At 41.4% G+C, this 144,179-nt stretch overlaps 3 protein-coding genes across 10 annotated transcripts in view; 1 reads left to right on the forward strand and 2 right to left on the reverse strand.

The window, feature by feature from the left end:
* Window positions 1-829: 829 nt before the first annotated feature.
* Window positions 830-4,396, reverse strand: LOC147879890 (putative metallophosphoesterase At3g03305). 4 transcript variants are annotated; one of them, XM_087371866.1, is made up of 4 exons: window positions 3,849-4,396; window positions 3,476-3,717; window positions 2,307-3,250; window positions 830-1,218 (listed from the first exon to the last, which is right to left on the reverse strand). In XM_087371866.1, exons 1-4 carry the CDS (start codon window positions 4,282-4,284, stop codon window positions 1,137-1,139), a joined length of 1,704 nt encoding a protein of 567 aa, XP_087227992.1. In that variant the 5' UTR covers window positions 4,285-4,396; the 3' UTR covers window positions 830-1,136. The 4 variants fall into 4 exon arrangements, with proteins under 4 accessions (XP_087227992.1, XP_087227991.1, XP_087227990.1 ...); XM_087371865.1 differs by having other exon boundaries at window positions 1,946-3,250; XM_087371864.1 differs by having other exon boundaries at window positions 1,613-3,250.
* A 26,796-nt stretch (window positions 4,397-31,192) lies between these two features.
* Window positions 31,193-83,337, forward strand: LOC147879891 (sulfhydryl oxidase 2-like). Of its 4 annotated transcripts, none has more exons than XM_087371736.1 (14): window positions 31,193-31,793; window positions 41,743-41,767; window positions 41,863-41,977; window positions 42,155-42,321; window positions 54,664-54,736; window positions 54,908-54,976; window positions 55,198-55,271; window positions 55,412-55,589; window positions 74,835-74,875; window positions 81,220-81,366; window positions 81,467-81,530; window positions 81,641-82,035; window positions 82,751-82,827; window positions 83,033-83,337. In XM_087371736.1, the coding sequence occupies exons 1-13, from the start codon at window positions 31,721-31,723 to the stop codon at window positions 82,806-82,808; spliced, it is 1,479 nt and encodes a 492-aa protein (XP_087227862.1). In that variant the 5' UTR covers window positions 31,193-31,720; the 3' UTR covers window positions 82,809-82,827; window positions 83,033-83,337. The 4 variants fall into 4 exon arrangements, with proteins under 4 accessions (XP_087227862.1, XP_087227859.1, XP_087227861.1 ...); XM_087371733.1 differs by having other exon boundaries at window positions 41,885-41,977; XM_087371735.1 differs by lacking the exons at window positions 82,751-82,827; window positions 83,033-83,337 and adding an exon at window positions 82,151-82,627 and having other exon boundaries at window positions 31,195-31,793; window positions 41,885-41,977.
* Window positions 83,338-139,621: 56,284 nt separating this feature from the next.
* LOC147879892 (uncharacterized) overlaps window positions 139,622-144,179 on the reverse strand; it is a 7,331-nt gene continuing 2,773 nt past the window's right edge. For both annotated transcript variants that reach the window (XR_015540681.1, XR_015540682.1), the window contains exon 2: window positions 139,622-139,822. The gene's annotated coding sequence lies outside the window, so the exon portion shown is untranslated. The remainder of the gene's footprint in view (window positions 139,823-144,179) is intronic.

The following is a 144,179-nucleotide window of genomic DNA, read 5'->3' on the forward strand; positions in this document are numbered from 1 at the left end:
TCTCTCTCTCTCTCGTGCTCGATGGTGCTTCATAGCCATTTAAGCTCCCATCATACTACAAACAAACGTGACTCTAGAAAATTGTACAAATGAAAGCAATTTGGGGGTCTAGGAAATTCCTACAAGTGAGAGAGAGAGAGAGAGAGAGAGAGAGAGAGAGAGAGACGTGCGGGCTTTAAATATCCATAATGAGCCGTAAAGGAGACGTTGCCACACGTGCGTAATGATTGGCCAATTAATGCCTTGATAGGCATGCCACTACAAGACCTAACTCTCCTTCTCGAGGCTCGTATTTTCTCTCGCTCACTAAGTGGCATCCTGGTCATTTAAGCTCCCATCAATTAAGCTCTGACCATGGTACAAAAGAAGGCAATTTGGGATTGTGAGCATTTTTCAGGGAAGTCCAAAAGCCTAAAAAGGAGACACTGGGGGGCGGGACTATATATCCTGTTTTCCATCCAAATCAGAAATGCTACATTGCCTTCCCTCAAACTATTTAAAGTGTCCGCATTTCTCTGGTCCAGTTCTTTCTCATCTGCTGCCCTGTCAACAAACTGCTGTCAGGCATATCAAGCCAACCACAGCAATGCTCATGTGCAGCTTTCGACCTCACGCCCATGGTCATTGTGAGTGCAATTGTCAGAATTTTTCTGACACAAATGAAGGAATTTTAGATATTGTTTCCTATCCTTGCATTTTTCAAGCCTGCAAATTCACTGGACAAAGGACTCAGGTACACGGAAACCAAGCCCTGCTAACTTGCATGGTCAGGACTATTAATGATACGTATTTCACTCTCATCTATAAGGCCTTCAAAATTTGTGCCCACTGGTAGTTTTTTCATCTTCAAATTAAAAGGCTAAACTCAATTTAGTAAGTAAAATAAGAAACCCTTGCTTGGGTAGCAAGACCTCCATTAGGCCTGGCAATACATATGGAGATACAAAGATCTGGCACCAGAGCCAAAGCTACATGGTTTTCATCCACAGCAAACATGCAAACTTCAGCTCAAAGCCCTGTAAATGTGCCCTCCACTCTCATGTGACTCAATTTCAGTATGAGCTGCCAAGCCTCATGTGGCACTTCACCAATATGCTACTTGTGTTTAGATGTAGCTCGTAGAACTGCCGCTACCATCAAGACTGGCACAGGCCATGCAAAACCAGGAGAAGCCAAGAGAGCCATGATACCATAGGCGCCAACAAGAGCACATGCTTGCTGCAATAGTACAGAATTTGTATCAGTACTCAACCGACCCACCAATTTCCAATGCATAACAGCATATGTACAACTAAGAAGTTGTGTTTCAACAAGTCCAGGAGCCACAAAATTGTTCGAGTTCTTAATAGATCATGCCAGAAATCAAAACCACCAATGTCAGAACAACCATGCATGACTGTGATGAGCTGTAAATCCTGTAAATTCTTCAAGAATGAGAAAGTTAGGACATTGAGGTGCTTTAGAAAGTAGGCCTCATCAACTTTCGCATGCAATAATACTTTCTTTTCGAGTCTTTTGAAATTCCACATCTGTTTTTTTCAACATTCACAGTTTTCTCACAAACTTCACGCACACTAAATCAAATATTGTGATCCATTGCACAGAATCTTACCCCAAAATGGACAAACGAGACCAATAGGCAGCCTGCCATAATAAATATTCTCAACCACCTGGTACTTTTATGTTTCTTCTGGAGTACAGGTTTCAATGAATTCAAGTGTGGCCTGCTCATGAGACCTTCAGTTGGTATATTATGTGTACTACTGTCGCTACGAGCAGCAGGATTGCTTGACATCAAAAAGTTACATCTTTCATCCTCAAGCTGTTCTTTCTTCTTGAGATATGTAGAAGCACACAACTCATATATAGATCTTTCTGCTGACAATGCAAAGATAAGAGTAAACAGAGGCAATAGTATGAAGTAAAAAAACGGAAGAACAATCACCATCAGATCAGGCCATCCTAGGCCAACCTGAGAGGGCGTTTTTCCACCATGGACTGTCCAGCCTAGGATAGACATATAGGCTATAGGGTAGCCTTCAGCAAGGACTTGTCCCCAGAACCAAGGGAAAAAAATCAACCAGGTAATTGTTAGCAATTGGCCCCACCAAATGGCTCCATTTCCACATCCCTGTACGAAAAACCATAGGAACAATTGCAAGGCCTTTTTAACTGTAAACTTCTGCTTTGAGTCAGGATCGAAAAGAGAGAGGACCCATTTACTATAATATCCATTCTTCAAAAGAAAATAGAAATAGAACTTTGGAAGAATAAACAAAGCCACGATAGTAGTAAGGGCAGCCCACATGAAGATGGGAAAGGTCTCATCCCATATCAAACCCATCACAAAAAACTCTGTCCATGTCTGCTTCAGTCTGCCAATTCTATTGTTGAGCGAAAATGGCCTCAAGCTGCTGCACGACTCCTGGCCCACTGAGTCTACCACCACAACTTGCAGGACATATCGTGTTGGAGAATGGTCCAAATATTTGGTACTATTCCAACGTGATACATAAAGAAACCTTGAATCACCAATCTTGGAAGACATATGCATCTCGAGCTCCTCCACAAGGACTAGCTCTCCTGTAATAGAGTCAAAGAATTTTGCCACGACTGAAACTAAAGCATGTGGAGAAAACACGAGAGCCCTGACTGAATCCATTCTGGACGATGACAAAGGAAAAGGCTTTAACCTCTGCATTTTTTGAGAATCAAGAGGGTAGGTTGGAACCACCAAGATGGGCAACTGGTTCCCAGTAGATGCATTGAGGCTTGAAAAATCAAAATCTAGAAAAGATGCATGGCCATCATCGATGGCTATGATGCGGATAATCGTGCAAATTCTCCAATCCCCCATTTCCCATTCCCAAAACTCTCCATACCTGTCTTTCAATCTTGATTCACAACTGTTTGATGCCCGTGACCTTAAGGGATGATGAGTATAATGCTTCAGAAGATTAGTCCCAAAATTGGTGTGCAAATGTCCACAAATATAGGCCAAAATGGAATGTTCTGCAAAAATTTGCTCCAGCCTATTCCTTGTTTCAGTGCTTGCCGTAAAGGACATAGGAAAATGCCCAAAAACTATTTTTGTGATCTTCTCAGGAACACAACTATCCCATTGGCTTAGCTCCAGATCCATATTTCGGAGCTGGTCATCAGTTGGATGCCCAAACAAATTACAAGGTCCCCGAAGACCAATGCCCATCGATGTATCGATTCCCACAAATAAGTGTTTCCATCCCCTGTTCTAGAGAAATTCACAATGGGAAGGGTCAGGTGCGTGAAAGATAAAAATGTCGCAGCGCTTGAGAAAGTACATCACATAAAAGGTATCATCTCTTCATTTGCAACTTGTGCGCGTCGATATTAATGACAATCACAATAAACTATCGGGAGGACCACCACTGCAAGCGAAAGTGTGAAAAACTTCATCGAACAAAATCAAATCCTTGGTGGGTTCTTTAGAGATTACCATCAACGTGACGCTTTGAATAGTATTTGTCCGATTCCTCAGAGCGCTAATGCTGTACTTGGAGAAATAGTCCAAGGTACCACCAACCTCGGGGACACCAAACTTGTCATGGTTGCCTCGAAGGTCGTAGAAGGCATACTGAGGCAGACCGCTGTCTTCAATCACCTTACTCATTGTCTCCCCATATTGAACCCATTCTTCCTCGTCTTGTCTCCGACTCGTGCGATCTTTGCTTTTGGCATCTGTTAGGCGTAATGTCAGCTCAGCATTCGCAAAGACTGAAGATAATCGATCTTTTATTAGCAAATTCGAGCTTTGTTTTTCAAGCGCACAAGGCAACAAAAAAAAGCAACTGAAACCTGTGAGATCAAACCTGTAAGATCTCCCGTGATAAGCACAAGAGCCGGATTGACGAGAGCAAGCAATGGTCCCAGGGATGTTTTCAAGGAACGAGCTCGATCAGCATGGTAAGAACTGATATGCAAATCGGAGAGCTGCACCAACCAGACCACTCCATCCGGCGCATGATCGGCACGAATGAGTTCTCTTCCATCTTGGAGCGTGAAGTGTTGGGCCGTGGCCGGAGGAAAAGCAAAAACCAACAAAATAAATGGACAAAGGCAAGCCATTCGGTCGACGACAGGTAGCTCTAGCCTCTGATGCTTCTGGCCTGAATTTCTCCTGGAGGCAAGCGATGTAATATTCCATCTCATGATCCATCCAACCGCAGCAATATGTAATATTCTATGATCATTGTACCTTGCCTTCCCGTACGGCAAACGCATGTCCTTCTCCGGTTGTGCGTGCATGGGGAGGGGTTGTTATCACGCGTGCCAATTTCCACTCAAATCACCCACACGCAAAACTTTTCTTTCGGCTGCCAATAGTAAAGAGAGGCATCGATTCCCTGGGCAACCTAAAAAGTTTTGCCTGTGGCAGTGTGGGCAGTGCTGAACCCTCAGAAGGCCAAGTGTCACAATCTCTTAAACGTTGATCTTCATGAAGATCTATGGTGGAAATTTATGCATTTTTTGCTTTATTTTGGCAGGGCAATCATACTTTTAACTTTTACTCTCTTGCTTTCACTAGATGTTCAGCTTTTTGGCCTTGCAAGGGCCCTTGCCTATGGGATGACTTGGCTTTTGTGTAGATGGACCATGTCTTTCATTTGTGCTGACCCATTAGTTGTGTAGTTAGTACTAATATGTGGTTAGTGTGTGTAGTTAGTACTAATATGTGGTTAGTCTGTGTAGTTAGTACTAATGTAATGTTTAGTGTAATTAGGGTTGTTAGAGTAGAGGTTGTCTCTAGTACTAATGTAATGTTTAGTGTAATTAGGGCTATTAGGGTTGTCTATGGAGTATCCAATGAGAACCCTGGTGGCTCATTTTCTCCCCCTTCTCCCTAGCAGCTCATCTTCTCCCCCTTCTCTCAACCTGGAGTTTGTCTCCCTCTTGCTCGGCATGCATGCTACCTTGCTGCTCCTACCCTCTCCTCCTCTACCCTCTGCCTTGCGGCTCTACATGACTAGTGCCTTTGACTGCTTTTGGTTCGATGCATGGCGAGTTCGGCGTGACGGCTCATCTTCTACTGGCGAAGCTTTCTGGTCTTGGTATGATGAATTAGAAAGATGTTCTCTGCTCGTGGTGTGATGTTTTTTGCTTTTCAGAGGCGATGCAGTTTGTGGAAGTGGATTCGAGGGGCGATTCTCTAGCTTCTTGGGCAGGGGTATTAATTTCGCTAGACCTTTATTTAAGGGATGTATTCCTGCGTATATAAGCCTTCGTCTTCGGCTTCTAACGTTCATTTCATTATGGATTTGCACCGCCAAGCTTCTGACCTGACCCGCTTGATTGTTTGCAAAGGAGCTTGCAAGGGAGTTTCATGGATTTCTTTTGTGTTATTGCATGTATTCATGTCATATCGGCTATGAATGTGTGCATTTTTGTGGCAACAATTTGAGGTTGCTTATGTTTGTTTTTTGTTTTGCAAGTTAGAACCGTGGCACCAAAGAAGATCTAGAAGGGTTTTGCCATTTTACAATTTCTTGACTTCGTTGTTCGTGAACTAGTCTGCCAAATATTCGATTTTTGATTAATACACTGTGTAACTTAATGAAACTATCCGCTGTCTTTTTGTGAGTGCCCATGCATGGTAGGAAAACTCTGTCCCGTACTAGAATGTTGTCTTCAAATCCTGTTTCAATGAAGTCATATAGTTTGATTACAATTTTTCGTTAGCAGACCGTGCTATTCTCGTATACACGCATGTCTTCTTCACGATTCTCTTACAATGTCTCTACAAATAAGCGGAGCCTGCTTCTATCCTGTCACATCACATACTATTTCGGATATTAGAGATGGTCGAGTGTGAAGGTTTGTCTCCTCACCAGCTCTTCGATTCATTAGGATGACGACCGTAAGATTTGTTGCATCTTGTTTGTTTGCAAGTTCCTTCTAAATCACAGAAGAGTGAGGTTCGTATGGAATTAGCATGTGCTCTAGAGTCATCTTGGAACTAACACTTTTCAAATGCTTTGTTGTTCAAAGGAGTTGTGAGAATGGGTTTAGATGTTTTGTGCTTGCTCAAAGGCTTTGTTGTTCAAGTTATGTGAAAGATGAACTACACCAAAAAAACTTATCACAAGGAAACTTACCGTAGGTAACATGGTATTATGGCTTGCACATCATCATCATTCACAGGCATGACCAAGGAATGGATAGAATCATAAGATTTGGATATAGATACATATATTCAATCCATACAATCATGACTAAGAAAGCCAACTTTGTTCTTAAAAGACATCCACAAGACACGTTCACAAATGCTTTCAATAGAAAAATATCATTCTCTTGGCAGTGGAACATCGATATTCAATTTATTATGGACCCTTATGGTGCTACATCATATTGTACTTCCTATATCACAAAAATGGATAACACCATAACCACAAACTTGACAAACTATGAAATAATGTATGCAAGAAGCTACAAATACCCAAAATCGATTAAGAAAGATGGGAAATGCATTCTTGCATGCACATTGCACAACAAATGATGGAACAACTAGCATCTTTTATTTCATTATCATTGCCATTGCACAAAGCTTCACATGAACCTGTCAATTTATTAGCACAAATGAACTTGACAAGAGAGCATTAATTTTAAAAAGGAAACATCAACATAAAAAATTATATGCCAATTCAAAGAACATAGCGTGCATGTCAATCGTTGAGAAGTACTTCAAGCGCTAGGGTATGGAAGAGGTTTGCCTTGCAGGATTTGCTTTTGAATACAACCATTTTGGCACAATTTCCAAAATAAGATGCAATCCAAAAATAATAAGATTTGTCAAATTCAATAGATGAAAGATCCAAAAACTACTACAAGGAACAACTTCTACTCTAATTCCCATTCAAAGATGATGAGATTCAACATCTTAATGAATTTGGTTCTTGGAAGGATGCTATTATACTACACAACATAAACAACTTCAACTTCAACTATGAAAAACTCTTGAAGAAAGGTGAGTGCATTGATGACTTGGTTGGGCCACGCAAAGTTGATAATACAGAGAACACCTCAACCCCAAATGACCCTATAGATGCATATGATGTTGTCGTGGATATGACAAATCTTAAAAAAACTCCATGAGTTGACAATTTCATAATACCCACGAAGAAAATCATCTTGTTGCCTAATGAGGAATACTTCATGCGAATTAGGAGCCTTAACAAAGAGCAACTAGATATATTTGATGGCATTCTAACTTACCTTCTGCTTCTTCTTGTTCAAAGTTTGCTTAGATTTAACAATCAAATCATAATTTCTAATGACATAAATTTGCCAAATGAACTCTTGCTTACATACACTGGTTAAGGCAGATCATCACATAAATGGCAAAACCATCCACTCCACCTTGCACTTGCCCATGCATAGCAAGGACCTAGCATCTCTCTAATTGTATTATCCAACCTCTCAAACAAGTGTAGCTTTTGGTCTTTGATGAATTTCCTTGTTTGGGCAGCGAACTATGAACTGCAAAGCTTTGTATGTGCTTCTTGAAGCATAACTTCGAAGATCATTTCAATCATGTCGATGTTATAGCTTGTGGAGATTTCTACCAAGCAAAACCTGTGAAAGATGCCTTGGTGTTTCAACACAACAATGATACACTAGAGTCCATGGCCAACACCTACTGGACAACTAAAGTCAAATGTTATGAGCTACAAAAAACTATGAGGCAACAAGATGATGGTTTGATCAACACTTTGAACTCATTTAGGAAGTTTACCCACACACAACAACCAGTCAATTGCATAAACCAAACACCTCAAGACCATACATTCCCACACCTATTCCACACAAACATGCAAATGAACATGCACAATGACTCTTTTCTTGAACTAGTTCAAGGATGAAAAATACTCTAAATGCAAGTGATCACTTCATATAGTCACAGTGCGCTAGTCGGAAAATAATGGAAGACCCTAAAACAACTGACCGTCTTAGAATAAAATTAGAGATCAAACAAGGAATGCTTGTTTTACTTTGCTTTGGAAACCTATACCAACATGACGGGCTTGTGAATAGAGCTGATGGAGTCTTCCAAGGGATGATAACATACAAAGGCAAAGGTATAGTATGGATCAAGTTTGCAAATGAGGACATGGGCAAGAAAGCAAGAAAGCAAGAAACAATAACATGGGCACCTATAGCTTAGAAATACATCAAAGTTGGACGCGCATTTTTTGCATCACTAAGGAAGTTCAGATAGGACCATTAAAAACTAGCATACTAACAAGGGAGCAATTCCCAATCCAACCAACAATAGTCCACAGATCTCAAGGGGCTGACTATGGAATGAGTGGCTTTCTCACCAAAGAACGTACATGGTCACGAACTAGCTTACACTATCATATTACCTGTTAAGAAAATTGAGAAGCTTTACTTATTACCAATACAAAAGGAAAACTTTCATGTTGACAAAGATGTCCAACAAGAAATACAAAGACTCAACAAAAAGACATAGAACAAATGCCAAAATCAAGCAATTTCAACATAACCATCTAATCTTTGAATAAAAGCTCATTTCAAAAGTACAAACTTGACATTCAAGGAACACCACATCTTATGAAATCGGATGTCATATGCTTACAAGAAACTCAAATAGAGCAATTTGATACATTCACCTTTGGTAGCTTCAAATAATTCCATTTGTTCTCCTCCTGTGGTTCATGTGTTCTGCTAAACAAAAGCGTCATGTTGAAACATAGCCAAGCACATCAATCATAAGGAATAGAGATAATAGAAACTCATATTTTAAAGGAAGACATAGATTATATGATTGTCATCGCAAACCACTAGTAATCAAGATAAATACTTTCTTGAATATCTTAGAAGATGTTCTCCAAAATAAACAAATAAAAAAAAGGAAAAATTGTCCTTGGTGACATCAACATCGATATGAATAACACAACAACAACATAAATAAAGCTACAAAACCTTATGCATAAGTACAATTTGCACATGCATATCACTATTCCTACCACAATATACAGCAGCACTTTGGATCACATTTGGATCAACATACCCTTCAATGAGACCTCGACAGGAATATCATTTGCTTATTGGACTGACCACTCCATTACTTACATATCTGCATAGACTTTTACCACACATGCTACAAAAACCGACCTTTAATTTCGATTTGCAGGGCCTATGTGGCTCCGCCACCTTGTTGGTTTAGCTTTCTAATCGTTCAATCGTTCCTTTTTGAACCTTCATAAAGACATGTGTCATAATCTCTTAGCTATGGCTTAACAAACTAGAACCTGACATGAAGTAGCACCAAGTTGCGATTTGGTTCCAAAACAACCATTCTTGTTGGGGAAAAAACAACTTGAACATGAATTTGAGGGACATGAATGCAGTTCAATGAAGAACCTTTGGCAACCCTGATACTCCTTGCAATTTTAACCTTTGCCTTCTCATGTAGACCTTGTGTATGTTGCTTGAAGTACCTCACACCATCAAGAGAAATCTTCCAGCAATTTGCAACATTCAAGTCCGTGGAGTTTGCTTGCAACTTCACCTTAAGTCAATATTTGTGCTTTCTCTTTGCCTCATACTCCTTAATAAGAGCATGTTTGCATCTCCCACATTCAGTGAGCCACCAGATTGACACAGTGCATAGGTTCATCTTGATATGCATTTTTGTAATGAAAACAGCCAAAGCAAACACACTACCACGATATAGTTGCAATAGTGAGGACTCAGGAGCAGTCCTTTTTTCTTTTGCAAAGAAATGATGGTATTTGTATTTATCATTCTTGAATGGTCATAACATTCAGTACATAGGCTATACAAGGTAGCTTTTCAAGAGAACCAGAAAACCAAATAGTAGAAGCAACCTGAAGTGTAGCAATTTTGAGTCACATGGTCTAATATCTTCAGATGCACAAGCCAAGCCACATCCAGCTCGAGGTTCTCAACAATCTTGTTGATGGACTCATCACACTCTCATAATTTTTGCAGTCTACTTAGCCACCATTCTCTTAATTTTTGCAATCTTTGTGCCTACAATCAGAAGCTTTTAGGTGCTTTTAGTTGCGCCCAAATTCGTCTAGCATCAAAAGCGCACTGCTATGTTAGAAAGAGCCAAATACAAACAATGATTCCAAGAAATTATCATCACTTTTTGATGTGCTAAACACTCTCTTGCCACATTTTTTGAATGCCTGCATTTTCAACATTTTCAGCCAAAATGCCTTCAAAGCTCAGGTCTCTAGTGTGGAGTTTCACTACACAAGGAAATAACGGTAAGGTTTACAAAACGAACTAGCCAAAGTTGTAGAGCTGGAAATGAGTGCGAGCTGAATAGAAAGGTACAAACCTCTCATTTTGATGCTATCCCAAAAGAATGCTACTAATGGTGCTGCCGTGCACACCGATTCACAGTAGAGAGGTCTTGGAGAGGGAACATTGTGTGGAGAGGGAATAGTGTGAGGTGGATGTGTAGAGAGAACAGATAGGTCTGAGAGACAGATCACGTCTAAGAGACATCTTGTGTGTGAGAGAGAGATCTCTAAGTTGCAGTTGCAGATGCAGATGCAGAGAGAGAATCCCCAACTGAGAGAAATTCAAACCATGGGGCAGGAGAATTCAAAACTTGCTGGCATCTTTCCACGTGGTCAAAGCTATACATAGATTCCCTTTTCCAATTGCATGGCTTTCCCTATACCAAGTAGCAACACTGTGGCTACCACTTTGCTAGTGATGTTGGTGACACAGCTATCAAGCCCACCTAATCATGCATACACCCCACCGTGTTATCTCAAGGCATTGGCTTGAGATTTGGTCCCTACTGGTGGGTAGGAGTGGGGCGTGCGTGCATCTCAATATCCCCAAATTTGGCCATGGACATTTATAATCAAGGTGATCTCATAGGAGGAGAAGCAATATGGATGGGCTTGAGGATGGTAGATTCCACAATTTTGATCCTAAACATGTATGCATCTCCTTGCCAACAGCAATGGCCCTCCTTCTGGTGGTAGCTAACCAAGAGCCTTCCAAACATGGACTCATGGACTATTAGAGGAGACTTCAACAATTTAGAGTTTTAGGAGGATAATAAGGACAGAACTTCTTTCTCAGAGATGCCCTCACCAAAGCAGATCAGTGTGGATAGAATTCAATGTGATAACACATAATTAGACCCTCCATATTATGAAACACGATGAGAGTACCCTTTACAAGTGCAAGAGATAGCTTTAAAGAATGTAGGAAGCTATGGATAAAGCAAGAGAGACAAGATATGCCAAAGTTGCACTATGTAGATCACATCATGTTGTGCTTTGATGACTTCTTGGATCCACGGTACATTATTCAAGAAGAGTATGATGAGATTCATGAGTACATAAATGTGGATAACAATGATAGTGATAGTAATAGTGATAGTGATAGTGATCAGTCACAGTCAGAGTGATAGTGACAATCACAGCCAGAGTGACAGTGACAGTGACAGTGATAGTGACAGTGATAGTGACAGTGATAGTGATAGTGATAGTGATAGTGATGGTGATCATGATAGTGATGGTGATAGTGATAGTGATAATGAGAGTGACAATGATCATGACAATGATCATGATCGTGATAGCAATAGCGATAGCGATAGTGTGTGTAGTCAATAGAATATTGTTACACATATTCTACAAAATATCTATTTTACATGGCTTTGAGTAGAAAACTTTGTAACATTTGAGGGGATTTTGGGTCTTTTACTAGAATTAATTATTTTGCAACTTACCTTGCATAATGGCTCAATAGAAATTTGATAACTATATGTTCATTTGTTTTGAATATATTACACAATTTTATAGAGTGAACATAGAACATAGCTTCTCATAATATGTTGAAGTTTTGGTATCAATTTACAATCCCTTTCTCCCATATTTTGGTTATGGATACCCTCAGAGTCATTGTGGTTTCAATGATAGTTGCACATCTTTTTTACGTGGCTTCTAGTTCTAGTATTCTAGTGATCATGATCCACATGGCAAGAAGCCCATGGAAGGGAATAGAGGAGGTGCAAAGATGAATTTTTTAGTGCAAGATGATTAGGCAAAATCTTTTTTGCAAGCTTGATCCCCATGAGCATTTGCACATCATGTGAGAGATGAACAAGGGCAAGAGAGGTCTGAGATCATGCCATCACCATCTCTTCCCACACTAGAACCATCACAAGGATCATGCACTAGGATCCATCGCACTAGCACCTTCCATTTTATGGCTCATAAAATGATGGCCAGCACTCACATGATGACATAGCTACCCCATGTGATTATGATGTGTACATTTAATATTCCATTGATAATGATGGAGGCATCATGATTCATAATGGATGTAGCAAGGAATGTTGTACTCTCATGAATGAACCAATAATGATGCACCAAGGTTTGCACCAAGGTGCAACAAAGTCATAATGGACTTATGATCACAACCAAAGGGAAAGCAGAATAATGTTCTTGAATGGTTGGATGAGGAGTTTTTGATGCTTGTGCATCTCAGCTTTGACTCAGGGTGGATGCTAAACAAACTAGCAAATTTCTTGAAACATCAAAAGGAGGTTTTCCAAAAGGCCACAACATAGTCAAGCCTACTCATGTTCGTAGGGATGATTGGCAGAAGGCCAAGGATGAAGTAAAGGACACCCCCCAACAAGCACAATAAAATAGGAGAGCTACAAAATCTTGCATCAAAAATTGGGCCAATCCCACATTGGATTGACAAACAAAGCATGATTTATGTCTTTCTTGTTAAGATGTATCTTTCTTTTCTTTTTTGTACATCTTTCTCTACGCTTTTTTTCTTTCTATCTCATGAATCGTACCATCTAATGTACATTTTCTTATGTACAAGGGCATGTAATTGGTCCAGACTTCACCCATAAAGAATATAAGTCATACAAGCACAGTGTTGATGCTCTCATCCTAAAGTTGACCCAGAGCAATGAAGATTTTAGAGGTGTCTTCTTTGATGTAAGAAATAGTCAAACTTTAATTCATGCAAACATTATCAAGAGATCATCTTCTAATATATACCTTTCATGTCTTCAATGTGTAAGACTTATAAGGCCAATGCATTGTGAACAACAATTGGTAGACATGGAGAGGACTAGTGTGATTGGTGGTGGTGAAGAAGAGGATGGTACATCAAAGAAGGAGCACTAGACATACATGTATCTTGAAGACAACAACTTGTCCAAGGACACAAGTGGAAGGGGGAGGTGACTCTCATGAGGAATCCTAAAAAGACGGCTCCAACAATGAGTAGTAAGGATGGCATGCTACTCAGTTAAGCCTTTTTAGGGTTGGGTAGTTTATAGTAACTTTGATAGGCTAGGCTGGGTTGTCCTTGAAACATAACAAAATAGAATATCATTCTCACTAGATGTTATTTTAATTTATAGTGAAATTTCGGCAATGTGCTTTTGGGGCCATACTTGTAATATATTTCAATTTGTAATGAAATTGTGACAATGTGTCTATGAGGCCATACTTGTACACACACACACATACACAATTTTAGCCCCAAGCTACCGTTTTAAAAATTTTACAATTTCTTGGCATTGATATACCAATTAAAAATAGTTTGGGTTTTTACTAGTAACATAGTCAATGTAATCATCTATATAAACGTTGATATATTAAGATATCGACATTTATATCAATAATTATATAGAAATTTTTGCAATGCTTCCTTATTGATGCTTATATCCACTATTATTTTGATGCTTTTCATCTTTTGCAAAAAAATATATGTTATTTCCATAGGAGCAACCATCACTAATGGTGAAAATGGTTGTAGTGGCAATATTCTCTCATTAAAAAACTAGCTCTTGATTGAAGTAGCAAGCTAGCTTGCTAGTCATCTAATCATCAAGCTAGTTTACCAACCACCAAGTTGGTTTCTACATTAGGCTCATTTAGCAAACTATCCCATGGTTGTAATACCAAGCTGACTAACATTGTCTAGCTAGAGTCTAGCCAACTTGGTTGTTTAGGAACTAGCCTAGTGGTCAAAACTATAATCTTATTAGCCTAGCTAGCTAGCTCAATATTTGTGATAGGAAGTTTCTTGACCAACCAATTCAACTAACTTGCTAATAGGAATGGGGTAAGAAGTAGCCCAATGCTTGGAACAACAATTGGTAGCCTTTTCTTGGAAGGTCAATGGTTTGGGATTCAACCCAATTGTCAAAATTATAAGCTTGCTAGTTATTGTGGTAGTTGTAATATCAAGGTATTTGGGTTGGCCAACCAACCTAGCTAAAATATCAGCCATCCAATTGATGTAACGACTTAAGAAAACAACCTGATGATTGGAACAACAAGTTTGTTGGCTCTATGTAGCCAACTTGAAGGTTTAGGGACTATCCATGATGGGTTGATGAATATATTTTGCATATATTATGTTTTTCCTTATAGTATTATTCTTATTATGTTGGAAGTTTATTTTCCTCATAGTTTACAATAATTTCAAACAATGATATTTATTAATGATAGAGGTTGTCCTTGAGATTTACGGTTGAGCGCCATGATGCAAGCGTATAGCATTTTTAGTCTCCTTGCCTTTGAGTGATTTTATCCGTGATGACTTTGTTTTAGGTTCCTGCTTTATGCAAGCTTATTTATGCATGAATTGCATCTACTAAAGATGTTAGTCTCCTCTACAATGGTTACAAAATGTTCTCACTACAAAAGAGACTTGTTCACCTACAAATGTGTTTGGTTGTTTATTATAGCAAAGTGATCATAGATGTAGTATAGAGCCTCGAGCCATGGATATTGATCAAGGTTTATACCTCCATCAAAGTTTAAAAGTTGACGAGGGATTGTAGGGTTCAAGAAAATGTTGTAGATCTTAGGAAGAGGGTAGGGTTAAGAAAGGGGAGATCTAGTCTCCTCCATGGATCAAAGCAACTAAGGGTTGAGAAGTTGATTTATATGAGTTAAGGGTTGTGATGGTAGATTGTAGGATTTGTAGGGTTAGAACATGTTGTTGCATGTTGACAGTGATGAGTGAGCATGGACACTAAGCTTGAGAGTGCAAAAGGACACAAGAGTGGCATGGACACAAGAAAACAAGAGTGGAGTGAACGCACTACTTAAAAGAGTGTGGAATGCTTTTTATTATGGGGTATTAATACATTTCTTTCCCTTGTAAAAACATGTGATTTCCACCTCTAGCCAAAACATGTATCAAGAACTTTCCATCTCTAGCCCAAGCATGTATCAATAATTTTCTATCTCTAACCGAAGTGCATATCAAGGTTTTCTATCTCTAGCCTCAAAATATGATTGTATTTGGAATCCAAGTACTTACTGTAAAATGAAAACTCCATTTGACATACTTGGAAATAGAGTCCTAAATCCAATATCTATCTCTCTAGACTATGATTGTATAAATATGTCCACATGCTTTCTAGGATTGATTTGGCCATATTTATTCTATTAGATCTATCAAATATGCTCCAGGCTCAAGTTCTTACAAGTGAACTACTCCACACACAATGATCTCATTGTTGACTACACTTGATTATGATTGCATTGCTGATGACTAAGTGCACTTGACTATGCTTTTGACCCTAGGGTTGACATTTGATATTTTTGCAAAGAAGAGGGGTGGAAGGATAAAGTAGGTATAAAATATTAATGGGACCTTAAAGAGAAGAGTACAAGGTGGATGGGTAAGGAGGAAGAGGTCAAGTATTATAGTAAGCACCCAGTCAACAAAATAGGGTAAGTGAGAAATATAGTGTAGTTAAGGAACGTGAGGTTCAAGATCCAAAGACACGCACACACACACACTTACACATCCCCTTGGGGATCCTTGTAGTTTCCTTGCAAATTGGTCTTGTATTACTTGTGGTAATTCCCTTATGGTCCTTGATTTGATGGGTGTAAATGAATTCTCATTAACCCATTGGGTAGATAAGGGTGTTGCTTTGATTATTGGATCCATTAGAACTTTATGGAAAAAATATACACATGGGATTTTTTACTTTACCTTAGGATCAGTCACGGAATGATTTTGTGATTCATCTTGTAATTATTGACATCGATCTTCTGTCTTTTACTTTTTGTTAAAAAAGGGGCTTATTTGCCCTCTTATACTATGTTAGTTGCATCACGGATGATAATATATATGGTTCATTTTGAAGGGATTAGTATAGGGATGAGTATTCTTTGGAGGAGATCCACAGGGACCACAACAATAAAGTGGCGGCCCATAAAAACATGCCTTATAGACCACCATAACCATATTGTGCTTAGGTATGAAGGGAAGGCCTACAGTGCCTTTATGTAAATATAATGTGAAAACATTATATTAGGAATATTATATTATTGTACAAGCACTATATATTAAGCAAAAAGGAAGGAGCACATTTATACTTTTAGGTTGATTTTTTTTTTTTGAAAGTGGTCTTCTCATTTATTCCTCAATAAGCAGAAAAAGACATGTCATACAAAATGCTCTGTAGCCAAGCTCGAACCACCTCATCAGACTAACTAACCACTAACCATGTAACCTGTATAGCCACTTCCATGACTTCCTATTTACATGACAGAGAGAAAATAACGGAAACCTCATAGCAAGCAATCTAGGTCCTATGTAGTGTCGCATATCTAATGACATCCCATACGGCCGATTTGTCCATCCCAACGTGGCTTGGAGGGCCACTTATCTGGGATTATGTTTATAATCCCGCTCACAAATGCCAACTCGATCTAGGATAGCATATACTTCACACCACTTGTGAAGGGGTCATCCACTCACCTGAGAAAAAGTCCTAGAGATCCTCCCAGGCTGGTACTCCCTTTGCAGTAGCTATCCTCCCTGCCAAGGCCTCGTTCCCAACTGCAAAGAATCTGCCACCCAACCATGTAGTTTGCCACCAGAGCTACAATCTAAGAGAGTAGTCTAAGCCACCCACAGGCAGCCCTTTCTAGCTAAGCATGGTAATACCCTCCTTCCACAAGCCACCAATCTATTAAGGAAACTTGATTTCAGGCAAAGAGGAGTAGTTGAAAAGACCTTACTCCACATATCCACCCTCGGGATATGGAGAGGATTCTGTAGTAGTAATTGGCACTCCCTTATTTATAACATTGGATTGAAGGATACCATTAGGGGATAGTGGCCTCATTAAATGGAGATGATTGGAAGGCAAAAACACTTGGGAAAAGACCACTTGGGAAGTGCATCTTCCCTGCCTTCCCAACCTTGGAGAGTATTCCAGCTGAGATAGTCATTCACTTCTCACTCAGCTCGAGGAGCTCTGAGACATCAGACCATTCGATAAATCAACGTTCTTGGCCCAAGAAATATGAAGAAAGTGGAAGACAGTGGGTTATTGATTGCCGTTGGGACCATCAACACACTAGGAATGTTAGATCACTTTGTGAAGTTATATACTTTTCCAATAGATCCTTGTGTGTATGTGTGTGTGTGTGTGTGTGTGTATGCATGAAAAATAACTATTTTCAACCAAAAAAGTGTCACGGGGAAATTGGCAAGGCATGTCCTGAAGTGCTTATCATGCCAGTTGGTCGTGAAATTGTGAAGTACATATTTTGGGATGGATTGAACCACCTGACCTATAATCTCCCTTGGTTGGGTGCTCTTATATGACAGTAGCTATCTCTTTTTATTGGATCCTTCAAATAATTTCAACCACTAGGCTAGACAATAACTAATGTCTATTCAACCACGCTAGTTTAGGATAATCACATAACTAGTGATTGAGCTGAAGTAGCCACGATTGTTCCAACCACTAGGCTAGTTTAGTAAAATAACAATATATTACAAAATATATTGATGTTAATTTTTGCTCAACCACACCACTGGGCTAGACAACAACTAATATCTATTCAACCACGCTGGTTCGAGACAATCACATAATTGGCGATTGAGTTGAACTAGCCTACGGTTGCATGATGTTCCAACCACCAGGCTGGTTTAGGACAATCACATTTATTCCAAGCCTAGTTTAAAAAATGAAACGAGTAAACTATCCCAAAGCTTAATCACAAACAACCACCGGGTTAGTTTAGGCACCACTGACCTGCGTTGTATCTAGCATGTGTATGATGTGCTCCTCAAACACCTTGCATTCTGTCTGCTTCTTACATATGTCCTTTCTATTTGGAGAAACTCTCGTATTTTCATGCCAAAACATCGTCACACTGTAGCAATGACTTCTGCACTTAGGGTGTCTCTCTTTTTCGTACGTTTTGTTAAAGCCCACAGACTTCTTAGATCCGGATGATCGTGCATTGCTTCTACTCTACGTTCAACCATTGGAGCCACGTTGGTCCTTCTAATTGACAACATCTTTGACATTGTGCGCCCAAGCCATTTCTTCTTTGTTTCAAGGGACACCAACACAGCTAATGTCACCCTCTTTGCAACTAGTTGATCTAAGCTGTGCACCCCTTTCACTTTCTATAGGCCAATTCTCAGGTTAGAGAGCATCAACTCTTGGGTGTGCATCTCCCAAAGTGTTGGTAGGATTGTTACTCTACAAACTTTAGGGTAAAGGATAAAGCTTGTCAAGACTTGAGACTAGTAATCACCTGAATGACCAAATGTTGCTACCTTGAATGCTCCCACTAATAATGACACCACGCTCGTGTTCTTTACTCCAATGGCAATGATCGAATGTGCGCATCTACAACCGCTTCTTGCTGTTGCTCTGCAAGGAGTCTTCTTTCTTCTTGTTGTTTCTCCCTTCGTAGATGTTGCAAAAGTGTCTTCCATTGCCAATTCGATACCATGCCAATGCTTTCCTCGACCCGCACTCTATTCCTTGTGCCTTGACCTGGCTTTTTACTTTCGTAACCTCTCTCTACTTCTCTTGCAATCCATGGCAAGCTACATGTTGCCACCATTGACGCCATGGCCACAATAGACCCAGAGAACCTAGCTGGTGAGGCAAGCAAAGAAAAGAAAACAACTTTCCTAAAAGAAGACAATGGCAAACCAAAGTTTACGCAAGGTCACATTGAGGTGCATGTGGGTTGCAAGGCATTTGCAGGGCGAGGGTAGGTTGCAGGTACTTATCTTCCAAGATTTGATGTGTGGGAGATGTGAAAATTCAAATTCGCGGGAGTAACAAAATTTCAATTGTCTTTTTTTTTGCCTCCGGCAATACACATCAGCAGAATTAAATATCCCAAACAAGTGCAATGTGGCCTAAAATGCTTCAAAACACAAATAGGCCAAAGGGCACGCTATCAGTTTGATGCTGTGTATTATTAAATGCAACGATCTTTGGCATGCTTATGAGCCATATAGCAAGCAAGTGCATGGAAAATTAAACAATTCAAAATTGTAAATAGTGTTGTATTTATTAAAATAGAATTGCACTTTTCCAACTTCTTCCATTTTAGGGTGAATCTAGATACCAATACCAACAATTATCAATGTTTTAAGATCACCATGCACTAGTCCCACTAGTTTGGATTCCAAATTTTCAATTCGTTTTTGTTTTCAACAAATCAAAAAAAAGTTATGGAGTGTGCCCTCAAATGGATATGCATCACTTTAGCACAACATTCGAGGCCCATTAACCCATGCCTAATGTTCTCATTTAGGTGTCCTTGGGTTGAGGAGAAGCTCACATAGTGTATTTTTGAATGATTACTTGGTTGCATGTAGGTATAGAACAAAATTTTGATGTTTTTGAATAAATTGTTATATCCTTTAGTCTTCAGGATGCATGCTTCATGCAACATAGCACTTATAATGCTTTAACAAATCCTTATTCCATAATTTTTTGCTCTCATGTTCAAGTTTGGAATTGTACTACAACTTGAAGACAAAGTTTGCCGAATTCCGTTGAGCAATGCATAAGTTATGGGTCATGCAAGATACCTATATACAAAAAAGTCTATGAACCTCACCAAAAATAGCTACACCCAAGCAAACAATGACCCATATATATATATATATATATATAGAGAGAGAGAGAGAGAGAGAGAGAGAGAGATGACTAATGGAAAGTTTTACAAGGCTCAGTAAGGATTTGATATTGAGTCTTGGTAGGGGATCAGAACATCGTAGAAGAAATAAAGGATAGATCACATCCAAAATGCAATATATTAAGTGTTGATAAAGAGAAATGAGAGCTTTTTAGGGAGTTGAGTCTTTTGGTAGATACTACTAGTTTGCAGAGCCACAATCACATTATATTCTTTAGTTAGGATTTGAAATCTACCGATTTTAATGATAAAGCCAAGTAATGTCACTTTCACTTTGAATGCTTCAATGATTCAAAATGATGGATGCCATAAGATAGGGAGAGACCTTTTGGAGAACTTTAGGAGACTCTTTAGTGATGTAATGGGAGGCAATATGATGGAATTAAGAGGTTGTGAAATTCTCACTAGATTATGACAAGAGGATGGTGTAATAGTAGAAGGGATTATGACATACAGCTACAAGAGATGAAGGTTGTAATCATGGCATGCATCAAAGAGGTGCCTCAAGATGAGGTGAAACCTTGAAGAGCTCATGTATTTCTAACCATTGATGAAGGTCTAAAAGAGTTGGAGTTGAGAAGCTAGTAAAGGTTCAAGGTAGACACAGGTGGATGGCTGAGGAGATTCACCCTTAAAGTTCTTCTCAATCATTAAGGAAAAGCGGAAGGCTGAGATGATTTAGAGAGTACAAGTTCAAAGGAGAGGCCTAGTGATAGAGTCACAAAAATTGGTACATGTGTTTGTTAAGGATCAAAAACCAAGGAAAAGAGGAAGGTTGAGATGATTTAGAGAGTACAATGTTAAAGGGGAGGCCTAGTGATAGAGTCACAAAAGGTTGGACATGTGTTCATTAAGGATCTAAAATCAATATTTGAAAGCACATGTAGGCATTGAGGCTAAGGTGTCTATAAGGCAACTTGCCAAGAGATATTTAGAATGGTTCAAAATAAGTTGAATGTGTCACTGAGTAGGCAATTAGAGAGATCTCTATTAGAAAGGGAAAATGATAAGGCGCTAAGGCAATGGGCTCATTCACTATGGAAGGAATTTTCGGCATGAGCTGAAGGTTAGTATGATGGTGCACAAGGCATACAAAGAGAAAGGCCCTATCAATAGATACCAACGTGTGGCTAATAATTTTGGTCCCTACAAAGTGGAAGGGAGTGGCTTTTGGAGATAAAAGGCTAATTTTTATGTTAAATATGTTGAGGATGGTATAAATTGCACCATACCTCTAGAGCATTAGGGGCAAACCCGAACCCTAACCCTAACTCTAAGGGGTTCACACATGTATATCTTCATGTTCACGTTCAATACAACTAAGTGTATAGGTAGCCATATCGTGTGCACTCCTCTTTGTCTCCCTCTATCACTTTTGCTATCATGGTATCAGAGCACTAGGTGCTCCCACTCCATTCATGAGTGCCAAGCCCTCCTGCCCACAAGGCATCTTCTAGCGAGAGAGGATTTCCATTGAGAGAGAGAGTAAGCCCTTGCCTTGTCAAGGCAACAAGCCTTTCATTGTGAGGCATCTTCATTTGTTCTCTACTTCATCTTGTAGATCTCCTTTCACCCTTCGATTTGTTTCAGAAAGATCAAGAATCCACTTCCTAGAGCTTGAGATATCTCATCTTGAGTGATGCGGTCCATTCTTGAGAGATTCATGTTCATTATGTTTTCTACATAAGTGGTTCTGGAACCTTGTAAGGTTTCCCTCACTATCACGAGAAAAGAAATCTATGAAGCAAGTGAGACCTTGTCTCCACAACTTCTACGAGGTGGGCTGAGTAATCTCAGCTCCTCTCCAATAGTCTCCTTCATCAAGGAGTCGATTCCAGGAAGGTAGACCCACAAACAGTGCAGTCAAGCAGAGGCGCCTCCGGCCTCTCAGCTCCTCCACCTACAAAACGATCTAAGGACTCCATGTGATGAAGAAAAGCTCCACGCCTTCAGCCGGCCTTCAGCAGCATAGCCAGGCCTCGACAACTCATGCTTCCAACACCTTCAACTAAGGAGACTCAACAACTAGTCACCTCGCCCATACAAGGCTCCAAAGCGACACTAGCCAACTCAACACCTCCAATAGCTCAGCCTTCAAGGACGACTGCAATAACAACCTTTAGCGCCTGGCAGCTTGAATGCATTAACAAATCTCGGCATCTTACCACCCTCTTGGGATTAAAAATTGGCGAGAGCCCTAACTTTTGATCCAGGTGGTATTTGGAGGTGATCCAAAAAGACAAAATGATCGCTAGATTGTGCTCTACGCATTGAGCACCTCAGATCTGTGTTGTAACTTTTCCATTGGCCAACATCATCAAATCCTCTTCATCGAACCACGTCCTGATCCTTTGCAACGTACCCAACACTTAAAATGAATTAAGGTAAATTTCATTTGCTACAGTTTACGCTTCGACGTGTAGTCTAGCTATAAACTAACACCGCCATAAGGGAGATCTAACACCACCAAGGCAAGTCAACCATTGCCACATTACCCTATTAGCTCCTACCAACATCATTCCCATCGCATATATCATCGGTGATTCACATTCACACATCTGACACCAGCTCAATCTCTTGGCATTTGGCAGTTCAGCACTTCAGTGTGACACTTGGCAGATTTCTCCTTCACGGATTCAAGATTGTCGCATTCATCTTGCACACACATGCCACCCACGTAAAGTCACACATTGTTGACTATTTTTGGCATTAGTTCTTGCACACATACACATCAGCCTTGAACAGCCTCTTGGCTACTCCCGACACACAATTGTCACTGTTATGTTACATGCTTGATCCTTGGCATACCCACAGTTCTTACATGACTAGGTTCTGATAGTTTAGCGTAAGCCCCCCTAGTGGCAACTCACACATAGTGGATAGACACTCTCACCAATACACGGGTAAGCCTCTTGGACAAAGCACCAAACCGCTTCTAGTATGGAGTTTTTCACATCACACAGTTGATGATACACCAGTCATGACTCCGAGCGAGATTTGTGAGTGGAAAGAGAACCTTCTTCGACCATTTATTGCCACAGGGTATGTACTAGTTTACGACGATGACTTGAGCCTCATTGGCGCCTCATTGGCCTTAAGAGATCAGATGCAGATGCAGATGTTTCACATGTTAGCATGGATCATCCCACACCTTTGATAAGCCCTCAGCATGAGGCACACTTCTTGATAAGTCCTCACCATGAGGCACATTTCGCAGTAAGCCCTCAGCATGAGGCATACTTGATGGTAAGTGCTCAGCATGAGGCAGTCCCATCTACATCAGCGCAAATTGATTCTAGTGATGTACATCCATCACATTCATGCATGGATCCGACTCCATCTTTTGCCATAGATGCTACAAATACACAACAAGAGTTCAGTTATGATCATGCAGTTACTCAGTGTACATCCTCAATAGGAGGCACTCACATCTTCTACCGCATGTAGAGATACATGCCACAATGCATCTAGCTCTTCTGGTGATTTCATTCCATCATCCATCATTGATGCCTTCACATCTGACACAGAGCATACCTTGGCTCAGTTCCCTTCAACAATTCAAATCAACACATCAGCGTTCAGGACATTCCAGCATTAGCTCAGTTATGCCACATTGCACCGCCCATGGATCCAGTGAAAACCACCTCTTTTTATCAATAGATCATTCCTCAGCATGAGGATATTTATGCATCAGTGTGGTCATGCCCCAATGCAGTAGACATCATCACATTCAGCCATAGCGCAACCTAGGGAGACTCAGTGTTTCATCATGCACTTATGGTTGTTGTATACAATCCATACTTGATGCACATTAGTGGTTGGATCCATGATTACAGATCTGTCCCTACATCAGCATTCGGCACCGCATATGCCTTGGGGACATCTTATGTTTTCTTAGTTCTATTTCAGGCTTCTAGGCCTCTACACTGTCAGCTCCTTCTTAATGAGCCTATGACAGATGCTACATCCCATGCCAATGGATGTTTAGCCATTATGCACACATTAGATGACCTTCAGCTTATGACAATTGAGCATATAGGTTTGACAAGTTGCCTTATCTTGTCAGTTGTACATGCCTATTCTTCAGCAGGGTAGCGTATCATACTTGCACTTTCGGCCCTAGCTTTTCAGCCTCTGGATCACTCTATCATACTTGCACCTTCGGCCCTAGCTTTTCAGCCTCTGGATCACTCTATCCACACCGACTATGCAGTCTTCTATGACCTTGCATCATTTGAGATAGATTACTTTACTGCAACATACCTTCGACGTTGTTGTCATTTTCTTTTGGGTTGGTGACACTCTTGTATGTGACAACCTACCGGATCACATCTCCATCGCTACATTGACTAGCCTCACATCCGGATGCCTCTTCTATAGAGCAACTACATAGTCCACGGTGACTTATGACATGTTCATCCTTTACATGTTCAGCACGCAGCCATACATGTAGTCACGATCAACCAGTCTTTGATCTAGGTGGACTTCACTTTCTACATGTTTCCTTCGTCTCCCTTTCAGCCTATCTTTTGGGCTTTGTTCCTAAAGGCGAAGGATGACCAACAACTTAAGAGGGGGAAATGCACGTTATGTACTGATCGTAAGTTGTACTCATTGTACATGCTTTCATCACTTAGTCACTGTGCTCACATATGCACATACTACTCTAATTTATTTCAGTTTTGGATGCTATCATATGCACCAAACAAAATACTAAAAGTTCTTGTACATGCACCCTCTACTTACCCAGTGCAATTTAAGAGGGGGTGTTGAGGATGATGTAAATTGCACCATACCTCTAGGGCATTAGGGGCAAACCCTAACCCTAACCCTAAGGGGTTCGCACATGTATATCTTCATGTTCATGTTTAATACAACTAAGTGTACAGGTAGCTATATCGTGTGCACTTCTCTCTCTCTCCCTTTCTCACTTCCGCTATCAAAATATTGTATATGAGATTGTAGCTAAGGTGCTAGATCTCAATGCTTTGCAACATTTTTAGATGACATGTTTTTGGAGGAGGAGAAGATGGGATAAGTTAATTCTAGTCATTAAATTTTTTTGCAAAGCTTCAAGGTGAACATGCAAGTCATTTTCCTTGCACCTATCTTCAATGAGAGGCCAAGTTGGTTGGATAAGTATGGGTTGAACTAGGTCATATGGTGTCATTGTTCAACATTTGAGGTTTCTAGGTTGATATCATGATGAGACAAGGTTCCGCTAGGTGATGGAGAGGGTGAAGGGGAAGTTGTAGGTCTGGAAGGCCATCATACTTGGAAGGGCAAGTCATGACTTGGAATTTAATGCTGATAGTGATGTAGGATGAAGGGTGATGGAGAGGATGAAAGGGAAGTTGTAGATTTTTAGATTTATAACTTGTGATTCAAGGCTAATAGGTTGTAGCTTATAGTAGCTATGCATGCTTCCTTAATCCCATTCGACTATTCAAGAGAAGTAGTTGAGGTTGTTATTTGGGAAGGAGTTGAGGTGGAACTGGGGAAGGCACAAGAATGCTCATGTAATACCTTGGAAAAGGGTGGTATCCTTGGAGAGTTTTGGGAGATTTACAATTTGGAGTTACATAATCGGTTAATAAGTGGATATTGAAGTTGTGGCAATTGTGAGTAAATGGTTATGGCATGGGTGACCAATTGGTGGTTGAAGTTGGTAATGATAAAGGCTCCATGGGCAAGCATGAGCTCATTTTGATAGGGATATGGGGTAAAGGTAAGCATGTCGGGTTGGTGTGGCACCAAGAGCACTTTCTCATTTCTCACTTATGTTTAAATGGATGATCAAGTCATGAAAGACATTGGTGCCTCTTTTCAGGTTGAAGGGATGGTCAAGATTGAGGATGGATTTGGTCTTGTCTGGAAGTATTTGGTGGTCTAGAGATTGAGAAAAGGAGGATATGCCATCGGCGTTGTTGTCTAGTGAGTGTTTAAGGAATCCGAAAAATAAGGTTCTATGATGTTGGAAACAAATTTTGTGACAAGAGGAGGCATATTGAAAGGGTTTCTATGTGGTTAACAAGTAGTTTGAAGCAAAAAGAGGTTGGCAAAAGGACATGTTAGAGGTGATCAGGGAGGATTGGTTGACTAATATAATGCAATCAACTAAGGGGGTTGGAGTGAAAACAAGGATTAGAAGGCAATGCTAAGAGTCTAACAACAACGATGGGTTATAACCTCTTAACAAGGGTGAGTAGTTGTTTTAGAGGCTGAACTCAAATTGAGGACTCGGGATCCGTATGGATGGTTCACTCAAATAAGGTGTGGCAATAGATCAGGGTTCCAATCTAAGTTTCTTCCTGTGGAAGTTGATGGGGAAATGGATACACCTTAAGGATAGGGTGCCCATTATGCTAAGGGGTGATGCTACATGTATTTTTGCGATGTTCAATCGCAAAGGTGGTATGACTGTAAGTGAGGAGGGGCCTTGAGAGGCCTAGGATGATGCAGCATCTAGGAGGAAAGTGAAGATGGAAGGGGAGTTTATTCAATATGTAGATGGGTTTCCCTTTGAATCGCAAGCTGACCTGGCTCATGCTTAGGTTGATTGTGGCCTAGGGTATTCATATGGAATATGGTGTTCAAACATGCTATACTGAATGGGTTTGAGGTGTAGAGAGTTAGTGGCACGATTTTACTGACTTTGAGGAATATGTTGAGGGTAAGTTTGATGTTGTTGCTAAGGAAGAGAGGGATATGTTGAGCAAGTTTAATGTGGTTGCTAAGTATTACCTTTGCAAACCTTAACAAAAGAGCTTCTTGCTCTTGTTTCTTGGGAATAGGAGGACTACCTCCCCTAAGTGGCATCACAAAAGTCTATAAAAATTGGCTCTTCCATGACTTTGAAAAATATGAAGTATCGTAAATAGATCCCCAAGCTTTATCTTGAGGCAGATCACAAACTACGGTCATCGTTAACCCCTAGCTCTACTAATACCATGTAGGAGACACATTTCTTAACGAATGTAAGTGTCTCTAAAGTACTATGACTTCATGGAGTAAGTCTATACATACACTTGTGGTGGTAAAGTAACCAAGTAAAAGCAATATCCCGCACAACTGTCTTGCTCAAACAAGGACGTGAGATGTGAGGAGGCAATAAAGAATTCTATGGTTTGAAGCTAAAAAAATATTGTGTTTCTCTTTTTAGAGAAACACTATACATATGGTTTTAGGGTTTACCCCTTAACTCGAAATAAAGTCATTTTTGTCCTTTTCTTTCTTTCAAAAAATAAACCCACTAACTACACATATGGTTTTAGGGTTTACCCCTTAACTCTAAAGAAAATTCCTTTTTTGTACTCTTCTTTTCTTTCAAAAAATAAACCCAATAACTGTCTTATCATACACATACTTATGAGCCCTTTACCCGAGGCTTAGATTCACACAAAAGAGACACATAAGAAGAAGAGGTGGACCAAATCTCAAATTTCTATTGTTGATATAGCCCCTAATATTGTGACTTTCGAGAGTATGTGCCAAGTTAATAGTCATGTGTGGTAAATACACTTAAAGCAATCAATGTGGCCTCCAATATTGTAACCTGTGAGAGTGCAGATCATGTTAATAGTTGTGGGCAATAGATAGAATAAAGCAATTGGAGATATTATACTACTTTGAGACATAAATGCACTTGGGCCTTCCATGAAGTCTAAGATTTCCTTCACAAACACTTTAGTCACATCAATTGTTGTATCTGTCTTCTTCATTGGTATGAAATGAACGGTCATAGTAAGTATATCTGCCACAACATAGATCGTATCATATCCTCCTCTTGCTATAGACTTGTAGATGTGGAATCGCATTTCCACTTTGGTATATTAACGAAAATGGCTCACTCAAGAGTCAAAATCTTTCTTTGGTTTGCTTTCACTCTTTTGAAGTTCATGCTAAAGGGGAAGAAAGTGATTGAACATTTGGTGAGGATAAAAGTGTTGAAGAATCAACTGTTCATTATTGGTGGTTAGAAGGTCAACAAACATTAGTGGGCCATACTCATGGGACTCATTAAGTTGCAAGGTAATTATGGTCTACCATCTCTCATGTGCATTCATCTCTTTGTCACACTCTTTCACTCTCCTTCAATAATGAATAGATGATGCGGGGAAATTTTTACTCCTAGGCCATGAAATAGGGAATGGTTGTTGAGGTTGCTTGGCCATACACTTACCCCTATAATTCACAGCTACTGATAGAGATTCTAAATTCACATCCAGCAAAACCACCTAGACATAGAATGTCACTACACTACTACATAAAGAGACAATCCATACTAAACAAATGAGGATGTATGTGGATGAGAGACAAAAGAACTTGGGTGAATTATTGCCTCTAGTAGAGTTTGCCTATAATAGTTCATGGCATTCATCTATTAAAATACCTCCATTCAAAGCCATGTATGGACAAGATTGTAACATACCAGTAAACTTCTTTAATCCCCCAAATAGAGTACAAGTCTTTAGAGACATGCTTGAAAGCATGGAAAAAGACTTGAAAATGATCAAAGAATGCACAAGAAAAGCCTAGGATAGACAAATGAAATACTACAATAAAAATATGACACCACGAGAATCTAAAAAATGGACCATAGTCTTTTTGAGGATCTAACGTAAGAAGAGTAACCCAAGCTTGACTTTCTCATAGTTATGGGGAACCATTTAAGATTTCCAAGAAGTATAAAAGCTTGGCATACAAATTAGAACTTCCCAATGAGATTAAAGATCACCCTGTATTCCATGTTAGCGCATTGAAAAAGTATGTTTCTAACCCTGGCCATGTTTTATAGGATTTACATAGATTGCAGGAAGGTGGAAGTTTAAGAGTGATTTTGCAAGCCATTCTGAACAAGCAAGTAAAAGAACACAAGAATAGGATGATTTAGGAGGTGTTGGTAAAGAAGCACCTTTAACTAATAGAGAACACTATATGGGAGGACTGGGATGTTCTTTGTGTAGAATTTCCATACTTTTGCTATAGGGATAGAGCATTTTTTAAGGAATTGATATTTGAGGTGTCAACTCACTCCACTTGATTTTGTCTCTATGTTTTGTTGTTATCACATTTTTTGTATTTTTTGTCATCAAAATATTGATGTTGGCTGTTTTTTGAAAGGCAAATATGTATCGGGAGACAACTCATTTTGGAAAAAGTATGTATGAGAGAGTTGTAGACTTTCCAGTAGGCTACAATTTTCATACATTATAATTTACATGGTTCAATTTTTTGGATGATAAAATGATGGCTTGAAGATCATGGAAAAGCACCTTGACTAGTTTATCTACTTGGACTTTTGTGTCAAATTTTACAACAGAGATTTGAGGCCTAAAACGAGGGATTTTGGCACAAAGAGATAAAAGACCAAAGTTGTGGGGAATCAAGAGATGATTAAAGGTCATCTTATTGAGTATCTCAATTTTTTGCATTGTCTGGGAGATACGGGTCTCTGAACAGGGCTGATTTTTGAGTGTTTTTAAATTAAAAACATGCTAAATAACGGCACTGGCTTTATTTATGGAAAGGAGGACTAAATGAAAAAACTTGATAAATGAAGGCAATGGCCTTATATATGGAAAGTAGGACTAGATTTGAAAGGACAAATTTTTGAAGAAGAATAGTTCTCTCCACACACAAACTTTTGAAGAAGAATAGTTCTCTCTACAAACAAATGTTGGAAGAGAATTGAAAGGAATTCAAATTCATGAACCGGATAGAGAATGTGATTGAGGTTCCAAGAGCAGATTTCAAGGTCAAATTTGAGATCGAGACTTAGATTCGTCTTCTACCTCTGGCTAGTATTGTGTTTGCAATTGAGATTAATAAACTGGAGGTGGTGGCAAGGTGGTACACCTCTCTTCCTATAAGAAGTGTTTACTTTGTAAAGGATTCTTTTTGGAATAAAGAAATTCCATTCTTCTCCATTTTCAAATTGTTATTTGTATGTGAAATCTTGACTTTTGTAAGAGGGTGCCTCACAGCTACTTTGGGAAGCTCAATACACCCTTTTGCCTTAGCAAGAACTCAACTTCAACTTTAGGGAATCCTAGTCTCCGGTGGCCATAAACCCAACAACGTGTAGGTTGAGAGTCTCCAAAATTATGCAATGTGCACTCTCATGAGAGTACACTATTCATACCTTCTAGTATCTCGTAACTACACAGATAAAGTCTCTTTTTATTATTTAAAACAAGCCACCAAGTGTTGCTCATCCTAGGCATTCCTTCGAGCCCTTTAGGCTAGGTTTACCAACAATGAAAAGACAGATAAGAAGAAGCAATGGACCATGTTCATAGTTGTTCTGGTTGATCACATCGCATACAGTTGAAGCAATTGGTAAGATTTCACTACATAGCTACACATGTTTTGTCGACAACATTAGTGATGCATTTTATGTTTCTATAAGGGCACAAAATATTCTTTTAGTTGGTCAAATTGTAGAAAATAACATAGATCTTGTTTCAACAAGAAGTATGGTTGCATCATGAGCAAACCAGATAATCCCAACGCCATTATTGATAAATTGTCTTCAACCATTCCCATTTAGAGAGCATTAAAAATAGGATACTTATATAACATAAGAGCTTAGGTCACCTCAATTTCAAAAGTATGTTTCCTTCTTTAGGTCTACTTTCGGGAAGATGTTTGTGGCTCATGTTGTATGGGTAAGCAACATAGATAATCATTCCTTAGTATAAATATCCTCTAGATCATCCATTTACAGTTGAAGGACAGTGAAAGTGTGTAAGAGACGGGCGAGTGCACATGAGGGATGAGAGACGACAATTATCAATCATGCTAACTATATACTAATTTTAGATTTATAAATGTCCACATAAACTAAAAACAAAAACCATTGATAGGCTTTATAGCATATAATGTGGCACACAAATCCCATGCTCTACCAAGGCCTTAGAGAAAGGCACTGTAGAATCACGTGACACATGGGAAAACACGCCTGACACACAACAATACGGTATATTGCCTCACACAAAGCGGTTTACGTCCTGACACCGCCAAGCTAAGGCATAGTGAACTCACTAGCTAGTTTCTCTCTATAAGCTACGATGCATTCCCTCCCGCTGCACCAAGATCACTCTAGGAGTAGTGCCCAAGCTTCTTTGGCATTCTTTCTCATTAACACGTTGAAAAACTTGGGATATCTATGATATCATTTTATTTTCTAAACATTAATACTGAAGCTCGAAGTACAAAACTAGGAGGCGGCTTAGACTGTTTGAGAATGTAGGCTAGTGGATACGTACCCTGGTCTTTCATCTGCGGATCCATTATTTGCAGACACTGGAGCCGCCGTCCACTTGAGATCCTGCTGTCATGCTAAAAGCGCTACGTTCCCCTAACCTCACACTGTACTACTTTCAGAAGGTTCGAGGTCTGTCCAGCTGCTGCTATATGCGAACTAACGACGGAAGATTCACATATCGTGGATTGCAGTTGTAGATAAATAGAAGCTTCCAAGAAGTCCTCTGGGAATCGTGTGATATACAGATCAAACAGCGTAGGACAGTGCTGAAGGAGTTCCTCGTCTATGATCTAAAACGGCTTCCGCATGGCTAGCCATCGTCGCACTTTGGCGATAATAATTGCCCTTATTCAAATCTGCTTCCAATTTTGGGGGGCACTTGGTGTACGCACCCTAGAGCCCGGGAGTCACGACGCCGCCGTTGAGCTCGATGCGAACACTTTCAACTCCACATTGTTGGCAGCCCCTGCCCGCTGGGCCATGGTGGAGTTCTACGCGCACTGGTTTGTGACCGTTTCCTCCTCGGTGTTTTGGATCTAGAGGAAACAAGAGAAACGAACAGATTTAATGTCGCTTGTGATTTGCTGGGGAGGTATTCCAGTAGACAATTTTGCGTTTGTAGTTTTAGAACAGTAAACCAGCCGGCTCAAGGATTTGATAAAACCGAAAGACTTGCGGAAATGTAGACCATCGGCACACCCAAAACAGCCAGCTCCATTCTTTGGTTTGATGATGGTATTCAATTGCATATGTAAGTACAAGTAAATGATCACCCCCTATTTTTGTTATCTTAGCTAAGTAAGGGCTTGTCAAACATAAAGAATAGAGAGATTGATGGCGCCCAAGATAGCCCTCGAGCCTACACCAAATGCTTAATAAAGTTACGTGGATTTCACTGATGAGACCCATCTGGTCGGCCAATCAGCTTAAATAGACTAGCTTAATGAAAGCTCTGTTGCAGTTGCGATAAGCTGGGAGACATTTGAAGAAATAAGCGCGTCTAAAGTCAAGACCCTAAGTGTGCTTGGAGTTGGGGCATATTGAGTTAAATGCAGACTCCAGAGCAAACCCTGCCATGCATTTTAAAGAATATATAGCTCAAAGTGTAGGAAAACAAAAGAAAGTGGAGTACAGCAGGATAGAGAGGAGAAAGAAAAGATGGTCCCTGTAAAAGGAATCGAGTATAAAGCTGAGGCGTTACCTTAAGATATTGCAGAACAATTTACATGTCAGGGATGGAATGAAAAGGGCTATATGAGAAAAAGCTGCAAGAGGAGAGCAAATATATGTGCCGGCATCATGAGTAGAGGGAGTTTCTGATATTAAAACGAGGTTGAGATTGCCTACATGCAGTGATGGAAACGGTTGTGATATTCAAGACTTGGTAGCAGAAGATCAAACTGGTGGGTGGAGGACTGTCCTAAACATTTTTGATGCAGCCAGGGGATACGGCTTTCCTAGGGATTGGCAGATGCCTATTGGAGTAGATGGTTCATTGTTCCATCTGTAACCCCCCGAGCACAGGGACATCGTACCTGCATGGCATGAGAGGCTGCTATATGTGCATCAGATATGGAAACCACATGGGCAGATCTAGTGGGAAGTGATCTCTTATGGACTACCATGTGGGTGACATGAAGGCTGCCATGTGGGCAGCATTTGAGTTTGAAGATGGGAATTGGCTGCAGCAATGGCAGTGAAATCCAGGAGGAGCTAGGCTGGCAGACCTGGTGCGCAGGCAGGAGGAGTGGGGCCAGTATAGGTGGTGGAATTAGTGATTATGGCTGGGAATGGAGAGGCAGAGCGGAAGAGCCCATGTGTGAGCAAGTTGGGCCAGCATGGAGGGCCTGCAAAAGTCTGGCAAGGGGGGAATATATAACCCCTGTTCCAGGCTGGCCAGCAGGCCACTGGTTGGCCATGTTTGTGGTTCTGGAACCCACAGACCTGTTCAGCAGTTTTACAGACTGCTGAGTCTGTGGGATCTGGCCCAGCTTAGCCAGATCTGAATAGGGCTTAGACTAGCCCCTCTCCTATTAGATGTGTAGATCAGGAGGTGATGGTGCTCATCTTCGATATTGAGAAATGGTCAGAAGATCCATGATTCTTTGTGAACGTGAAGGCCAACTTAGGTTGTTCAAGGGTGAGGCTGTGTATAATTGGGAACGAGGATGGAAATGGCCACTCTGAGGCAGAATATGAGCTAATGACTGGCAATATATGGAGCATTGGCTCAGAGACTCGCGCTGACAGATCTGCTGCGAAGGCACAGGAATGGGGCCAGCATGGGTGTCAGAATCAGTGCCTATGGCTGGGGATGGAGAGGCCTAGCAGAAGGGCCCATGTGGGGGCAAGTTGGTCCAGCATGGAGGGCTTGGAAAAGGCTGGCAGGGGGGCCAAATATAGTCACTGTTCCAGGTTGGCCAGCAGTCTGTTGGTCAGCTATTTTTGGCAGTTTGTGGATCTAGAACTCACAGATCTGGTCAGCAGTTTTATAGACTGGTGCAAAAACTAGTAGCGCATGATCAGATTCGTCCATAACATGCTCTTTATTTTATTGTGTTACCTATCACATTTAAACAATAAACTTGACAGTTGATCTGGGAACTGAAATGCGCAGTTGATAGCTATAATTCTAGAAATTTTTTAGACATGAGACACGATATCAATTCTGTAGGACCTGATCCTTCTTGTAAATATCAGGGGGATTGCTTTTATTTATCGTGATGGTCAAAGATTAGTGCTTCTTCGAAACTAAAGCCCAACAAATACATGAATAGAGGATCGCTTGCATGATCTTGTGAGTTCTCTCTTTGAGAACGTGGAAGTAATCATCACTACGACCTTTAAGATATAATGAGCTGGACTACAATCAGGTGAATGTTGGTGTTATTGTCCTTCAGTTCTACATTCACGATGGTTGTTTCTTTAAGATTCCCTGCCTCTTGCTCACGTCAAGAAAATGCATAAAAAAGAGAGGATGGTTAGGTAAAATTATAAGTTATAAGATTCAAGTCTAAATGTGTTTTAAAAATGAAACTCTGGATATTTAATTCACGAATAGGAAGCTCTTAACCTTTCAAAAAACCCCAAAATAATATATATATATGTAAAATTAAGAAAGTGAGAAAAGTAAGAAATCTGTAAAACAAAGAAAGAAAATCCTTACGTGATGTGTGGGGAGAGGTGGCACACTTCCTCTCCACTTATTTATGAAATGAGAGAGCATGCCCGTCAGCCTTAGTTTTCAGCTCTGCTTTTAGCTCTTCTTTGAGCTGTGAATTTTACTCTGCTTTTTGCTATGTTTAATGTAGTTTAAAAGCAGAAAGATTACATTTGATTGATCAATCGTATGCTCCTTGTACAAATACTACTTGGACTTGAACTGATGCCTGCATGGAAATTAGAACATATAAGGTAAAATTTAAAAACGGCATTCGATATAAGTGAACATTGATGGTTGCAGCCAGTGCATTCCCAATCTATCTTACAAGTTTTCTATTAATGAGCTGAATGCCACACACCTACAAGCTAAGAAAATTCAAATAATGACAGAGCATGCGGAAAGGGTAGCACAAACTAACGGATAGTCCTTGAAAATCCAAGTCGCCTAGACTGTAGTAGAAAGTAAGTGAACACACAATTTGCCATGTCCAAAATCCCTGCCTCTCATTCCTATAGCCTCTCTCATGGAGACCTAATTCCGTTTATCCTATTCATCTCTTGCCTTGTACACAATTGTGAGTTGAGCACTGCCGAGGAGTTATAATCTTCCTACTTGAATGTAACATGCAACGGTTATCTGATCGTGTAATTCACAGCAAGATCTTCTTTAAACCTTTAGCGAGGAATGAGCATTGTTTACCATAGAGAGAGGAAGGAGATGAGGGTAGAGAGAGAGTAGAGTCGACAACCGATTGGGTCCCTGTACCCACTGAGGGCCTCCTCCCCCAATCAGGGGAGAATTTGCTTTATACTTGGAGAACTGAGAAATACAAAGAACAGTCTTCAAGAGAGCACGGAACACGCTTCTGAAGAGCTCACTGTGCACACGTATAGCAGACCCAAAGACCTGAGAGGCAACGCCGACCAATACCGAGACCTTGATGCTGTCCACACTGACGATGTAGGACGCTTCTGCAGGGCAAGGAAGAGGCTTGTGCTGTCTAGTGGAATGCAGGGTTACTCTCTCCGTTTGCTGGTCCAAACCTCCGACTGTTGTGCTGCGTGGTCACCTTCAGTTCAGGCTGAACTGATGGCCAAGGGACTGAGGCTAGAGCAGGGCCAGATCTAAGGATCTCAGGGGTTGCACAGGAGGCTGAAGTGGAGCTGTAGGAGGACTGAAGGCAGGAGCAAACTGAATGAGAAAACAGGGCAGCCAAGGGGCCCTTTAATAGCGCTGGACTGAGCCAACCCAGTCTGTAAATAGACAGACTCAGTCTGTATTACAGACTCAGTCTGTTTTACAGACTGGCTGGCCTACAACCAGCCTATAAAAAGCCCTTGGCTCATTTGCCAGGGGAGTTTTTGGGCAGCCTTTGCAGGCTGCCTTCCCTGCTTACATGTCCAGCCTTTGGGGACCCTAAAGGGACTCCTAACCTAGGCTAAGACCTAAACTATAAGATGGAAACACTTAACCTACTATTCTCGAGTGGGTACTAGTGAACAAGAACTGACTACTGACTTGACCTAAGGCTGAGAGACTGACCTACGTAGCTTGTGCGTGACTGTCCTTGGACAAGGGCTCACAAAGGGGTCACAGCATACGACAAAATCTCCTATCTGGGAATTAATACACTTGTCGATGTAGCCAGTGTGTCACCTTGCACCCAAGTGCAGGGGTGCATGTGACATTCCCTCCTTCTTAACTTGGCGGTAGGTTCATTGCTTCCAAGTAGTCCGCCAATATTTGGGGAAACTCCTGTAAAAAATCTTCGTCCAACCACACTGCTTCATGGGTACCTCGATCTCGGAACTTGGTGTAAAACTCCCGGATCCTGCGTCCTGACCCATGCTTGAATTTATGAAGAAGGATCTGTTCTGGCTGCAAAACTTCGGCTTCATCAAGAACTTCAGGTTGTTGCTCATCGGAAATCTCTGAAAGAGGAGGCCCAACCAAGCTACATGGAACACGTTGTGCATAGTCCAATTGTGTGGTAGGCGTAACTTCATTGAGACATCGTTGATCTTTTGAATAATAGGGAATGGTCCGAAGCTCCTGAAGGACAGCTTAGGGCATCGCTTGCCCACCTACTTCAATCGTTGCTTGATAATGCGTAAATACACCCATTGACCCTCTTTAAACTGGACATCTCGTCTGGATTTGTTAGCTTGGCGTGTATACGATGCTTGAGCTTTGGTGATGCGGCTATTAACGGACTCCGTAATCTCTGCCATGGATTCGGTGGTTTTGTTGGCTTCAAGAGATGGAGACACCATCTGGGTGAGGAGTGAGGTAAATCGCCGTCCAAACGCCGCTTCATAAGGTGTGCGACCAATACTCGAAGAATAGGTATCATTTAAAATGGCCTGCACAAGTGGAAGAAACTGCTCCCATTTTCCCTGAGCACAATGACAATATGATTTCAAAATATCAAATGCCGTACCATTATACTTTTCCGTCTCGCCGTTCGATTGCGGATGGAAAGCGCTAGACATCTGCAGCTTAGTACCAAAATTATCAAACAAGGCTCGCCAAAAGTTAGACGTAAACTTAGAGTCCCTGTCGGATGTGATGGTCTTTGGCAACTCTTCAATGGGATACCAATACTTGATAAACAAACGAGCTACATCTTCAGCGCTGGCCGTTTGTTTGCAAGAAATGAGCATACGTTCTAACTCCCCCTCCATAGACTTTGAAAGTCGATAAGGGAACTTACTTGGAGGTGTCGAGTCCGGAAGTAGATCGATGCGATGGTTTTTTGGTCGGTTGGGAGGTAGCTGGGGTGGCAGATCGTCTCGGAGCATGATGTCTTTGAACTCTTGGAGTAGATCCACCATTGCTTGCCCCATCGGAGGAGCGGCTTGAGCTGCAGTGATTTAGCACTGTACATAGACAAGTGCACACATGGCACCCTTGCGGACGGCGTGACGTGCTTGAATATGAGAGATTAATGGAATCCCTGGTATGCTCCGATCACCGCGTATCATGGCGGGCTCAGGTAAAGCTTCCACAATCGTGAAGGTGTCCTGTCGCCAATCAGGGGTCGGAACATGCTCACGGAACCACTGAATCCCGAGGATCATGTCGCATCCCATCAAAGGAGTCAATATAAAATCCCGCGTAAACATGGCCTTCTGAATTGAAAAAGTGAACTGGATGGCCTTATGCGTGATGTGTGTGCGCAAGCTGGGCGTGAACCCGTCCACTGCAAGCTCGTGAGGCACCAAAGTGCACCCCATTGTCTTGGCAAGCTGAGGGGAGATGGCATCTTATGAACTCCCATATCGAACAGGACAATAAACTGATGCCCGTTAGCTGTTAAAACACTAGCTGGCCTACAACCATCCTATAAAAAGCCCTCCCTGGCTCATTTGCCAGGGGAGTTTTTGGGCAGCCTTTGCAGGCTGCCTTCCCTGCTTACCTATCCAGCCTTTGGGGACCCTAAAGGGACTCCTAACCTAGGCTAAGACCCAAACTATAAGATGGAAACACTTAACCTACTATTCTCGAGTGGGTACTAGTGAACAAGAACTGACTACTGACTTGACCTAAGGCTGAGAGACTGACCTACGTAGCTTGTGCCTGACTGTCCGTGGACAAGGGCTCACAAAGGGGTCACAGCATACGACAAAATCTCCTATTTGGGAATTATAATACACTTGTCGATGTAGCCAATGTGTCACCTTGCACCCAAGTGCAGGGGTGCATGTGACATTGAAGTCGTATAATTTTCAATATTTGCTTATCAAGTATCTTTATTGCATATACCTTTCTTTGAAGGACTCCCCAAATATGGATACGATAGCCTTAGATTCATGATCAATGAGGAGAGACTTCTGCTAAGTTAAGATAGCAAAGCCTCTTATTCAACGAAGCGATGAAAAAGAAGCATGCATAGTCAAATTTCAGTAAGAGAAGTGAACCTATCTCATGCATCACATGCTAGCTGTGTAGGAATTAGGTGAAGATCTACAAGTTAAAAGAATTAGTAAGTAACATGTCGTATGTATGTTCCAAGTCCACGTGGACTAAAGGAAGCAATCCTTATTATCCACGTACATGAGCTCTCTCACAGTAGTGTGTAGTAGCATGATATATGTACTACTCAAACATTTTTCATTGTTTTTTATTTCCAAATTTTCAATCCATTGCAGGGCGACATAATAATTCCTAAATTCCATTTCATGGTGCATGTCTCAAGCAGACCAATTGGACTGAAGTAAGAAACCCTCATTTGCACATTGTTTTCTTACTTTTATGTACTATACAATTAGCCAACACTGTGTGGTCTCCTCTTTCGCTTGTGTACTCACCTCTCTCTCGCACTCTCCATCTCCCTTTCAACAACATAATCACCATCTCCTTTGAGCACATCTTGCCTGTCTTTGCATAATTTTAGCATGAATTTTGAAGTAAGAGGGGCGCTAGCTTCCATACATCGCTTATAGCCACCACAAACACAGTTTCTTTCCTTGTATCTATTTGCATATCTATGACAATCCAGCCTAATATCTTCTCATAAGCCTATCCATTGATTGGTTGAGTGCAAAAGCATGATGATTGGTTGACATAAGCGAGAGCTTTATGTGCATGCACCAAACTAAGTATCCTAAGGGCTACTTTATTGTTTATGGTCCTAGCAATCACTAGGTGCACAAAGATGAATGATTTTTATTATCAAATGGGTGAATGTTTAACAATGGTGATGCAACGGATAGTGGCTGTAATAAATGCTATGTGAGCTGCAATTAAGTGCAAAAGTGGTCTAAAGATTGGTTTCGCTGCCCTCTGAGTGTTTGGAGGCCAGTTACACTAGCCTATAATGATTTTGGAGACGCTATACATACACCTAAGAGATGCCTTGTGCACGCCCTCGCCCCTCTCATTATTCAAATGTAGTGTCTAATCTTTTTAGTTTGTATTTTGTCTCATAGGCCCATGAGGCCTCCTGAAGACGCTAATCTCTCTCTCTCTTTCTCTCTCTCTCTCTTCTCTCACTCTTGCATTTATTCTACAATTGCAGCTAAGACGCCTTCACATACATGATTTAAATCGGCCTATCATTGGTCACCATGAGCAGATCTTTAATTTACAGCAAGAGGTACTCAACTTAAAGATGCAATTGGAAGTTGTGACAGCTAAACTTCAGTTTTTTGAAGGGCTTGGCAAGGAGGCAATCATAGATGAAGTTGTGAAAGCATGCAAGGCTTCTCCACCCACTCCTCAAGTAGTCTCCAGAGTCAAAGACTTCATTCACACTGAAGTACAAACAATCAAGAAGGAAGTTAGTGTGGAAATCGAGACAGGCAAGCAAATCTGACATTCAAGAAGAGATTAAGGAGCATGAAGCTAGATGTGACAACGCATTGAAATTCGGATAGGACTTCCTGAAAATTGGTACAGGGTTGAGGTGAACTTAACCACAAAAGTCACGTAACTAACAAACCAAGATTCTCCTCCAACCACATAAGCTGAAAGGGACAAAGCTCAATTAGCCAAGGTTAGAGCTGCAAGGAAGGATGGAAAATGGGTAGTATACCGTGAAGGCATAGCAATTATCAAAGAGTTTAAATCTAAACCAAAAGACTCTCAGTCTTAAATTGATGTTTGGCCGATTATGTGTTTTATTAGATGTAGGTACTCTAAATAAATAGAGCTGCTTTTGCACTCTATGGGAGCTGCCATGCGCCCTCCCTAAGCTGATGTATTAGTTGGTTTTGTGCTGTCCCATAGACCTTTTGCTCTCTTGTGGACATTAATAGACTTTCTTTCTTTTTTCTTCCTTTTGTAGTTTTTGGGTTTGATTTTATAGCTTAGTAAGCACAAGGTGTACCAAAGGGTTCTAAAATATTTTGAAACCTAGATGGCAGGTTATGCTTGTGTATTGACGAGAATATAAGCTCCTCTTCTAATCTCCCTTCTTCCCTTGTGCCTCTTTCTCTTGCAAGGCTTGGCCACCTACCCCCGAGTTAGTCTCCACAGTTAAGGATTTGGTTCAAACTGAAATGCAGACAGCCAAGCAGGAGGTCATTGTGAGTTTGGAGCAAAGGTAAACAAAGCTGCTGTTCAAAAAGAGATTACGGAACATGAAGCCAGACATAATAATACATTAAAAATCAGAATTGGGGGGCTCCCAGATGGATGGTACAATGAGGAGGATTCATTCAGTGATACCTTAGCACATATTACAGCAGCCATGCCTAAGATTGACTGGATAGCAGATGAAGACGAGGCGCCTGATAACTATGAGGATGATGGTGCAGCTAGAGCAGTCTGTATAGTCATCGTAAAGGTCATGCTGTTATTACATTTAACTCACGAGATTTAAGACTCAAGATCCTATGACAATCGTACAAGCTGAAAGGAACCAAGCTATGGATAGTTGAGGAACTTACAAGAGCTCAACTGAAGGATAAAAGGTCATGCTGTTATTACATTTAATTCACGAGATTTAAGACTCAAGATCCTATGACAGTTGTACAAGCTTAAAGGAACCAAGCTATGGATAGCTGAGGAACTTACAAGAGCTCAACTGAAGGATAAAGCAACAGAACTAGCAAGGTTAAGGCTGCCAGGAAGGATGGAAGGGGGGTAGCGTATCAAGGAGGAATAGCACTCATTAAGGAGTTTAAATCAAAATCAAAAGACTCTCAGTCTTGAAATGATGTATGGCCATGCCCTCCCTAAGCTGTTGTATTAGATGGATTTTCTTTTGTCCCATAGACCTTTTGGTCTCTCGTGGACGTTAATAGACTTTCTTTCTTTCTTTCTCTCTCTCTCTCCCCCCGTCTCTCGTGCACTGCCTAGTCCGCCGTCGGGTGTATCTTGATGTTCTATATGCCTATTGTATTGTATTGGATCAGACTGTGTCTCCACATGATGATGATGATGATGATGCCAGGATGATTGCTTAGGTTTTTAGTGGACATGTACTATGATATCACTGACTATGCCTACACAGTTTTCTAGCATGGGTTAGGATGCTCGCTTAGTAGCTCCACCCTTTTGCTCATTGTATCAGGTTTTTATTCAGTCTCATAGACCTATCGGTCTTTAGTAGACTTTAATAAACTTTCTTTCTTTCTTTCTCTCTCTGTCTCTCTTTGTGTTTTGGTTCATTTTTTCAAGAAAAAAAAGTGTTAAAATATGGATATATTCTGGTCTTATGAAGGTCTATGCATACCGCTTAAGTTGCTTGGTAGATCTTGAAGATTTAGTCATCAGATGAACAAAGCTAGGATCTATTGTAGTATTTTATTTACTTTTATTGATGAATATTTTTTGTGCAACAGGTGCCCAGCTTGCAGAAATTACAAAGTAAGTAAATAGTCTGGTATTATTTTTAATGTGATCTTTGAATCAGATTACTCTGCAGAGGAAATGAAATGTATTAATGTTCAAGCTGACTGCAGGGCCATATTTTTGTTTTTGCAGCCGCAATATGAACGTGTTGCAAGTCTCTTTAATGGTCAAAATGCTGCTCACCCTGGTATTGTGTACATGGCAAAGGTTGACTGTGCTCTCAAGGTGAGTTTCAGTTTTCTTTCAGACATGCACCCACCTTTAGCTTGCTGTTTGTTTGGTGTATAGGAATCTTATGGTTGCAACAATTTTCAATCTCATTAGTCGAGGCTTTGAAGGCCATTTTCATAAAAAGAAATGTTTTAGTTTTGATAATGTTTCTTTTACTGGTTGGCAGTGCAGATAAATACTCCTCTTTGTGATCGATTCGGTATTGGGCATTACCCCACCTTACTATGGGGTTCACCCTCTAAGATGACACTGACAGATGGTCATAGCGGATTTGAAGTTGTTGATAATGGTTTGAAGGCAGAATTGCTGCTTCAATATATCAACAACAGGGTCGGAAAGTATGGTTTTCCTTTGAAAAATATTTTTCACATGTTCATGAGTTATGTGCAAATAAATCTTATACATTATTGTGGCAAGGCTACCTCAAAAGTGCTTGGCTATAGTAGTGTCTGATCAAATCCATATACTTGTTGCATTACGTTCCAATATGTTCTTTGGGCATGATTCTTGTTTTGATAATGTAGAAAAGGGGTAGGGGCAGATTAAAGAAAGGGGACAGAAGAGCAGAACAGAGAGAGACAAAGGGGGAGAAGGAGGGAGATGGGGTAGGAGAGAGCGAGAGAGAGAGAGATTAACGTCCGTGGGAGGCCTTGCGGGCCTATGGGACAAAGTGCAAAGTACACCAAAAGGGAAAATTCATACAAGCCAGAATGGGCTGGAGCAAAGGGCGCGCTAAGACCCTTGCTGAGTACTATGCTGAAATAAAGAGCTCAATAACTCAAGCAAAATCAAGTACCAAACATATCATATGCTAACGGAAGTAGGCTGAGAGCTGGAGGTGGAACTCAGAATCCGAAACCGTGCAGTGTGGTGGCTCGTCTATGAGCGGTGAAAATGTCTCAGATCTGTGTCGGTCGGGCTTTCTCATGCTGTGGTGGCGGAGGGGGATGTGGTCTCCTCGATGTTTGAACCCAGTTGAGCCATGTTCAGAGTGACCCCTCGTCTCGGGTGGTCTCCCCTGAGGAAAGCTGTGATAGGTTGGACCTCAATTGTGTGTGCTCTGGTCGCTCTCCGTGTCGTGGGTGGCCTTTGCTCCTCTCTCGGTAAACCAAATTGCCTGCATATCAGCTAGCTCCTCCTTCACCCCGCTGTGTCTTGGAGTTGACTCAAATGCATAGAAATGTGTGACACGCTGTCACCAAGCTGTAAATACTCCAAAGTCAAAGTTCTAGTTGACCATTTATTGATCATAATTAATGAGTTCTTCATTTATTTAATTATGTTCAAAAAGTTATATTTATTTGATCAAAGTATTGACTTCGGTTAAATTCAACTCTGTTTAAGTAAGGCTAACCTCGGTAGGAAGATTTGGCTTAGGTCAAGATGGTTAACTATGGTTAACCAAAGAACCAAAGCGCTGAGCTTGATGAGAGAGTGTTGACTTCGGTGAATGAGACTTAGCTTACGCCAAGAGGGTTAACTTCGGTTAACCAAGTGTGCCAACCTTGGTTGGAGAGACTTGGCCATAATTAAGGCGCTTCGACTGATGGTCTAGCCCCTTAATTACGATCAAGAGGGTTGACCTCGGTTGACCAAAGAATTTGTTGTATGTTATGTGCACATGTTTGCTTGGTGGGGATGCCTACAAAGACTAGGATTAGTCTAGAATTTATTTGCATGCAAAAGCGCTAATGATAAATGGGTGCCATGGCTATGTGCGCTTTAATTAATTATTGCAGGTACTAAGAGGGGTTGAATGCCCAAGCCATATATTTGTGTGATTAAGTGCTTCGAAGATCCTAGAAGTTGCCCTTTGAGGCATGTAAGAGTAGTCTAGGATTTGGACAAGTGGCATGTTGCCAAAAAAAAGTTTGAGCGTGAGAGCTCTCGTAAAACTCTTCACGTTTTGAATTTTGTTGCAGTAGCTGTACGTTGAACTCATGTACTCAGAATTCTCTCAAGAAATGAAGACCTTTGGGGGGGTCCAGCCCGATGTTTTGTCCTGGGCCCTAATGTGTGCACAGAGAGAGAGAGAGAGAGAGAGATTGTTTGCAGAGAGAAAGAGAGCTATGAGTAAAGCAATAGCACAGTAAATTTTCAAAAGAGAGTTTCATTGGTATCAACGTTCATGGAAATCTATTCCTTCGTGGGAGTTTACTCGGCCCTGCGCTATCTTCTACGCATGGGACCCTGCAACCGGATAGCAAAGGGAATGTCCTCACATCAACATAATATGTTGGGAATTTCCCCCGTCGAACGGTGAAGAGCACTAGGAATCTTAGGTTTTGCATTCAATGCACGGGCTTGGGAATGCCTTTGTAGAAGGCTTTGTAATGCTGAGCCAGTGAGCCCGCGTTGACGATTCCGTATGGCACTCTTGGGCAACTAACTGGAGCTAGGCGGTGAACAGGTGAAGTGTGCGTTGTATGCTCAGGTAGCGCTGACCTGTGGTCCTTCACCGTCAGTATATGGTTGACTTCGACGCCTTCACGCAGAGAAACGCCTCCACGTAAGGGTGTAGGCAAGTGGGTGCTTAGGTGCGACGCAGATCGAGGCGAAGCAGAGGCACCTAGGCAGGCATTGATGTGGCGCCTAGGTGACGTGGTAGATCTGATGCGGCAAACACGTGGTCCTGATGTGGCACACAGGTGAAGAGACTTGCTGACGTGGCAGTGCATGCAGAGCTGACGTGGCACTGACGTGTCACCTGCTGCCATGTGCTGATATTGCCGGTACAGATGACGTGGCAGACAGGTGGCCTTGCTAGCTAAGCTGTTGACATGGCAGGTTGCTGCTTAGGTGGCAGACCAGTGGTCAGTGTAACCCTGGTCTAGTTTTGACTCTGGTTAGTGGCTCATTTACAGATCAACTAGTCTGTTCACCTAATCAGACTAGAGAAAGCCAGTCTGGTTAGTGTGACCAGACAGTTACCTATCCAGCTTAACCCCCCCCAACAAAAAAAAAAGGGTATCATCTGTCAGTTTTTGTCTGTTAGATACAACATTTCCTATCGGAAGAGCAGTAGAAAATCAGTAAAAATCAGAGATTGGCAGAAACATATAGATTTGCATGCCTTTGAGTAGAGAAAAGAGAAGTTAGATGCATTCTGAGTGCTTTTTGTAGTAACCAGCAAAAGGGCAACACAGTCGTTGGTGCGCAAGCAACCTTGTGGTTTATGCCTTGAGGTGACAGCCTGTTACTGGGGCACACGTTGTGAATGAAATACACCTCTTGTTGAGGTATTTCTTTTTGGAAAGCAAAGGTTGAGTGCAGTTGCAAACAGTGTGTGTGAGAGCTTGCAAAATCTCAGATAAGTGGCAGTGATGGCTTCATAGCAAGATGCCATACACTCTCATGAGGAGAGTGCTAGGAATGTTCAAGCTATGCAAGAGAAGAGTCAAAAGACAGGCAAGTTACAGACATTGGCATAGCTCATGGAAGCCAGAAGGGATCCATTGTTTCGCAGGCTCGTAAATCCTCATGTAGAGAAGAGCAGTAGAGAGTTTCTTTTGGGGCAACCCAGAGGGCGACATCCAAAAAGAGATCCCTGGACGCAGTTCCTGTTCTTCCTGTAGATGATGTTTCCAGGAAGATCAAGAAACCACTGACTGACTCATATAGGCTTATCAACCCCCATATTAGTGTCTCTGGAATCTGCCACTCCTGTAGTCTCGTGATCATGCGGGATTGTGGGACAGTGTCAAAAGCCTTCCGAAAGCCTACAAAGCATGTGTAGACCTTCTGGTGTCTAGACCTCGTCTCCTCAATGATAGCCGTGAGAGTGGAGATGTGATCTAGGATAGAATGATGTCTCCGGAATCCTGCGTGTCCTAGTGCCCGCTGCCCCCAAGCCTCTGTATGATTGCTAAGCTCCCTTTCTAAAACTGATCCATAAATCTTGGCTAGAGTGTAGCCAATCATGAGGGTGTGGTAGTTCCCGGTCTCCATAGGGGCCCTAGCTTTGTGTATCGGCACAATAGTGGTGGTGCTCCAAGCAAGTGGGAAGCTGTGACGCATAGCCCGGTTGAACATCTGTGCTAGGATCGGAGCTAAGACATCCTGCCCATGTGCAAAGTGCTCAATCCGTAGGCCCTCATGGTCTTGCGCTCTCCGGTTGTGTAATTGACGAAGTACAGCCCGTCATTCTGTGTGGTGAACAAGTGACAAGTGGTGGGCCTCGGCATAGAGGACATATCCGGCGGTGTCTGCATCTAGGCAATGGGCATCAGGGAGCATGCATATGTGTGCCACACATCTGGGTCAGTGATGGGAATAGGTGGCTTCCCCTCCAATAGAAACCCCCACCCATTTTGGTCGGGTCTCCTTTCTTAAAAGATCTGACAATCTCATCCATCTTATGTGTGAGGAAGGCCCGCCTCTTACTATGTGTCAATTGTCCAAATGTCCTCTGCGCCTCAGGTGATGTTAGATGACCCAAAGTTCGCTCCTATGTGAGGTGGGCTCTCGCATCTCTGCACTCGTCGTCGAACCAAGGGTTTTGAGGCATCTTCCCATCTCGGATCCGCATGGATTGGGTTGTGGGAAAGGATCTGGTAGCAACGTCCTGTACCACTGAGACAAGGGTGTCAGAGGTGTTGGCGAGGTCTATATCATCTCCAAGTAGGACGGGAAGCTCTATGGCTAGGTGACTCACGCACATTGGGTCAAGGGCACGATCAAAGTGGATCTGGATGGATGCAGGCGCGGGGGGAGCTCTCCCAGTGGCTGGCATGTGGCAAAGTTTGGGGAGCTAGTAGGTAGTCCACTGTACTAGACCCATGGCCATGCGGGAAGCAAGTGAGTCTTTCAGATGATGGCCATCTCTAAAGACCAGTATAGATGATCAAGTCGTGGATTGCCCCTAGCTCATCAAGCAGATGTCGTCCATATCCTGTCACTTGTGGGGCGTCTGTAGAGTGCCTCAATATCTCGAACTCAGTTGCATCTAGCTCCGGGACTATATGTGGATCTCTGTCATCTGTGAAGTCACGTAGGCCCACTTGTCTATTTCGTGTCCGTGCATTGAAATCCCCCGGTGGGATGGTGTCTGGAGAACTCCTTGATGTCATCATGGGTCGTCTCATATGAGATGTGTCCATTTGTAGTGACCTCTCGTGCATAGGATGACGTGTCTGGAGGGAAGTAGCACACCACATTGAAGATAGGTCGAGCATCTGGAAGCTGAACTCGTATCCACATATGTCATGCATGCTCCTCTCTTCGAGCCACATATATGAGTGGTCTTAGGTGTGATTTGAAAAGGACAGCCACCCCCGGGAGCCCCGTACTCCGCTCTCTTTCCTCAACTGCCTCCTGTGAGCTGACTCCCATGTGTATCCTGCTACTGTGGGCAGCCCTCTCTCTGGGCTCTCATGCGTCTCGGTGTAGAAGATCCTATCTCTATCATTATAGGTCTCCAAGAAACCTCTTGGGTCAGACTATAATGTGCCATTACAATTCCATACTGCGATTTTCAGTCCGGTGTGTGCACGCATCCTATGGGCTCGACACCGTCATAATTCTCCCACTTGTTTTCCATCTCATCCTCCTTGTCTCCTCTTTCTCGGATGATACCCTACCATCCCTATATGCAGCCCCCATTTCCTTGTTTCTAAGTGTGATGTCATCATCCAAGTAGATCTTGGTTCCCTTCAAAGTCGCTCTCGTGCTCATGAGGGTCTTCTTGTCCATGGCTGTCCGGAACTTTAGCACTAGTGGCTTTGTAAGTGCCTTGGGTTTGCCCACCCTCCAGGCTGTCTTGGAAGTGAAATTGACCCCCCATTTTGGTGAACAGAATCTTGGCATCTGCCATTGGAGTGTTTCCCATTGGTAGGCCCCTCACCAAGACATTTAGCCCTTTGCTGGTCCTTCTCTTTTCCTACTCAAGTGCTTTGGAGATAAACTCTTTCTTTGGGGCTGTTGTGCCCTTTTTGACCACATCTTTCCATTCTAGTATCTTAGCTTCCCCTTTGCTGATTTGTTGTTTAAGCTCAGCATGTGTGCCTTGCATTGTTTCCTGCATGGCTGCAATCTCCTTCCTAAGAGTGGCATTTTCTGTTTTCAGCTCTTCCATTGCTTTGCAATTTCCTTCCGGGATCCCTTTCATGTACTTTATTTGCTGCACTTCAATTTTGAGAGCATGCATCGTGTCTTGGAGCTTGTTTTTTTAACATATCCATTCAGCCTTTTCTTTCTCCCATTCCTCCTTTTTGCCTTTTTCTTTTCTCCACTCCTCTTGCATTTTCCCTCCATATTCTTTCACTTCAGCTAGTGTCTTGTCAACATGTGCTTTCTCCACAAGGAGGGCCACATTTCTGGATTCCAAAATGTCAATTTTTTAAATCAACGCAAGGCATATCTTTTGGAGGCTGGTGAGGACACTAGATGTAGTGTTTGGAGTTGTCCTTGCTGTGTAGGCTGTCATGGCATTGTCAAGTGCTTGTTTCCCCCAAATATCCTCTACACATGCTCGTGTAGGCATTGTGCAAAGTCACTATTTTGCCACTGTTTTGTAGAATTGTAAAAGTGCAGAAATAAATGGATTCCTCACATATTTATTGCCCTGGGTGATCTTTAGGTATGTTGGTGGCTCTTTCCTGTCCTCCTTTGTCTTTTCAGAAATGCATTGCATGAATTTGCTGTTGAAAACCTTCCCTCTGCACTTTCTTGATTCGGAGTCTGTCTTTCTTGATTTTTTGCAGGTTTCGAGCAGGTTAGGGCGGAGGTATGGAGCTGGAGCGGGTCCTAGGGATGGCAAACAGTCCACGCGGGCTGGGGCGAGGGGGCCTAGAGGCCCTTTGCAGCTGTGCGGGTCCCTTGTGACCTGCGCGGCTCCTTGTGACTTGCGCCTTAGGTGGCGTGGGTGGCACAGTAGGCGCCCAAGGTGGTGCGCCCAAGAAGGCCCAAGGAGGTGGTGTGACTCAGGGAACCCATGCGGGGGGCTGCAAGAGGTGTGCGACAGACGTGGCGTTAGAAATGGCGCAATAGTGGACAGCCAGCCCGATGATCAAGTCATGGACTTCCCCCAAATAAAGTAGATGTCGCCCATATGCTGTCACCTGTGGGGCATCTGCGGAGTGTCTCTGTATCCCCAGCTCAGCTGCATCTAGCTCCGGGACTATGTGGGGATTTCTGTCATCTGTGAAGTCAAGCAGACCCACCTGTCTGTCTCATGTCCGTGCATTGAAGTCTCCTAGCAAGAGGATGTCTCCTTTTCTAGAGAACTCCATGATGTCATCATGGATCATCTCATATGGGCTGTGCCCCTCTGCGGTGACCTATCGTGCATAGGAACATAGTTGCACGAAACGGCCGTTTCGTGGCTGGAAACGGAAACGGCGAAACAGAAACGGCGTTTCTTGAAGAAAGGCCGTTTCGTAAAACCTGTTTTTACCCTAAATCCCAAAAGTCGTGATTTCGCCGCCTGGCTACATTTTTCGCCGCCTCCCGCTGATTGCACTCCTCCTGTGCATCCTTGCTGCTCTCTCCACCTTCTCTAAGCTCTCTCCATCCCTCCATCCTTTGCTCTTGGACTCTCCATCCCGTTTTCCTCGGACCTCCATCCTTCTCTCTCCATCCTCTTCATCCTTTGCTCCATCTTCTCCATCCTGCAAAAGCTGCAGCTTGGCAGCCTGCTCTCCATCCCTCCATCCTTCTTCTCTCCATCCTCTCTTTAATCTTACCTGTAACCTCTCCATCCTCCTTCACTTCTACCTCTGATCCTTCAGGCTCCTTCCACCTCTTTATCCTTTTTTACCTCTGAGCTCTCCATCCTCCTTCTACCTCTCCATCCTTTCTCACTTGTGACATCTCCATCCTCCTTCTCACCTCTCCATCCTCCTCAATGCCGAGAGATGCTTTTTGGGTCCATGTCTCCCTCCTAGATAGTTATAAAGGAGGCAGTGGCTCCAAGAAGTATGAATGATGCATTGATGCTTGAAGGTTGAAGCTTTAAGTATAGATAATTGTATTATGTATGATTTGCAAATTGCACTCTATTGATAATTATATTATGTATAAAAAATAAAATTTTATACATAAATTGTATCATATTGCCGTTTCTTCCGTTTCCGTTTCGGCGGGGCCCGGAAACTCCGTTTCTTCCGTTTCCGTTTCTTCCGTTTCCGTTTCGGCTGGTAACTATGCATAGGAAGACATGTCTTGGGGAAAGTAGCATTCGCCATAAAGATAGGTTGTGCATCCGGGAGCTGAAATCGTATCCACACCTCTCGCCGAACCACAGATATGAGTGGCCTCAGGTGTGATTTGAAGAGGACAGCTACCTCCCCAGAGCCTTGCACTCCGCTATCTCTCCTCAACTCCCTTCTATGAGCTGACTCCCATGTATATCCTCTCAGTGTGGGTAGTCCTCTCTTTGGGAACTCGTGCGTCTCAATGTAACAGATAATGTCCCTTTTACTGTATGTTTTTAGGAAACCTCCCGGATCGGACCATAGTGTGCCATTACAATTCCATATTGCTATTTTCAGTCCAGTGTGTGTACTCATCCCTTGGGATTGACACCGTTATAATTCTCCCTCTTCTCTTCCTATCTTCCTTGTCTCCTCTATCTTGGATGATCACTCTACCATCCCTGCATGCTGCCCATTTCCCTGCTTCTCTTGGTGCCATTACTTGTATCATGCCTTCCCTTCGATGCTCTTGTTGTTGTAGGAGGGTGAGGTCATCATGTAGATAGATTCTGCTCCCTTTCAGAGTCGCTCTTGTGCTCATGAGAGTCTTCCTGTCCATGGCTGTTCTGAACTTCAGCACTAGTGGCTTTATTGCCTACCCTGCAGGCTGTCTCACATGTGAGATTGGTCCCCATTTTTGTGAACAATTCCTGGGCATCTGCCATTGGTGTGTCGCCCATTGGTAAACCCCTCACAAGGACATTTAATGCCTTGCTGGCCCTTCTCTTTTCCTCCTCAAGTGTCTCTAAGATAAATTCTTTCTTTAAGGTTATTTCCCTCCTTTTCTGTACTTCAATCTCCAATGCATTTACTCTGTGTAGGAGCTTGTTTTTCCAGATTTCCATTCAGCCTTCTCCTTTTCCCATTCCTCTTTTTTGGTCTTTTATTTTCTCCACTCCTCTTGCATTTTTCATCCATGTTCTTATACTTCAGCCAGTGTCTTGTCTACATGTCTTCTGTGCAAGGAGGGCTACATTTGTAGACTCTAAGTTGTAAATTTTATCAATTAGTGCAAGACATATTTTTTGGAGGCTAGTGAGGACACTAGATGTAGTATTTGGAGTTGTCCCTGCTGTGTAAGCTGTCATGGCATTTTCAAGCGCTTGTTTCCCCCAAGGATCCTCTACACATGCTCGCGTAGGCATTGTGCAAAAACCGAAAGAGAGAGAGTTTATTAAAGTCTACGAAAGCCCAATGGGTCTATGAGACTGATGAAGATCTGATACAAACAAGCAGAAGGGTGGAGCTACTAAGTCAGCATCATCACCTATGCTGAATGCTGAATCTTAAAGTACATAGTTATATAACATGTGGTGTCGCCAACATCGTCCTCATAAGTAGAATGTGACCTCATGATGATGTAGGTGTCAAGGGGACTCAAGAGAAGGGCGAGATCCTGATGATGTGTAGCCCGTGATGGAGCGTTGGCAGACAGCGGGAGAAGGCAGCAGTTAATCTAGTATTTGGAGAGAATGCAATTGTTGGTCAAAACAATACAATGAGCTGCGACTCATATGCCTTGCTCAAAGCAGCCGAGACTAGAATCAGCTGGGCTCATATCGTGCATTCAAGGGTCATGAGCAAAATTGTGATATAGGACTTAACGTCAACGAATGCACACTCGAAGATTTCTCCAATCATCACTGCTCTATTTGAATTTGCAGCACAAAGTTTGACTGAGAAGCCTCATGTGATTATCCAATATAGGGAGCAAAGGACAAAAATGCATCACAGCCAAGATACAAAGCAAGAGAGCAGGCACAGCCCGGATCGGGTAAAAGATGCCTTGGCACAAGATTCGGAGGCAGCCAACTATTCACATGAAGAGAGCATGCAAGCGATGTATGGAACATCACTAGCAGAATCGTTATGGGATACTCCCATTGCCAAAGAAGCAGAGCTCCTAAGTAAATCAGAGAAGCTAGCAACAAGGAAGATTAAGCTAAATCCAAAAGCAAACACAGTAGCAAAACAGACATGGGTGCAGTGGGAAGATCTAGAATCCTACTTGTGGGTGCAGTCCATCTCGGTCTCTTGGCGATGACCCTGCTCCTGACCAAAGCTACTGTAACTCTTGTGCGCAGTGCTCTAGGTTTGAACAAGGAGGGAGGTCGCCAAGTGTAAGCTGTGTGTGGTCCGCTGTCGAGTGTGGCTGGTCTTGGACTCTGGGTCTCTGCTGCTTCTCCTGCCAAGGGCTGTGTGGTCCATACGGTCTAGGTGAAAAAACTCGGCAATCCTACTCTGAGAGAGATCGGACTGTGTGTCAGAAGCTTGTCTCCGCGCTCTGAGTAGAAGCTCTCTGTAACTGGCCTTTGACTGACAAAGGGCAGTATATCTGACACTATTTTCTCACAACTCTGAAATACAGCCAACATGTACCATTGCTATTGCCCACACACAATACTTAGAGCATATAACTTCAAAGCATAGCATCATTGAACCATACAAAATGACACCTGTTGGCCCCAAACACTTGGCGCCCCTTGCGGTATTTATTTATTTACTGGTTAGCTCAAATACAAGGGACTCCCTTCAAGAGCTTACCCGCAGGTGCAACCCAGTACAATGCCAACCCGTGGTTGTGCCAGTGGTTCCGTACCACTTCTGTCCTCCAGGGTAGCTCTTACTTGCCAGGTACTTTCCTACATGTGATGCCCACATGGGAGCCTATGTGTTGCGCATGTGGCAGCTGCTTTTCTTGCATTATCTTTATTTGTATGCTGCCCACATGACAGCCAACGTGCTGTTCATGTGGCAGCCCTCTGTTCCATGTTAGATCTGTCGTGTGGCATTCCACATCAATGCTCACATGTCTTCCATCACAGACTGGTACACCTTCCCTTTGCCTCTCCTCATTTGGGTGCTCACAAATGGGGAGGTGACTACAAAAACTCCAACAAGCAGCATTGCAGATGGTGCCACGAAAAATAAAGAGCTAATCATCAGGGCAAAGATGGGAAAGTTGACATGCATGCATATAATAGTGGAAAAAATGTAAGGAGTTATTTGAGCTATGTAACCAATGCATTGGATTTATGGTGTGTACGGCTGGAGTGTGCAATCCTTTAACTCAATTAATTGGAGGAGAGTTTGTATGAGTCGAATGAGCAAATCTGCCAAGGTTGCTTGCTGTTGTGCAGCCTTATGCAACTGTATCCTACATAGATTGGTGATGCTTATTCCAGTACATAGACTACACATGTGCATTCTGTTATGATCTGCTTAACAGCATTCATCAGGCTGTTAAGTATTGTGCAAATATTGTGTTCTTCATTTACTTAGATGAATCTAGGAACATTCCCAAACTCATCCTCTAAAAACACAACATAGTGCAGTTTCAATCTCACGAGAGTCACTCATCAGATTGAAAACCATAAACTCCATCACGCATAGTAGGGACTAGCTACTATGACATCCCCACTAACGTCATCAACGCCCAACAGTGGGTGTAGACCATAGTATAAAAGTATGCTCTCACACATACAAATCCACATACCCACACATACTTGAGCATCCATTTATATAAAGTCTTCATACTGAGTTTCTGTCGGCACTCCGGAGGTGAAGGGAAAACTCAGCCATGACGAAGGCTAGCACTAAAGGAGAAGGCTAATAAAAAAGTAGTCTAAATTTCTTCATTTAAGCTACAACTACTTGTGAAGTCTAAACGATTTCATTTTAGTCTCTCCTAAACGAGCATCTAAATCTAAGTCTAGCTGATAGGGCAACGCACCATTTAAGATAGAAAGAATTATCGCAATACCAGCAGGCCGCAACTTGGACGAAAACTTCACAAGGTGAAATTTGCATGTCCGCTAATACATCAGAAGCATATACCTAGATGAATCCAGGAACATTCCCAAACTCATCCTCTAAAAACACAACATAGTGCAGTTTCAATCTCACGAGAGTCACTCATTAGATTGAAAACCATAAACTCCATCACGCATAGCAGGGACTAGCTACTATGACATCCCCACTGACGTCATCAACGCCCAACAGTGGGTGTAGACCATAGTATAAAAGTATGCTCTCACACATACAAATCCACACACCCACACATACTTGAGCATCCATTTATACAAAGTATTCGTACTGAGTTTCTGTCGGCACTCCGGAGGTGAAGGGCAAACTCAGCCACGACGAAGGCTAGCACTAAAGGAGAAGGCTAATCAAAAAGTAGTCCAAATCTCTTCATTCAAGCTACAACTGCTTGTGAAGTCTAAACGATTTCTTTTTAGTCTCTCCCAAACGAGCATCTAAATCTAAATCTAGCTGATAGGGCAACGCACCATTTAAGATAGAAAGAATTATCGCAATACCAGCAGGCTGTTAAGTATTGTGCAAATATTGTGTTCTTCATTCTCCAGTCTAGTACGTGTGATCCCTATCACTGGACAGATCTTTAGATCCTGTTTGTGATCTGATAATTTAGTAGATTTTGGCTTGTCATCTGTGCTGTTAAGGAGCTTCAATCTGCTTGGACAGGGGTTACACATTGGATGATATGGTGTCTAATGACGATCAACTAATCCAAGGAGATGAGCTTGATTTTGGACAGGTTTGTGCAAAAGTTGTATGCCCTGATTTTTTGATTTATGGTTCTTTCTGACATTAAATAGTGTAGAGAACTTATTAAGAAAAAGGTCAGTGGATAGAGGAATTCACCCCCTCTTTAAAGAACACACATTTGACAGCACTCGTCCTGTAAATTGCATATTTGGTAGAGAAGGTGGCGATTTCCAACTACGATATTGAAGAGGCAACTGCAAAAGCTATGGATATCATTCTGGTTGAAAAGGTTAGTGTCTTCTGATTCTCGTAACAGTAGACTTGCATTTCTTCATCATGTCTAATAAAGATTTGAAGATGGATTTTCAACTCAATTGTTGTTTCCGAATGCATTGCTTTCCCTCTGCTCTGATTTGTTCCCATGGGGCAAAACTGGTGCTGATTGTCATGTCCCTTTTCATTTTGAGTCTTATGCTCATGCTGTTTATGTGGTTGCTGGCATGACTACAGCTTTTAAATCAGAAGACTCGGTCCTCCTTTATCCAGTTCTTGCAATTATTGGTGGTGCATCACCCATCAAGAAAGTAAGTTCATATCAAAGAAACTTTGAGCTGCACTCTGCATTACATGCGTTAAATCTTCTCTATGTGAGATCATTTTCTGGGCGATAGTGTAATGCATCTCTCTCTCTCTCACACACACACTTTCTCTCCTTTGGGATTAGTTGCCGTAAAGGCATTGCAGGAATATTAACAAACCTTGAAGACCTGTGGCCTTCACTTCCGAAGCAAACTGACAGGAAAGTGCAAGCCAATGACAGTGACTGGGATTTTAAGGAGCTCGATTACAAGGCTTTAGAACAGGTCCACATTTGTGGAGAACACATTCCTCGTGGATATTGGGTCTGATTCTGCCCCACATCTTTGTTGATGCTTTAAAATGTAGAAGAATGGAGGAAGGGTAATATTCATGGTGTGAATTTATTTAGTTTTTCATTTAGAACTGCCGTCATATCTCTTGCTTGGTTTTGATTTTCCTCAAGATATGTGCGATTGGTACATCTTCATTTGCTAGCATCCTTTTAAACGTTTGGACAAGGTTTGGGCCTACTTTTTGTATCTTGTGATTCTATGTACAAAAAGGGGTTTTCAGAGGCTGAGCTTTGATCCCTTTGGTTGCAATTTTGGTTTACAATGGCACACTACTGGGAGTTTAACGGCCTTTCTTGGCTCATTGCAATAAATATGATATGTTTACAATTGTATTGTTGGAATTCCAGCCAATGCCAGGATTCCAATGTTTATATCTGTTTTTGACTGCTGTTTTCTTCAATTGCTTCTGTATGCTTAGCAAGGAGGGAACATCTTGACGACCCTTAGCCTCTGTATCATTTCCTTGTTTCCCAGCAAGGAGGGTCTTTGTCTGGCTTTATTGTAGACACACATGCATGGGGTGACATGGCAGTGACATGCGAGACCATTGGTGGCTGTTAAGAACCTAAAAAGCACAGAGGGCTTTGTGTTCCAAAAACCACCTAGCCTTCAATACATCGAGAGCTAGTTTTCTATCAGAACTTAGAGCATCTCATGCATGAAGAATGAGGGCTTCCATGTGGGTGCCTGCCCAGAAAGATGTATAGTCAAATAGTTCTTCCTCAGTGGAGTTAGCAGGCCTACTGTATAGGCCAGAGACTAGGCCAGAATATGAGAGAGTAAGGCCAACCCAGGACCTGGACCAAGGTCAACCGACTTGACCAGGTCGGGTCAACCCAATTAGATCCGGTCGGGTTAAGTCAGCCAAGTCACAGACCTGGTCGGTCAGTTTGTCTGGCTGGGATACCCTATAAATAGGGTTCCCTTGCCACTCTTTAGGTGTTCCCATTTCTTCCACTTTCACACCGGATTTTGGTGCTGTTCATGAAGCTACCTTGCACGGGGCTTGCTGCTAGCCCCCGCACCCCCAGGCACCTTTAAGGTCTGCAAGGCCTGCAAGCATAGGCCTGGGGGGGTGTTCTCAACCGCCGCCTAGCCATCAGGCTATCGAGGCTGCTACGCAGGGCCACCCAGCCCTCCTCCTAGCCAGCAAGGCCATCCAACAAGGGCTTCAGCTCCTACCAGCTCCAAACCTGCAAGAAAAACAAGAAGATCAGGAAAGTCAATATCGATACCAAGAAAGTGCAGAGAGGGAAGATTCACCGGCAAATACACAGAAATGCAATACTAGAAAGTCAGAGGAAGGAAAGAGATGGATAACGAGCATACTTGAAGGTCAGGTCTCTGTTTCTGCACTGCCACGCAGAGGTCTTGTAAGTCAAAAAAATCTGCTGCATAATCTACAGACTACAGTTAGCAGAGATACCATGCCTACAAGAGTGGGAGTAGAAGACACATGGGCAAAACAAGCTTTGGAGACAGCTATGGCAGCCCTCTCTACAGGGACAGCACATTAAGTTACTACAAATGTACTGACATGCCTTAACAAAATTTGCCTTGTGCTGATAGAAAAAATTGACAACCTGGAGGCCACCAATGTGGCCCTATTGGTTGAGAAAGCGCATGTGGACAAGACATTAGTTGAGACGAGAAAACAAGGAGGGAAGGTACAAGAAGAATGGAGGAAGGAAAAGGCCAAGAAAGAAGAATGGGAGAAGGAGAGGGCAGGATGGGAAAGTGACTATTGAATATTCATATCATCTTCCTACACTCGTGTGACTCCGACTCATGCGTACTTGCGTTTTGTTGTTATCTTCCGCTGCGTACTATTTTCTTACAATCTCAACGAAAGGAATTGCAGAGACCAAGCTCCAAGACAAAGTACACACATTGGGGGTTGAGCTACAGCAAATGAAGAGCATGCAAATAACATTAGATGGAGCAACAAAGACACGGAAGAGCTCAAAGCAGAAAATGCAGCTCTTAAGAAAGAGATGGCTGCCATGCAGGCTACCATGAATGGTAAACATGCTGAGTTCACACAACAGCTCACTAAGGGAAAATAAGAGATGCTTGAGTGGACAGAAGTGGTTAAGAAAGGATCAGCAGCTCCTCAAAAGAGTTCATCTCTGAGACGTTAGAGGAAGAGAAGAGGAAGCAATGAATGTCCTAGTTAGAGGCTTAACAGTGGGAGATACCCCAATGGCAGATGCTCAAGTTTTATTCACCAAGATGGGGGTCAACTGTACGTGAGGCAACTTGGAGGGTAGGGAAGACGGAGATACCGACAAGACCCTTAGTGCTGAAACTCCGGACTGTGGTAGATAGGTCTACCCTCATGAGCACGAGAGCATCTTTGAAGGGGACCAAAATCTTTATGACCCCACTCTTCTACAGTAGGAACACAGAAGGGGGGGGATGACACGAGTAATGGTAGCAAGGGAAGCAAGGAAATGAGCTTCTTACAGGGATGGCAAAGTGATTATCTGAGAAAGAGCAGACAAGGGGGAGAAGGGAGAAGGGGAGAAGGAAGACGGGGAATTGTGACGGTGTTGGGTCCATGAGGGGGGTGCACATATTAAGTTGAGTATAGCTGTATGGAATTGTAACAGTACCCTTTGGACTGACCAGGGTGGTTTCTTGGAGACATATACAGATAGAGACATCATCTTCTACATTGAGACACATGAGAGCCCAGAGAGAGGGCTTCCCATAGTGACGGGATACACCTGGGAGTCAACTCATAGGAGAGAGTTGGGGAGAGAGAGTGGGGTACGAGGCTCTAGAGGTGTGGCTATCCTTTTCAAGACACACTTGAGACCACTCATAAAGAGAGGAGCATGCACTTCGTATGTGGATACGAGTCCAATTGCTAGATGCCCGACGGATCTTCATTGCGGTGTGCTACCTCCTCCCAGACACGTCATCATATGCTCAACATGTCACTACAAAGGAACACAGCCCATTTGAGACATTTGAGACGGTACATGATGACATCACAGAATTCTCTAGACAGGGAGACATCCTCCTTGTGGGGGATTTCAATGCAAGGACATGAGATAGGCGAGTGTGCCTACTAGACTTCACATATGAGAGAGATCCTCATATGGTTCCGGAGCTAAATGCAGCAGAGCTCCAGATCCTAAAACCTACAGATGCCTCACATGTGACAACATATGGACGACACTTTCTTGAGATGGGAGCAGTTCATGACATCATCATCTAAAATGGCCTTCAGAGATGGCCATCATCTGGGGGGCTCACTTGCTTTCCACATGTGAGGCTGGCCCTGGAGTCATCCAGACGACTAGCAACACATGGTATGCATGTATATCCACATTGCTTGTCAGGCACGGTATCCAGATGGACAGACTTCCCTTCTGTCAGTACAGCATGGATGCGCCTCCTGAGTCGAGCCCACGAGATGAGATCAACCGTATCATACGGTTAGATCTCCTCCAGCTTCATACATCTCGGACTTGGGGGGGTTGGGGATAGAATCTCCCCACCAAGATCCAATTCTATCGTGACTTCCTGAGAGTATCGGAGGATGGATTCATAATCAAACGCCAGTATCTCGAGGACAGAGGAGTCTCACATGCATTAAACATTGCCATTGGAAAGATGCGGGTTTCATCCTATCAGCTGAAGATTGAGGTGGAGAGAGCCGTAGGTATACCCAGAGAGCAGCGGATATGCATGCTATGTACGCTGGGGGGCGGTTGAGACAGAGGAGCATTTTCTTTGTGCTTGCCTAGCCTACTATGAGATCTGGGGACGTTACCACTGTTTCTACTTGGAGGACTTGGGTTTGGTCCACTATCATGATTGATCCATTTCCATGACCAGGTTTGCATTGGGTTCTATTTGATGGAGATGCGTTGGCACAGAGAGACACTACTGCGACGGATCAGAGAGCAGTAGGAGGCGGCTAGACCACAGGACATAAAGGCGTCACATGCTTTTATACATTTGAGTCAGCTCCAGGACAGATCGGGTAGAGGAGGAGGAGCAAGTTGATATGAGGGCAGCCTGGATCAGCAGAGAGAGTTGACACGGTGCTGCCGAGAGAGGGACACAAAGACCACGCGCGACATTGAGAGTGCCTAGAGCACATTCTATTGAGGTATGACTTATCACAGTTTTCCTTAGGGGGGACCAACAGAGACGAGGGGTCACTCTGGACAGATCCCAAAGAGTTCAAGATCGAGGAGATCATGTCCCCCGTCATAGTGCGAGACAACTCCACAGATGCAGATATGAGAAATCTTCACAGCTCACCAGAGAGCCATCACTTTGCCGGGCTTCGGTTTCCGAGTCCCAGCTCTGAGATTGACTTGATTCAGTTTGTACTTGATTGATTATGATTTTGCTAGCATAGATTCGTACTCAACAAGGGCCCTAGCACGCCCTTTGCTCCAGCCTATTGAGGCTTGTATGAGTCTTCTTTTTTGTGCACTTTATCCCATAGGCCCGTGAGGCCTCTCGTTGATATGAATACATCTCTCTCTCTCTCTCTCTCTCTCTCTCTCTCTCTCTCTCGTCCAAGACAAAAGTCGTGGTGATTGGGACTCGCAATAAATAGATTGATGTCACAGTCAAAGGGGAACCTTTGAAATTAGTTAGCTCATATGATAAATAGGGCTGGAATTTACAAACAACTACAAGTGGAATGCATGTGTACAAATAAGAATCGTGGGGGTTTGAAATCTTTGTACAGCTTCCCAAACAAGTGCTTTGTACAACTTTGTACAGCTTCCTAAACAGGTGCAAGAAAGCACACCTATGGAATTGGGAAACGAGAGTTTTTATATACTATATGCTTGTACAACAGTGATCCTCTATGATGTTCTTAATGAAGGCCAAGGTAATCCATGACCAGCTCTGGCAATGGGTGTTGCCTTATCCTCTACTCAATTGAATGCACTTATTCTCATGAAGCTTCCACAAAAGTATGATCTGTTTTCTTGAGCGTTGTGGTGCCAGGTCACGACAAACTAGTTGGATTTTGATGACCTCTGCTCCCTTCATTTGGAGGAGTCGTCTGTTCTGCTCTACTATCAAAGAGTAAGCCGAAGGTGTCTCATGGTGGTGATTAGACACTTTTGACTGTGCAGAAGAAAGGTCAAAGCTGACGCTATACCTGCGGGAAGAGAGATCACCTGGCAAAGGATAGTCGGTCTAAGGACAAGGGTAAATCTAAAGACAAGGGCACAACTTCTTTAAAATAGGAAGACTCATTTTTTCACCAGTATGGTGATTCGAGGGCTGATCTTACTCAGGAAAATCATACCATACTCACTTTCTAGCAGTAAGCTATATCAATCCCCCCACGTGCCCCAACGAGAGATGGCTTGTGGGTGGGAGAGTGGGCTGATTACAGCTCCTATAAAACTGAAATCGGTAGGTAAGGTAAGCTTGAGACAGCTATGAAATAGATGTGTTCAAAGTTTATTGCTTGGTGTAGCAGAGACTATGGTCAGGATGTGTTTTGAGTTCATTGTTCAAGGTTCTTGGACGTGATGTATTCACCAAGGAATATTGGGCGTGGTTTTTGTTCTATAGGACATCATTCTTTACTTGGAATTCACTGCACATTGGTATGTGAAATGCAAGCAAAGTAGATGTCTTTGTTGTTTGTGGTGGCATTGTGTTTCAAGGATTTAGGTTGGCATCTCTCTGTGAGGTATTCCAGTATTCATTGTGCTGGAAGGTCCATGGTTGCATCTTCTTCAGACTTTTGCATACTACGAGCAATTTAGAGCATCTCATGTATGGAGAGTGAGGGCTTCTATGTGGGTGTGCTGGCCTAGAGAGAGGTATAGCCAAATAGTTCTTTCTTAGTGAGTTAGCAGGCCTGGTAGAGACTACTTAGGGCCTAGTATACGCCACAATATGGGTCGGAGACCAGGTCAGATAATGGCCTGATTAAGGCTAACCTAGGACCCGGCAGGTCCATTGACCAGACCAAGTCGGGTCAACCCGACCAAATTTGGTCGGTTTTAAGTCGGCTAGGTCACAGATTGGTCGTTGGGTTTGCTTGCTGGGTTACTTGTTACGCTCAAGTTGAGGCAACATGACCTCGGAAGTGTCAGTCGACATTTTCCTTTAAAGGATCAATGCTTGTATTATATTTGTTTGGGCTTCAGGTAAATGATAAAAAAGGAATCAAGGTCAAGGTCCTTGGTGAGGGTGACATGGCACAAGACTAGGTGGATCCAAGGCTAAGGGATCTAAATGCATTAAATGTGCCAAGGGGCAAATGATTTCAATGATATCCCAAGAGAGGGGTAAATGATGCATTGAGGACAGGCCCTCAATTGTAGACATGTGGCATATTAGATCCATCTAGGGAATTGGGGCTTGGTGGGTTTTGCAAGCAGGAGCTATTCACGTGTGAGATTTTTTTCGTGAGAGCTTGCGAACACTGAGAAAAGGCTGGGAGGATAATTTGTGTGCCTGTACCGTGATTCATCATAGACTTGGGCGTAATGGAACAGGTTATTGAAAAGGGAACGTAATATTACCCCTATAAATAGGGTTCCCTTGCCACTCTTTACGTGTTCCTTTCCTTCCATTCTCTCACTGGATCTCGGTGCTGTCATTAAAGCTATCTTGCCTCAGCCCCCCCCCCCCCCCCCCCTCTCTCTCTTTCTCTCTCTCTCTCTCTCGCTAGCCCCCCCCTTCGTACATGCCGCCGTAACCCCTCCATACAACCCGTTGTACAGTTTCGTAACCCCTCCGTACAGATCGCCGTACAGCTCGTCATACACTTTCTGTCTGTACAGTCCCGAAACCCCCCGTACAACTCGTCGTCCAGCCCCGTACAGTTTTTCGTACCCTCTCCGTACATCCTATACCAGCCCATCGTACCAGCCCGTATGAAACCGGCCTTCAATTTCCTAAAGAGCAGTAGACTATAACTTGCATTGCATTTTCATTACTCACAGCCACATTGCATCATTTCCAACCACTTAACTTTAAACAATACCACTTAGAAACAACTGGAGAAATAACTGGATGGAGGCTAGAGTGTCCCTGCTCAATAAAATCAACTACAAGACACCACACTGGCCCCAAACACTTGGCGCCCCTTCCGGTATTTCTTTATTTCTTTAGGAATGAATTTGGTATAGAGTGCCCCTGCGCAATATAATCAAGTACAAGACACCACACTGGCCCCAAACACTTGGCGCCCCTTCCGGTATTTCTTTATTTCTTTAGGAATGAATTTGGTACATACAACAAGGGCTCTCCCTTGTGCTCTGCCCCACGGGCAATTCCACTGTCCAAGCCAAACCTTGGCTAAAAACTGCATTCCATCCTAGTGCACACACTAGCACCCAAATGCCAAGGCAAAGCTAAGGCATTCACCATTTGTCCATGACCAACTGTAGAAATATCCAAGCATTCCACAAAGACTGTAACCAACTATCAATGACCAGGCATCCAGACACTTCCCAAAAATCTCCAAATGCAATCACATGAAAAGGATAGTGACAAGAGAACTCAAACCAGCTTCAACTGACTTCAATCCAGCTCCGAAACACCTCCAGAAGCAACACATCCAGCGGTGAGGCTAGCAGGAGTAACAGGCAGCTAGGAGAGGGGAAGGAAGAGAGAGATTACAAGCTGGAATCAGAGAGAGAGAAAGAGCAGGAGGATCACGGGCAGGAAAGAGAAGCTGAGCAGGCCGTACAGCAAGGGAAAAAGACCGCACAACAGTGAACAAGCGTCCGTACAGCAGCCTTTGGAATCCGTGCAGCAGCAGCAGCATTAATGACGTCCGTACATCCAGCAAATAAATGCCCGTACAGCCAGCAAAATCACTCGTACTAGCAGGAAAATCACCTGTACAGTCCGCCTTGGATCCCGTACAACAGCACGTGAAAAGTCCGTACAATCAGCCCAGAAAAACGTGCATCTGTCCGTACAGCCAGCAGATTAACATCCGTACAACCTGCCTTGGGAGTCGTGAAGCAGCCCGTACAGTAGCGATGGAAACTCCGTACAATCAGCCTTGGGATTTGTGCAACTTGAAAGATCCCGTACAGCATGCATTGAAAGGCCGTACAATCCGTGCGAGGCCTTTGATGAAGCACGTGCAGTCCGTACAGCTGCCTCGAAATGTGTGCATGCCAGAAAATGCAAGGAGTCAAGCCCTCCTTGGACTTCGTACGGCGTGCCCTCTTCACCTTGGGATGCGTGAAAGAAGAGAGAGCGAAACAACCTCCAAAATCCCGCTTTTTGCTTTGGAAGGGGAGGAAGAGGGTTGGTGTGCATGAGGGGCTGCCACGTGGCCCCCTCATTAATGCTCTAACCCTTGCAAACCAATGAAACATTGGTTTGCCCCTCACATTAAAATCCTAACCCTTCTAACCAATGAAACATTGGTTTCCTTGGGCCTAATTTTAAGACCCCTCTAAACCTTGCCTTGCCCCTAGCAAGTAGGCCTAGTGTGTGCACCTAGGGACTTCTGGGAAGTGTCGCTTCCCCTGGGCTAACCCCCTAAGCCAAAGTTAGTCACGGTTCATAACTTCACGTCCCCGTGACATACCCTCCTCTTGAAATAGCAAACTATCAAGTTTGCTGCTATAAACATAAACCACCAGCAATGATGATATTGTCTAGGAGAGCACGCGTGTCCATCCATATATCAATGCATCATCCGTGTGGAGTGACTAGTACACTCATCATAGAAGTCCCGTAGCAGATGTATTGTCAGCAAACAATACCTCGGGTGAGACATATAGTGTCACCAAGCGACTTCTAGATATCGTGAGCCTGTCTGTTGACAAGGGTGTGGAGGAACTACCCCCCTCTTGAGCATCATGCAATGCTCCAGACCTATGCTCTGCTGAGCCTGAAGGAGCTACAACCAAAGTCAACTCAAAGCACAACAACTGAGTGGACTACACCACTCTGAGTGAAATTTGCTAGTTCACTCGCCTCCAATAACTTGAACCACACACACATTACAATAATGGATCCTAGGAACATAGATCCCGGTACTCGAAATCCTTTCAGACTTGCATCAGCGCAAGCTGGATTGGTTCAGCTGATCTATGCTAGACTTGGATCCTTGTCTCATGGTTCAAATAAAAAACCAACTAGCATGTACTAAATGGATTTACTGCTCGAGCCATGCTGGGCAACAAGAGCATCCAAAACAGGCATGTGATACATGGATGTGCTGCTCTAGCCATGCCGGGCAACAAGAGCAATCCAACATTAACAAGGACTACTTATTCTGTAATTTACCATTCAGCCTAGAAGAGGAGACTCTCCATCTTCTGACTGGTACAAAAATCAACAAAACTAGCAGGGAAGAACCATCCTGCAAATTACCATGCAAAGCTAGCAGGGAATAAACATCCTGCAAATAACAAAGCAGCCTAGAAAGAGGAGACTCTGAAACCGGCCTCTAATCACTCAGAGGGCAGTGGAACTAAACCTTTAATCACTTCAGCACTTATTTACAGCTCACAAAGCATATATCACAACCATTAACCATTGCATGATCACCATTTGGCATTTACCCATTTGTTCACAAACAAAACCACTGAAAAAGGGATGGAGGCTAGAATGCCCCTGCTCAATAGACATAGACAAGTGCACCCGATTGGCCCCAAACACCGTGGCGCCCCTTTCGGTATTTCTTTATATTTCACAGTGAAATGATTACAAGTTGCATTTGGGAGACCTTCCCTGCAACTGAGCACGCAGCCCCAATTCACTAAGCCTTCGCAAGGCTTTCAAGCATAGAACACCATCACATAAGTGCATTTAACCCATAGGCTCAACCCAAAGGCATTCTCTTTTCCGAGTGCAATTCCATTGGCTGTCCAGATGCAATCACACTGCACCCCAGCTGCACTCTCTTTGAGTGGTTTCCAGATGGCAATCACAAAGCTTTTCAAAGCTCCAAAATGAAATCAGCAAAGTACCCAACCAAAGAATGACTCATGTAGCACTGCCTGGGCACCAAGCCCTGAAAACTCGAACCAAGTCCTCAATCGCCAAGAGGACATAGTAGCCAATGCCCAATTGCATTCTCAGTCAAAGAGGAGTGCAAAGGCATGAAGAAAGAGCATTTACAAGAGCCGACCAGCAAGAATTCCACTGAAAAATGTGAAAAGAAGCACTTCTGTCGCGAAGAAGTGGGAGTTCTTGGGCTCAAAAGAAGCGTGCTTCAGAGAGGAATGCATTGAGAAGGTTTTGGAGAAGTTTCATCGCCGGAAAGTCCTCCAAAACTGAGAAAAACCAGTCAACCAGCGCGTCGGACCACTCGAAATTCAACAGAAAGCTGTAGCTTTGCAAGAGGAGAGGCCCAGGAGGCGGTAGAAGAAAAAAGGTCCAAAAAAAGCCACTTTTGCAAATTCGACCAGCAAAAGAAGTGCTCAGCTCTGCCCGTTCTACCAAACGCACGGAGGGAAAAGCATATCACTACGAAGGGGAGGCAGAGGGGAAGCCATCGGGCCAAACGGAAGTCAAGGAATCCAAACGGGTGAGGAGTTATGAAGAAAAACGGAATTCAGCTGAAGGAGGCTGAAAAACCAGTCCAAAATCTCAACAAAGGGAGAAGATGAGAGAGAAAACCACACATGTGAAGTTTAGAAGGCCCAGGAAGGTCCAGGAATGGCAAAGGAGCATGTAGAAGGCACTAGAGCCACCTGGAACTCTAGGGGGGCCACTGAAGGTACATGGCCCTCTAGGGGGCCCATTAAAAATGCCACATCATCATTTCCCAACAACCACTCTTTTAATTCCTTGGAATGCCTTTGGGCCTAGGGATTAATTACGCTTATGTGCTAGGCACCATGCCGCGTTTAATTACACATTATTAAGCCCACGCTTGGACTTTTAAAACCAAGTTGTCACGGTCTTGTAGTACATTAAAGTACTTAGAATTTCACGCCCCCGTGACATACCCCTCTCTTGAAACAGCAAACCACAGTTTGCTGCCCCAAAACACAGGAGCGAGCATGAAATATAGCATAAAAGAGTATACAAGAAAGCCGCAGCTATAGTATACAGAGATAGTGAAAATATGGCTAGGAGAGGCATGCATCCATCCATATATACTGCTCAAAATCTATGTGATCCTCGGCGATCAATAGTCAAGATGCATCAATATCATGAAGTCTCACAGCAGAAATACTGTCAGCTCAGTATCTTGGATGAAACATACAGTGTCATCAAGCAACCTCATGAAATCACAGTGAGCCCGTCTGTACTGAGGGAGTGGAGGTGCTACCCCCCTCTCGAACATCAGGTAATGCTCCAGACGCTCGCTCTGCTGAACTACCTGTAGGAGCCCGAACCGCAGTCGGCTCTAATTGGAAAGCATCAAGGTAAAGCTGCAATATCCCAGGTGAATCTGCCAGTTCACCTTCCTCCATCCATTTCGCATCAAGTGATGGGTAATTTTGAAATTTTACCAAGTAGCGACGGATAACTTTACCCTTGAGCTTTCTATCTCTGTGTGCCAGAATCTGCTCTGGGACCAAAAGTTCATCCTGTTCTTCCACTTCAGGCTGCACCTCATCAGGTACATCCTCAGGAATATCTCCATGATATTGCTTTAATAAGCTCACATGAAAGGCATTATGTATCTTCCAATGCGGAGGCAACTTCAGCTTGTAAGCTACCTCGTTTATCTTTTCAGAAACCTGGAAAGGACCATAGTAACACATGTTCAGCTTTGTGTACAACCTTTCCTTGCCTTTCTTATTTTTCAGCCTTGCCTTCTGAAAACGCAGCAAAACCCAATCACCTTCTGTGAATACCAATTCCCTGCGGTGCTTATCTGCTGCTCTTTTCTGCTTGTCTTGACTTCTTTGCAAGGCATATTTGATCTTCTTGTAAGCCTCTTCAAGGCTTTCCACAAAACGATCAGCTTCGAAGATTTTCTCTTTTGTATGCAAAATGGGAGGTATCTTCCTGGCACCTTCCACTATTTCAAAAGGTGCTTTACCCGTGGATGTGTGCACCGTATTATTGTAAGCATATTCCAGCAAAGGCAAATAATTTCCCATTTGCTTTTGTGGTCTGAGACATAGCATTTAAACATATCCAAGATGGTAGAGTTTTCCTGCTCCGATTGTCCATCAGACTGAGGGTGAAAAGATGACGAAAAATTCAGCGTAGTGCCCATATTTTCAAACAGTCCTCTCCAAAAGAGGCTGGTCATCCTCGGATCTCTATCACTGATTATGGATTCAGGCATCCCATGATACTTGAAGACATGCTGCAAAAACAATTTGGCCATTTGATCTGCTGTAATTTTCTTTCTTACTGGCACAAAGTGGGCTTGTTTGCTAAACCTGCAAATTATTGTCCACAATCCATCATGTCCAGTAGGAGTACGTGGAAGATCAAACACAAAATCCATAGCTATGCTTTGCCATGGTCTATCCGGAATTGGCAAAGGGTGTAACAACCCAGGTGCCTTCTGCCTGTCAAACTTTACTTTCTGACAAACCATGCATGTTCTCACATATTCTTCCACATCTTTCCTCAAAGATGGCCAATAAAAGTATTGCTCCACTGCTGTAATTGTTGCTGTAATTCCCCTATGTCCTGCATATGGAGGAGCATGACTTTCCATTATGACTTTCTGTCGCATCTGATCAGTGATACAGAGTCGTCCATGCATCAAAATGAAACCCTCTTTCAACATATAGTGATCATGCCTTTGACCATCAGAAAGCTATTCATAAATAGTTGAAAAATCAGCATCATTAACATACTGATCTTTCATCACATCTAACACATTGTTGTAAGCAATGCTCACTGCTGAAACACTGGGTTTCTTGGAGACTGCTTCAGGCTGTGGTTTCCTGGAAAGTGCATCAGCCACGACATTTTTGTTACCCGGCACATGTACAATTTGAAAATGAAACATTGAGAGGAAGTTAGCCCATCTCATGTGCTTTTCAGATAATTTTCTCTGCGTGAGAAAATATCTAAGTGACTGATGATGTGTTTGCACATAAAAATCAGCTCCAAGAAGGTAATGTTTCCATGTGGTCAAAGCATGTATCACTGCTAACATTTCCTTCTCGTATGTCTGCAAGTACAATTCAGCATCTTTGAGAACTCTACTCTCATATGCAACCTCTCTGCCATCCTGCATCAAAGTGCCTCCTATGCTGTTCCCACATGCATCACAAGTTACAGTGAAGGGTTTTGCAAGATCTGGCAAGATAATAACGGGTTCAGAACACAATTTTTGCTTCAGCTCTTCAAAAGCTGCATTTTCCTTTGGTCCCCACCGAAACGGTACAGCTTTCTTTTGTAAAGCATGCAAGGGAGAAGCAATTTCTGCAAAGTACTTTATAAACCTCCGATAGTATGAACACAACCCAAGAAAGCTTCTGACTTCATGCAGATTTTTCAAAATTGGCCAACTCCTTATGGCCTCAACTTTTGCAGGATCCATCTTGACTCCATCCTTTGACACTATATGACCGAGAAAATGAATCTCATGCATAAAGAACTCACTTTTCTTGGTGTTTATTAATAGCTTGTGTCTTTTCAACTCTTGAAACACAATAGTGAGGTGTTTCCTGTGCTCCTGCTCATTTTTAGAGAACACAATGATGTCATCGAAGAAAGTGCCCACAAACTTTCTGTGTGCTCTAAAAATTCTGTCCATCATTCTATTGAAAGTGGCAGGTGCATTACTCAAACCAAAAGGCATCACAAGGAACTCATATAAGCCAAATGAAGTGCGGAAGGCAGTCTTGTAGACATCTTCAGGCCGTATCCTTATCTGATGGTATCCACTTTTAAGGTCAATACGACTGAACATTGAGGAACCTTCCAACCGATCCAATATATCATCAATACGTGGAATTGGAAAACGGTTCTTAATTGTGACTTTATTCAAAGCCCTATAATCAATACACATTCTCCAACTGCCATCCTTCTTTTGCACAAGCAACACAGGGGAACAGTAAGGAGAATTACTTGGCTGTATTAATTCCTTTTCCAAGAGTTCCTTCACTTGTGACATTATCTTCCTGTTGTGCCTTACTGACACGATAAGGAGGTATATTAGGCGGTGAGCTTCCTGGAATTATATCAATTTGATGATCCTCGGGCCTCTTGGGAGGTAATTCTTGAGGAAGTGCATATGAGAAACAATCCTGAAAATCTGAAATAAAAGCAGCCCTTTCTCTATCTAAAGCAGAAAGAGTAGAGCCTTCCTGAACTGGTTGGCTGTCCTCTTTGACAAAAATCAAGTACGCTGAAATATGACGCTTTATTACATTGGAAATACAAGAAGCTGAAACTACAGGGATGGACTCCCCTTTCAACTTTACATCAAGTACATGATTTTTGCCTCTATGAGTTAAAGAAATCTTCTTGTTTCTCATCTGCACATCAGCCCCCACCCTGTACATCCAAGGCATCCCAAGCAAAGCATCACACTCTGGCAAAGGCATAATGTAGAAGTCCTCTGCATCCTGATATCCCTGGATATGCATCCTCAACTTGCCAATGATAGGAGTGACAGGTGTGTTGAGTTCAGGGTTGGCCATATCACACATGCCGGATGGCCCCATTTCCTCAGGCTCGATGCCAAGCCTTCCTGCCATATCAGGAGTTATGAAATTTGCCTTTGCCCCAGAATCAAAGAAAAACAAACAATTCTGATTTCTGATTTTTCCCCATGCTTTGCACATCTCAGTCTTTTTCATTTCCTCTTCATCATGTGCATGTGGCAAACTCCCAATCACATCTGGAAGAAGTCCTACAGAAGGTTTAGGCTTTTTGCCCTTCCGATCAGCCTGTTTATCACCATTCTTATCATCATCTGACCTGTCTCTTTTCTTGAATGGGCAATCATAAGAGCGGTGTCCCTCTCCTTTGCATATAAAACATTTGTTTTGCTCCATGAGTGACTTTTTCTCTTCATCAGATAACTTGGTACGGGGCTGTTTATTAGGATGTCCACGCCTTTGACCAGCTTTGAATTGGGCTTTTCCTCCCTTTTGAAACGGTCGTTTGCCATAATTTTTATTTTCCCTTATCCTGGTGTTTGGCAGCCCGTTTGTTGTCTTCTTTCTTGCTGTCCATAAAGCCCAAATTCTTCTCCTGCATCCATGCATATGCTGTCCTTGCATTCTCAATTAATTGAGTCATAGAACCCACCTTGGTTTTGATGCAATAATCACGATGCCAGCAGCCTAGAACCAAATCTCCAATTGCCGTCTCTCTTCCAGACGTCATGGATGCCTGGTCATAGATGCCTAGGGCTTCGAATCTTATGGGATTGTGCCACGCTTCACTAGTCTTTTCACCCTTTCACCAACCCTAGTGCTCTTCATCACCTCTTGGAGGTTTACCACACCACACAAATAGTAAAGCTAACAGCCATTACCTATTTGTCTTCGAATAGTGCAGTCCATTATCATGACTTATGTGCAAATTTCACTTGCCACTTATCCCTTGGTCTTTTTCAGATATTAAGAAATTTGTATCCAGAGCTATGGAATGCCTTTGGCACACTAAAACTGATCATAAGGTGCTTTGGCTTCTCAATTACAATAAATGCATGGGGGCTTGATTATTTTAAACATTCACACTCATGTGATAGGTCGCAAGGCCACACTTTTACTTACATTTTTGGGGCAGTGTCAATCATGGACACTCATGCTTTTGTGTGTGATTGCCTCACTTTGTAGTAATGCCTTTGGCCATTTGATTCCAGCTCTATCAGATATTATTTTGGGCATCTATATGGTCGAGAGCCTTGGGCCATTCGATTCCAGCTCTATCAGATATTTTTTTGGGCAACTATATGGTCGTATTCCTGGCTGTCCTTTTTCCACTCTTTTGCTCCATGATTGGCAGCACCTTCTAGCACATTTACATTGGTCCGGCCCTCCTTCAGATCTTGAAATACCCTCTGCTTATAGAGCATTCACTAGAGCAGTATTTTTGCTCCCTGTTAGGTCTATTTTCTGCATCGTTTGGGTATTTCCACGGTGGCTGATGCGGTGGATGGTCGGGGTCTCACACTTTCTTTTCCATAGGCTTAGGAGACAATTTTGTTTGAGTTTGCGTCACAGCCCTATTTGGCGTATTCTCACTACCATGCTGCATCCCTTTAAACTTGTTTCCCATCTTTTTACTACTATTTCTCTGATGGATTGGAAATTTCAATAGAGCATCGTAGTCCCAGTGTCACAAGAAACGTTCCTAGATTTTGCCAAGCGAAATGCGTAGAAATGGGTTTAAAATTTGTATTTTTTATAAATTGTATAGCAAACATAAATAATTATCTCTAGATTCTCTCTCTCTCTCTCTCTCTCTCTCTCTTTGTGAAAAGAGCTCTTAGATGCACACATACACACTGAGCACTCTCAAAAGAGTCAAAAACAGTATTCGTCTGGCACCAGGGCTTTTCGCCCAATGCATTGGCGTTTCGCCCGTTTTGGTAAAACGTTTCGCCTAGAAACGTTTCTACACGTTTCGCCTGGGTGAAACGTGTTTCCTGGTTACAGGTTATCTTCTTCTGCCAAGAAATCTTATCATCTTCTTCTCCCACAACTGTGATTCAAGAGCTTGGGATTCATATTTGGCATGTTGACAAACCTCTTGCTTGGTGGAAGGTTATTGTCGCGAGGGCGTGAGTTTGGATGCTCACATTTGGCCTCGACCGCGGTAATCGAATGGCGAGATCGTAGGATGTGGGTGTGCAAGTTCCCCCTAGGCAATTGTGCCTTGGGGGCAATCGAAAGGTCTAGGGCCAAAAGGGGCCCAAAAACCTTAGGCCTTGGTCATTGGTTGGCTTCAAATAGGCCCCACTAGAGGGGGCCTAGGGGCAAATGAAGCCCTTGGGGGGCAACCCAAGGTAGGGGCTGCCACGTGGCAAGCCCATGCAGGCCCTCTTTGGAAAGGAAGGCTTGAGAAGATCTCAGGAGGAAAAACGGCGACGGGCGCATGTAAGGCTGGGGGGAGAGCAAAAGGAAGGAGGAGGATCGGGGGCTCGGGAGCACTCAGGCATGGAGAAACACTGCACCGGGGGGTGTATGCTAATGGTTGTATGGAAGATGCCTAAGGGTAGCCTTGCATCGGGTGACGTGCATGGGTTGAGGGCTGGAAAGAGCCGTACGGGCTTTGTACGGGCTGCAAAGGAGCTTTGTACAGGCTGATGCAGGGGATTGTGTACGGGAGGAGCAATTGAATGCCAGCTAATGCTGCTGATACGGCGATGTACAGACAGGCATTAAATTCTACGTACGGGCTGGTACAGAATCTCAAGCGTGGGCTTGTACGGGCTGCAAGTACGAGCTTGTATGGGCCTTAATTGCTGATTGGTACGGGCTGGTAGTATGGTGCCTTGATTGCAGGCTGTACGGGCACGTACGGGTCATTAAAGATGTCTTCTACGAGCTGTACGGAGGATGGTCGTCATTAAATGCAGGCTGTACGGACTACTGTGCATGGTTGTATGGGGTGTAAGTACTTGCTGTCGTACGTATGATTGTACGGCTGCTTGTACGGTGAACGTACCTGTAGGTTTACAGATGATTGTACCCGCTAATTCTTCTTTTGGACAGCTTGTGGGCACTAGGGTCATAGGCTGGCCGTTGCCTCAAGTTGTGTACTCATGGTTGGGCAGTGTTAAATGCTAACTACCTGGGAGTGAGCAAAGCAATGATTACAGAAGAATGCACACAGAGGTTATGCTTGGGGGTCTTGCTGGCCATTGAGTAGTGGGCTGTGTTTTTCAAGAGACTTGCTTGGCAGGGTGAACACAATGTATGCTTGCAGATATTGTTTGTACTTCTGAGTACCGGGGCAGCTCAGTTTATGCTTTCACCCATTGTTTGGGTATCCTAGTGGATGAGTGAGCACTCGTGATTGAATGGGGAGCTTGTGGCCTTGCTTGGGGTTGTAAATAAAGACTCCCATGTTAAATGCGGGTGTTTGCACTGAGTATGGATGCCTATGGTCACATGGGTGTGTAAGCAGAGCCGTGCAGGCTAATGTGTCATGATACTGATGCCTCTGAGTCAGGGAAGAGCATTGAATGCACGTGAGTTGGAACTCATTGTGTAATCTCTTTGTGGCACTCTTCAATTAATAAAGAAATACCGAAAGGGGCGCCAAGGCTTTGGGGCTAGTTTGTGTCTTTGTGTTTGAGCAAGAGCGCTCTAGCTCCCCTTTCTGTCTGTGGAGTGCTTGCTGAGTATTTTCTTGTGAAGGCTTTTGTTTGGTTAGTGTTCTACCACCCTCTTGTTAGCCTTGAGGCTGGTTTCAGTTATTCTTTGTCGTATTTGGAATATCAAGGTCCCTCTCAAACATAGGCTTTTCCTATGGTGTTTTTTGGTTGGCACACTAGTGATGGTGGTTGCTAGGCGTATAGCTTCCTTGGCTTGCCCATCTTGTTTACATCTCAGGGAGATAGTCCTGCATCTGCTTTGGACTTGACCAGGTGGTTTTTTGTTGTTTGGGAAAAATGCCTCTACACCAAACTATGTTCAGTTCTTCAGTTGGTGTCATTATGGGGCTTTGTGGTCTTTATATCCTGACCGTAGCATTCAGTCGTATGCGCACTCCTCTATGGATGTTTATCGTTTCTTCAACTCCTCCTTGCATCGCTCCCTTCAGAATGCACACTTCCTGGGACTTCTTCCCTCCGGCCCAGTTAGAAGTGTTTTTCCAATGTTTTTAGTTTTTGAGAAGTAGCTGCTTCTTACTGGAGCAGCTTTGAATGTACATTTTTTCTTGATGAGATACCGACTTTTAGAAAAAGATGTGTGTGTGTGTGTACACACATATGAACTTACATGTAGACATATGCTTGCATTGTGCGCGTGTGGGTGCGTGTGACATATACATATGTACAATTGAATCTTCTTTTGTGGTAAAGTTGCAAAAATGTTTAAATATATACAGATTCCTTAAGGGCTATAACATCTGATTATTTTGTGGGATTTTGCCTCTCTTGTAAGTTTGTCTTTCTTGGCACAGTGTGTTTTTTCTAGTTCTTAGTTTCAAGATTTCTTTATGGGGCACAAGGCACATAGTTTTAAATGAAGTTTGGTTTACAAAGAATCCTGCAGGAAGTCTATTGGAGATAGTTGTAGGTTGAACCGCTTACAAATGTAACTTATATTTCCATTATTCATGGATGTGGTGCAACCCAACGAATGTTTTCACACTTGTTGTTAACATGATTGTTGAATCATGCAGATGTTCTGTCGCGGTAGTCAAAATGATACACGAGGATACAGGTACTTTCTGAACATTGTGTCATGTTGTGTTTTTTTTCTCTTCATCCCGAGGTTTTTTCTTTAACTGGTATCAATTGCTTTTTCACACTCATGTCAAACCTCTGAGCCTTTGAGCCTGCAGATAGTCATCGTGGAGCATGATCTCATCAGCATTCAGGATTTCTCACTCATACTTCTTTCAGAGTGAAGGCTCAGGCCACTATAATAATGTCTCCGTCCATGAGGAGTCCTGTATTAAACCTTAAATGATACTTTGATCAAGGCACTCGCTCCTAGCTCTTACCTGAACTCACTACAAAAGTAGTGAACTACGAGAGCTTAGAACCAATCCCCATGCATTTCATGTTAAGTTCAGCATGTTCCAAACATTGGCTACAACTGCACGTGCTTGAATCCTGCACACAATAATGATTCACAAAACTCATGCACTCCGATCAGTAATGCAAATTTATTATTCTTCTTAACTGTGAATGCAAGACTGATCTAACGTCAGTTGTTATAATCAGTTCAATGAAGTTTTGCCATGCTTGTACAAAAGAGGAGAGACTCTTAAGTGTACCAACTGTAAATAATTGGAGCAAAGTGCAGAAATCTGCTAATAGCCATGCTCACTGAGTGTAGCCCAATGAAGCTGGGTTAACGTTAAGCCTTGGAAGACCTAAGGCCCCTACTTGATTGTAATTGAGGGTGGACATTGAATGACTTGACAGAGCAGAAGTTTTAGATCGTAGTGGTCTCTACAGCATAAATGTTTTTGGATGGATCACAAAAGACCTAGATGCATGTTGCGGAATCCTGAGATGATTTTGGAAACTAGTGGCAAGTTGGTCGACCAATTAAGGAGTTGAGCCCACTCACTGCTACGGCGTAAAATGAACCATCTCCTGAATTTACCTTTAATATAGGGTTGAATTGATTCTGAACTGCCTTTGTCCTATCTAGATAATACACTCTTCTCAATAACTCTGCAAGTAAGGGCCTGTGAGGATTGACTAGCTGGACTGACTTCTGTTGTTAGCCAATGTAAAAAGAGCATCCTCCTAATGAAAAATGCATCTTGAGCCTGTAGAAATGATCCGGCCAAGCTTACCTTTTGTGTGTCAATGCTCCGGACCTACCGTTAACTTTATTTGATTTGATACAGAGCATCTGAATCATACTAAAATTTGATGTATACCTAAAAAATACCAAGTGGATCCCACACTGTATGGGAAGGCTACAAACCTCCACCACATAGTGAGTAGTAGTGGCACCCACATATGTTAGACAATGGAGGTCTGATTTGACCCTTACTGCCCCCCCTGCTTACCTCGGGGGGTTTGAGCATGTTAAACATTCTGAGGGGCACTACCGTATTCAACTCTTCCCGCTCAAGGGTTGTTATTTGGAATCCTATTCATTCTGGGATGTCAATGTTTGCCAAAATGTGCATCTGATTCTAAGAGAACTCTAGCTTGGGGAGAGGGGCATACCAAAATTCATCTGCCTCCTTCCCTCTCCTTCTCTCTCACAAGTTTGGAACAGTTTCAGGGATGCGAATTTGTCGGTTGTGTCAGATTCTCTGGCAAATAGGTGTCGTGACAGTGGGTGGGCCTTTGTACGTAGGTCCAGTTGCACAATTTTCTCCTCATGTTGTAAATAGATGTTGTCCGTGTGCCAATCATGTACGAGTCCAGACATTCGCAGGAAGGGCCTGCCTAAGATGGCTTCATATCCGGGCTGCAGGGTGAAGTCCATGACTACAAATTGAACGGGGTACGTGAAGCTGAACACTTTAATGTTAATACCTGTGAGAACTCCCAGGGGTTCAGGAGTTCCGCCGTCGGCTAGCTTTACTACCAAATGGGTTTGCTTGAGGGAAGGTTTTCCCCACCTCTCCCAACATTCTTTGGTGTAGACACTCACACCCGCTCCCCCTTTCAGAATGGCGTCAACCTTTTGGTTCTGTTAGGTTATGGGGATAGCTGCATTAGTGTCATCACCTTCGAAGTATTGGCCTAACTTATTGATGGGAACCTTAGGTATGTTCCGGCTCTCCTCCTGTGGTTGGTTGTCTTCGGGGTTGGTAGGACCTTGGGCCAGGAATTGCCCGTTCATCGAGTTTAGGAGGTCTCGCCATAGGGTAGGATTCCCTCTTAAGAAGGATGCGATTGGCATTTTGACCTTTGTGGAGAGGAAGGCCACTAACCCGGCAATATCATGTGGTTCCTAAGAGGTCTCCCTCCCCACCGATGGTGGATCCTCGAAGCCATAGAGGTCTCCTTCCTCTCTTAGGTTTTGCAGCACTGGGTCTTCTTAAAACATCCGTTGCATCAAGTCCAGGACGTTTGAGTTATCGGGGCTGGGAGGTTCCTCTTCTTCCACTCTCTGGGGCACCCTAAGTGCCTTTTCCCCCCTATGAGTGGTCAGGTGGTCCGAGTGGATGGTATCCGACCCTTTGTTGACCTTGAGTCTATGCTCAAATTTCTCTTGGCATTCCCATACCAAGTTCTGAGCGTCTATTAAGCGTTGCTTTTCTAAGGGTGGGTCTGGATATGTTACCTTATAAGAAGGTGGAGATGTGAGGCCTTGGGCCTGCACTGGCTTGTTTAAAAGGGATCTTTGCAGTTTTTCTGTGATCGTCTTGGACCTACACTGCTGTGGATTGAGCTGCCCCACTGCAGAAAATTCCAGCTGACATCAATGTTAGAGAAAAAAATGTTAAAGTCCCAAGTGGTTGAAGCTGAAGCCTAGGCCCAGAAATTGGTAAATTTGGCTTGAACCTGACTGAAGCAGCAAAGAGGGTAGGTTTATAGAAGGGGAGAAGATACCTACAAGGAGGAGGAAGGGAGGGGGGGGGGGGCGAAAGAAAGAAAGAAAGAAAGAGAGAGTATTAAAGTCTATGAAGGTCCAAAGGGTCTATGGGACTGAGAAAACCAGATACAATGAGAAAAAACCTGAATGGGTGGGGCCACCAAGCGGGCATCCACACCAAGACAAATACTAATATCTGAAACCCATGGAAATAAAGATAGATATATAACGTGGTATCACTGTGCTGGTGTAACACGCATCGTACACAGATTTCACGAGAATTCTTGGAACACACATACCTGCAGCAAAGATTAAACTATGCACAACACTAGGGGTTACAGCATCTTACAAATTTCATGGAAATTCTTGGAACACACATACCTGCAGCAATGATTACATGCTGCATAACACTAGGGTCCTGAAATAAGGGCTGGTCCCCCCTGAAGGATCTTTATTGCAACAAGGATTCAAAATCTGAGTACAAGAGAGCACGAAGATGGAGTTAGAGACATGGGTTAGGCAGGCCCCTGTGAGGGCGCGTGGTTGTTTTTAAAAAAAAGCCTACTGGCCAAACATAAATAACTGAGTGCTTTTGATAGCACTTACTGTCTTTAGCAATACTCAAAAGCTGAGTATCTTTCCTAAAAGCTGGGCGCCTTACCTTAATTTGCTGCCTTTTCCTGAAAGCTAGGTTGCAGAAGAGAGCATAAAAATTCTAATGATAGAGCAAAATTTTATGCCAAACAAAAGTGTTCACCTCAAGTTCTCTCAGAGGACTACAAAAGATTCTCAGGTGATGAGAACTGGCAAGGTTTAGAAAATATTTCCTCGCCTTTTTGGTCTATATTTGATTGTTTAAAAATCAATGATGTGGCTTATAAGTTGCAGCTACTTGATGACATTTGGCTACATCCAATCTTTCATGTTAGCAGAGGAGTAGACTGTTGGAGATAGTTGTTGACTGCTGGTATTGCGATAATTCTTTCTATCTTAAATGGTGTGTTGCCCTATCAGCTAGATTTAGATGCTCATTTGGGAGAGACTAAAATGAAATCGTTTAGACTTCACAAGCAGTTGTAGCTTGAATGAAGAGATTTGGACTACTTTTTGATTAGCCTTCTCCTTTAGTGCTGGCCTTCGTCATGGCTGAGTTTGCCCTTCACCTCCGGAGTGCCAACAAAAACTCAGTACGAAGACTTAGTATAAATGGATGCTCAAGTATGTGTGGGTGTGTGGATTTGTATGTGTGAGAGCATATTTTATACTATGGTCTACACCCACTGTTGGGCGTTGATGACGTCAGTGGGGATGTCATAGTAGCTAGTCCCTGCTATGCGTGGAGTTTATGATTTTCAATCTTGTGAGTGACTATCGTGAGATTGAAACTGCACTATGTTGTGTTTTTAGAGGATAAGTTTGGGAATGCTCTTGGATTCATCTAGGTATATAGACTTTAGGATTTGTCCAGTTATGCGTCCCATGAATGAAATCTTCTAGAATAGGAACGTGATTGTTCAAAGCTCAAGGTCAAGTGGAGGGATTGCTCTGAAGAGGATAGCACTTGGAGAGTCTATATTCTCTTTGAAGGCAATTCCCAGATTTCATCTCCAAGACCTTCTTTGAGTGTGTCCCCGGGGGGAGGGGGGGAGGGAGAATGTTATGTCCATGTATGGACACAATGTGGCTAGTGTTATGGAGATCATGCTGTGAGGAAGTAGGTTTTGCAAATCTCTGTCAGTCTTGGGGGTTCCTAATGTAAATTATCAACTTAAAATAAAAGCCATGTGAGAATATATGAACCTAAGCACCAATTATACTAGGAGATTAGTCTCATAATTGGACTACTACCTACAAAAGGTTCGCTGTAGTTCCACTGAGCTTCAACAATAGTTTTGACACGTTCCATAGAAGAAAAGCTGTCTGGAATCTGTCACTTATTTATTGATGGCATATCCAAATTTTGTTCTTCCTTTTCTTTGAAGTGTGACAGTTAGTTGTCTTAAAGAGAACTACGATGTTCCTCAAGATTACTTGCGTAAGCAGTTTAAAAGAAGATTTCTTTGTCGCTCGTTCAATATAAGGCATTATAGTAGGCACTGATATAGAGGATGAACCAAATATTTGCTACATCAAGGGTTTTTTGGAGGCAGAAATTGAAAGAGAATAATCATTGTCTCTACACTTGCATTCAGCAAACACCAGCTAGAGAGGAATATGAAGACCAATTGCTACATCTTCTCAAAGCCAAACATTATTAGTTTGGAAGGCATTTATACAAGTTTATTGCTTACTATCCCTTTTTAACAAGGCTGATGCAGGACACTAGATTTTGTTTAAACCCTAAATCAATGAGGGTCACACATCTACCTTAGAATACAGAATATCAATTAAGAAGACCACTAACTCCTCTACAAAGAAACCTCTGCAAGGGAATATTTCACAATCTGCTCATTAAAAATAAATAAATCACAATCTCACTAATGTAATAGTATGCAATGGCATCTCACGTGAACCATTTTTTATTTGAACTACAATAACACAGAATTGAACTTTACTGGCATCTACCTAAAGAAACATGGAAAATAGCATTCACATCACAATCATAGGTGTCCATGAGCATAGGGTTTATAAAAATCAGCGAGGAGCAAATTTTATGGTATACAATATAAATCTCGCCCCTCACATGTGGATTTTGATGGTTATAACTTGTAGCCATTATTTGGCAGAAGAAGACTCTATCTAGAACAAGAGTGAAAACCATTTTTGGCCCCTCTAATGTTGTAATCATCTGTCTTACTGGATAGCTATAGTTCGAGATATTCGAGTGTGGCCAAAAGTTTCTTCTACATCAGCACATTTTGTCAGCATGAAGCAGCTTACACATGGTTCTAAAGTTGAATGAATTGATTTGAAAAGAGAATAACAGTCCATTGGCAATTACACCACTATCAGAGCAAAGTTGAAGAGGAGGATATCTACTGCCGGGTGGTATTCCTATTTGGAGTGGTTTTGTTCCACTTTTTGGGATGTGGTCTCCCAAATTCAGCCATATGCCATGCAAATGCTGTCCCTCTTCTGTATCTGCTGCCTTTCATTGACGGGTTCAACAGATCATGGTCTCTAATAATAAACTAAAGTGCCTGCTTATTCAGTGATTTTGACAAATCTAATGGATAATTTTTATGTGAATATTGGTTTCTACAGCTCTCTGTTGCTGAGAAAAAGAGACCTTTCCTAAAAGGATTTAAACACATAAATCTTTCTTATGGATAAAGTGATAGATTTTCTAAAGAAATTGGTATTAATATTTGCTCAAAAGCAGTGGTTTTTGCTGCTGTGCTCTTCCCAAGGTAGAGTCCAAGAAACAAATGTTTTTTATGAACTAGTTATATTTTCTTCCAAAGAAAAAATTCTTGACAGGAAGCATTCCATAATGACGGGACAAAAGATATACTTGGACTACATTTTCTTGATAGATTTAGAGCTTAAAAAGCATACAATACCTGCCTGGTGATAATGAAGGGTCACATGAAGGTTTATGTGCATTGCAGTTGTGGTCTTTGGCTTCTATTCCATGCACTCTCCGTACGAGTGGAGGATGAGTTGGCATCAGCCACAGTCAAGACGATATGCAGCTTTGTTTCCAAATTTTTTAACTGTAAGGAATGTCGGCAGCATTTCCTTGGATTTTGTTCAAGGTACTTCACACCAGCCCAATATGCATGGAAGTTTTTTGCATCATATCATATAATGTTGCTGCGTTGATTATTCATTAACTGTCTTCTTGTATATATGAAGTGCCAAGGAAAAGGTTTCATCCCGACGTGAACTGGTGTTATGGTTATGGGGTGCTCACAATGAGGTATTTTCTGTCTGGCAGATATGCACATATGTCTGTACACACTGTTTTAAATATGCCAAACAGGTTTACAAATATAAGCTTGGGTGTGACTAGAAACCTGCTTGACTCAGGTGAATGACAGGGTTGGGAAGGACGAAACCACCTTGGGTACTGGTGATCCAAAGTTCCGTAAGATCACTTGGCCTTCAGCAAATCTGTGCAAGTCATGTTGGACATCTCATGATGCCAAACAAGGGGGAGTAGATGACACTTTGCACGGCCAATCGCTCTTACCCTCTGAAGTTTACAATTTCCTTTTAAAATTCTATGGGCATGCTCTTACATCTACAAATAATACCAACTCACAAATGTTGGCTAGCAGAAAGCAAGTTGCACCTTCTGAGACACAAGAATCTACAGGAACTGTTGTTACTGTCCCAATTGGTGCTGCTGTAGCTATAGCTTTTACCAGCTGTGGTTTTGGAGCTGTAGCCTGTATTTGGCGAACACGGCAAAAGAGGAGAAAGTAAGCTTTTGTTCTAATGCTGTAGATACACTTTTTAATTATATGAAGTTTGTTACATATCAATATTGGATAATGGCACCAGTTATTATAGCTCTACTAACAACTTCAGTGGCAGGCAGATACGGAGGCGTGTTTAACAAGTCCTGAATTCTGACTATTCTTCATACTCATCGGGCATTGACAATGATGCAGATTGCCAAATCATGACGATTTTTAATAATCAGTATTCACATGAGCGAATTGCTGTAACAAGAGATATGGCCATTTGTGCTTGCATTGTGTAATAGAGAGAATAGAACTGTAGCGCTACCATAATTTCAAGTTCAATCTGATACCAGGGCTTCTGAACCCTATGGCAATTGAAACCAACATCAAATTTACTGTTTCTGAACGTTTTAGATGAGGAAGCTTATCAACCTCCCCTTTGGGGTATAAAACTTGCTATTGCAAATAGACATTACCGGTTCGTACGAAGTCCACTTTATGGATATTAGTAAAGACAACTATGAAACACTTAGCTAGATGACAATGATTGCTTGTGTGTTGCTTGGATTGGTGGAGTGGAATGTCGAGTGAGTTATTTCCCCGATGAACTTGAAGGCTGCAATACTGCTCTCTAATAGTGAACAAAGTTCCGAGTTTACAGAAAATTATTTTGCATGCAGACTCCAAGGCATCTATTGTAGCTGACATATCCGAATTGCTTGCCTACTAGGTGGATCCAAAAATCAGGGAGTGGATTTTTTGATGCCACATCGTTTTACTTTGCTTGATGCATTGCAAGCTTAGCAGGTCATTTTCCTTTGTCCATCGTTTTACTCCAAGGCATCTATTGTAGCTGACATATCCGAATTGCTTGCCTACTCGGTGGATCCAAAAATCAGGGAGTGGATTTTTTGATGCCACATCGTTTTAGTTTGCCTGATGCATTGCAAGCTTAGCAGGTCATTTACCTTTGTCCATCCTTGACCAGATACAATGTTTGGTGATCACCCAGGGTTGGAGCCCAATAAAGGTTGAGTGAAGGGGATCGTGGTTTTCTGCCCAGAAGACAGACTATCAGGAGGTTGGAGCACTCAGTCTCGAGATGAGGTTTGACATGGCTGTAGCAGTCTATGGTTAGGTCTCTCCCTAAGGCATGAAGAGCTATAGGGTTGTAGTGCTGCGTGCGTGCTACTATACGTACTCCAAATAGATAAAGGAATCAGAAGGCTTTAGGCTAGACAAAATTGGAATTTATGACAACAATAAGCTTTTCAACCTCGTTTGCAAAAAGCAAGAGGCTTTTATGTTTTTGGGCTGTAACCTTTAAATAGCACACTGATGTTTTTTTTCTTAAATCATGCAAAACCATTGCAAGTCAACCTCAAAATAGTGGCAGGTATCAAAAAAATGTTGACATCATGTTAATCTATCTGTCACTGCTTTCTTTCTTACCAAGAAGATTTTCAGCTTTACTGAGGTTGATTTTTTTAAATGAAGCAAACCTGCAAGCCATTGCAAGTTGAGGTCAACACAGTGGCAGATATTACAGAAATATTGACATCACGTTAATTTCTTTGTCACTGCTTGCTTTCCCCACCAAGTAGGTTCTCATCTTTAAGACTCAGTTGGGAGAACAGGCTTCTATTTACAGTTGTTGCACTGTAAAATCAGATGGTGTGGAGGTTCTGACAAACCTCTGAAACCAAAACATAAGGCTACAACAATTAATTTACCTAAAACAATATTGAGATAATCAAGATGTACTGGGAATGCAAGATTAAGGGCAGAGCAGCTTGGAACTCTGTTTATTACCTTGCTAGCTTGTCTAGCTGTCCTACCTGGAGATCCTAGCTTAGTTGAGCCCCCAAGGTTTTACTTTATCACCAATGGGGTAGAGTTTTTATCTTATTCTGCAGAGTTTTTACAGTGGGTGGAAGTAGGCGTAATGCACAAAGGGCTACAACAATTAATCTACCTAAAACAATTTTGAGGTACTGGGGATGTAAGATTTAAGGGCAGAGCAACTTGGAGCTCTGTTTATTACCTTGCTAGCTTGGCTAGCTATGTCCTACCTGGAGATCCTACCTTACTTGAGCCCCCAAGGGTGTACTTCATCACCTGTGGTGTAGAGTTTTTACACTAGGTGGAAGTAGTTGCCATGCACAACTTTGAAGCCATGTGCAGCGGCATTTTCCCCTTTACCTATTTCTCAAACTTTGAGCAATGCTGGTAATATCTGTTCATAGGACTACACAGTAAGGAATGGCCCTTTTAAGTTGAAGCTGGTAACTGGTTGGTGGTCAACTCTCCAGGCTGGGTGATGAGTTGACTACCTCAGCTCTGGATATACTGTGTGGAGCTTGGCAAACCTGGTTATGTTGTAGAATAGTCATTTGCTATGGATGTATAATGTTGGTATCAGTCGGGTATTGGAGCAATGTATGAGAGATTGGGACAGGCCCATACAAGTCTTGATGTTTGGAGATAAATGTCCTAGAATAGGACTTTGACAATCACCTAAAATGTAGGATGGTGCTGCCCATTAGTAAGGATGTCTCAATAGAAGTCGTGATCAAAATCTATGCACTTTGTGAGAGTCGTCAAGACGAGTGGAGGCCTTTTGGAGCTGATTGTGCTTTATGCAACACTCCAGGTTCTTTATGTATGTATCTTCAAGTAAACGCATTGGCCATTTGAGAGAAGTAGAGGTGGCTGCTTTCTCTATTCTGAGCACTTTTTATGCTCTCTCTTGCAAATTTCAACATATCTTGCTGCTGTTTCATCCAATTGTTGATTTGGGAGGTTTACTCACTAAACTGATAAATTTAGCCATACTCTCCTTGAACTCCTAAAGAAAGGAATCTACGTGGTTACCACCCTTATTCAAGGTTTGAAGCTTTCAAAACTTGTTAAACTCATTCGGCTCGAGAAGGAACCTTTTTGTGAAAGACTCGTAGAATTAGGCCTTCCCACAAGGATATCTTTCCACAAGGCTAGCTTGAATACAATCAAGGTAATTTGTTATGGCAAAATGCGCCTCCCCCTAGTAAGCCAAGAGTACACATAATCAGGTGCATGGTCCTCCTTATATCCTGAGTATGCCTCAAGAGGAAGTATGACATCCCATTGTAAAGACCCTAGGATTTTTGACTTTGTCAACAAGAGAGCCTATTGTTGTGGGTGTGTACAAGCTCGAGGGGCGTAAAGGGCTAGGCTTCCTCACAATTTTCATAACTGTTGTTTGTGAGCTGTTCATAATTCATAATAGCAAATAGAGATAGTTGCATGCATGAAGCTTAAAACGAATTAAAACAAAGCACGAATCGAGAACCGAAGAAATCTGATTGACATGCCTCTCATTAAAAAAAAAAAAAACTCAAAGAGAAATAGGTAAAAGAAATTTCAATGCTTCTTGTGAGAGAAAGGATGAAATAATTAGAGCGCAAACACAAGATTTGACAACAGTTTTGTTTGATACTTAACACCATAGCAACTCTCCTTGGCTTAAGCAAGACTACACGGAGTGAGAGAAGATCTATCCTTTGCATGCAAGCTGATTTAGCTTGCATGCAACCTTTGCATGTGATTGCATGTCCTCTTAGCCTGTTCCTTATTGCCATGAAAAGCTCCTAGTTGTTATGCTATCTAATTTGTAGGACAAGTGTTGAGATCTTCCCTTTGCCTACAAGACCTCTTTATTTTCCCTACAATCATCTCTTTTGTGGCAAGGAAGAAAGTGGTCAAAGGAAGTGTATTGTAAAATCGAGGAGGTACATGTTGACATGTACACATACAAAGGCATGTACACGTACATGCATCTATTTCGAGCGTAGACAACACCCAAAATGTTTTTGTACATGCATCTAATCGAAGCGCATGCAATGCATGCATATCATACAAAGTTACACTGACGGAGAGACTATTCGTCACCCAACTAGAAAGCCTTCAAGAGACTACAAGGTGTGAACATTCTCCACGCATCCCTGTGAGCTGGTTTTGAGAGCTTGAATTTGTTGTGAAAGCCACTATTAGAAATACTCAGTTAGCCTTAGACATAGCTGCAATGAACATCGTACCACCTAGGCAAAGTCCTATCTTCTCTACTTGCATGCTTATGAGTGTCTTATTGTCGCGCACACAACATTGTCGTCACTTACATCTCTTTCTAATTTTTGGCCTTTTATCACCCCACTTTCATTAAGCTTTAGTACAATCTTTAGTCAACCATTACATTCTTCTAGATGCATATCATAAAATCTCACCATGGCCTGTAAAACTCTTTGAACATCCATTACAAAGCTATTGTTGATTATGAGTTTCACTTCTTTTGACTCTCTAGCCTTCCTTTTCATAGTTAGTCTACTACATACATGCTGTGGCTTCCCAACTAAATCAATGTACACCCAAATTGAGAGCATGCTTGGCCTTATCGACATTGGTTGGTTTTGGAAGCGGGGCTTTAACTTTTGAAAACTTGCTACAGGCAGGTACCATGGTTCAAGTAGATTATACATGATGCTTGTGAAATTGTGAGATTTGTTTCATCGCATCAATGAATCCAAACAGTATACAGTTCACAAGATGGGTCTATAATGTTGTAATTGCCTATAAAAAAAGGTTTTGCATGCATTTTAACACATTTCCGTCATTGATTAAAATTAAAATTTTTTTGATTGAGACCTTCTGTTGTGACATTTTTCGAGCGAAGAAATAGGGCAGTTAGAGATAAATGCAACCATATGGTAGGTCCGATATCATTAACACGATTATGAAAGTCTTTTGAGGATGCTAGGAGGATACCATTTCCTGTCATGGTTGTATTGAGAGCTCTGGACTTAAAGGCCCCAACTATTGGAAAAGCTTGGACACCTTTGGAGCATAGAGCAAGCACTCATTGCTAGAAATCTGCCAATGCATCCAGATAAGAAAAATGTAAGAAGACCCTTCAATGCAATTTAACAAAGGGAGCTATGGAGTTTTCTAGAAAGTGATGAGAGAAATCTTAATACTCCTTGATCTGCAATGGTGGAATATGAAACTTGAAGAGGTTCCTGGAGTAATGAATGATTTTCAAATAGTGGTTCAAGAATATTGTCCATAGGATGTTGCATTTGCCAAAGGGTTGTAACAAGCTTGTTAAGTATTGATGCAAGGAGGGTTTATTTGCACTATCTAAGGTACAAGTATTAGTTAAAAGTACACCTACATGGAAATGGTGGATGATGAATGGTGCTAGTTGTGACCCGTGTCCACTTGCCATGAGGATTTTGGCAAAACCATGCTCTAACCTAGGTGCCAAAAGGAATTTGAGTCACTATACGTACATCCACATCACTTTGAGGAATAGAATCTGAGAAGATTGAGCTGAGAAGCTTGTGTATATATTTATTGTAATAAAAAATTTCTAGCTACTTTAGAATATGTGGGATATGAGGATCATGCACCGAAATGGTCATTTGATGTTCTCCCAATCAACCCCTTCTGAAGAGGTTTCGCCCACCAGTGAAACTACCATTGCAGTCCAAACAATTGTGGAGGTGGTCAAGGAAGAAGGTGATACTAGTGATGAGGATGATGAGAGGAAGAGGAGGTTAAGGATGACCTTGGTCTTCCAAAACCACAATGATAACGAGCAAGATGACCAAGATGAGGATGAGGATGATGACTCTCATCCTTGTAGCCTTGATGGTTAAATTTTATGACAATGGAGTAATGGTTTGGACTCTTTGAAGTAATTAAAAATGAGAGAGATTTGTAGAGAAGTGTGTCATTTCATGAGAAGGAATGTGCCATCTCTCTCTCTCTCTCTCTCTCTCTCTCTCATACAAATACAATGATTCCAACGTGACATGCAACATTTGCAATAAAATCAAGCAAGATGTTGCCAAGGTGTAAGTGTCTACATGGCACAATTAGGCTTGATGCAATCATGCTAGTCCTTGTAAGAGAGCCTGGATAAGATGGTGCACATTTGTGCAAAAAATGTTAATTCTTTGCACCACATGTCTTAAGCTAGTGATTGCATCCTAAAGTTTTGATTCTACTTGCACCCTCATTTGCTCATGTTTCAACTGTGCAACAACAAATTGCCTATTGAAAGGACCCTTCATTATATGCTAACTAGAGGAAAATTTGCCAATAGGATCCAACCATTGAAGTATTGTATGATGTGCTAGATGGGCTCTTCTCTAGTATTAAATCATCTATGCAAGCTTCAAGTGTTCAGATGGCTATGAAAGAAAAATGGTATGATGGCATAGAGGATAAAAATTAGGAGTTACAAGTAAAGGTTCAAATATTAGATGCTTAGTTTGAAGAGCACACTATAAATACAATTCACTTACAAATGCAAAACACAACTCTGAAAGATGAGATCAAGAAATTGAAAAAAACATTAACATTGACGAAGGATACTCCTATGGGTCCAAGCACTCATAAGAAATTGCATCCAATGGATGAAATATCCAAGAAAAGTGATCACGAGAAGCGTCGAGTGACAACTTGTAGAACTGCTTTAGAACTCATGTCTATCCATGATGAACACTCTGGCCCTATGGGCAAAGTGTTTACAAAAGAAATGTTAGAGTTTGCTATGCAACATCCAAAATTCAAAAGTCTAAAATCGGAGATAACATTTGAGTCAATGAACAAAGTTGTGGAGCAATTCAATGTAACTAATGCACAGGGAGTCCGTGATACTGAAAGAATAAGAACAAGGGCATATCAACTCATATTTAAGAGCTTTAAAAAAATATGCCCTTATGATTCTGGAGCTTCATTTTGACTTGCATTAGCATTATGGCTCCAACCACAGTCTCATCAACCACATTATGTATAGAATCCATGAGTGAGGCTTGTGTACTATCAACTTGAATTGCAACACTTGTCTATTAAAAATGGTTACTAAACCACATGGGGAGAGCGCTGTTGTGGCCACATAGCGAGCTTGCATGCAAGCTTATTACATATCTATGCATGAAGGCTAACCGCTCTCAATCTCCACCTCTAGATTGTTTGATGAGGGTTGGTGGTCTCAAGGCTTTCAAGGAGGTCGTTTGACCTCTGGCATCTCCATAGTGCTGGATGATGCTTTTAATTGGAGCTTGAAGACTTGTTAGCTACTAGCCTTGACAAGGTAGTTCCCTCAGGTGGTTTCCTTAAGTTATAGTCGTAGGTGTGTGTCGCCATTCTGTGCATGTAAAAGAGGAGCTTCTCTTGTTGGTGATATATGCGACCATTTATAGTGACTGTGTGTCAAGGTATCTGTAGTAGAGTCATCGTTTTATGCAGCATCAGGCTTGCTTCTAATATAGACTTATTTTTGAATCCCTCCACAACAAGCCCATTAGGGATGCATGGAGGTTCTTAATATATCTTTCCATTTTGATTTTGGCGTGATATTCATCTCTGTTATTTGGTGTGTACTTATCTTCATTATGGTTAAAAAAAATAGAATCCATGCTTTAAATGCCAACAATTGCTATGAGAGAAAGCTTCGATACTCTTCATGATTTTACGAACCCCAGTCCATATTGTGAACCCTTTTTGGAGGAGATCTCCCAGATTCAAGATTATTGGGGCACTAATGTATCTTAGGAGACCACGAAGTTGTTGAAAAAGGAGAGACTTTCTCCTAGTTGTGCTTGAACAAGTTTGTAGTCAACTTTTTACAGTAGAAAGGAGTCATGGATGCACTTTCCAAGAAAAATTTAGGATTGCACGTTACCTCAATAATAAAGTTTGATGAGAGGAATTTACCTTCTTGGCAATTGTTTGTTCACTCTTGTTTATGGCAAAAGGTCTATGGGGAGTTGTGTTTGGGACAAAGAAAAATCCAACAAACAGTTAAGGATTCAGATCAATACAAGCATGGGATTTGAAGAGTGAGAAGGAACTAGGTCTTATAGGTCGGGCACCTGGGGTAGAGTTTTTTCAATATGTTGATATTACTTAAAAAGTTGCCCATAACTGCAATATGATGGAGACCTTGTTTGGCTCGAGAGTCAAAAAAACTAAAAAATTATGCCCAAACAAGAACTCTTTGCTCTCCAAATGGGGGATGGTGATACTTTGGCCACTCACTTGAACTGTATGCAGTCAATTGTCAAGCAACTTCAAGGTTTGGGAATATGAGTAGATGATGATGATGATGCCAAGGCCATCCTCCTTACCAGTCTTCCATCAAGGTATAATGAACTTGTCATGATCTTGCGAGTAAACTCTAATGCACACAGCTTTCATAATGTTGTTGCAATATTGTTAAGCGAAGGGAGAAGGGTAGAAATATGCCCTACAGGTGCAATAGATCAAGATTTTGTAGTTAAAAGCAAATGAAAGATCAAAGAAAATGCGAAGTGAGTCATGCCAATGTGCAACTACTATGGTCATGAGGGTCACAAAGAGATGATGTGCTACAAGAAGGCATTCAATGACAGAGATGATGTGCTCAAAGGCTTGCTTCATCAAAGAAAATGAACAAGAGGAACATGTTCCTAGATTAGTATGAGAAAAAGAAGTCTCGGCAGTTGACATGGAGGGCAACTGTGCTTTTTGAAGCATCACACCAACTGAGATATCCTTTTTGGACAGATGACAGTAGTCTTTGGTTTGTGTTTCTTTGGGAAATAGTTTTTGATAGATAAGTTTTTGGTTGCAAGTGTTGCTTTTCCCATTCAATTTGAGCGGGAATGGGTGGGGGGGTGTGTTATAAATGGTTAGTAAACATGTCATGGCCACATGGTGAGCTTGCATGCAAGCTTATTGTGTATCTATGCATGAAGGCTAGCCACCCTCACTCTTCACCTCTGGATGGTTTTATGAGGGATGGTCTCCAAGATTTCAAGGAGCTCGTTTGACCTCTGGCATCTCCATAGTGGTAGATAATGGTTCTGATTGAAGTTTGAAGACTTGTGAGATGTTGGCCCTTGACAAGGCGGTTCTCTCAGGTGGTTTCCTTAAGCATATAATTGTGAGTGTGTGCCACCATTCTTTGCATGTAAGAGAGGAGCTTCTCTTCCTAGCGATACCTGCATGTGTCACACTAGTGCTTATGCCCACATTGGCCTATGTGGCCATCTATTGTGACTGTCTATCAAGGTCTTTGTAGTATAGTGTCATCATTTTATGTATCCTCAATCTTGCTCCTAATATAGACTCAATTTTGTATCCCTTCGCAACAAGCCCAGTAGGGATGCATGGAGGTGGTTAATATATCTTTCCATCTTGGTTTTGGTGTGATATTCATCTCTGTTATTTTGTGTGTGCTTATCTTCATTGTGGTTCTTAATATATCTTTCCATCTTCATTTTGCTATGATATTCATATCTATTATTTTGTGTGTGCTTATCTTCATTGTGGTGAAAAAAAAATAGAATCTATGCTATGAATGCCGACATTGTCTCCTACTTGAAGCTAATTCTCTCATTGTGCTTCTAGAACCTATGTGTCTATTTCTCATATACATACTTAAAATCTACAGCTTTTCAAATCGAAACTCCAAAAGAATAGACATGTATCAACACAATCTCTCCAAAAACAATTGGTACATCACACAAATATAAAGGCACAATTCCAATCCAAATAACTAGACAAAAACCTCTTAGAAATCTCGATACCTCACAGAATCAACTTTGCATTCATTGCCTAGCTATTGTGGTTGACCCTTATCCTAATACATTAGATATTAGACCAGCCAACCGCTTCAACAATCACAATGGAGACACTCTCTCTTACTGCTCAGATTTCGATTATGTTCACATTCCCTCAACGTGCTAAGTGTAGGCACTATGGACTACAATCTTGAAGATCAAAGACCTACTTGGTGTGCAAGAATTGGGATTGAGCATGAGGGGGAGTGTTGAGATATCGAGCTCCACTCGTGATATGCTAGGGTGACCGTTGTGCATTTATGTCACTGACTTGTTAGCTGCAGATGTGGTTGGTACACCGCTCATGAATAATAGCTGGATGATAGCTATGTTTATGTACTCTAGTTAGTGGCTCAATTAGTATGCCACCTTAGTTAGTTGAGTTTGGTTTAAGACACACATATAGGGTTAACCTATTCCTTTTGTACTTAGAGAGTTCTTTTGACTTTCACAACTAAGAAGAGGAAAACTGTTTTCAGCCTCCACCTTTGTGTGTATTCCCCCATTATGTATGTGAGAAAGTTGCAAGTGAGACTCTTTCCTTCTCTCCCACTCTCTTCATAGTCACACGATGCATGTTATATGGCCATGGGCCATAGCTATAAAAATAGTGAATACCAAGACATGGGCTATTAATTGTGGATCACGACATATTACGCCCTTTCCCAAACCACATTAATTCCTATAATCAAACACACAACTGATGTCAGTTGCAATCTAAGTAAGAGGGATGTTAGAAATAATTGTTGTTCTGATATATCTCTCTCTAGACATTATTTTATTTTAGTCAAGTGTGACTATAGGAAAGTATTCCATAGGAGTGCATGGGACGTGCCGGGGGTCCTAGTGGATGCTTGTGCAATTTATTTAGGGACACCCAACTAGTCTATGATTTGCCATGCTAGATGGTCAGCATTATCGGTGATTCCATGTTAATACTGATGTCGCTAGTGTTATTGGGGTTATGATTGATTATTGTACTTTGAGTGCAGTTATATTGGGATCGATTGATTCAATGATTCATTCAATTGATTGTTAGTAACTAATGTAGTTGGTAGCTTGAGTATAGGTAATGGAACTTATGGCAAGGATTAGCGAGTGTACTAATCAAGGTGTCACATGGTGCATGCTATATGGCCATGGGCCAATGTTGTAAAAATATTGAATACCAAGACATGGGCTATTAATTGTGGATGAGGACATATTAGGCCCTTTTCCAAACCTCATTAATTCTTTTTATCAAACAAGCAACTAATGTTAGTTGCAATCTAAGTAAGAGGGATGTTACAAGAAATTATTGTTCTGATATATCTCTCTCTGGACATTATTTTATTCTAGTCAAGTGTGACTATGGGAAAGTATTCCATAGGAGTGCATGGGACATGGTGGGGGTTCTAGTGGATGCTTGTGCAATTTATTTGGGGACACCTAGCTAGTCTATGATTTGCCATGCTAGATGGTCAGCATTGTGGGTGATTCCATGTTAATATTGATGTCGCTAGTGTTACTGGGGTTATGATTGATTATTGTATTTTGAGTGCAATTATATTGGGATCAATTCATTCAATGATTCATTCAATTGATTATTAATAACTAATGTAGTTGGTAGCTTGAATATAGGTGATCGAACTAATGGCAAGGATTAGCGAGTGTACTAATCAAGGTGTCACATGGTGCATGCTATATGGCCATGGGCCAATGTTGTAATAATAGTGAATACCAAGACATGGGCTATTAATTGTGGATGAGGACATATTAGGCCCTTGTCCAAACCCCATTAAATCCGATAATCAAACATGCAATCGATGTCGATTGCAACCTAAGTAAGACGGATGTTACAAATAAATGTTGTTCTGATATATCTCTCTCTAGACATTATTTAATTTTAGTCAAGTGTGACTATGGGAAAGTATTCCATAGGAGTGCATCGGACGTGGTGGGGGTCCTACTGGATGCTTGTGCAATTTAATCGGGAATGCCTAGCTAGTTTATGATTTGCCATGCTAGATGGTCAACATTGTGGGTGATTCCATGTTAATATTGATGTCGCTAGTGTTATTGGGATTATGATTGATTATTGTACTTTGAGTGCAATTATATTGGGATCGATTGATTCAGTGATTCATTCCATTGATTGTAAATAACTAATGTAGTTGGCAGCTTGAGTATAGGTGATGGAACTAATGGCAAGGATTAGCAAGTGTACTAATCAACACGTCACATGGTGCATGCTATATGGCCATGGGCCAATGTTGTAAAAATAGTAAATACCAAGACCTAGACTATTAATTGTGGATGAGAACATATTAGGCCCTTTTCAAAACCTTATTAATTCCTATGATCAAACACGCAACTGATGTCAGTTGCAATCTAAGCGAGAGGGATGTTACAAAAAATTAATGTTTTGATATATCTCTCTCTGGACATTATTTTATTTCAGTCATGTTACTATGGGAAAGTATTCCATTGGAGTGCATGATTCTTAATAACTAATGTAGTTGGTAGCTTAAATATAGGTAATGGAACTAATGGCAAGGATTAGCGAGTCTACTAATCAAGGTGTCACAAGATGCATGCTATATGGCCATGGGCCAATGTTGTGAAAATAGTGAATACCAAGACATGGGCTATTAAATGTGGATGAGGACATATTAGGCCCTTTTCCAAAGCTCATTAATTCCTATAATCAAACACGCAACTGATGCATGTTTCAGTCCAAGTAAGAGGGATGTTACAAATAATTGTTGTTCTGATATATGTCTCTCTGGACATTCTTTTATTTTAGTCAAGTGTGACTATGGGAAAGTATTCCATAGGAGTGCATCCGATGTGGCGGGGGTCCTAGTAGCTGCTTGTGCAATTTATTTGGGGACGCCTAGCTAGTCTATGATTTGCCATGCTAGATGGTCATCATTGTGGGTGATTCCATGTTAATATTGATGTCGCTAGTGTTATGGGGATTATTATTGATTATTGTACTTTGAGTGCAATTATATTGGGATCGATTGATTCAGTGATTCATTCAATTGATTGTTAATAACTAATGTAGTTGGTAGCTTGAGTATAGGTGATGGAACTAATGGCAAGGATTAGCGAGTGTACTAATCAAAGTGTCACACGATGCATGCTATATGGCCATGGGCCAATGTTGTGAAAATAGTGAATACCAAGACATGGTCTATTAATTGTGGATGAGGACATATTAGGCCCTTTTCCAACCCTCATTAATTCCTGTAATCAAACATGCAACTGATGTCAATTGCAATCAAAGTAAGATGGATGCTACAAATAATTGTTGTTCTGATATATCTACTCTTTGGACATTCTTTTATTTTAGTCAATTGTGACTATGGGAAAGTATTCCATAGGAGTGCATTGGACGTGGCAAGGGTCATAGTGGATGCTTGTGCAATTTATTTGGGAACGCCTAGCTAGTCTATGATTTGCAATGCTAGATGATCAGCATTGTGGGTGATTCCATGTTAACACTGATGTCACTAGTGTTATTGGGGTTATGATTTATTATTGTACTTTGAGTGCAATTTTATTGGGATCGATTTATTTAGTGCTTCATTCAATTGATTCGTAATAAATGAATTTAGTTGGTAGCTTGAGATAGGTGATGGAACTAATGGCAAGGATTAGCGAGTGTACCAATCAAGGTGTCACACGGTCCATGGTATATGGCCATGGGCCAATGTTGTAAAAATAGTGAATACCAAGACATGGGCTATTAATTGTGGATGAGGACATATTAGGCCCTTTTACAACCCTTGTTAATTCCTGTAATCAAATAGGCAACTCATGTCAGTTGCAATCTAAGTGACAGGGATGTTAGAAATAATTGTGTTCTGATATATCTCTATCTACACATTCTTTTATTTTAGTCAAGTGTGACTATCGAAAAGTATTCCATAGGAGTGCATCGGAGATGGCAGGGGTCCTAGTGGATGCTTGTGCAATGTATTTGGGAACGCCTAACTAGTCTATGATTTGCCATGCTAGATGGTCAGCACTGTGTTACTAGTGTTACTAGGGTTATGATTGATTATTGTACTTTGAGTGAAACTATATTGGGATCGATTGATTCATCGATTCATTCAATTGATTGTAAATAACTAATGTAGTTGGTAGCTTGAGCATAGATGATGGAACTAATGGCAAGGATTAAGGAGTGTACTAATCAAGGTGTCACACGATGCATGCTATATGGCCATGGGGTATTAATTGTGGATAAGGACATATTGGGCCCTTTTCCAAACCTCATTCATTCCTATGATCAAACACGCAACTGATGTCAGTTGCAATCTAAGTGAGAGGGATGCTACAAAAAATTGTTGTTCTGATATATCTCTCTCTGGACATTATTTTATTTTAGTCAAGTGTGGCTATGGGAAAGTATTCCATTGGAGCGCATCGGACGGCGGGGGTCCTAATGGATGCTTGTGCAATTTATTTGGGGACGCCTAGCTAGTCTATGATTTGCCATGCTAGATGGTCAACATTGTGGGTGATTCCATGTTAACACTGATGTCGCTAGTGTTGTTGGGGTTATGATTAATTATTGTACTTTGAGTGCAATTATATTGGAATCGATTGATTCAGTGATGCATTCAATTGATTGTTAGTAACTAATGTAGTTGGTAGCTTGAGTATAGGTGATGGAATTTATGGAAGGGATTAGCCAGTCTATTAATCAAGGTGTCACACGGTGCATGCTATATGGCCATGGGCCAATGTTGTAAAAGTAGTGAATACCAAGACATGGCCTATTAATTGTGGATGAGGACATATTAGGCCCTTTTCCAAACCACATTAATTCCGATAATCAAACACGCAACTGATGTTAGTTGCAATCTAAGTAAGAGGGATGTTACAAATAATTGTTGTTTTGATGTATCTCACTTTGGACATTCATTTATTTTATTCAAAGGTGACTATGGGAAAGTATTCCATAGGAGTGCATCGGATGTGGCGACGGTCCTAGTGGATGCTTGTGCAATTTATTTGGGGATGCCTAGCTACTCTATGATTTGCCATGCTAGACGGTCAGCATTGTGGGTGATTCCATGTTAATACTGATGCTAGTGTTATTGGGATTATGACTGATTATTGTACTTTGAGTGCAATTATATTGGGATCGATTGATTCAGTGATTCATCCAATTGATTGTTAGTAACCAATGTAGTTGGTAGCTTGAGTATAGGTGATGGAAATTATGGCAAGGATTAGCGAGTGTACTAATCAAGGTGTCACACGGTGCATGCTATATGGCCATGGGGTATTAATTGTGGATAAGGACATATTGGGCCCTTTTCCAAACCTCATTCATTCCTATGATCAAACACGCAACTGATGTCAGTTGCAATCTAAGTGAGAGGGATTCTACAAAAAATTATTGTTTTGATATATCTCTCTCTGGACATTATTTTATTTAAGTTAAGTGTGACTATGGGAAAGTATTGGGAAAGTATTCCATTAGAGCGCATCGGACATGGCAAAGGTCCTAGTGGATGCTTGTGCAATTTATTTGGGGATGCCTAACTAGTCTATGATTTGCCATGCTAGATGGTCAGCATTGTGGGTGATTCCATGTTAATATTGATGTCGCTAGTGTTATTGGGGTTACGATTGATTATTGGATTTTGAGTGCAATTATATTGGGATTGATTGATTTAGTGCTTCATTCAATTGATTGTTAATGACTAATGTAGTTAGTAGCTTGAGTATAGGTGATGCAACTAATGGCAAGGATTAGCGAGTGTACTAATCAAGGTGTCACACAGTGCACATTTTATAGCCAGCCAAGGTTGTAAAAATAGTGAATACCAAGACATGGGCTATTAATTGTGGATGAGGACATATTAGGCCCTTTCCCAAACCACATTAATTCTGATAATCAAACATGCAATTGATGTCAGTTGCAATCTAAGTAAGAGGGATGCTACAAAAAATTATTTTTCTGATATATATTTCTCTGGATATTCTTTTATTCTAGTCAAAGGTGACTATGGGAAAGTATTCCATGGGAGTGCATCGAATGTGGCGGGGGTCCTAGTGGATGCTTGTGTAATTTATTTGGGAACACCTAGCTAGTCTAGGATTTGCCATGCTAGATGGTCAGCATTGTGTGATTTCATGTTAATGTTGATGTGGCTAGTGTTATTGGGGTTATGACTGATTATTGTACTATGAGTGCAATTATATTTGGATCGATTGATTCAGTGATTCATTCAAATGATTGTTAGTGACTAATGTAGTTAGTAGCTTGAGTCTTACGGCAAGGATTAGCGAGTGTACTAATGAAGGTGTCACACGGTGCATGCTATATGGCCATGGCCCACTGTTGTAGAAATAGTGCATACCAAGACATGGGAGATTAATTGTGGATGAGGACATATTAGGCAAATGCATAAGGTATGTGAAGCCTGTCAATTTGGAAAACAGGCAAGGAAACCATTTCCTAGACATGTTTAAGAGAGTAAGAGGCCATTGGAATTAATTCACTTTGATGTGTGGACTACTAAAGGTGCATCTATTGGAGGCTATCATTATTTTGTCACTTTTATTGATGACTACAGCAGAAAAGTTTGGGTGTATTTTATGAGAAAGAAAAGTGAAGTGTTTGGGCATTTCAAAGATTTTAAAGCTATGGTTGAGAAAGAAACATGCCTACAAATAAAATGCCTAAGGTTAGATGGAGGGGAAGAGTACCTCTCAAATGAGTTTGCAAGCTTCTTGCAAGAGCATGGCATAAAGCAGTAATATTCATGCAGTCATACCCCACAGCAAAATGGACTTGTAGAAAGGAAAAACATGCATATTGGAGAGGTATCTCGTGCCATGCTCAACGAAAAAGACCTGCCAGCTTATTATTGGGCTGAAGCAATTGCTACAGTAGTCTACATAATGAACAGGACTCCCACTGCAGCAATACATGGCATGACGCCAGAGGAGAGGTATACTGGTAGGAAACCAGATATTTCTCATTTGAAAGTTTTTGGTTGCATTGCCTATGTTCATGTGCTAGATGAGTTGAGATCCAAGTTCGATCCAAAAGCTGAGAAGTGCATCTTTATTGGTTATTCTTTACAACAGAAAGGATATAGATGCTATAACCCTTTTACTCGTAAGTTTATAGTGAGCAGAGATGTTGTTTTTTATGAGATGAGCAGCTGGTATAAACCATTAAACATGATTGATGATGTAGATGCACAAAATGGTAATGCTACACAGAATTCACAGCAGCAATCACAAAATATTAGTGGACCTATAGTGTCCTCTAGTAGTGGTTCACATACTTCGCCATGGACAGGTAGATTGAGATCAGGAGGATCTCCTCAAAGCAATGCAGATAGTGGTATGCAAGTATCACGAAAAGGAAAAGAGGAAGTAGATCAGCCCATGGTTGATGTGAATGCAGGTCACTCTTATGTGGATGGTGAATCAAGTGGCTCAGAACAGAGCCTTGATGATGAGTTGGATATTCCTTATGTTGTTGTCACACCTAGAGTAAGGAAGACAAGGAATGTTTTGAGAGCAGTTGGTAGTGAGCCTATTTTGCGCAGGTCTACCAGAGCTAGGTATCCTATGGATAGGCGGAAATATGATGGATTTATCGCCATTCACTATGCCTATATGGTCAAAGTGATACATGAACCAGAACCCACTTCTTTTGAGCAAGCCATGGGAAAAGAAAAATGGGAGAAAGCCATGGATGAAGAAATGGATGCCTTGGAAGCAAATGCTACATGGGAATTGGTGCCTTTGCCTAAAGACAAGAATGCAATTGGCTACAAGTGGGTTTATAAGATGAAGCACAATGCAGATGGTTCTATGAACAGATATAAGGCCAAATTAGTTGTCAATGGGTATGCACAGACATATGGCATTGATTATGAAGAAACATTCAATCCGGTTGCAAGGATGGCAACCGTAAGAGCAATCATTGCTATGGCTGCATCAAAGGGATGGTCTTTACATCAGATGGATGGTCTTTACATCAGATGGATGTAAAGAATGCTTTCTTGCATGGTGATTTGCAAGAAGAGGTCTATATGGAGCAGCCACTAGGTTATGTTCATGTTGTTCATCTTGAGTTTGTTTGCAGGTTGAAGAAAGCCTTGTATGGCTTAAAGCAAGCACTCAGAGCATGGTCTAACAAGATAGGACAGTATCTTGCCACTATTGGCTTTCAATTTCCAAGGCAGATTTCTCACTTTATGTGAGAAAAAAAAAGAGAAAGGCATTATGCTGCTTGTCATTTATATTGGTGATTTGATCATCACAGGTGATAGTGATGAAGAATGAGATATCCTTCATATGAAAATGCTATTGAAGCAGAAGTTTGAGATGAAGGATTTGGGAGGGCTGCATTACTTCTTGGGCATTGAGGTGATTAGATCCACGAGTGGGATATGGCTCTTGCAGAGGCAATATGGATTGGACATGCTGTCCAAATACGGGATGACAGGCTGTAAGCCTATTTCAATTCCTTTAGAGCAGAATGTGAAGTTGAGCGCAGATGCAGGTGAGCTTCTCGAAGACCCTACTATGTACAGATGCATAGTAGGAAGTCTGATTTATATGACTATTTATTACTAGGCCAGATTTGAGCTATGCTATTGGGTTGGTAAGTCAGTTTATGCAGGCTCTAAGGAAATCGCATTTGGATGCGCCTAGACACATACTGAGGTATGTGAAGTCCACATTGCCGTATGGACTATTTTATGAGACTGGGGTTCAGATACAGTTGCATGGATACATTGATGCTGATTGGGCTGGTAGTATTTCTAATAGACGATCTATCAGTGGATATGTGTTCTCTTTTGGGAGTGCTACAATCACTTGGAGTAGCAAGAAACAACCTACAGTTGCCTTGTCGAGTATAGAGGCTGAGTACAGGGGTGCAGCAATGGCTGCATGTGAGGTAGCTTGGTTGCATAAGCTACTTTATGATATGCATCAGTCTACAGATGGGCCAATTGTCATTTATTGTGACAACATGAGCAGTATACACTTGGCAAATAACCCAATCTATCATGCTAGAACAAGGCACATTGAGGTGCATTATCACTATGTGCGGGAGAAGGTTCTAATAGGTTTTATTGATCTAGTTTATGTCAGCATAGAGGATCAGATAGCTCACATATTCACGAAGGCACTGGGCACAGAGAAGCTGCGCAAAATCATAGATCTACTTGGCATGTAGGAATTGGGATTGAGCTCGAGGGGGAGTGTTGAGATATCGAGCTCTACTCGTGATATGCGAGGGTGACCGTTGTGCATTTATGTCACCGACTTGTTAGCTGCAGATGCGGTTGATACACCGCCAATGAATAATAGCTAGATGACAGCTATCTTTATGTACTTTAGTTAGTGGCTCAATTAGTATGCGACCTTAGTTAGCTCAGTTTGGTTTGAGACCCACATGTAGGGTTCACCTATTCCTTTTGTACTCAGAGAGAGTTCTTTTGGCTTTTCAGCCTCCACCTTTGTGTATGTTTCCCCATTGTGTATGCGGAAAGCTGCAAGAGACACTCCTTACTTCTCTACCACTCTCTTCACAATGACTGATTATTGTACTTTGAGTGCAATTATATTGGGATCGATTGATTCAGTGATTCATTCAATTGATTGTAAATAACTAATGTAGTTGGTAGCTTGAGTATAGGTGATGGAACTAATGGCAAGAATTAGTGAGTGTACTAATCAAGGTGTCACACAGTGCATGCTATATGGACATGGGCTATTAATTGTGAATAAGGACATATTAGGCTCTTTTCCAAACCTCATTCATTCCTACTGTCAAACATGCAACTAATGTCAGTTGCAATGTAAGTGAAAGGGATGTTACAAAAAAATTTTATTCTGATATATCTCTTTGGACATTATTTTATTTTAGTCAAGTGTGACTATGGAAAAGTATTCCATTTTAGCGCATCAGACGTGGCAGGGATCATAGTGGATGCTTGTGCAATTTATTTAGGGATGCCTAACTAGTCTATGATTTGCCATGCTTGATGGTTAGCATTGTGGGTGATTCCATGTTAATACTGATGTCGCTAGTGTTATTGGGGTTATGATTGATTATTGTACTTTGAGTGGAATTATATTGGGATCCATTGATTTCGTGATTCATTCAATTGATTGTTAATCACTAATGTAGTTGGTAGCTTGAGTATAGGTGATGGAGCTAATGGCAAGGATTAGCGAGTGTACTAATCAAGGTGTCACACAATGCATGATATATGGCCATGGGCCAATGTTGTAAAAATAGTGAATACCAAGACATGGGCTATTAATTGTGGATGAGGACATATTAGGCCCTTTTCCAAACCTCCTTAATTTCTATAATCAAACACGCAACTGATGTCAGTTGCAATCTAAGTAAGAGGGATGTTACAAAGAATTGTTGTTCTGATATATCTCTCTCTAGACATTATTTTATTTTATTCAAGTGTGACTATGGGAGAGTATTCCATAGGAGTGGATGGGATGTGGTGGGGGTCCTAGTGGATGCTTGTGCAATTTATTTAGTGACACCTCGCTAGTCTATGATTTGCCATGCTAGATGATCAACACTGTGGGTGATTCCATGTTAATAGATGTTCCTAGTGTTATTGGGGTTATGATTGATTATTGTAGTTTGAGTGCAATTATATCAGGATCAATAGATTCAGTGATTCATTCAATTAATTATTAATAACTAATGTAATTGGTAGGTTCAGTATAGCTGATGGAACTAATGGCAAGGATTAGCGAGTTTACTAATCAAGGTGTCACACGGTGCATGCTTTATGGCCATGGGCCCATGTTGTAAAAATAGCGAATACCAAGACATGGGCTATTAATTGTGGATGAGGACATATTAGGCCCTTTTCCAAACCACATTAACTCCTATAATGAAACACACAACTGATGTCAGTTGCAATTTAAGTAAGAGGGATGTTACAAATAATTGTTGTTATGATATATCTCTCTCTGGACATTATTTTATTTTAGTCAAGTGTAACTATGGGAAAGTATTCCATAGTAGTGCATCGGACGTGGCAGGGGTCTTAGTGGATTCTTGTGCAATTTATTTGAGGATGCCTAGCTAGTCTATGATTTGCCATGCTAGATGGTCAGCATTGTGGGTGATTCCATGTTAATACTCATGTCGCTAGTGTTATTGGGGTTATGGTTGATTATTGTACTTTGAGTGCAATGATATTGGGATTGATTGATTCAATGATTCATTCAATTGATTGTTAGTAACTAATGTAGTTGGTAGCTTGAGTATAGGTGATGGAACTTATGGCAAGGATTAGCGAGTATACTAATCAAGGTGTCACACGGTGCACGCTATATGGCCATGGGCCACTATTGTAAAAATAGTGAATACCAAGACATGTGCTATTAATTGTGGATGAGGACATATTAGTCCCTTTTCCAGACCTCATTAACTCCTATAATCAAACACGCAACTGATGTCAATTGCAATCTAATTGAGTGGGAGGTTACAAATAATTGTTCTTCTAATATATCTCTGTTCGGACATTCTTTTATTTTAGTCACGTGTGACTATGGGAAAGTATTCCATCGGAGCGCATCGGATGTGGCGGGGGTCCTAGTGGATGCTTGTGCAATTTATTTGGGGATAACTAGCTAGTCTATAACTTGCCATGCTATATGGTCAGCATTGTGGGTGATTCCATGTTAATATTGATGTGGCTAGTGTTATTGGGGTTATGATTGATTATTGTACTTTGAGTGCAATTATATTGGGATTGATTGATTCAGTGATTCATTCAATTGATTGTTAATAACTAAGGTAGTTGGTTGCTTGAGTATAGGTGATGGAACTAATGGCAAGGATTAACAAGTGTACTTTTGTACTAATCAAGGTGTCACACGGTGCATGCTATATGGCCATGGGCCAATGTTATAAAAATTTTAGAATGGGATCGATAAAATTGTTGTTTTTATATATCTCTCTCTGGACATTATTTTATTTTATGGGTGATTCCATGTTAATATTAATGTCTAGTGGATTCCTACTGGATACCAAGACATGGGCTATTAATTGTGGATGAGGACATATTAGGCCTTTTCCAAACCACATTAATTCCAATAATCAAACACGCAACTAGTGTCAGTTGCAATCTAAGTAAAAGGCATGTTACAAAAAAAGTTTGTTCTGATATATCTCTCGCTGGACATTCTTTTATTTTATTCAAAGGTGACTATGGGAAAGAATTCCATATGAGTGCATCGGACGTGGCAGGGGTCCTAGTGGATGCTTGTGCAATTTATTTGGGGATGCCTAGCTAGTCTATGATTTGCCATGCTAGATGGTCAGCATTGCAGGTGATTCCATGTTAACACTGATGTCCCTAGTGTTATTGAGGTTATGATTGATTAATGTACTTTTAGTGCAATTAGATTGGGATCGATTGATTTAATGATGCATTCAATTGATTGATAGAAACTAATGTAGTTGGTAGCTTGAGTATAGGTGATGGAACTTATGGCAAGGATTAGTGAGTCTACTAATCAAGGTGTCACACAGTGCATGCTATATAGCCATGGGCCAATGTTGTAAAAATAGTGAATACCAAGACATGGGCTATTAATTGTGGATGAGGACATATTAGGCCCTTTTCCAAACCACATTAATTCCAATAATCAATCACGCAACTATGTCATTTTAATCTATTTAAGAGGGATGTTACGTAAAAATAGTGAATACCAAGATATGGGCTATTAGTTGTTTATGAGGACATATTAGGTCCTTTTCCAAACCACATTAATTCCGATAATCAAACATGCAACTGATGTTAGTTGCAATCTAAGTAGGAGGGATGTTACAAATAATTGTTGCTCTGATATATCTCTCTCTGTACATTATTTTATTTTAGTCAAACGTGACTATGGGAAAGTATTCCATAGGAGTGCATCGGATGTGGCGGGGTCCTAGTGCATGCTTGTGCAATTTATTTGGGGATGCCTAGCTAGTCTATGATTTGCCATCCTAGACGGTGAGCATTATGGGTGATTCCATGTTAAAAATGATGTCGCTAGATTTATTCGGGTTATGATTGATTATTGTACTTTGAGTGCAATTCGATTGGGATCGATTGGTTCAATGATGCATTCAATTGATTGATAGTAACTAATGTAGTTGGTAGCTTGAGTATAGGTGATGGAACTTATGGCAAGGATTAGTGAGTCTACTAATTAAGGTGTCACATGGTTCATGCTATATGGCCATGGGCCAATGTTGTAAAAATAGTGTATACCAAGACATGGGCTATTACTTGTGGATGAGGACATATTAGGTCCTTTTCCAAACCACATTAATTCCGATAATCAAACACGCAGCTGATGTCAGTTGCAATCTAAGTAGGAGGGATGTTACAAATAATTGTTGCTCTGATATATCTCTCTCTGGACATTATTTTATTTTAGTCAAAGGGGACTATGGAAAAGTATTCCATAGGAGTGCATCGGACGTGGCGGGGGTCCTAGTGCATGCTTGTGCAATTTATTTGGGGATGCCTAGCTAGTCTATGATTTGTCATCCTAGATGGTGAGCATCGTGGGTGATTCCATGTTAAAACTGATGTCGCTAGTGTTATTCCGGTTATGATTGGAGATTGTACTTTGGGTGCAATTATATTGCGATCGATTGATTCAGTGATTCATTCAATTGTTTGTAAGTAACTAGTGTAGTTTGTAGCTTGAGTATAGGTTATGGAACTTATGGCAAGGATTAGCGAGTGTACTAATCAATGTGTCACACGGTGCATGCTATATGGCCATGGGCATCTTTTGTAAAAATAGTGAATACCAAAACATGGGCTATTAATTGTGGATGAGGACATATTAGGCCCTTTTTCAAACCTCATTAATTCCTATAATCAAGCACACAACTGATGTTAGTTGCAATCTAAGTGAGAGAGATGTTACAAATAATTGTCGTTCTGATATATCTCTCTCTGGACATTATTTTATTTTATTCAAGTGTGACTATGGGAAAGTATTCCATAGGAGAGCATCGGACATGGTGGGGCTCCTAGTGGATGCTTGTGCAATTTGTTTGGGGATGCCTTGCTAGTCTATGATTTGCCATGCTAAATGGTCAGCATTGTGAGTCATTCCATGTTACCTTTGATGTCGCTCGTGTTATTGGGGTTATGATTGATTATTGTACTTTGAGTGCAATTATATTGGGATCGATTGATTCAGTGCTGCATTCACTGGATTGTTAGTAACTAATGTAGTTGATAGCTTCAGTATAGGTGATGGAACTTATGGCAAGGATTAAGAAGTGTACTAATCAAGGTGTCACACGGTGCATGCTATATGACCATTGGCCAATAATGTAAAAATAGTGAATACCAAGACATGGGCTATTAATTGGGGAAGAGGACATATTAGGCCCTTTTCCAAACCACATTAATTTCGATAATCAAACACATAACTGATGTCATTTGCAATCTAAGTAAGAGGGATGTTACAAATAATTGTTGTTCTAATATGCCTCTCTTTGGACATTAATTTATTTTATTCAAAGTTGAATATGGCAAAATATTCCATAGGAGTGCATCGGATGTGGCGGGAGTCCTAGTGGATGCTTGTGCAATTTATTTGGGGATGCCTAACTAGTCTATGATTTGCCATGCTAGATGGTCAGCATTGTGGGTGATTCCATGTTAATACTGATGTCGCTAGTGTTACTGGGGTTATGATTGATTATTGTACTTTGAGTGCAATTATATTGGGATCAATTGATTCAATGATTCATTCAATTGATTGTAAATAATTAATGTTGTTGGTAGCTTGAGTATAGGTGATGGAACTAATGGCAAGGATTAGCGAGTGTATTAATCAAGGTGTCACACGGTGCATGGTGTATGGCCATGGGGTAATAATTGTGGATAAGGACATATTAGGCCCTTTTCCAAACCTCATTCATTCCTATGATCAAACATGCAATTGATGATAGTTGCAATCTAAGTGAGAGTGATGCTACAAAAAATTGTTCTTTTGATATATCTCTCTGGACATTATTTTATTTTAGTTGAGTGTGACTATGGGAAAGTATTCCATTGGAGCCCACTGGACATGGTGGGGATCGTAGTGGATGCTTGTGCAATTTATTTGGAGATGCCTAACTAGTCTATGATTTGCCATGCTAGATGGTCAGCATTGTGGGTGATTCCATGTTAAAACTGATGTCGCTAGTGTTATTGTAGTTATGATTGATTATTGTACTTTGAGTGCAATTATACTAGGATCGATTGATTCAGTGATTCATTCAATTGATTGTTAGTAACTAGTGTAGTTTGTAGCTTGAGTATAGGTGATGGAACTTATGGCAATGATTAGCGAGTGTACTAATCAAGGTGTCACACAGTGCATGCTATATGGCCATGGGCATCTTTTGTAAAAATTGTGAATACCAAGACATGGGCTATTAATTGTGGATGAGGACATATTAGGCACTTTTCCAAACCTCATTAATTCCTATAATCAAACATGCAACTGATGTCAGTTGCAATCTAAGTAACGATTAGCGAGTGTACTAATCAAGGTGTCACACAGTGCATGCTATATGGCCATGGGCATCTTTTGTAAAAATAGTGAATACCAAGACATGGGCTATTATGTGTGGATGAGGACATATTAGGCGCTTTTCCAAACCTCATTAATTCCTATAATCAAACATGCAACTGATGTCAGTTGCAATCTAAGTAAGAGGGATGTTACAAAAAAAGTTTGTTCTAATATATCTCTTGCTGGACATTCTTTTATTTTAGTCAAAGGTGACTATGGGAAAGTATTCCATAGGAGTGCATCGGACATGCTGAGGGTCCTAGTGGATGCTTGTGCAATTTATTTGGGGATGCCTAGCTAGTCTATTATTTGCCATTCTAGATGGTCAACATTGTGGGTGATTCCATGTTAAAACTGATGTCGCTAGTGTTATTCTAGTTATGATTGATGATTGTACTTTGGGTGCAATTATACTGCGATCGATTGATTCAGTGATTCATTCAATTGATTGTAAGTAACTAGTGTAGTTTGTAGCTTGAGTATAGGTGATGGAACTTATGGCAAGGATTAGCGAGTGTACTAATCAAGGTGTCACACGGTGCATGCTATATGGTCATGGGCATCTTTTGTAAAAATAGTGAATACCAAAACATGGGCTATTAATTGTGGATGAGGACATATTAGGCCCTTTTCCAAAGCTCAATAGTTCCTGTAATCAAACACGCAACTGATGTCATTTGCAATATAAGTAAGAGGGATGTTACAAATAATATTTGTTCTGATATACCTCTCTCTGGACATTATTTTATTTTAGTCAAGTGTGACTATTGAAAATATTCCATAGGAGTGCATCAGATGTGGCGGGGGTCCTACTAGATGCTTGTACAATTTATTTGGGGACACCTAGCTAATCTATGATTTGCCATGCTAGATGGTTACCATTGTATGTGATTCCATGTTAATACTGATGTCGCTAGTGTTATTGGGGTTATAATTTATTATCTTACTTTGAGTGCAATTATGTTGGAATCGATTGATCCAGTGATTCATTCAAGTGATACCTAATAAGGAATTTAGTTGCTAGCTTGAGTATAGGTGATGGAACTAATGGCAAGGATTAGCGAGTGTACTACTCAAGCTATCACACCGTGCATGCTATATGGCCATGGGCCAATGTTGGAAAAAAAGTGAATACCAAGACACAGGCTATAAATTATGGATGAGGACATACTAGGCCCTTTTCCAAACCTCATCAACTCCTATAATCAAATATGGAACTGATGTCAATTTCAATCTATTTAAGAGGGATGTTACATATAATTGGTGTTTTGATATATCTCTCTCTGGACATTATTTTATTTTAGTCAAGTGTGACTATAAGAAAGTATTCCATAGGAGTGCATCGGACGTGGTGGGGGTCCTAGTGGATGCTTGTGCAATTTATTTGGGGATGCCTAACTAGTCTATGATTTGCCATGCTAGCTAGTCAGCATTGTGGGTGATTCCATGTTAATACTGATGTCACTAGTGTTATTGGGGTTATGATTGATTATTGTAGTTCGAGCGCAATTATATTGGGATTGATTGATTCAGTGTTCATTCAATTGCTTGTTAATAACTATTGTAGTTTTGGTAGCTTGAGTATAGGTGATGGAACTAATGGCAAGGATTAGCGAGTGTACTAATCAAGGTGTGACACGGTGCATGCTATATGGCCATGGGGTATTAATTGTGGATAAGGACATATTAGGCCCTTTTCCAAACCTCATTCATTCCTATGATCAAACACGCAATTGATGACAGTTGCAATCTAAGTGAGAGCGATGCGACAAAAACTTGTTATTCTAATATATCTCTCTTTGGACATTATTTTATTTTAAGCAAGTGTGACTATGGGAAAGCATTCCATTGGAGCGCATCGGACGTGGCGGGGGTCCTAGTGGATGCTTGTGCAATTTATTTGGGGATGCCTAACTAGTCTATGATTTGCCATGCTAGATGGTCAGAATTGTGGGTGATTCCATGTTAATTCTAATGTCGCTAGTGTTATTGCGGTTATAATTGATTATTGCACTTTGAGTGCAATTATATTGGGATCGATTGATTCAGTGATTCGTTCAATTGATTCTTAATAACTTATGTCGTTGGTAGCTTGAGTATAGGTGATGGAAATAATGGCAACGATTAGCAAGTGTACTAATCAAGGTGTCACACAGTGCACGCTATATGGCCATGGGCCAAGGTTGTAGAAATAGTGAATACCAAGACATGGGCTATTAATTGTGGATGAGGACATATTAGGCCCTTTTCCAAACCACATTATATCCGATAATCAAACACGCAATAGATGTCAGTTGCAATCTAAGTAAGAGGGATGCTACAAAAAATTGTTGTTCTGACATGCACTATGGGGAAGTATTCCAAAGAAGTGCATCGGACGTCGTGGGGGTCCTAGGTGATACTTGTGCAATTTATTTGGGGACACCTAGCTAGTCTATGATTTGCCAAGCTAGATGGTCAGCATTGTGGGCGATTCCATGTTAATACTAATGTCTAGTGTGTTATTGGGGTTATCATTGATTATTGTACTTTGAGTGCAATTATACCGAGATCGATTGATTCAGTGATTAATTTAATTGATTGTGAGTAACTAATGTAGTTGGTAGCTTGAGTGTACGTGATGGAACTAATGGCAAGGATTAGCGAGTGTACTAATCAAGGTGTCACAGGTTTCATGCTATATGGCCATGGGCTATAAATTGTGGATAAGCACATATTGGGCCCTTTTCTAAACCTCATTAATTCCTATGATCAAACACGCAACTGATGTCAGTTACAATCTAAGTGAGAGGGATGTTACAACTAATTGTTGTTCTGATATATCTCTCTCTCAACATTATTTTATTTTAGTGAAGTGTGACTATGGGAAAGTATTCCATAGGAGGGCATCGGACGTGGCTGGGGTCCTAGTGGATGCTTGTGCAATTTATTTGTGGATTCCTAGCTAGTCTATGATTTGTCGTGCTAGGTGGTCAGCATTGTGGTCGATTCCATGTTCATACTGATGATGCTAGTGTTATTGGGGTTATGATTGATTATTGTACTTTGACTGCAATTATATCGGAATCGATTGATTCAGTGATTCATTCAATTGATTGTTAATAACTAATGTAGTTGGTAGCTTGAGTATAGATGATGGAACTAATGGCAAGGATTAGTGAGTGTACTAATCAAGGTGTCACATGGTGCATGCTATATGGCCATCACAAGGAACTTCTACCCATTCACCATATAGGAAAAAAGAGGCTATTAATTGTGGATGAGGACATATTAGGTCCTTTTCTAAACCACATTAATTCCGATAATGAAACACACAACTGATGTCAGTTGCAATCTAAGTAAAAGGGATGTTAGAAATAATTGTTGTTCTGATATATCTCTCTCTCGACATTATTTTAATTTAGTCAAATGTGACTATGGGAAAGTATTCCATAGGAGTGCATCGGACATGGCGGGGGTCCTAGTGGATGCTTGTGCAATTTATTTGGGGATGCCTAGCTAGTCTATAATTTGCCATGCTAGATGGTCAGCATTGTGAGTGATTCCATGTTAAAACTCATGTCACTAGTGTTATTGGGGTTATGATTGATTATTGTACTTTGAGTGCAATTATACTGGGATCGATTGATTTAGTGATTCATTCAATTGATTGTTAGTAACTAGTGTAGTTGGTAGCTTGAGTATAGGTGATGGAACTTATGGCAAGGATTAGCGAGTGTACTAATCAAGGTGTCACACGGTGCATGCTATATGGCCATGGGCCACCATTGCAAAAATAGTGAATACCAAGACATGGGCTATTAATTGTGGATGAGGACATATTAGGTCCTTTTTCAAACCTCATTAATTGTTGTAATCAAACATGCAACTAATGTTAGTTGCAATCTAAGTAAGAGGGATGCTACAAATACTTGTTGTTCTCATTAACTCCATGTTAATACTCATCTCGCTAGTGTTATTGGGGTTATGATTGATTATTGTACTTTGAGTGCAATTATATTGGGATCGCTTGATTCAGTGATTCATTCAATTGATTATAAGTAACTAATGTAGTTGATAGCTTGAGTATAGGTGACGGAACTAATTGCAAGGATTAAAGAGTGTACTATTCAAGGTGACACACGGTACATGCTATATGCCCATGGGCCAATGTTCTAAAAATAGTGAATACCAAGACATGGGCTATTAATTGTGGATGAGGACATATTAGGCCCTTTTCCAAACCTCATTAATTGCTATAATCAAACATGCAACTGATGTCAGTTGCAATCGAAGTGAGAGGGATGTTACAAATAATTGTTGTTTAGATATATCTCTCTCTGGATGTTATTTTATGTTAGTTGAGTGTGACTATGGGAAAGTATTCCATAGGAGTGCATCGGACGTGGCAAGTCTCCTAGTAGATACTTATGCAATTTATTTGGGGATGCCTAACTAGTCTATGATTTGCCATGTTAGATGGTTAGCATTGTGGGTGATTCCATGTTAATAATGATGTCGCTAATGTTATTCGGCTTATGATTGATAATTGTACTTTGAGTGCAATTATATTGGGATCTATTGATTCAGTGATTCATTCAATTGATTGTTAATACCTAATGTACTTGGTAGCTTGAGTATAGGTGATGGAACTAATGGTAAGGGTTAGCGAGTGTACTAATCAAGGTGCCAGACGGTGCATGCTATATGGCAATGGGCCAATGTTGCAAAAATAGTGAATACCAAGAAATGGGCTATCAATTGTGGATGAGGACATATTAGGCACTTTTCCAAACCTCATGAATTCCTATAACCAAACACGCAACTGATATTAGTTGCAATCTAAGTGAGCGGGATGTTACAAAAAAATATGGTTCTGATATATCTCTCTCTGGACATTATTTTATTTTAGTCAAGTGTCACTATGGGAAAGTATTCCATAGGAGTGCATTGGACATGGCGGGGGTCCTAGTGGATGCTTGTGCAATTTATTTGGGGATGCCTATCTAGTCTATGATTTGCCATGCTAGATGGTTAGCATTGTGGGTGATTCCATGTTAATACTGATGTCACTAGTGTTATTGGGTTTATGATTGATTATTGTACTTTGAGTGCAATTATATTGGGATCGATTGATTCAGTGATTCATTCAATTGATTGTTAATAATTAATGTAGTTGGTAGCTTGAGTATAGGTGATGGAACTAATGGCAAGGATTAGGGAGTGTACTAATCAAGGTGTCACACGGTGCATGCTAGTCTATGATTTGCCATGCTAGATGGTCAGCATTGTGGGTGATTCCATGTTAATACTGGTGTCGCTAGTGTTATTGGGTTTATGATTGATTATTGTACTTTAAGTGCAATTATATTAGGATCGATTGATTCAGTGATTCATTCAATTGATTGTTAATAATTAATGTAGTTGGTAGCTTGAGTATAGGTGATGGAACTAATGGCAAGGATTAGGGAGTGTACTAATCAAGGTGTCACACGGTGCATGCTATATGGCCATCACAAGGAACTTCTACCCATTCACCATATAGGAAAAAAGAGGCATTTTCCTAGTGCCAAATGAGAGGAACTAGGAAAAGTTCTAACTAGAGAAAATGGGCCACTTTCTAGATACTCTTCCTAGGAAAGGGAAGGAGTCTTTTGCACATCCAATTTCCTATATAGTAGTTTAATTGTATATAGGATTTTTTTCCTATACATCATTTTTCCCCTACATAGGGGTTTTTTCCTACATAGTTGATTTTTTCCTACATAGGGGTTTTTTTCCTACATAATTAATTTTTCCCTCTATATCAACTTTAGAATATAGAGAAAATTGGAAAAAGTAAAGTAAAACAAAGTAGTTTTGTCTTTAGAATAACTTTTCATTTAAATAAAAATATTTATTTTACTTCAATCTTGAAAAATAATTATTTCAACAAAGTTCAATCTATAAAATATATAAGCTATATAAGTTTACTTGAAAATTATTGTCAATGAAAGAATAATTGTTTATCAACTTTACTATAAAAGAAAATTAAAACAGAGTAGTTTTTTCTTTACGGTGCCTTCTTTTTTAAACAAAAGTTGTTTATTTTATTTAAATCTTGAAAAAATATTATTTGATCAAAATTTAATCTACAAAATATATAACTTGTATGAGTTTAATTAAAAATTACTATCAATGGGAAAATAATTGTTAAAAATGTTATAATTATACCAATTTTACATCATCAAGATGCAAAATTGGTGCTCCATGACTTTAAATGGCTACTTTGCCTTCCTGCAAAAGCCATTCTACTACATCCTCTCTCATGGAATGATAAGATTTCCTTGTCACTTCCAATAAATTTTAACCTTTTTCCTATAAGAAAACAATACAACGTCTGTGCTCAACAGATAACAGGATCTCGTATGCAAGACAGAAAAGCAGATAGTATGGAGAATCAAAATTTTCATTACTGTAAAACTGATACAATAGATGGCACTGCCTCCCAGCCGTGTGCTCCTATGAGAGAAGCTTTGATGGCATGCTGGAAACAGTAGAGGACAGAGGATGCTAAGGAATCAGGGTTGCTGTAGCCAGTGATGAAATGGGCTTCACAAGCTTGCCCTTATATAGCCGCCAGTCGTAATTGGTGGTTAGACCCAATTGGGTGACCAACCCAGTCCGCCCAAAACGACCGACTGGGGTTAGTCCTGAAATAGGCCATCGACCACACGATAGAACCCGATGCAAAATAGAGCCATCTGAGATCATCTAGGGCTCCAAACGGGCCCTGCAACGCGAGAGTGGGCTGCCCCGAGAAATGCTCCATCCACCCTCAGTGCGGTCAGTCATGGGATGCCTTCCTGCACTTACATGTAGCCTAATTGGCAGTGTGCCAACTCTATCTGAAGCCATCCAGCCATCAGGCCATAGAGTAAAAACATGTACTCAATCAATGTAACTAATGAAAGCATTTCCTAAGTTACATTCTTTAATAAGCATTGAATCTTGAGTGCAGTGTGTTCCATCCAATGATGGTTAATCTGGTCACCTTTGGAGATGTACAGATAAACCTTTGGTCACCATACTTCAAAGCTGAATTTGTTCCTGATTACCAATTGAATTGTCTTTCTGAGTTATGGCTGCTCTCACTCAGTGGCAGTAGCTTCCACTCAAATAATTGCCTCGTTTAGTGGTAGCTTCCACTAAAATAATTGCCTCACTTAGTGGTAGCAAGTGGTAGCTTCCACTCAAATAATCAATGTAGCTGATGGAAGAATCTCCAAAGTTACATTTTTTAATAGGCTTTGAATCTTAAGCGCAGCATGTTCCCTCCAATGATAATTAATCTGGTCACCTTTGGAGATATACAATTAAACTCTTTGGTCACCACACTTCAAAGGTGACTTTGTTTCTGATTGCCAACTAAATTGTGTTCCTAAGTTATGGCTTCTCTTGCTCTATGACAACAAGTGGTAGCTTCCACTGAAAGATTTGCCTCACTTAGTGGTAGAAAGTGGTAGCTTCCACTCAAATGATTGCCTTGCTTAGAGGCAGCAAGTGGTAGCTTCCACTAAAATAATTGCTTCGCTTAGTGGCAGCAAGTGCTAGCTTCAACTCAAATAATTACCTACTATATGGTAGCTACCGTACAATCATTCGGTAGCTACCACATATGGATTTAATTATTTGGTAGCTCTCTTGGCATTGTCACTAGTGGTAGTAACTAATAGCTACTGGTAGCAATTGGTAGCAAGTGCTAGCAAGGGCTGTGTTTCTATTGCTCTAGCTTAGTGGCAACAAGTGGTAGCAAGTGCTGTGTTTCTATTGCTCCTGCTTAGAGGCAGCAAGTGGTAGCCTGCACTCAACTAATTGCCTTCTCGTGGTTACTGGTAGCAAATGGTATCTTCCACTCAAGAAATTGGTCACCACCCATGCTAATGGAAGCAATGGGTGTCTAATGACAGCTATCATGCCAATTGGTGGTGGCTACCACTTTCTACAAGAACAAGAGCACTCATACTTAACAAACGTGGTAGCTACTGCTCAATTATTTCTTAACCACTTACTGAGCCCCTACTTAAGTACTGCTGGTAGAACTCTGTGGGAGAGGAGAGCACACACAAAGGGATAAGGAGACACCAAAAGTGGTGGAGCAAATGCTACTCCAGCTTATTCCTCTTTCATATATATATGAGTATACATGGGCACTGTACAAGTGGGTGGGCACACTACATTTTACCCCAACAACCTCCCACTTAAAGGCATTGTGCCTTTAAGGGAGTATAGTACACATAATACAATCAGCCATAGGCTGAAAAACAAGATGACCAGACCGTCATCCTATGCTCATCGGCACTTTACAATGTGCAAAATGCATAGAGTATAAGCTGCTAGCAGATATCAGGCTTGCAGGATAGAAAATGATAAGCTGTAGATGCCTGTCAACCAAGATCTCATGCTAGATCTCATTGGGAGAGTGAACTCTCACTGCCACGTGCTTCTATGCTAAGTCCATAGCACCCGAACTATCACTGTGCAGAGAAAATGTCTCTGTACCACCTGTGACCATAAGCACATAACCTACAATAGACCTCTGCTGGTCTACCCAACCTGCATCACCTGCATGCTGCTCCTGGAAGCATAAGGACCTGATGTCCACAACCGCTTCCCTACTGCCAAAATCTACCATAATCATGCTACCAACTCCCACTGCAATGGAAGCAAGAATCGGAAGTGTAGCCCTAATGGCAAACATGTGAGAACCAAGTCTCAACACAGTCATGGATGCATGAGGTACTATGGCTGCCATATCAACGATAACTTGCTACTCAATTGATCTGTGATCATCAAACCTGCAGTGTTTCAAGTATGGAGCCAATACAGGCAATGGAGTACTCAGTAACTTCCCCCTCTCCATACTGAAACAACCAAGTATCTGACAAACATCATTAAGGCCATGCAGCTCCCACTGCAAAGCATCCCTGTCCATAAGGAACCTTATGGCAAGTAACCTCAGAAGGATAGCAACCTCCTGAATACTGAGACCATAACCTATCAGTGGCACATCACATCCTGAGCTCTCATAATGGTATCAAACCTATGAAGCCAAGCTCAAGGGGATTGCTTCTGGCCATGGAGGCACTTACGAAGCAAACATATCAATGATTCCTACCCATGCGCAATATGACCCGAGTCAATAACTACAGAAACCACATCTGTCCTGGCATAACCAGCCAATGGATCATACCGGGCATCATTAGCCAAGGTATCCTCCTCACCATGCATAGCCTCATCCTCATCTGTAAGAGGCACTCCGCATCCTGGGAGTAAATTGTAATTGTCCATAGAAGATGCATCAACAATCTCCATAGGAGTATAAACCTGTGGAATACTAGAGACATCTGACCGTCTCTAACTAAAATCAGGAAGTAATCGTGGCTGTCCCAACTTTATAACCTACTCACCGTGGGAAAAACCTCCCACTCCAAGGGATATGGGCTGTCCCTGCAAAGAATTCAGAGGTATCAGTGCACTTACACCCTCCTGGAACACCACTCTCCTGCTATCCACAGTCCTAGGCTGTCTAAACATAGCATCCTCTCTGAAATAGACATTATGGCTGCGTATCAACTCCCTAGTTGAAGAATCCCATAACCTGTAGTCCCTACTGGACTCACTATATCCAAGGAAGATACACCTCCTCGATCGGGAACCATGAGCATAAGCCTCACAGCCAAATTCACGTAAATGCTCATAACATGGTGCCTTGCCTGTCAAGAAGTCAAATGGCACTCTACCATTCAGAGATCTCCTGGGTGACTTGTTAAGCAAGTATGTAGCTGTCTTACATGCCTCATCCCAATAGCATTCGGTAAGACCTGCATATCATAGCATGCTACCAATCCTGTCCAATAGAATCTGATTTATGCCTTCTGCCAAGGCATCATGAGCAAAAAGATGAGAAGTGGTCAACACCCTCCTGATACCAAGTGTATCACATAGATGCTGAAATCTAGAAGAGGTAAACTTTGCATCACCATCAGTCATCAAGCTCAATAGCTTCTTTCCTGACTGATTTTTAGCATTACCCAAGAAGCACTGAAATGTATCATATACATCATGCTTCTGCCGAATCGGATATACCCATATGTACTTTGTAGCAGCATCAATAAATGTCACAAAGTAAGAGGCACCACCCAGTGAAACGGTAGGCATAGGCCCACAAACTACACTATGAACCAACTGCAATGGCTCAACATACCTCTCACCGACTGTCTTCCTCACAAAAGAGGATCTTGACTATTGATCATCATCACAATCATGACATAAAATTTGAGAGACATCCATAACAGGAATGTATCTCAATGTTGTAAGGGCTTCCATACCTGCAGTAGACATATGTCCAAGTCTGGCATACTGTAAACTAACTGATGGCTGCTTACTAATCATAAGCATCTTATCCTAGACACCTGATACATGCAATGCATAAGAGAATCCAACCCGTGATCCCCTAGCTATAACCAGATTGCCTCTAGCAATCTTCCATGCATGATCACCCAAAGAGACATGATAACCTGCCTCAACCAACTGTCCAATACTGATCTTGCTCATAGCAAGTCCTGGTATATGTCTAACCCTCTGTAGAACAAGAATAGAGCCATTATGCATAACAAGGTGGATATCCCCATAACCATAGACATCCATAGAATGATCAATGCCCATCAAACCATTCTCCACAATGCATTCCTGATATGCACTGAACCATGACCTATGAGGGGTCATATGACATGAAGCACATGGATCTAACATCCAATCACCGAGAATGGGTACATCAGTGGCCAAGAAGGAGGTGTCAGACATAGACAAAAGAATGCCTTCATCACTGCTACTGTCAGTGGAAACCTTGGCATCCACAGCTTGAAGCTCAACATGCTTCTTCTCCTTCTTCCTGTCATTCTTAACCTTGCTCTTCTTCTTGCATTTTCTTAGCCATTTCTAGCAGTACTTTTTCATGTGGCCATACTTTCCACAATAGAAACATCTAACACAAGTCCGAGAGCTAGACTTGCTCTTGGAATTCCCCCTTAAATATGACCTATTTCTACCAATTGATCGACCTTTGGAGTGCATATCAAGGTTGTATTTTAGCACATCAGAGCATTTCAACGCATCATGCTGTAACATAACACTATCATGGTCATACATTTGGCATATACGAGTATAGAACTCATATGCATGGTAGTCTACACCCTGTACACCATCCTGTACCTGCAAGTAGACTGACTTCGAGAGTGATGACTAAATGATAGAGCATGTTTGCTCATCCATGTCATCCCAATCACTCTGTTTGATGCTATTAGGCTTGACATCTTTGCATTGAATGGGCTTATGCTGCCTTTTCTGCACTAACACATCATAAATCTGCTCTTTCCAATACTGAAAGTTTGATCCATCCAACCTCTCAATATCAAAGAGGACACTACCAACTATAGATGCCATATCTATGGCACAATAGCTCACAACCAAAGAACAGTATAGTGCAATAGGCAACCCAAATGACCAAAAAATAGTGTTGTCCAGACCAATCAGGTCTCCAAATAAACTTGCTGATCTAATGCTCAAAAACACTTAGCCATAAAGAGGCATAAACAAGAATATATGCAGCCCAGTAACCTGCCAATGCTTGGCAATCCAAGTAAGAAATGCACTAAACCAAATGAGCAATGCCTGCTCAACCAATGGCAATAGGAGCCTAGCTCAACTATCCATAGCTCAACTATCCATAAACATCAGTGCGGCATCCACCAATGCAAATCCATAATGCATCGAAATGGCATTTACTACATCACAAATGCATCATCTCAAGTGTGCAATCCTTTGGCATCAAAATCAAGCATTCACCACTTGCCAAATGTGTCAAAGTGACTTGCCAAAATGCCAATAATGCCCTTGCATTGAAGTGAGATCCCAATCACTTTTTGTAATTTACTGTGAGTTCCCAATTCATTGTTGTGCAAGAGAAATTCCTACAACAATACCTCACAGCCACTTTGGGTAAAATAACACGTTATCCTTGTATTTGAACAGTGATATCTTTTCACTAAAGGACCGGATGCCAAAGCTGTAAACAGCAAAGTTGTAGCTTGTAAAAAGATCTACAACTTATCACTTGACCTTAAGAGCCAAATCCTTGTGGATTCTCAGATATTCTCACCTAAAAAATAGCTTCTTGCACATTGGTCACAAATAGACAGTAGACTCCAACTTTTTGTGGTTTCCAGAGGTTGTAGCTCTTGCAGCTTATACCAGATCAACTTGCTTCTAAAAGCAAAGTTGTACTATGTTTTGTGAACTACAACTTTCCAGTTTGGCACAAAGTGTAATTCCACACCAAGAAAGATATTCAGTCCTGAAAATGACTGTTTTGTCATAAAAACAGCAACAGCAGCTTTCTTGAATGCTTGCTGCCCTTTACAGCACTCATCTGCTCCAACAAAAAACAGCCCCAAAAATGGTCAAAATACATCCAGCAGATCATCCCATATGTCAACTACAACACTAGCAAAATGGCAAGTACAATGCCCAACCAAATCAGCCCCGAGAATGCTCACAGCTCAACAATAAAATAGCCCAAGAGCACTGGCAAAACAGCCCCGAAATGTACTCCAAACAATGCTAATCTGACAGGATCTCAATACATCACCACACCACCGTATGTATCCAACATAGGCAAATAACCATGCATCCAACAAACTATCAATGCATCTTAACCAAGCATGTACCACTGTCAAAGCATGTGTCACTGCCACTGCCAAAGTGATGTACCTACAGATCGAAAGCTCCTTGTGCAAGACTGCAAAATGGCATACGACCAGTCCCGCAAAGAGACCAAAATCAGCCAATGCTCAGCTCCAAGACCTCAAATGCAACACTGGCTATCTCCCAGGCATACAACTGCATCAAACATGCAATCCAGAGGCTCCTCAACAGCTCCTAGAAGAGCTAGAGACAATGGCAAAGAACTATGCCAAGACTGGAACCTGCAAGTGCCAAGAATGGCTATGGCGCCAAAATAAGACCCAAATCTGCCGGGAGGAAACCTCGATGTGAGGTGATACATAGCACAATTGTAATTTTTTGAGGAAGCTTGGCCTCGATAGAATCGCAATCGGAGGACTGTGTGAACTACAACAAGCAAAACTGACACTCTTTTACCCAGCAAAAGTGCCTAGTACAGACGCTTGATTTTCTCCCTCTTGCTCAAGTTTGAGGCTTATGGCCTCAATAGCCTTTGCCAAAGAGTAGATCCTGGTTTTTTTTTTTTTTTAAACTATTGCTTGCAATCACGTATGAGCTCACAGTGAGCTCCCATTACCTCCACGACACAATGTAGAATTCTTACCACTAAACTACAGCCACCAACGACAACAGCTCTGAGCTCCTGTGTAGTAGCAGCACATCAACAAAGATAGTGCTCACGAGCCAAGTTGCCTCTGAGCTCCAAAGCTCTATCATCCAGCCAACAATGCCCATGGATGGGTTCTGTAGGTTGCTGGAGCACTGGAGCGCTAGAAGATAACCCAAAGTGATTCTTGCAGCTGCATTGTAGAGCAAACAGATCTGGATGATGTGTACCCAAAATCTCTCCATGAATGAGAGAATCGAGCTCTCCAAAGCTCTCGATAGATCTCTCAAAGCAGTGCCCATTCTCCTCTCACCGAGCTCCTCGTAGATTGAATGCCATGGGCTCTGATACCAATTGTGGGAGAGGAGAGCACACACAAAGGGATAAGGAGACACCAAAAGTGGTGGAGCAAAAGCTACTCCAGCTTATTCCTCTTTCATATATATATGAGTATACATGGGCACTGTACAAGTGGGTGGGCACACTGCCCTTTACCCCAACAAACTCAGTAGCTAAGTGCAAGCAATGAATGCCTAATGATAGATACCAATTCGTTTAGGTGGCTATGATTTGCTACAACAATCACAGCACTCATAGTTAATAGAGGTGGTAGCTAGTAGTTAGCTATTACATAACCACCACTCAATTAACTCCAACTTGAGTGCTACTAGTAGCACTTGGTAGCTAATCGCATCATTCGGCAAGTTGTCATAGCAAGTCCTAGCAATTTAGGCAATGGTAGCCACCGTGTAGCTACCCAAAGGCAGAGCAGTGATCGACTAACAACACACCAGTAACGAACAGGTACTTATTCCACAATAAGTCATAATGGTAGCTACCATCATGTAGCCAATGGTAGCTAACATGTAGCTAACGAAAATAGAACCTAAAAGCCACCATCAACTTGTTAGCAACATACCATAGAGAAGTAAGGAATGAGCTTATGATTCTTGAAGGGATACAACCTAAAGGAATATCACCAATCTGAGGCTACTCAAGAAAATGCACTAGGTGTTTCATGCAAGTCTTTCTCCCTATACGCTTTCGACAGACATCCTTCTTATTGGGTGAGACACGTGTATTACTGGTCCAGAATGATAGTAGTAACTCCTCCGCCTCTTCTGTAATTGCACCATTTATGCATGGTTGTCGTTCACACAAATGCAGTGGTATCATCTTGTGACACATTCGAGATCTATGAGCATAGAAATTCCTATGATGCACACCTAGAAGTCTTGATGTAGTCACAATATTTGGTTTCCTAGCCTGGGCTTTGGTATTCATGACCATCATCATGCTCGCCCTCTTAAAAAACAGATCTTTAGAGCTTTTGGGATTTTTCATGTACTTGAGGGTGTTCTAAATGCCGCTTGTCAATAAACCTTGTTCATGATCCACAATTGCCTATGAACATGAACCCTATAGCTCTCAAAATACTGGGTAGTCAGGTACCCAGGAGTCAACAGGAAAGGAAATAACCCCAAATGAGTTGCAGCAAGCCTTCTGATGACTAAGTTGCCATAGATGAGAATTATAGACACTCCTTAGCTAGCAACCTTGACCATCCACTCAGGGATGGTTATCATGATCTTAGTGTTGGAATCCTTAATCTACTTGGTGATCTCGCATAGCGTGTTGATAGGATTCGAGGTGGTGGCAATGGCAAAGGGGAACAATGAAGTACACTTAATTGGCAAGAGGATGAGGACAATGTCATGCTTTGTGATCTCGCATAGCGTGTTGATAGGATTCGAGGTGGTGACAATGGCAAAGGGGAACAATGAAGTACACTTAATTGGCAAGAGGATGAGGACAATGTCATGCTTTGAGGACAATATCGAGGAAGGAAAGGCAAAGTCATAGAGCTTGCTGTTGTCATAGTCATCGAGTAGTATGTTTCTAGATTTCACGTCTATGTGCACAATGGGAGGGCGAGCAACATCGGGTAGGTACTCCAATGTGCTTGTAACCTAAAAGTGAGTGCCATGAGCTTCTTCTTTCTAAGCTACAATTGACATTCAAATTTGTATTTGAGATCACGTACCTTTTGTGGGCCCTATTTCATCTCTCTCTCTCTCTAAACATGTCTCTCCATGCTAACAATAGTGCTACTAACCAGTTACCAGTAAGTTGTAACTAGAGTTTTAAGCAGTATTAACACAAGTACTACTTACCAGTTACCAATAAGTTGTAACTAGAGTTTTAAGCAATTCTACATTATTGCACGATGGTATAATGTATCTTGGGAGAGAGTACCAAAAAAGAGGGCACTCTTCAAGGGGTTGGCTACCATAGCTGCCCCAACAACCATATGAAGGAAATTAGAGTAGTCTCCTTTTGTAAGTTCCATTAGACTAACTTATGTTAAATTCATAGAAGGCACATGTGTACAAAGAATTGTTCTCTTTTCTAAACACTACTCTCTCTCTCTCTCTCTCTCTCTCTCTCTCTCTCTCTCTCTGTTATCCTTGTCTCTCCCAAATGCACGTTCAGAGAGTGTTGGTCTACAGTCCTGTCATTGCTCATTGTAGCATAGGTCCTCGGGTCATATTCTGGTGAGAGGTGTAGGCTAAAGCATGGAAAGCAAATATCATGCTCATGTGGGCGAGAAAGAGGGCTCGATAACAACAATGGATGAAGGCTCTTGCCTCCACGAGAGTTCACAGGTTGCAGGGTTTGAAAAGGGGACAGAGTTGAGAGAGGGGGTTGCAAGGTTTAAAAGGAGTCCAAGGTTGAGGAGTGGAGAGCTAGTCTCCTTCGCGACTTCGAGGGGAGGAGGGATAAGGGAGGAGGGAGGAGGAAGACAGTGGAGGTGGGAGAAGGAAGGAGGATGGAGGAGGAGGAGTGGCCAGTTTGAGTTTTAAATTCTCAAAATTTCAAGGTAAAGACAAAGAAGACCCAGATAGCCATGTCGCACAATTCAAAACATGGTAGCAAGCTAGTGGCTTTGATACTCTATTTAGAGATGTGGAGAAGATGTAGCAGTTTGTTTGTATACTTGTTGGCAAAGCATTGTGGTGGTTCACCCCATATGGAGTGGGTAATTTCCACACCTATGATGAGCTCAAGGATCAATTTTTGGAAAGTTTTCAAAAAGAGAAACAACTAATGATGTTAGAAGAAAGCTAAGGGAACTAACTAGATGAAGTTGTTGATAGAAGAATACGCTCATCAATTTTTAAATTTAAACGTAAGACTAGACACCCCAGAAAGACCAACCCCTGAAACAATGGCTTATTTTTTCAAGGGATTAAAACCAAAAATCCGTAGTGTGGTGGGAGGCTTTGCATTGCTAGCAAGAGCAAATGGATTAAACACCTAAATTGACTTAGCCAAAAGAGCTGAAAGGCATATCAAAACAATAAAAAAGAAGAAGAGGAAAGCTGACACAAATTTTGATAAAGATTCCGAGACCAGTACAGATGACATAGAAATAGAGTCCAACATTGATTTTGATAGTTATTCGAATGATGAAAATAAGAACAAGAAACAAAGGAAAAAGAATGAAGGCGGAGAACAAAACCAAGAAGGAAAAGTCCAAAGCAAAGAAAGAAAAAGTCCAAAAAGGCTTCAACATTCAACAGCATTGAGAAGCTTGTGGAGCAGAAACTCTAGAGTTGGGGAATGACAAAGAATCAACAATAGTTTCAATGTGGCATGAGTAATAGTTTCAATGTGGTATCAACAATAGTTTCAATGTGGCATCTATATGAAGAATCATCCAACAAAGGTATGTTGGTACAATCCACACACATGAACAAATCAAGGTCAGGAATATTACAGACTCTGGCAATTGGGGAGAATGCAATAGCTATCGACACAAATGCAACAGAAGTGGCTCAACAAATATAGCAGCAGCAACAACGGCAGGTAATTGGAATCCACTGAGACCTTGGAATCAACAAAGAAATTAGAATCAGAATAGAGGAGGATGGGACCCAAATGTGAAAGAATGCGGGTATTGCCAAGCATTTGAAGATCACAGAAAACCACACACTATGGGAAAAACATCCTCTAAGAGGGACTTGACAATCACGAGATATCCACCTCACAACCCTCAACAAAACCCATAGCAACCACAACCACTGGCACTATAGGCAAATGTGGTAATAATACAAGAAATGTCAAATAATATGCAATGCAAGCAATTGCTTCTTGTGGTGGATAATCAGCATTGTGACTTGCATGAATTGTGTGATTGTTTCGGATGTATGCTTATTGAGGACATCCTGGAGTGCTTGAAAAAAGTTGATGTTTTAGCAGTTAAAAGATCCAAAGGCTCTATAAAGGAGAAGTCATCTCAAGAGAAGGAAACAAGAATAAGTAGTTGCATTGGAAAAATTAGCAAGAGGTATGTACATCAACATTGAAGGAGATACAAAGGATGCATGCTAAGGAGGCAAAGATGATGGTATGGTGGCTGAGGGAGAAATTCAATGGGACAAAAAGTTTGTGCAATGATCCGATAAAGAGTCTAACACAAAGCTCAACTGAGAAGTCTGACATAAAATCCAAAGAAATAGGGAACTAAATGAGGGCAGCCTCTTGATGGAATTGTTTAAAGCCTTGAAATATACGTCAATCAAGATCACATTAGATCAATTGTTGAGCTTGGATGAACCATTCCAGGAGAATTTTATCAAAAGATTTCAAGATGAGGCCAAAGAGGAAAAAGGTAGACAACCTTCACAAGAGAAAGAAAAGCATGATGATTTAGAGGACCCACCAGTTTTGCCAGTGGAACCAGATGATGCGGACTATAAGGTCCTGGCAATCAAGGTACATTGTAATGGCAAGAGATAACCATGCACATTGTTGGATGGGGGATTTGGCGTGAATATCCTCCCGCAAAGTATCTACAAAATAATGGGTCTGAAAGAATTGGAAGAAGCTTCGTTTTAGGTCAAAATGGCAGATCAACCAACTGCTAGGCATTGTTTAGAATTAGCAAATCAATATTGAAGGTATAATGTTGAGCTTTAATTTTGTCATTTTACAGATGAAAAAAGGTGACCTATCATACCCCATGTTGCTTGACCGACCGTGGTTTAAAGCAACCAAGGTAAAGAAGCATTGGGGGGCATCTAAGATCACAATCCAAAGTGGAAAAAAGAAGATGTGATGGGACATGAATCCGAAGGTGTGGGCCTATAGAAGGAAAATCAACTGATCATCACACAATATGTGAATATGATAACTGAAATGGATGATATCATGTGGGTATCTTTGAGGGTGGTGAATTTGGTGACAAGGGATTCCACCATTGTTCTAGTTGTTGGTGCTGCTAGCTCTCCTCATTGGTTGTGATGAAAATTGTGAAAGTGAGTCGTGAAACTCTTGTTGTGGGTCTTTAATTTAGAGGCTAATTTACTTTCTACATTGCCGAGAGACATTAAGATTAATAACCTCTAAAAAATGAACAAAAAGGGCATCCAATGTGGAGACTTGTTGATTGCATGGACGGCTTGAGTGGAGGCACCAACAGAGTGGACCACACTTCTCTTTCCATCTATGGTTGTTGGTAGGTTCTACTTACACCTTTCACTTCAAAAGGTCTTGATCTTTGAGCACAGTGACTCTAATGCACTACCTTGTATGTCAGATGGTGCATGGTTTGAAAAGTCTAGAGGTTTGAAAAGATCCATCCGCCATCTAATGAAAAGAAAATGATGCGCTAGCTTTCATCAGGTCTTTTCAAACCTCTAGATGGTGGATGGTTTGAAAAGTCAGATCGTAGAATTAAGAGCTGGGGCAACATCCTTGGAATCATTGGTTTGCTCATATGAATAACTATCAACTGCCAATCTTTGGATTAATACAAACTCATTGATGGAGTCGACAAAAATTTTGCAAAAAGGTCTACAAGGAAAGTTGGAGAAGCACATCTAGTAGCTAAGCTTGATCCTCTATCCAAGTTGCCTAAAAAATTGGTGATCCAAAAGGATGACATCGATATGGATGCTAATGTAGGGAGCATAGCGGCACCACCTCCTACGACAATGCCCATCACTATGCATAGTTGAGTAGTTGGAAGCAAAGCTTCAAAGAGAAAGGAGAAAGGAAAATCATCCATTATGGAGACACCATCTCAAATAGACGCCCTCACCAGATAGGAGGACCTAGCCCAAGGGTCCTCAATGGAGCCCTCAAAAGTCTGAATTTTGAAGGAGCACTTAAGTGTAGGTCATTAGCAAAGCTTTGATATTGCCCTGGACTAGGTGGTAATGATGAAGTTGGTCTTCAAGGAGGAACAAAGACCATATTAACTTCAAAGCAACGTCTCTCAAGACATTGTGGGTTCAATGATTTCTCGTTCCCTTAGGAGTGCCAAAGTGTTGTAGGTACAACGTTCAATCCTTTTGATTTTGACTTCGTAGTAGTCGATGCCTATCAATAGCCCTCTCTACCAAAGTCTTAAAGATCATATCATTGTTACTGGATAACCAAGCTACTCAAATGCCTTCTCCTCATAAGTTAGCTGGTTCCCGCGTAGTTACACGAGAGTGGAGCATTGATATCTAACAATTCCTTACTCTTTACGCAATTCCAAGTAAGTTTTAATTGGCTATACATCTCATCTACAGTTTTAGCTCTAATGAATTTCATGACTATTGTTTCTTGATTAACTACACTCCAGCCCCTGCAACAAATGACAAAGTAAAGAAAATCAAAATTTAATGTAAGTCTAAATATCTTAATTTATCACTTGTATTGAGAAGAATAATAATGTCAATTAAAAAATATTAAGTAATACAATGGAACTTTTTAAAACTCCATGAGTAATTATGCTTTATCTCATCTTAATAGGCTATGAAAAATCCTTACTTTTCAAAATTGGATCTTCTCCATTCACAATACAAATATTTAATCAAATTCATAATAATAAAATGAAATGATATCTTTGTTAAGAAAATTATGAAAACATGCAATGAAAATACACATTCAAAATCACTCAAAATTTGAACATGCAAAAACATAATTACATTTTAAAAACTCTTGGATTCAACAATGACATAAGTTACTAAGTACCTCATTCACAAAAGATCCATCCACATCGCTCTTGTGATCCATATGGGTAAGTGTCTCATCATCCTATAAAAATTTATGTCCATCCAACTCAGAATAATGAAACTCTTATTCTTTAAAATCATCATGGAAACTCAAATGGATGTGTTAAGAAATTAAATGACTATGAGCTTTATCCTATTAAACTAGAAGCAAATGTAAGATTATAACTTTCTTTGCCACTTTTTTATTCACACCATAAGACTAGATGGCAATACCTTATCCATGTTAAAAGAGTCCACAAATCTAATGTTGTCATGATCCTTCATGTGAAATGATTCATTATGCACCTCCTTCACAAATATAAATACAAATATGATGAGTAAATAAATAAGAGTTATTACAACAGAATCTCAAAAACTCAAGGATTCAAAATGATAAAAGCTACTAGAGGTAGCACATATATGAAGAATGCAAAAGTTCAACACCAAACATTGAAGATATCTTACATACTAGAACACTTCAAAAAATTATAATAGATTATATACTACATGCATTGGAATAAAACAAAGCATGTTTAATAATTAAATCATGCTTATTAAAAAACCATAGGATATGAAAAGTACAATCATTAAGGCTAATGGAAGACATGATGCAATGGAGATGTTGAAGACATCTTACACACTAGGACAATTACGAAGATGATAATCAATTGTATGATCCATATAGTGGAATAAAACTAATCATATTTGATAAAACTAATTGCCACAAACATTCAACGCCAAATGATGAAGACATCATATGCACATTAAATCATGCCTATTAGAAAACCATAGGATATGAAAAGCACAATCAAGGATAATGGAAGACATGATGCAACAAAGATGTTGCAGAGATCTTATACACTAGAACACTTTTGAAGATGATAATCAATCATACAATCTAGGTAGTAGAATAAACTGAGCATATTTGATAAGAAATTAATTGCCACAAACATTGAACACCAAACATTAAAGACATCTTATGCACATTAAATCATGCTTATTACAAAACCACAGGATATGAAGAGCACAACCAAGATGAATCGAAGACATGATGCAATGGAGAGATTGAAGACATCTTATACACTAAAACACTTCTGAAGATGATAATCAATCATACAATCCATGTAGTGGAATAAAATTGAGCATAGTTGATAAAAATTTAATTGCCACAAACATTCAATACCAAACATTAAAGACATCGTATGCACATTAAATCGCGCTTATTACAAAACCACCGGATGTGAAAAACACGACCAATGCTAATGGAAGATGTGATGCAGTGGAGAGATTCAAGACATCTTCTGTACTAGAACACTCTCGAAGATGATAATCAATCATACAATCCATGAAGTGGAATAAAACTGAGCATAGTTTATAAAAATTTAACTGCCACAAACATTCAATACCAAACATTGAAGACATTGTATGCATATTAAATCATGCTTATTACAAAACCATAGGATATGAAGAGCACAACCAAGGCTAATGGAAGACATGATGCAATGGAGAGATTGAAGACATCTTATACACTAGAACACTTCTGAAGATGATAATCAATCATACAATCCATGTAGTGGAGTAAAACTAAGCATAGTTGATAAAAATTTAATTGCCACAAACATTCAACACCAAACATTGAAGACATCATATGCACATTAAATCACGCTTGTTACAAGACCACCGGATATGAAAAACACAAGCAAGGCTAATGAAAGACATGATGTAGTGGAGAGATTCAAGACATCTTATGTAGTAGAATAATTCTGAATAATCAACCATACAATCCATGTAATGGAAAAAAACTGAACATATTTGACAAAAAGTTAATTGCCACAAACATTCAATACCAAACATTGAAGACATTGTATGCACTAGAACACTTCTCAAAATGATAGTCAATAGTATAATATACATGTAATGAAATGAAACTGAGCATTATTAATAAAAAATTAATTACCACAGCAGCTTCAAGCCGTGTCACAAATTAATTTCTATACCACTTTTGTATTCACAACATAGATTACTAGATAGTACCTTCTCCATGTGAGAAGACTCGACAACTATGTTGTCAAGATCTTGCATGTGCATAGATTCATGAAGCATCTCCTTCATGCTGGAAGGCTCGGCAACTCTTATGCTGTCATGATCCTGCATGTGCATAGATTCATGAAGCATCTCCTTCAAATAGATAAATACAAATATCATCTTAAATAAATTTGAGTAAACACAATTAAGGTCTTGGGGGGGTCACTTAGTGTAATATGTCTATATCACGTGCGTTCAAGTGGCACCAGATTGAATGCATTCATGGCACATGCAAGAATTGGAGTTTGAAGCTGAAGAAGAAGACATTCAATGTCTTTCCAAATGAAATGAGGGAAGACAACCATGTTTCTCTAAAACTGAGGCGATTTGAAAAGGTCAATGTTAAAGGATCCGATAAAAAGAGATGGCTACTGTCATATAAGAGCACTCAGCCAAGAGAGGTTATAGGTCACATGGTTCAATCCATCCCAAAATATGTGCTTCACAATTTCATGGCCAGCTCGCAGGATAAGCAGTTTAGGACGTGCCTTGCCAATTTTCCCCATGACACTATCGTCTTTGTCATAGATTTTGCTGAAAATTATTCATTTCAAGAACAAGATGAGATAACAGTCCTTGTGCATATCACGTACAGTCATTTGATTGATTCTTCCATGCATGATGCCAATTTTCTTGCTGACTCACATGTAAACCCCTGTGTAACCTATTTTTTGTATTTCCTTATACCCCCTCTGTAAAATTTTACAAATTTTATAAATCCCATAATGTAAATATGTTTTTTTTCTAGAGGAATTTAAAGAGTCCTTATGTGAGAGATACATTATGACTTTTGATGTCACTTTGGAGGCAATATGAGGGACCTAGGATATGAGATATCTAGATCATGTGCACTATTTAAATTTGCATACATTAAGGAGAGGAGCTCACTGCTACAAACAATAGCGTCCAACAAGCCCATGTTCAACTCCTAGCAGTGCTAAAAGAGCAAGAGGAAAAAAAACAAAAAAACAAATTATGAATCACAATCTAGGTGTTGGCTGACGGACAAGCTCCCAAACGAGTAGCTAGACTATAGTGAGTAGCAACCATTAGTATATTAAATATTCAATCCATCCCAATTTGAGCAAGCCAACCATCTATGTTAGATAAATATAATCATTTATGCCCAATTTGAATAGGTTGACATAACCCTTCCTGAGTCGACTTGCAATCTAGCAACCTATATATGCACACCTCAATCTCAATCATTCCTCATCCATCAGATTAGTGGATCATCAATTCAAATAGGTAGAAAAGAAGATTGTCAAGTGTCTTAGAGCCTTTGAAAGTGGACCACATATCCATCAAAGCATTGGTAGCTATAATACCTACTAACGGCTTTCAAGGTGAAAAAATATTTACTGTATTCAGAGAGACTTGTGTTGAATCATTCAAGAGAGCATATTGCTTCCTCACCATGCCAATGTTGTTCATATCGTGTGATCAGTATAGAGACTAGGAGACAACATTATACACAAGAACCTCATCAAAAACTTGTGCCCTTATCAACTACTCAATGTTACCATAGGCTTTCAGAATGCAAAACATCCACTTCTATTATTCAAAAGACACTCCTCATCATAAAAGTCATCATATACTAGAGCAACACTCTAATACATAAAAAGTAAGGCATGAACATCATTGATATCTCTGACATCATGTAAACATACATTTTCCTCCTAACATAGTGGCCCATCTATTACAAGTCAACATCTCATGATGTCACCTAGAGAGAGGCCTTGCTTTTGGGTGTGCCCACCCAGTGAGTGAGGCTAGGGTAGATGAGTGAGGGCTTGTGTTGTGGGTGTGCCCACCCCCTGTGAGCGTAGAGGAGGATAGGCTCTCCTGGAGGCATGTGTTGTGGGTGTGCTCACACCTTATGAGGGTAGAGTAGGATAGGCTCTCTTAGAGGCCTATGTTAGGGCAATAGGTGTCATCTGTTGGAGAGGGGCAATGTAGCCATGGGACAGGGCCTACAGCCTTCATATAGGAGGTCTGCAGCAGCCTTTAGAGAGGCTAGAAGGGGTCAGCCCATTAGCTGCCAGGTCAGCCGTCTAGGCTCAAAGGGCCACCTCTTGTATGCAGGCCTTTTGTTGGCTAAAGGGAACCAGCCATATAGGCATGTTGGGTTGACCACCTTGCAGGCTAGTTGGATAGCCTGACCTACCCGACTAGTGAGGGGCTGGGAGGCTATACATAGGCCCCCCCTCAGCCCTCTTTTCATCACCTGGTGGAGCAACATAGCCAACTCAGTTGAGCAATTATGGAGCAGCTTTGCCTCTTGCCTTGTAGAGGAGTTCTAGGGCAGGGTTGTGTAGCAGTTCATACACTATTTGTCTTTAGTTGATGAGGTTGTCCAGTTGAGCTCTTGAGCAACCTATTTCATAGAGGTTTTCCCCCAATTGTAGTGGGGCTTTTTCTATAGATCACTTGTAGTTCTTTTGTGCTTTCCTCTCCTTCCCAGTGTGGTATGTGTGAGGCATGCTCTCTCTCTCTCTCTCTCTCTCTCTCTCTCTCTCTCTCTCTCTCTCTCTCTCTCTTCTGTTCATTTCCACTACACTTCTCACATGGTATCAGAGCAATGGTTGGGTTGAGACTTGAGGAGCAGAGGGAGTGTTAAACCAACATATAGAGAGGAGGTTTAGAGTGTTGTTTGGAGGTGTCTTTGAGGAGAAGCGTGTGCGAGGAGTGGACTGTTTGGGTGTCCATTAACTTGGGTGACTAAAGGGTGTTCTTAGATCATAGAAGATGTGCTACTGAGGGATGAATAGCGGGCTATCAGCCCCTTTATCTACTTCCCTAGCCCTCTCCTTTCTTCAACCTTCTATCCCATCCATCTTATCTTTTAGTATAGCTTCCTCTTCACTCCGTCATGGCGACTTTGTTCGAAATGGCAGAGAAAAAGACTACAATTATAGTGATGCCCATGTTCCTGATTGATCAGGCAATTGGATCGGCTCAATTATGGTGTCTAGCGAGTGATGATGGAGTCTATGTTACAGTCGTATGACCTGGCAAATTTCATCTTGATAGGTGTTGCCAGATTGCGAAGGACCTTGGCATCCTATAGCAGCAAGAGGCCAAGACCATATCTCAGCACTGGGACTGTGTCAATGCAAGGGTAAGGTCGATATGATGCTATGACGTATACTCTAACCTTCTAGTAGCACACAACAAGATGTGTTGCTAGCTGACTTTTTGGATCCATCAAGAGGATTGCTGGCTTGTTGGTGGTAGTGATACCTGCCAATCAGGTGCAAAGGGTGGGATCATTTGATAGGTTCATGTTAGTGGCTTGTGTGCAAACCCAAGAGCTAAAATCTGTGCTTATATCAGTCCATATACACTAACCGATAGGTGAAACTGCCTAGGTTATCCTCTCCCCTTCATGGACAAAGTTTGTATTGTTTAAAAAATAATCGACGACATGAATCTTAGGGGCTATGGTTGAGGCATGGTTTATAAACTAACATTTTGGGATTCCATTAGAGACATGCTGTCTTCTTTCAGACAATGGATTCTCGATTTCATTCCCTGCTATCAGGCACAATCCTTGAGTTTGTATTCAGTAGGCCGATCCTTGGCCTCCAAGATCTTTGATCAAGGAGAGTTGATACTAGGCCCTTATAAAGGGTTGTGTGTGCCCTTCATATAGGGATCTGTGCCCCATGAGTAGGGTGCGTCGGCCACTATGTAGGCTGGTTGGCCAGCTTGTTGCACCCGCCGACTAGGGAGGCGCTAGGTGTTAAATATGTGCACACAAGTAGGGAATAATTCCATACACAGAACTGATGTAGAAAGAGATGTGTAGCAACCAAGTACATACTAGAAGGTTCACAGATAGGACCATGATATGGATACAGACGTGCACCAGTCAATGACCACCAGTGGACCCACACCCTCATGGCTTGACATGAGTTGCGTGTTTGATTACAGGAATTAATGAGGTTTGGAAAAGGGCCTAATATGTCCTTATTCACAATTAATAGCCCATGTCCTGGTATTCACTATTTTTACAAGAATGGCCCATGGCCATATAGCATGCACTGTGTGACAGCTTGATTAGTACACTCGCTAATCTTTGCCATAAGTTCCATCACCTATACTCAAGCTACCAACTTCATTATTTACTAACAACCAATTGAATGAATCACTGAATCAATCAATCCCAATATAATTGCACTCAAAGTATAATAATCAATCATAACCCCAATAACACTAGCAACATAGTTATTAACATGGAATCACCCACAATGCTGACCATTAGCGAGTGTACTAATCAAGGTGTCACACGGTGCATGCTATATGGCCATGGGCCACTATTGTAAAAATAGTGAATACGAAGACACGCGCTATTAATTGTGGATGAGGACATATTAGGCCTTTTCCAAACCTCATTAATTCCTGTAATCAAACACGCAACTGATGTCAGTTGCAATCTAAGTAAGAGAGATGTTACAAATAATTGTTGTTCTCATTAACTCCATGTTAATACTCATGTCGCTAGTGTTATTGGGGTGATGATTGATTATTGTACTTTGAGTGCAATTATATTGGGATCGCTTGATTCAGTGATTCATTCAATTCATTGTGAATAACTAATGTAGTTGGTAGCTTGAGTATAGGTGATGGAACTAATGGCAAGTATTAGCGAGTACTAATCAAGGTGTCACACGGTGCATGCTATATGGCCATGGGCCAATGTTCTCAAAATAGTGAATACCAAGACATGGGCTATGAAATGTGGATGAGGACATATTAGGCCCTTTTACAAACCTCATTAATTGCTGTTATCAAACATGCAACTGATATAAGTTGCAATCTAAGTGAGAGGGATGTTACAAATAATTGTTGTTCTGATATATCTCTCTCTAGAAATTATTTTATTTTAGTCAAGTGTGACTATGGGAAAGTATTCCATAGGAGTGCATCGGATGTGGCGGGGCTCTTAGTGGATGCTTGTGCAATTTATTTGGGTACGCCTAACTAGTCTATGATTTCCCATGTTAGATGGTTAGCATTGTGGGTGATTCCATGTTAATACCGATCTCGCTAGGTTTATTGGGCTTATGATTGATTATTGTACTTTGAGTGCAATTATATTGGGATCGATTGATTCAGTGATTCATTCAATTGATTGTTAATAACTAATGTCCTTGGGAGCTTGAGTATAGGTAATGGAACTAATGGTAAGGATTAGCAAGTGTACTAATCAAGGTGCCACACGGTGCATGCTATATGGCCATGGGCCAATGTTGCAAAAATAGTGAATACCAAGAAATGGGCTATTAATTGTGGATGAGAACATATTTTCAATAATCGAACACGAAACTGATGTCAGTAATAACAATCTAGGTAAGAGGGATGTTTCAAATAATTGTTGTTCTGATATATCTCTCCGTGGACATTATTTCATTTTAGTCAAGTGTGACTATGGGAAAGTATTCCATAGGAGTGCATCGAATGTGGCACGGCTCCTTGTGGATGCTTCTGCAATTTATTTTTAGATGCCTAACTAGTCTATGATTTGCCATGCTAGATGGTCAGCATTGTGGGGGATTCCATGTTAATACTGATGTTGCCAGTGTTATTGGGGTTATGACTGATTATTGTACTTTGAGTGCAATTATACTAGGATCGATTGATTCAGTGATTCATTCAATTGATTGTTAGTAACTAATGTAGTCGGTAGCTTGAGTATAGGTGATGGAACTTATGGCAAGGATTAGTGAGTGTACTAATCAAGGTGTCACACGGTGCATGCTATATGGCCATGGGCCAGTGTTGTAAAAATAGTGAATACCAAGACATGCGCTATTAATTGTGGATGAGGACATGTTAGGCCCTTTTCCAAACCTCAATAGTTCCTGTAATCAAACACGCAACTGATGTCAGTTGCAATCTAAGTAAGAGGGATGTTACAAATAATATTTGTTCTGATATATCTCTCTCTGGACATTATTTTATTTTAGTCAAGTGTGACTATGGGAAATATTCCATAGGAGTGCATCAGACATGGCGTTGCAGTGGGAGTCCTGTTCATTATGTAGATTGTTGTAGCAACTGCTTCAGCCCAATAATAATCTGGCAAGTCTTTTTCGTTGAGCATGGCACGAGATACCTCTCCAATATGCCTGTTTTTCCTTTCTGCAAGTGCATTTTGCTGTGGGGCATAATTGAATGAATATTGCTGCTTTATGCCATGCTCTTGCAGGAACTTAACAAACTCATTTGAGAGGTACTCTCCCCCTCCATTTGACCTTAGGCATTTTATTTGCACGCATGTTTCTTTTTCAACCATAGCTTTAAAAGCTTTGAAATGCCCAAACACTTCACTTTTCTTTTTCATAAAATACATTCAAACTTTTCTGTTGTAGTCATCAATAAAAGTGACAAAATAATGACAGCCTCCAATAGATGCAACTTTAGTAGTCCACACATCAGAGTGGACTGATTCGAATGGCCTCTTACTCTCTTGATCATGTCTAGGAAATGGTTTCCTAGACATATGACCCATTTTACCACAGTAGTAGCATTCAACATTGCTGTTCGCATTTCGGTCTCTTTGCCATCCACCACGACCTCTTTGGCTCCCCCTGCCTTTAAAGTTACCACATCCTCCTCCATAGGACTAGTTTTCTTGAATTTGCAGCATATTTTGATTTCTGCCACGACCTCCAAATCGGCCTGCTCTACCTCTACCAACATTTGAGTAGAAGATAGTTTCCTTTGAAGTTTCTCCTGAAGAGGATGCACCACCATTTGTCTGTTCTTTAGAAATTAGGAGAGTAATCAACTCTCAAAATAAGAAAATTTTTCACCGACGGCAATGGATGTTAGGAATTGTGCATAATCCTTTCCTAGACCATTGAAGGTCACAGAAATTAAATCATCATCTTCCACTGGCGACCCACTAGAGGCAAGTGCATTTGCAATCTTCTTCACTTTCATGTTGTAGTCATTGATGCTCATATTTTCTCTCTACATATTATGCAACTCCTGCTTGAGCTGCATTTTCCTGGCTTGCATATTTGCACTGTACATTTTTGTCAAAGTATCCCACGCCTCCTTCGACATGCTTGCATCCTAAATATGCACAATCATAGAATCTGAAATACTGATAGACAGCCAGTACATAACTTTTCTGGCTCTCTCATGCCATCCTTTAAATACCTGCAACTCCTGTTGATTGGAAACATAAGGAATAACTAGTTCTTGTTTAGCTCCAGTAATGAACTCCCAATAGCCTTTTCCCTTAAGGAAATTCGTCATTCTAAACTTCCATGCTTGGAAGTTGTTCTTGTCAAGCTTTTCAGTGACTATCTGTGAAAGAGCATCAGACGCCATTATAGAACACTGCAAAAATATTCTGTCACTGCAAAAAACACAACTTCTGCCTCACAATGTCAAATTTGCAAAACTGACAAAAGTGGTGTTTGACCACACAGTCACTTCCTAGTGATGATTTTGCATCAACAGGCAATAAAAATGATTCTGTCACTCCCAATATCTCTGCACATAGGCATATGATGCAATTTTTCACTGACCTGTGGAATAGTGGTCACACAACAAAAGACAAGGCACTTTTTTGAGTGCCTGCAAAAAAATTCCGCCACCAAAATGGGCCCCGAAATGCCTCGAATTAGAAAAATAATGTTGCCACACTGCGCATATACTACCCTCTTGCCACACCGCGAAGGGCATCCCAATCTGAGACAGTCCACTCTTGCACTTTCCGACTGTGCTACCTGCAGAGATTTGCTCCCAAACTCGAAAAAGGAAAGCAACATTGATCCTCTTACAAAGACACCGCGAACTTGGTTTGCTTTCTTGAGCTCCTTACCACGAACCAAGCTCTGATACCATGTGAAAAGTGTGGGAGAGAGGTAAGGAGTCTCACTTGCAGCTTTCTCACATACACAATGGGGGAATACACACAAAGGTGGAGGCTGAAAAACAGTTTTCCTCTTCTTAGTTGTGAAAGCCAAAAGAACTCTCTCTTAGTACAAAAGGAATAGGTGAACCCTATATGTGGGTCTCAAACCAAACTCAGCTATACTAACTGAGCCACTAACTAGAGTACATAAAGATAGCTGTCATCCAACTATTATACATGGGCGGTGTACCAACCGCATCTGCAGCTAACAAGTCGATGACATAAATACACAACGGTCACCCTGGCATATCACGAGTGGAGATTGATATCTCAAAAACCTATACTCCAGCTACCAACTAAATTAGTTATTAACAATCAATTGAATGAATCACTGAATCAATCAATCCCAATATAATTGCACTCAAAGTACAATAATCAATCATAAACCCAATAACACTAGCGACATCAGTATTAACATGGAATCACCCACAATGCTGACCATCTAGCATGGCAAATCATAGACTAGCTAGGCGTCCCCAAATAATTTGCACAAGCATCCACTAGGATCCCCGCCATGTCGGATGCACTCCTCTGGAATACTTTCCCATAGTCATACTTGACTAAAATAAAATAATATCCAGAGAGAGATATATGAGAACAACAATTATTTATAACATCCCTCTTACTTAGATTACAACTGACATCAGTTGCATGTTTGATTTGCAGAATTAATGTAGTTTCAACAATCTTAGTCGTTCTTAACTTCTCCTCTACTACCATGTAAGCTCTTCTTTTTTTTTTGAAAACCATGGAAATTTTTCTAAAAGGTCAATTTTTCATGCCCATGAGTCTTCTAGATCCTAACTTATGATTCAATATCTTGAATTAACATTATAAAAGACATCCTACACTTGAGATAATAGAATAAGTTCATTATTGCGTCAGTAATTTGAGATCTAAGAAGCTTGCTTGTAATTAGCTTGTTAATGAGTTATTCTAAATATTCACATCGAATAAAGAAAAATAATTTTTTCTTCTCGTCACACCCCAATCCAAGCCCTACATGGTCCCAATAAACACCTTTTCTAGCTCCATTATTGGCAATAATCACATGCAAACAAGTTGTTTCTTTGCTCTAGATATTATGCCTATGTTCTAAAACTGTTCTAGCACCTCAATCCAATCACTAGCCTAGGCCCTATACGGTGTTAGTCAAAGTCTTTTCTAGCTCTATTACTGGCCGAAATCCCATGCAAAACAAGTCATTTGTTTGCTCCATGTATTCTACCTCTGTTTCGGATCTATTCTAGCTTCTGTAACCTCTACCTCCAAGTCCTTGTAGCCTCTTGTAAACCTCTATACCTACCTGTACACTTGCACTAGCATTCTATACACTCCCTAAAGAAGACCCAACCTTGCCATGTAATTTCCTTTGCCCACATGATACCCTATATGCTGCCCATGTGGCAACCCCTTTTCTTGTCTTTTCAATATTTGTTTGCTACCCACATGACAACCAATGTGCTTCCCATGTGGCAACCCAATCCTACCCTCGTCCACCTCCCCCATGCTCTCCTCATATGGCAGATTACAGAGTGACCACGTAATCTCCAGTGTCTTTTCAATGGTCTCTAGAACCTATTTGTCAATCGTGTCAACAACTAAACCACAAGAAGGGAAAATCCTATTGGTTAGCCTAGTTCCACATTAACCTGCCTACAATTCTGTATTAGCTGGTAACCAATAGTGGATGCTTGCAAATGTAGCCCATACATTCTCACAATTTTTAGGTACATCATGATTGGTCGTAGGAGTCACAAGAGAGTAAACATTTGTTCCCACAGTTTTCAAAAACATTGCAATAAGAAATACCATAAGAGATAATTCATGCACATTCATAAATTCACAAAAGATAGACATAAAACGTGTTTCAACAGCCCACAAATTGGAGGTATTTATACAAAATATAGTTCTTTTTCTACAAACCATCTATTAGATGCCTTAAGTGCCTTCACTTTGTAGCTTTGAGACAACGTATGCAACAATCCATACATACATACCATATTGTAAACATAGCAATCGATCCTGTTTCTCATTTTGCACGAAAATTTCATCAAAATCTGAGTCCATTCTTGGTTTGAATGACCACATTGCCAATTACCGAGTCGTGTTCCTGAAAAAAATGTAGGAGACACAATTTAGATCAAGCACAAAAAATGTTGAAAATGTAGCCTTAAAATCATTCATGTTGCTTTGCGAAATAGTAGAAACTTTAAACATGCTCCACCCACTAAAATCAACCCACAAGCTTCACTTCTTTGATTTCATATAGAAACAATAATTATAAGATTAGTAGATCGAAAAAAAAACCCAAAAAACTCAACACCTAGGACTTATTGAATCTACATAATATAAGATAACAATATTGAATGATTTAATATGGGGGCTCATGAGTTAGGAGTTTACCGCAACATCCATTGCTACAACTTACCTAGGGCCAAGTATATAAATGAATTAGGCTCCCCACTCTTTGGTGCTGCTTGTGCTCATCTTTGATCAACCATTGGGCAATAAGTATGGCCCCATGGCAGCCTCTTTCTAGCCCCATAGTCAGCCTTAACTGTGGGCCAACAGTCACCCCATGATGTTGACAAGGGTGGCCCATCTATTACAAGTCAACATTTCATGATGTCACCTAGAGAGAGGAGGCCTTGCGTTTGGGTGTGCCCACCCCGTGAGTGAGGCTAGGGTAGATGAGTGAGGGCTTGTGTTGTGGGTGTGCCCACCCCCTGTGAGTGTAGAGTAGGATAGGCTCTCCTGGAGACATGTGTTGTGGGTGTGCTCGCACCCTATGAGGGTAGAGTAGAATAGGCTCTCTTGGAGGCCTATGTTAGGGCAATAGGTGTCATCTCTTGGAGAGGGGCAATGTAGCCATGGGACAGGGCCTACATCCTTCATATAGGAGGTTTGCATCAACCTTTAGAGAGGCCAGAAGGGGTCGGCCCATTAGCCGCCAGGTCAGCCGTCTAGGCTCAAAGGGCCACCTCTTGTATGTAGGCCTTTTGTTGGCTAAAGGGAACCAGCCATATAGGCATGTTGGGTCGACCACCTTGCAGGCTAGTCGACCACCTTGCAGACTAGTGAGGGGCTAGGAGGCTATATATAGGCCCCCCCTTCAGCCCTCTTTTCATCACCTGATGGAGCAACATAGCCAACTCAATTGAGCAGTTATGGGGAGCTTTGCCTCCTGCCTTCTAGAGGAGTTCTAGGGTAGGGTTGTAGCAGTTCATCCACTATTTGTGCCTCCAGTTGATGAGGTTGTCGAGTTGTCCAATAGAGCTCTTGAGCAACCTATTTGCGCAGAGGTTTTCCCCCAATTATAGTGGGGCTTTTTCCAGAGATCACTTGTAGTTCTTTTGTGCTTTCCTCTCCTTCCTAGTGTGGTATGTGTGAGGCATGCTCTCTCTCTCTCTCTCTCTCTCTCTCTCTCTCTCTCTCTCTCTTCTGTTCATTTCCACTACACTTCTCACATGGTTCAGAGCAATGGTTGGGTTAAGACCCGAGGAGCGGAGGGAGTGTTAAGCCAACATACAGAGAGGAGGTTTAGGGTGTTGTTTGGAGGTGTCTTTGAGGAGGAGCGTGTGCGAGGAGTGGACTATTCGGGTGTCCATTAACTTGGGTGACTAAAGGGTGTTCTTGGATCATAGAAGACGTGCTACTGAGGAATGAATAGCGAGGTGTGAAGGTACATTGGGCTATTAGCCCCTTCATCCGCTTCCCTAGCCCTCTCCTTTCTTCAACCTTCTATCCCATCCATCTAATCTTTCAGTATAGCTTCCTCTTCACTTTGTCATGGCGACCTTGTTTGAAATGGCAAAGAACAAGACTGGAATTATAGTGTTGCCCATGTTCCTGATTGATCAGGCAATTGGATGGGCTCAATTATGTTGTCTAGCGGGTGATGATGGAGTCTGTGTTACAGTCGTATGACCTGGCAAATTTCACCTTGATAGGTGTTGCCAGATTGAGAAGGACCTTGGCATCCTATAGCAGCAAGAGGCCAAGACCCTGTCTCAGCACTGGGACCGTGTCAATGCAAGGGTAAGGTCGATACGACTCTATGACCTATACTCTAAGCTTCTAGCAGCACACGGCAAGATGCGTTGCTAGCTGACCTTTTGGATCCATCAAGAGGATTGCTGGCTTGTTGGTGGTAGTGATACCTGCCAATCAGGTGCAAAGGGTGGGATCATTTGATAGGTTCATGTTGGTGGCTTGTGTGCAAACCCAAGAGCTTATATCGGTCCATATACACTAACCGATAGGTGAAACTGCCTAGGTTATCCTCTCCCCTTCATGGACAAAGTTTGTATCGTTTAAAAAATAATTAACGACATGAATCTTAGGGGCTATGGTTGAGGCATGGCTTATAAACTAACATTTTGGGATTCCATTAGAGACAGGCTGTCTTCTTTCAGACAATGGATTCTCGATTTCATTCCCTGCTGTCAGGCACAATCCTTGAGTTTGTATTCAGTAGGCCCATCCTTGGCCTCCAAGATCTTTGATCAAGGAGAGTTGATACTAGGCCCTCATAAAGGGTTGTGCGCGCCCTTCATATAGGGATGTGTGCCCCATGAGTAGGGTGGGTCGGCCACTATGCAGGCTGGTTGGCCAGCTTGTTGCACCCGACTAGGGAGGTGCTGGGTGTTAAATATGTGCACACAAGCAGGTAATAATTCCACGCACAGAACTGAAGTAGAAAGAGATGTGTAGCAACCAAGTACATACTAGAAGGTTCACAGACAGGACCATGATATGGATACAGACGCGCACTAGTCAATGACCACCAGTGGACCCACACCCTCATGGCTTGGAAAAAATACTCAAGCATACTGAACATGTCCTTGGTTGTTGAGCTATACACCCACACGTCCTGCTTGTCCTATTACAGCTCACTGATCAAGTGGATTTAAAAAATCAAGTTGTCATCTTTTTCCAATCACTCTCTTTGTCGTGACAGTGATGTATTCAGGGCGATGACTATCATACGTCCTGCTTGTCCTATTACACCTCCATTTGCTCCATCCAAACAATGTCCATCTAATCTTCTCCATTTCAGCTTGAGAGGATCATAGATGTTTCTCTAAGCTCCACCATAGATGCATCAACTATTTGATGTAACACCATCAAGAAAACCTGTCCTAAACTATCTTAATGCCTGGAATCCCAATCCCCAATCCCCAACCCACTCAGACCCACATTACCCACCAAATTTAGTACTGCCATGCTAAGTCACATATCTGCCAGAATCTCTAAACTGCATGAGTAATTTGTAATTCCTGGCTAGATCCGAAGCACAAGTTGTTATCAAACCTCCTACTCTCTCCTGCTGCTGCATGCCTCTCAAGCGAGATCTTGATTGGCTTGGGGAGGAACCCTACCATGGCTTTGTCAGCACCTTATGTGCACCTCTGAGCTCATTGATTGAGCTCTCCACATGTGATAAGGGCTCCTACTTGCTGGTGTCTTTGCTGCACCATGCTGCTGCCACTATCTGCCTACTCTAGTGCCTAGGGTTGCACTCCTGAAGAACTGATATGCATGTCTAATAGCTCTACTTCTACCCCAACAATGAGAACTATATATAGGGCTAACTACTCGCTGAGGTGGACTATCCAGTTCGTGGATCTGCTGACCCCACAGACCAGACTGGTCTGTCGACTAGTATGTGCAATGCACAAACTGCCCTTTGACTGGCCGACCAATCCCTCCTTCCTGGCCTATGAATGGCCCATCTCCAGCACGCATTTGCTGGACTGTGCTGCCCCAGCTCCATTGCCCATATAAAGGGCTATATGTTGGGTTGAATCCCAACCTTGACCTCTCCAAATAGGCCGATGAGCAGCCCCAACAAAGGGAAGCTCCATAGCAGTCCTACATGGACTGTTAAGCCCTATGTGTGGGCTTACATGTGGGGACTCGGGGGTCAATCCATATAATCAAACACTCCCTCTCTATCAGCCAATGTGAGCTGCCAGCCCCCTCCTCCAAGAATGTGTTTAATCTTCTCCCTGGAAGGGCAAGTCTGGTCCAAGCACCCGTATGTCAAAATCAACAGGAATACATCGGGGGTGGCTTCTTTGATGACGGACACGAGCATTGCAGCCTTCATGCCTACAAAGCCAACTCTTACCTACACAGTAGGCCCTCAAATCTAACAGTATCTTGATTCCAGATTTACATAGATCTTATTACAGAGCAAGATCTCCATCCTAGCTGCCCAGCCCTTTCCCACCTTGACCTTGTGCACACTACCCAAGAGCATTTTGTGTTGGAATATCGTGGCTTTTTTATCCAACAGTTTTTGTCACCCTCAAAATTGATAGCTTGAGCTTAATCATCTTTCTATCTTCATCACCTTGCAGAAATGACCCACAAGTGCCTTACTTTTGGGGTTCAACACGTCAACCAACCTACAAAGGTAGACAAAATTTAAAGAAACCACTACAAACGGGGTCAATTCCAGC

The sequence above is a fragment of the Dipteris shenzhenensis genome, chromosome 33 (assembly GCF_047967505.1).
Source record: "Dipteris shenzhenensis isolate YYH24624 ecotype China chromosome 33, Dip_SZ_1.0, whole genome shotgun sequence".
Lineage (NCBI taxonomy): Eukaryota > Viridiplantae > Streptophyta > Polypodiopsida > Gleicheniales > Dipteridaceae > Dipteris > Dipteris shenzhenensis.

What these genes read in the sequence shown, in the direction of transcription:
- LOC147879890 (XM_087371864.1), bottom strand. Translation starts at nt 4,284, where the DNA reads ATGCACGCACAACCGGAGAAGGACATGCGTTTGCCGTACGGGAAGGCA. An exon ending in TATCACGGGAGATCTTACAG is followed by an intron (nt 3,718 to 3,848) that starts GTTTGATCTCAC and finishes TACGCCTAACAG; the next exon opens with ATGCCAAAAGCAAAGATCGC. An exon ending in TCTCGTTTGTCCATTTTGGG is followed by an intron (nt 1,219 to 1,612) that starts GTAAGATTCTGT and finishes GTACTATTGCAG; the next exon opens with CAAGCATGTGCTCTTGTTGG.
- LOC147879891 (XM_087371733.1), top strand. Translation starts at nt 31,597, where the DNA reads ATGGCTAGCCATCGTCGCACTTTGGCGATAATAATTGCCCTTATTCAA. An exon ending in ATCAACAACAGGGTCGGAAA is followed by an intron (nt 42,322 to 54,663) that starts GTATGGTTTTCC and finishes CTGCTTGGACAG; the next exon opens with GGGTTACACATTGGATGATA. An exon ending in AATGATACACGAGGATACAG is followed by an intron (nt 74,876 to 81,219) that starts GTACTTTCTGAA and finishes TGTGCATTGCAG; the next exon opens with TTGTGGTCTTTGGCTTCTAT.